This window comes from Eleutherodactylus coqui, chromosome 4, assembly GCF_035609145.1.
Source record: "Eleutherodactylus coqui strain aEleCoq1 chromosome 4, aEleCoq1.hap1, whole genome shotgun sequence".
In the NCBI taxonomy this organism is placed as follows: Eukaryota; Metazoa; Chordata; class Amphibia; order Anura; family Eleutherodactylidae; genus Eleutherodactylus; species Eleutherodactylus coqui.
In genome coordinates, this window is record NC_089840.1 from 294,728,491 (window position 1) to 294,872,669 (window position 144,179).

The window sequence follows — 144,179 nt, forward strand, 5'->3', positions numbered from 1 at the left end:
TAATTTTTTTATGATAGCAGGGAGAGAAATTGCATAAATTCTGCCATATTTTTTTTTTTTTTTACAGCCTTAATCATGCAGCATAAATGACACAATACATTTTTTCTGCGGGTCGGTACGATTATGATACCATAATTCTTATATTTTTTTTAGGTTTTTTCACTTTTCCACAATAAAAACCCTTTTTTTGGAAATCATTTTTTCCCCCTAAATCGCTGCATTCAAAGTCCTATAACTTTTTTATTTTACAATGGACGGAGCTCTGTGAGGGCTTATTTTTTGCGAGACGAGCTGTCGTTTTTATTGGTACCCTTTTGGGGTAGATACGGCTTTTTTGATCACTTTTATTGCGTTTTTTTGGGAGGCAAAATGCTAAAAATTTGCATTTTGCCTCAGTTTTTTTACTTCTGTCCTGCAATGCCTTATCGCTTGTATTAGAGATCACAGGCACTGGCAATGCAGGACCCCTGTATCTGGCATCCTGTTGCCATGGTAACCCTGCGGGCTCTCTGCTCATGCCGTGATCTACACAGATTGCGACAGGGAAGGGGTTAACAGCGGGGGTCGCTGCTCCGATGCACTCCCGCTGTTGCAGGGGGAGCTCGGCTATCGGTGACAGCCAACTCCCGCTGCCAGATAGCGCAAGATCTCTTATGATCTTGCGCTATCCTTAGGGTGTGACTGTACGTCCTGTTGCGCTAAGTACCCCGCTGTCAGGACGTAAAGTTACTCCCCGTGGCGGGAAGGGGTTAAAGGAGTACCAAATCTCGGGAATCTGAAAGCACAAAACAATGCATTCAGCCATAAGCTGTTAATTTTTAAAATGCTCCGTTCTCCAAATATGGCAGATATCAGATCAGAGGTGGACCTCAGAGATCATGTGACTGATCACATGATGGTGACATTATCACAGGTCCTGTGAGCACATGGCTGCTGTCAGGCTCTGTGTTTTATATATGTTTTAGGACCTGAGATAACGTCACCGTCATGTGATCAGGGGGAGGAGCATGTGAATCACTCACACACTTACAGACAAGTGGTCGTTCGCATTTTGATGACCTATCCTTCGGATAGGTCATCTAGAGTTGATGGACGGGGGTCTGCCGCTTGGGACCCTGTCTATCAGCTGATCATTTGGTCTGATGTCAAGTGCAGTAGACTGGAAGTTGTCAGCAGTGGTCACAGCAGGGGTGCTGGCTTCACTCCTGCAATTGATGTGAGTGCCACGCTTCTCTTTTTGCTTCATTTATGGTCGGGACGTGATGGTAGAACCCCGTCCATCACCTACTGATGGTGCTTTTAAGGGAGGTGACAGGGAGCCGGGTGATGTATATAATTCTCCCTTAGACTTGAATAGGAGAACACGCGCACAGGACTCTGAAAGGAGTGAGATTTTCATTTGCTGCTCGGACTTCAGCAATGGTCGACACTACAGGAACCAGGGAGCAGGAGAGTATAAAAATTACATCACCTGGCTTCCTGTCAGTACTGGAACAATGTCTCCACCGGATGTATGGGTGGAGACATGGGTGGCTGGGCTTAGTGACAGGTCACGCCCCCAGATTTGGATTGCCTGCGGCCGCCGCTGCTGTGCTACCAGCACGCAGTATGACAGAAACGGGCTGTCCCCGCGGAGAGCACAGTGCATGTCAGTGTTTCTGGCTCTGGCCAGAGCCTCCATGCTCCATCCTTCCCTGTCAGTGCCTCAGTGATTGGTCAGCGGCTCCACACAGCACCTGGGAGCCCAGCGATTACAGAGACAGCGGTGCCAGTTTGCCAGCGGTGTCATGAATGGTCAGAGTGGGATTGCCGGTGGCAACAAAGGTGGCAGTGCCAGCGGTGGAGCACAGCAAGGAAATTGACAGCGGGGCCGGCTGCTCGGGGGAGACGGAAGCGGACATGCCAGTTCAGCGGGGAGATGTCTGAGTGCGGCAGCAGGGAGTGTCCACCGGGAGATGTGTGAGCTTGTCAGAGGATGGGCAGTACATGTGTCTCTGGGAAGGTGTGCAGCCAATCCGCAGATGTGCCCATCACCTGGGCGTATCCTGTAACTCTGGGCGGCCAACCCATGTCTCCACCCATACATCCGGTAGAGACATATTGCAGCAGTACCCTTCCTGTCACCTCGACTAACAGCATCATAAGTTAGTTTATGGTGCTTCAAACACTTTGGACAAATCTCTCTTTGTGAGAAGAGTCCTTCAATAAAAGTCTGATCGCAGTGTAACCCGATGCCGGGACCGCAGATGGACTGCAGGAGTTTCTAAAGTAAAAAACGCATTGCATGGAAATCGCACGTTCGTGCTTTGCGATGCGATAAAAAGGAGGCTCCATAGGGAAACATGGGAGATTTAAAAAAAAAGCAAAACGCAGAGACACAGAGCGTGCCGCGATTTTTTTTCAGTCCACATCGCATGAGTGAAAACGTCGCAAGAGGGAAGGAAACCAGTGAAAATCATTGGTGTCATAATTGTGCACATTCACTTAATCTCGCATAAAAATTGCGCAATTTTTCCCGCAAGTGTGAAGGCACCCTAAAACACATGGATTAAGCTGTGGAATTTCATTAAAGCCATATACACAGTGCCTATAGGGGGAGCTCACCGCAGAATTAATGAGACTTCTTCTATTAAACCCAATTATAATGTTGTCTCCAGTAAACCCCAAGGGTAGGTTCACACGGGGGGAGTTGCTGCAGATTTGCCACATGTTAAATTGATAGCTTTTTTCGTGGGTAAAATCTGCTTTAGGCCCCCTGTCAACGGCCGTTGCGGAATATCACCAGCGATGTTCTGCGGTGGGGGCGGAGGGGGCAGCGCTGACAGGTCTAAGTGATGAACCTATCTAACAGATAGGCTCACCGTGGAAAATCGTAGCATGCCGCGATCTAGATCCTGCGAGCGGAGAATCGCTCGTGGATGATGCTGCTTTGCTTTCCATAGCAACGCGGTGGATTCACGCCCGTGACCATGCAGCCTTAAAAATCTGCAACTACTGCTGCAGATTTGTTGTATATTTTGTGCAGATTATGTATTTTGAGAGTCTGCTGCAGAAATCTGCTCTCTAAATCGGTAACTAACACTGTGGATTTGGATGCGGAGTTCGCCCTTCCCATTGAAGTCTATGGTGGGAATCTGCAAGTCTTCTGCACCAAACCGCTGCTAAAATCGATATGCTGCTGATTTGAATTCTGCATCGTAGGTTAATTTCTGCACTGATAGGAGTGCGGATTTTTTAAGCATCGTGTGGACAAAGTTTTGAAAATCTCATCCATGTTGCTTCTACTGTAAATGCTGTGGAATTTCTATGCAAAAACTCGGCACTGAAAGTCTGCAACAAATCTGTCCCTGTGAACACGCCGCAAAAGTACATCCACCTATGGCAGACTAGCTGATATACCCGGCCTCGCCAGAGTTAATTTGGTCCAGGTGTTACGTGTTGTTTGCACGGAAAGTCAAGGTTACTTTAGAGGAACTGAGGAATAAAATCTGTATACACATAGAGGAGTGTTAGATTCTCCTCAGGCTGCATGTACTGATGTCCCTCTTCAGAATATGCCCCTCCACACTCATTTAGGACCTAAAGAATGCTCACGGCAAATTTCACGCTTGTACAACACTGAAAAGTTACATTACATAGGGGTGTACTTACCGTACTTTTGCAATTAGCATTGAATAATCGAGTTGTCCACATATGGCAGATTTACTGCTGATCTTCTGTTGCATTTCCGCATTTTTTGATGTGAACTTCGGTGGAAGGGAGCAGATTTCACCTCCATATTTGAAGGAATGAAATCCATGACGGTTCTGTACCAAAATCCATATCAAAATTTGCAAATTTGCAGCATCCGCTGCGTAAAATCTGCAGCAAATCCGCAATGCGAACATACTCAAGCTGCCGCTGACAGCTACGGAGAGAACACTGTAATCACATCATAAAAATGGTGACCCGAAGCGCTGCAGTATATAACTGTACCCAGACAAGTCTGGTTAGCTGCCCTATATTCAGACACATTATATAAAGGGCTAGCAGCTATACCGCTGCGTTGGACGGCGATCCTATGAATAGCGGTCCTGGAATATACAAGCCGAGCGCCGCTCTGTCATGGAAGCTGTCCAAAAGAAAATCTGTGTTGCCCGTAGCAGCCAATCACAGCGCAGCTTTCAATGTACCTTAGCAGTATAAGACATGAAAGCTGCGCTGTGATTGGTTGCTATCGGCAACAAACATTACAGGGAAAGTCGGTGAATTTTCGATTTATAATTCCGCCAGTATTCGCGCCGGGTGCTGAAGAACGCTGACGCAGAATATCAGTCAGATCGGACCAGAGCTGCGGATGTGTAGACGCCACAAACAGATGCAGCGTCTTATACATAAGACTGAATCACTGACCTGTGTTTTGGCGTCTTCCAGCATGGAGCCGGCGCCGTAATCGATCGATCTGTAAGAATCAGATGAGAAGTATAAACACACCAGGTGCCACTAATGGAAATATAAAAGCGTTATCTAATCCCTAAGGGGCCGTCCCACAACTGACCGCAGGTTAGGGGATAAACGTCTCATGGGGGGTCTCACCACTGAACCCCACTGATCCCAAGAGCGCTGCTCCCGAGGGATCGCTACAGCCCCCGCCGTGAGGAGGAGACTGAACGGTGCAGTGGGCGCCCATATATACGGCGTGGCCACATTCACTTCAAAGGGGTTGTCGGAAATAGCTGACTACAAGCGCGTGGCTATCCCTTGCGGTCCCGAGGAGGGTGAATACACCGCGCCGTTCAGCCTCGTCACCACTGGGACTGCAGCAAGCACTGGGTTCTATTAGCCCTAAAGCCGGGGGGCATAATGGAGTCTAGAAGGACTCGTGCGGCCCCTCTGGTGCCAGATCCGCCACGTCCGGTTTTAGGGCTCCTTCATGCTGACATATTTGCGCAGCGTGCTACAAGCGTTATATAATGGGCGGTTCCCCAGTGGTTTTTAGCGGGTCAGACAGGCGGGTATTTCCTGCAGCGTTCAGCCGCGTGATAAAACACCGCTTGTAGTATTGTGCGTATCACACACCCATTGTGGACAACGGCGCTGCGGACATACGCACGAAACCCGCGCAATACGGATTTCTGCCAGAAATTAATGACCTTTGTACAGAAAAATACACTGTGCGCCAAAGACAGAAAGGGGCGATATATACGTAGAACAGGCATTTATAGGTTGACGAATACGCTGCGTATCCACGGACGTGAAGACGCTTACGCCCGTGTGAACGAGCGCTGAGGCTGGATCGGGGGCGCTGGCTGGTGAGCCCCTTTTACCTCAGCTGGTGTATTTTGGGATGAAGGTGGAGAACGGTTTGCACCGCGTCCTCCATTGTTGCGCCCATTGGATGGCAGTCTGACCACGGCTTCAGTCTACGGCTGCCTACCGTCCGCTACCACAGAACGACCTGTTTGCTGTGGATATACAGGGGTCATTCAGCCCCCACACACCTGCAGGACTTTATGGTGCATTTTGGTGAGGCCTAAAATCCCCTCATGACAGTCAGTTTGTGGAGGAGGTGATTCTACGTGATATGATAAGGTTACTGTTGTGTTTTCAGCCTCTGGACACGTGTCAGCCAGCACATCCATCTGGGAGGAGGCGGCCTGTCATGACACAAGATGGCTGCCCCTCCTCCCCAGTCACAGCCACAGCCCGCCCTTTTTACCACACGACAACAACCACCGCCTCTTTCCCGCCCATACCGGCCTCTGGCAGCTGATTGGTGGACGCCCGCGCACGCCTTACAGATTTGACCAATCGCGTTAGCCTCCGCCCCAGCACGTGACGCTGTTACTGGGCAGACGAGCCTGAGGGAGGTTAGAGAAAAAAAAGATCAAAACAAAAACAGAGTTGGGGAGAATCTGCGGCGGAGGAGGTGAGTGCGGCGGCGGGGGGACGGAGGACGGGGCCACGGGGCCCTCACCCCAGCACTGGGGGGCCACAGGGCCCTCACCCCAACACTGGGGGGCCCGGCAGGTACCTCACGGCGGCCCCGGCGCTGTCATGTACATGGAGGGGGTGTGTCGCCTCCAGCAGCTGCTGCTGCCGCCACGCTTCTATGTCTGTATGTAACTGCAAGGTGCAGCCAGTAGTGTGACCACAAGTCCCAGCATGTCCTGCCTGTCACTGCAGCAGTGAAGTCACATGACTGGATTAACCCCGCGGTGACCGTACAGTGGGAGGGTTCCCATCCGCGCCCGTCCCCCGCGGTCCGCCCGCTGCGTTCCTAGCGGTAACACTGGGGTCGGTGCAGTCAGCCGCGCTGTTGTGTTAGCGCTTACTGCGGCCGTATATTGTCCGCCGCTCGGGGCGGTCCCGCTGTAAGAAGTGGCGCGGTGTTTAGATTATGCGCCTCGCCTTGTTTGTCACGACTGCGGATACGTGTTTAGCGGATCGGTCTTCTCTATGGAAACGCCTCCTGTAAATGCGCCGACCGTTCGCCTCCGTTTTTACGCTTTAGTCGTGTGCGCCGTTCTGCGCTTACGGTTTATAACACGCGGTCTGAACGCCCCCGGCTAAAGAAAACCGTTAATTGGAGACGGTTTATTACAACTAGCGTAAGTGGAAACGGGTCGTTCAGATTTCTGCTCCTGAGTCACAAGGGGCTTTGGAAAAATGTTAAATTGCGCCCGGACTGGTTGCTATCGGCAACGGCTCCACGTCTCCTCTGCACCCGCTGCGCCCCGGGACCCCCGTCAGTTTTGCACAACTTTCCCCCCTGTTGAGGGATGTGGGGCATTGTGCGACCAATAAAGCCGTCCTCCTGCGGGTGCCCGCTCTGTAGGTTGAGTAGTGGAGCTTGTGGCGCCCCCTGCAGTCTACGTCGGCCATGTGATATTATAAACCGCCTCCTAATCCCCTTTTTAAGGTGTTTTCCCGGAATAAAGAGAAATTCCAGATGACAAATAACTGTAAGCTAAGGAGAAGCTTCTGCAGGTCCTACATGTGGCCCCCGTGGTCAGGGGGCCCCAAGTGAAATAGCACCCTTACCTTTGGGTCCAAATCTTTGTCAAAATCTGTATGGAAATTTGCAAGCCTCGTCAAAACTTCCCGGGTTAATGCGCCAATTTTATACACAAGCAGCGGGTCAGTAGGACTCTAACCCCTGAGGACACCCCTATTTGGGGCACAGGGCCGTAACGGATTTTGGGGGATTTTCATCCCCACTTTTTTTATTTGCCCATCGCCGCGGCCGTGTGAGGGCTTGTTTTTTGTGTGGCGAACTGTAGTTTTTATTGGTATCTTTTTTGCGTAAATATAACATATTGTAGAACTTTTATGAATTTTTTTGGATAGCGGGGAGAGAGAAAACGCCTCAATTCTGCCATCGTGTATATTTATTTTTAACAGCGTTAATGATGCAGCATAAATGACATAAAAAATGTTTTTTTACGTGTCGGTACGATTAAAACCATACGAAAATTCCCTTTTTCTTATTTATTTATTTTTTTAAAGTTTTTCTACTTTTCCTCAATAAAAACCCTTTTTTGGAAGTTTAATTTTTTTTCTCTACATCACTGAATTCAAAGCCCCATAACTTTTTTTTTTTTTTTATTGTTTCATAGACAAAGCTGTGTGAACTTGTTTTTTGGCATGATGAGCTTTAGTTTTTATTGATACCATTTTGGGGTACATACGGCTTTTCGATCACTTCTATTGTTTTTTAATTTTTTTTTGAGGCATAATGAAAAAAAAAAGCATTTTGCCTCAGTTTTATTTTATTTTTTACGCTTTTTGCCGTGCAGGATGGACAGTGTGGTCAATTTATTGTACAAGTCGTTACAGATGGGGTGATGCAAAGTATGTGGGATTTTATTTTTTCATATTTATTTTTTTTTTATATATAGCAATAGGGGAAAATGCAAGAAAAATGTTTTTGTTTGTTTTTTTGGGTTATTTATTTTTTTAAGACTATCTTCATAGATCGCGGCATGTAGGTAGTTAAAAGCGTAGATCAATGTTCTCATTGATCTCCGGTGTTGTAGCCAGCTCCCGATGTGGGATGGCGTGGGCTCCGCTTCTGATCTCGCGCCATCCACATGATGTAAGGATATGTCTAGAGATGAGCGAGCATTGCCCTTAACGAGTACCTGCCCGCTCAAGAGACAAGGTTCGGGTGCTGATGCGGTAAGTAGCGGCGGGGGGGGGGGGGAGAGATCTCCCCTCCGCTCTCCCTCGCCGCTCCCCGCCGGTACCCGAACCTTTTCTCTCGAGCGGGCAGGTACTCGCTAAGGGCAATGCTCGCTCATCACTAGTTATGTCCTGTTGTGTTAAGTTCCACGCTATCATGATATAGCCTTCCGTTCTGTGGCATTAAGGGGTTAAAGGGAACCTGTCAGCACATTTGAGCCCCATAAACTATGTGATGGGGCTCAAAGGTGATGGTATGGGGAGTCCTATGTCAGCAGCTGGACTCTGCGTTCGCACCTCCCATTCATCTCTATGGCCGATGTATGCGCAGAAAGAGTTAAGGTGCTGGTGCGGTGGAACGGGGGGAGTATGAAGCAACTGCCCGTTACATCACCATAAGGTAGTTTATGGGGCTCAAATGGGATGACCGGTTCCTTTATAACCCCCCCCCCCACCCTACGTGAACGTACCGTAATCCGCTGTGCCATGCCTATAAGGGAATTTGAAAAGCTGTAAAAGTCTCCCCTGTTAGGCCGGATTCACGACAATGGCTTCGTTCACATGTACGTATTTGGTGGGTGCAATTCAGTTGCGAAAAAAAAAATATGCATCATGCTGTATTGCGCATTTATGCAGGTAACGAACACGTCTTGTACTCCCTAAACTAATTGGTAATTTCAATGGCTGAGAGCAACAGAGCGTGCAAAAAGTGCAGTGAGATCCGCCGATGCGTGTGCAAATACGTAACACCTATTCCAAACATGTGCCAAATACTGTATGCTCGTGTGAATCCGCTCTCTGAGCTGTTTTCACGAATGTCCGGCGATTTGGAGAGAGTGTAAACCCAGCCTGCTGGATGGATGCGTTGCATCTGCGACACCTCTGGTGCGTCACAGGCCATAATGGGTCACCGCGCCAAACTTGTCCGATGGAAAAGCCGCAGGAAGCATTTGTCTGATCTGGTGCAACCATGTCTGAGGGAAACTATGTGAACCCACCCATGGGGTAACCGTCACCGCTTTCTGTACTTCTAGGTTCGTATCCACTGACAAGCCGAGAGGTAAACCTCTGTAATTTCATGTTAAATCCTAGTAAATGCAAGCGGCTCATATTGGCACCTTGTGGTTCTATTATGGAAGTCATGTGCTGTCAGTATGGCGGTATTATGAATGCAATGCAGTTGACGGGTTTGTGTTAATTGGAGATTACGCTGAGTATTCGGAGCGTGAGAGCGGCGACCGCTGGGCTGGTTTCTGTACTACCCCCTAGGTGGTGGTCATATCTGTGCGGCAGGTTTCGTTCGGGGCCTCCGACGCTGATCCGTCTAAAAGTCCAGGACAAAATGGGGCCACATGCTCCTCTGTTGGATTGGGGAAAATGCTGGACCAAATAGAAGCTGGACGGACCCCGTTACGGTCAGTGGGGTCAATCTGAGCTGTCCAGTTTCTCCATAAGCGGATCACAGTTTGCATTTTTCTGTACAGAACCATCGCACAAATGTGACCGGGTGTTAGCTGCCCGCTGATCCCCGCGTACCGAGCTCTGCAGACTCCCGGTTGGTTGGCCAAGAGGGATCCCACCACCAGCTCCATGATGCTCATGACTATATAATATCTCTCTGCTGACAGGGATGTACTCATTGCCATACACAATGCGTCTCCTTGGGGCTCGGTTCACATGCTGCAGTTTTATTTATTTATTTATTTTTGCTGCTTAGGCAGAACGGAACAATCAGATCTCCGTTTCAGCAATTTTCCGTTCATTTTTGGCATTTGTGTTGGAGAAATATTGTATTTGACAGGATATGCCATAAAAGATGGGTAGGCGCCACGTCTGTCTCAGGAAGCAAACCTGAGCACCTCCGAACAAGGACAGAAGTACGGCAACAGCTGTTACTTCCTATACAAGGATTGGGAGTCGGGGAAACTGTGTAGCACGGTGAGCCGCACCGTTTCCACTGAGCTACTCTGTTTCCCGACATTGCATCTGCTTCTAGAGTGTAGTGTAACCCGCTTTGCTGATTGTGTAGTCCCGGCGGCGGCGTACAGAGCGGTACGTTCATCCCAGCCCCCATGTATCCCCGCTGGATACTCGGCCTCATCCTGTATTGCTATAGGAATTCTTAGCAACCGATCGCTCTCCAAATCACATTTTACCCGCCTTTCAGGTAGTTTGCGGTGCCTTTAGTAGGAGTTGTGCTCCCTGTATGTATCTAATGTGTTTACAAGTTTCCATCTTTATTCCTATTTGTACATTTCGGATGGATCATGATGACTGGCTGCTATAAGAGCAGACAAAGTAACACTAGAACAATCAGAAACGACGGTGACTTGTACCGCTGAACAGACGCTGCATCGAGTTCTGGGAGAAATTTTGCACAAAATGTGTTTTAAAACCAGCGGTGCAACCAGGATGTGTGACTCCGTCCTCCCCGCCGCGTGATCCCTGGGACTTGCTTCAGGCTCTGCCCTGTCCTTGTTCTGTTCCTCCCTGTAATCATCTTCTAATGTGAAGGCTTGCGTTGTGCCCGGGGCTTCTACACCTCCGTGTTCCCACACATGTGCTGCATCGCTCTCTGGAAAGCTGCCCACGTGTCACTAGGCCGCGGCCATGCTCTTCATAGTAGCTGAGCCAGGAGAAAACCATGTCCTCCAGTGATGTATAGTGCTCCGCAGGCTCCTCGCACCTTCTGTACCTGCATTGTGTGTACAGTAGATAGCTTACCATTCATTGATGAGGAAGTAACCCTTTCTATGCCAGAACAAAGGGGCTCCGACACTACAAGAGTGCGGCTCTACCATGGCCAATGGAATCCAAGGATTTACACTTGGAAGAAAATGTCAGTCAGAATTGCCGATAGTTTTAATTTTTGAATAATTAAAAAAAAAAAGGTGGTCTGTTTCTATGGCAACGGGCAGTAAATAACCAGCGGCCAGAGGAATCAATAGTTGCAGTATCTGGAGAACGGAACATTTTGGAAATAAACATTTCATGGGTGCATTATGTTGTGATTTTATTTTTTTTTAATTATTTTTATTTTACATTTTTAAAAATTTTTTTTTTTTTAGAACACATTGAAATATAATTCCGGAGATGCGAATACCCGTTTGTAGAGATCCTCTGCGTCCTGGGACCGTCCCCATAAACTACAATAATGACTACATGCTGATGAATGGAGAGGATTAGCCCTTTCTGCTATCTGCATGGATGCCGCAGGGGAGCAGGAATGACTATAAAAATACATATTTGATATGGCCACCCATTTCACTCTTCACTTTATTTGGTGGGGGGGTTCAAGGGGACTGATTCTTCCCTTTTTGGCAGATGGTTAAAAAGTTCTGTTCTCTCGTGTTGTTTGTTCCTTCAAAGTGGTTTCCCAGCATATATATCATTGGTGGCAGCAGAGGGAATAATGGTAATAATAAATATATATATTCCCCGTCAAATGCCTGTTCACCCACGTGCCCGCGGCAGCCAATGACCGCTCCTGAAATGGGACGCCATTAGTGCGATCTTCTTAACAGATCTGGGCCTCTCCATTACGAGCCCATGTGACATTTATGGGTTAGGTGGTGGCACAGTAACGTATTGCATTAGTATTTGGGGCGGGTTGGGGCTTAAATGTTAGGGCGTGGGAAGCCCTTTAAGAGCCTTTTTATATGGTCCAATTATTAGGTACGAGATTCAGCAGTACGTTTTTGTCCAATCATTGGACCATGAAATGATCAGCTGAGAGCGAACGTTTGTTGATTGTCTGATCTATGCGAACATAGAAAGGCTCTCTGGTTACAAATCTCCCTGTGTAAACAGGCAGTTCTGCGACTGATCAGTGCAAGCTGTACGGGGATGCATGATTGTCCGTGTCAGCCTGCTCGCCTCCATTCACCTTAAACAGGCCATCTGTAGATGAACGATGCAACGGCAGACCAGCAATGATTTCTAGGCCTCCATGAAAGATTCAGTAATGATTAATTGCTGTTCGTTCTTTCAGTGCACAATTATTGCCCGATCTAAGGAGGGATGTGCACGGTAAGCGTGCCATGTAAAAAGTGTGAACCTTTAAAGGGATTTTCGCACAATGGACATTTATGATAAATGTCTGATTGCTTAGGGTTCCCCCTCAGACACAGAAATGGGGGGGTTCCCCCAAGTCTGCAATTCCTCCTTGCTGCATGACCACGATGAGAAGAACTCTGAATTCAGCGACGGTGAAGCATACGCAGTACTTCCACATTTAGTCCATCGATTGCTGGAGGCAGCAGGGTTCGGTGCTCCGACTTCTCCGTTAGCCCCAAATTGATTTGATCAGCACTAATTTTGCAGCAGCTGAAATTTATCTGGGCTATTATGACCTTGCTGGCGCCAAACATGTAGCAGCCGGCATCCCCTCTCCGTACTGTTTTATAAACGAACATGGCAGCCCGCTCTGCTGATTACAAAGAAGGGATGACAGACACATTTATTTCTGTAGTAAGACTCTGGTTATTTCATGTATGTTGTACAGCCGAGGCGACTACAGTCAACGATACATAATAATGTCAAAAAGTGGCTTAACGGGTTGTTAAATTTTAATTCCCTGCTGACAGTATGGACTGTATATCTTGTGGGCTCGGGGACGCTAATCCTGCAGTAAAGCCGCGATGTGCCCTGTGAAACGATGACACAAGGCTGCCGGCTCGCTAATTAGTTTACTTGCTTCTTATTTCTTGGAAACCAGTATCTTGGTGCGATGCCTGGCGCTGAGTTTACATGGGACGGTCTGCGACTTCGTTAAACAGATGTCCAGATGTTTAATCAGCAGAATGATGGTCTGAGATTTAGTATATGTGCATGCAGAGAGTCGCACATATATCATTATGCTTCAAGTAGAAAAGCCCTCCTGGACTTGCCGCAGGTGTATCTGGGCCCTCACTTGACACAGCGGGCCCCCTCCCCTCACCGACATTGGCTCGGTAGTGCTTAGTGGGCTTTGGGCTGGGACAATGGGCGCAATAGTTGAGTTTAAGAGAAAAGTGGTAATGGAAGAGGTGCAAAAATCAAGAGTTATAAAAAGTATTCACCAGCAGAAAGAGGTATTTTTAGTACATGTCTAAATGAAGTGAATATTAGACTTTTCTGACTAAGGAAGGATGTTCACAGTATAGGTGCAGACGTTCTGGAGATATGAGAGGTTTTGATAAAGAAGAAAAAATACGAGAACGTTATGGAGGGAGTGTCATTCAAAGGACGTCATAACCCTCTGATTTTTGGTGGGGCCAGCTGACCATCTAACGGGTATTCTAGATGTTCAGCTGATTATCTTTTTGAAAAATGTCGAGGGTAAAAATGGATCATGCATGTTTACAGTGGCTTATTTTCCACTTCCTTTTGAGAATGCATGTGCATTTGACCAAACCCAGTATGCAAATGCATGGAGCGATCGAGGAGCATTCGGCCAACAGTTATTAAAGGTGTGAGACCCCCTTTCTAAAGAGTTAAGTGAAGACATGTAAGAGGTTGCAGGATAGCTGGGAAGTTGAAAACCAGAAGTCCCCCAATCACTGCCACAGTTCTTGCGATTATGATGTACAGATCAGATTTCTACTTTTTGCATTCTTTTCCTTTTTTAATCTGATCATTTCTTTTTCTTTTATCCAGGGTCATCTGCTGTTGCTGAGGTTAGAATAAGTAACAATGGAAGTAGAGAACCCAAGTGAAATAAATGCTAATCTAGTAGGTAAGTGTTTCCCAGTAAGACTCTCCAAGTGCTCGTGAATGCTCTACTTATGATTGGGTAAGATGATTGGGTTGTTCAGTAAACCCGCTTAAAATAATGTAGAGTCCCAATTGGCAGGTCTCATGTATTATGACTAGTTTATTGTAGAGTGCACAGGATGCACATCAACTTCATAGTACAGAATTGGGCACATTTAGTATTTTAGGCTGCCTGTCCACGGGCGATTCTTCACTGCGTTTCCCGCTGCTCTCCCCTGCTCCCTGGCTACGCCCGTGAACAGGAGCCCTTACACGCCAGTTTTAGATAAGTCATACCACAGTAAGATGCACCAAATGTTATAAGAGGCGTAAGCCTGTCACATCTTGGGCTACCCTTGCCCCACCTTCTAAAATCTATCGCAGGTAGAATCATTTGACTGTTTTTGTATGAAGCTAATGAATTTGACGAGCCATGAATGGCCGTGCTGCTCCCTGCTAGCCATGTCTGTTTTTTTGTTTTTTTTACAAACGTGGCAAAAGGAGCAGAAAATGGATAAAAATAGACATTTTTTTTCTTTTTTACATCAGACTCGTAACAAACTGTTTTTATAAATTCTCCTCTATGTTCTTGAATGCGGTCCCTGTGAGTGAATATCAGTGTAAGCGACTTCAAGACTTGAAATGCATATATGCATCTCAAAGTACGCTTTATTTGACCATTGTGGTGCTTATAGCTGTGACCTTTACGACTAATTGAGACAAATAGCATACTGTGCTACTCCTTTTTTTTACTTTTCTCTCTATGTGATACAAGGCTTGACATTTTTCTTAGGCCCCATTCACACTTTTGCTAGGCTCCAGTGTCAGTTCCATTGTTGGGTTCTGTTCCTAGAATCAAACAACAAAAATTACAGAACTGACCCACAGACCCTATTGACTATACTGGGGTCCATTCAGCTTCCAGCCCAGGCAAAATTTTCCCTGACAAAATAGCATATCATGCTGTGCTATCTCGCCTGCAATTTCATACCGGATGCTCTGAACAGAGTATCTGACGTAAATGTGAGTGGGGCGTTAGTGGATGTCTAGAAATATGTAACAAAGTTAAAAAAAACAAAAAAACTTTTATGCATTAGTCATGAAAACTGATTATGGAGTAAACACTGTTAAAGGGGCTCTCAAGGAGTAGATAAACATGATTCCCCCCCCCCCCCCCCCCCAAAAAAAAAAACGGCACCACGCCTGTCCATGGCTTGTATCTGGTATTGCAACTATTCTCCATTGAAGTGAATGAAGCTGTGTGCAGTATTGCAGCTCAACCTTTTGGATAGAGCTGTTTCTGGAAGAAAACTGCAGTGTATTTTTAATCTCGGACAATCCCCAGACTATTGATGTGGATTTTAAATCCACAGAATATGGAGCATTTTTGTCTGTGAATTTTATACGTTCCATGTGAACGTACCCTTAAAGGGATTTTGTTGAACTGAAAAATTGATGGCCTTTTCTTAGAGTAGGGCATAATTATCACATCAGTGGGGATCTGACTTTTGGCACTTTTTCCAATCAGTAGAATGAAGTGGCCTTGGCACTGAATTAGCCATACAGTTTGCACTTTGGTGAGTAAGTTGACAACTGGCGTCCCCTTCATTGTTTCCCAGACTGAGCACTGTACTTTTAGTAGCTGCTTGGTATTATAGCTCAGAGCAGAATGTGACTGAGCTAGAGTGCCTGGAAACAATAAAGTAGACCCCCTGATGTTTTCCTCATTGGACGCTGTCCCTTCACCTGAATGGTGTGGGTGCCAAGAGTTGTAGGTCTTTTGTTCTGTTTTGATCTAATACTGATAGATCCCTTTGGCTTGATAATGGCTCTGTCAATAAACAACGTTTTTATGACCCTTTAATGGGAACAGAAACCTGCTGGAACAGAACCATGACATCAGCATGCCTGTGGCTGCTTTACCGTTAGTCTGTATTGCAGTTCCTTATCTGTCTCCTTCGTTATTTTCCCCCTCCTCTGATGTGGTTTAGAACAGTCAAGTCGATCATATTGCACAACGCCTTCAGTTTGTTATTTAGATGAGACTTTGTATAATTTTTATGATGATTCTAATCTGAGCGCAGAATGTGAGCGGTCACCGTATCACTAACTTGTGTTCTGCCTATGATAATTTTTTGCTGAGTAGATCTTGGAAAACACAGCAGCAGTGATGCACATGGGGTGGGGGCATTTATGCATGAGGAAAAAATACAGAAATATTGCTGCAGATTAAACTGTCAAATCTACGTTGGAAAAATCCTACGTGGCACCGAAAGTAACCATGCTTGTGTGAACAAAGCCTAATACCCCGTAATATTACAGCCCTCAACATATTACAGATTTTTTAAATGTATGATTACTCGAATAATCTGGTGGTTTATCCAATTAAAGCTTATATGGTAGTATTAAATGTATTATTGTGATTGTTCCCAGCAAGAGAAGCCACGTAATCTTGTAGATATGATACCTTTTAATGCCTAACAAAAATACATGATGTTAAAGCGAGCTTTCAGACCAACGCAGGGTTCTTCTTCAGGCTTAAATGAAATGGATCCGAAGAGGCATGAATATTTATACACACTTATGACAAGGCACAGACATGGATATAATTGGTTTGCACTTAAAGGAATGTAGCAACAGATGGTTTTGTTTACCGTCTAGGTACTCTCCCTAAGGAGAAAAGAAAGTATTTCTGACCCCTGTCCCTGGCCTCTCACTAGCAAAGCGAGACTCCTACTGTACACTGATGAAGGGCAAATACCCTGACGTTGCTTTTAATTCCCAGTCATTGTTACAAGGCTTGTATAAAGAGTATAACTTTGGCTTGAAGGAATGCTGCCTTCCAATAGGTGGCACTGTGGAAGTATTATTCCATCTCCCTTATTTGCATATTACCCAGAGGAGCATGAATTGCCTTGTCTCCTCACTCACTAGCTAGGTGCTCTCCCTAAAGAGAAAAGATAGCATTTGTAACTAGACATTAAAAAGGAGTCAAAGTTTTATGGTCCCTGAATTACTTTGGGGGACGTCGCCAGGCCAGGAATACTGCAACATAAACACAAACCTTTTTTAACTGTTGCAGTATTCCTGGCCTGGCGACACCCCCAACAGTAATTCGGGGACCATAAAACTTTCACTCCTGTATCAGTGTCTAGTTAAAAATGTTTGTTGCTGTATTCCTTTAAGTGCAAACCAATCACATCCATGTCTATGCCTTGTTATAAGTGTGTATAAATATTCATGCCTCTTTGGACTTATTTCATTTAAGCCCAAAGAAGAACCCTGCGTTAGTCCGAAAGCTTGCTATAACATGTATTTTTGTTAGCCATTTAAAGGTATCATATGTACAAGATTACTTGGTTTCTCTGGCTGGGAACAATTACATTTAAAGCTCGGGTCACACGGTCGTATTTCTGGCAGAATATTGAGCAGCGCAAAAACGCAAGATTTCTGCCAGGAATGTGCAGTTGCGGCCAAGCCGTGGGTTTTGGAATGGCTTGGACGCATGCTTTTCCGTTGTGGCTGGCACTCCCATAGAGAGCATCGCGGCCGAAACGAGAAAAAAGAAAAAATAGACATGCAGCGGTTGGGGAATCCACTCCTCGATGGCTTTGCTGCAACGGATTTGACATCCCGCGTGAACGAGTTTTTTTATTTCTTTTTACAAATCTTGTCCACGTGGCTGGCTAATCCCGGGTTATCGGACGCAGGTGGATTTGCCACAGCGAAATTCCGCACAGAATTTCCACGGCAAATTCGCCCTGTGTGAACCCAGCCTTCCTCTACTGGCCAACACTGTACCAAACCATTGAATGTATTATTAAAATGACTGGTGGTGCTCTCCATGGACCTGTTTGTGTATATAAAAGTATGTTTTGTTTTTTTTTTGTGTACCCCAGATAATGACTCGCTGTTTTATGGGAACGTAGAACAGAGCGGAGCAGAGCAAAAACAGAATGAACTGAATGGAAACTTTTCCGCATCTACAGTAAATGAGGCAAGACTTCATGCCAAAGCCAAAAGAAGACTGCGCAAACATTCTTCACGGGACTCTGGAAGGGGAGACTCCGTTAGTGATAATGGTGAAAACGGTCGAGTGTTACAACCCACCAGTCCGAAAACTAAGCTTATGGATAGAAAATCCAGGACTGGGAAAGGACGCGGACTTCCAAAGAAAGGTCTGTTCAGCAATGATGTTTGGGCCTAATGGGTGTGTAATTCTTACATCTAGGACATGTATCGGAAGTAAATCACACATTTAAAGGGTTTTTTCCAGTTATTAAAAATTGATGAGCTATCCACAGGTCACTGATGTCAATAGAAATGAAAATAGAGGGGAAATTTACTAAGACCAATGTTTTATACACTGGCCTAAGTAGACAGTGTTGCTGAAGTGAGTGTATTAAGAGATGATAGCCTCTTTTTATAGTTGCAGAGCATGAATGGCCTGAAGATGCATAGATCTGAAAATTACTGCTACAAGCTGGCGTGGATTTTTGAATACAATTTGCGCCACTTTCTGGCATAAATTATAGAAATTCTGATAGTTTGTAGGATGCCACACCCCCTTTTCACCCCTTTTGAAAGGGGTGAGAAAAGTGAAGCATTGCCAATTATGAAGCAAATATGGTGTATGTCAAAATTTTCAAGCTTTATACTCCAAGAAAACGGCATAAAGAGTTTGGTAAATTTGCTGCAAGGTTTATTAAAGTTTTAGGAACTCTTATTTACAGAGACTAAAGTTTCTTTTCATTAAACCAAAAATTCCAGTTTTCGACAAGTGTGACTTTTCCCATAATGCATTGCTGCATACATTCTATGCGCATTACATACAGAATGTATGTCAACTGCAAAATGTTACATCTAAAAGTTGGATAAAGATGCTGCACTCTCCACGTTATAGTAGACCTCATCCATCCACTTGCTCATTTAGTAATGTTAAAAACCTGGACTATTTATTGCTTCAAGTTTATTGATTCTATCTTTAATATATAGTATTTATTGCAGTATAATTTTCCATACTTGATACGTTGTTTCTCTGCATGCTACACTGTACTATAAGAGCTTGCCCTAAGGGCTCATGCCCATGGCTATGACGGACTCTGCCTGCGGAATATCGCAGCGGAGTCCGGCACGGCGCCACCACAAGGACCCCATACTCACCTCCCCGATCCGCTGTGCGCGTCCTGCCTGACGCTCCGATGCGCAGTACAGCGCATGAGGCAGTGGACGGGGTCGCGTATTCACGCGATACTTCCGCGGTACTGACCGCGGAAGTATAGCATGACGGCCGGCTTCCATTGACTACGATGGAAGCCGGCCGCGCGTATTCCCGCGGAAAATGGGTCATGCCGTTGGTTATCTCATGTGGTGGAATTCCGCAGCGTGAACATTGCACTATTAAATTCAATAGAACCTAATAGCTGCGGTGTAACGCCACGGATTTCCGCCGTGTTTCACGCAGCGGAAATCCGGTGGTGGGCATTAGCCCTTAATGGAGACACTCCTGCTATATATCATGTCAGCATTTAGATGTAGAAATATTTAGCTGTGGAGCTAGAGAACACACGGTCCTGTTGTGTAAATGTTGCCATTCTTCTTTCTTAGGTGGAGCTGGTGGTAAGGGCGTGTGGGGAGCTCCTTGTCAAGTTTACGATGAAGAAGAAGTTGACGTCAAGGACCCAAATTATGATGAGGATCAAGTAGGTCTCTGTTTTCTCATCTATCCAGTTGTGGGCTGTGATCTGGCTTCCTGGTCCTTTAAATTAAAAATACAACACTAGGCTATTCATCTTTGTATGCTGGGAACACTGTTGAACATTAGTATGCTCCTGCGTTCTCCATTTTTCTGGCAGTAGTGCATGTGAGCTACTGCTCCATATAAAATCTGTGCAAGTCACAGAAACTACTGAGCAGCAGCGAAGCTCCTTAAGGGGGCCTTAACACTGGCATGAAAATCGTGCAAGATTTGTGTGTTGCGAGACGCACAAGTCGTGCACAGATATGAAATCCATTCCTTTGAATGGGTTCATTCACATACTGCGATTACATTATCACAGATTGTACATCTTGCCACGACCCCTTTAAGGCCATCATTATCGCTGCCTTGTAAAGATGAATACAGAAATATTAATGCTGCATCTTGAAATATTGCTGTATTCAGATGAATCCTGTTTTAACTATTAGACTTGTTGTAAATAGAAGGTTTTGCGTGGAGTTGTGTATATAAAGTGAACATGAATGTGTAATTGGTTATGTGAAAACTGCAGTCACAGGGATACATCTGTTGTCCTGGTTGATGGTCTCCTGATCACTGCACGTAACGCTGTTTTCGCACATTGCTGTGTACGTTGCTGATCCTGCTGCCAGGGACTGTGTTGAAGGGATTGAGCTTTGTATTATTTCATGTTTAATAGTTCAGCAGTCTGAGAGAAAAGGCAGATTTCTGTTTTGTTTTCACAGGCGCATTTGCTGACACTGCATTTTTTTTTCCCCTTGTGTGAATTTTTATAGGGCAACTGTGTTTACGAGACGACGGTCCTTCCTCTGGATGAAAAGTCATTTGAAAAGTCTATCACGCCAATTGTGCAAGAGTATTTTCAACACGGGGACACCAATGAAGTTGCAGTACGTTTTTTTTTTTTTCTACTTGATCATTGTTACAGTTACTGGCTTTCTTTGTATGACATTTGTTTCTTAGTCATATTCCCCATTAAACAGAAATCCTTGATGAATCCTGTTCTGTTGATCCAACAATTATGTTTGGCCAATAAAAGCTGGGTTATAGCCAGCACTTCCCCTATTAATTTTCCTAAGGGACAGCAGACTGCTCTTCAGGGTTTACATTTTCTCTGGGTTCTATGAACACTTTGTTTTCTGCACAAAAAAAAAACCTCATACTAAAATAGCAAAAACCCACCTTAAAATGTGGGGTTCTTTTTAACTTTTATTTTTTTTTTTTATTGTAGAGTTTGCATTTGTCTGATGTACGAATTGTTGCCTTAAGTGCATTTTAAACCCTTAGTGATAAATAATTTTAGCGTTAAGAGCCATTAAATCGTTTCACCTTTTGTGTTGCAGCAGTCATAACATTTATTTTTTCAGGTACATATAATGTAGTGTAAAAATTGTTATTACTTTTTTCACCGTTTGTTTTTTGTGATTTACTATGATGTTCACAGCGCGGTATAAATATTATTATGTTACGTTTATTATAGGGGTCATTATGATTGTGTTAAGACCAAATTTATAGAGGTTTTATTATGTTTTACCACTTTTGCATAATATAAACACTTTTTTTCAACGGAAGGGCTTTTTGCGTGGCACCACTTCTCATGACCAGCATTTTTTTTATGAAACCTACCCTGCTGGATAAATAATGTAATATTATATAGTATGGGTTATGTGCAGTCTTTTTTTTGTATTATTTTTTCAATATTTTTAAAGCCTTGTGTAAGGAGAATTATTTTTTTTTTGTCTGTAAAGAAATGTAGATCCTTCAGTGACTGACCACAGTATCTGTGGGGTAAAATGTGTAGAGAAGTGATTAGATGAGCAAGTCCTCATTATGTCACTCCTTTGACAATCAGAGAGCAAATATGCTCTTTGATTGATGGGAGATGATAACATGAACAAAAATTCACATGCTCCCCTCTTTTGGGACAGATGGAGAGACAGGGGAATCGCAGATCTTCTTTGCGCGAGGCTTTATGCACCGAGTGAACTGACCACTGTAAATTCATTAATCCAGACCTCCCTTCAAACGGCTGTAAATTCAGTTCTATAAGGGCTACCAACATGCCTTTCATGTAGAAGGGTAAGCAGAAAAGAGGGGGCAATCCTCTGTGTGCTGGGCAGAAATCAAGGCAAGCATTAATATTCTTTTTCCTCTACAATCCTCATCAGCCCCTCTGCACTATAGAGTGTCTTCCTTTTCTTTTTCTTTTTTTTTTTTTTTTTTTTCAAACCTTCTTTGGTGTCGCATTTTAAAGGCAAGAATCTTGGCTTTAAAATTATACCAAAATGATTTTGATAACCCTGATAGAACCGGAGTTACAGTTGATTAAAGTTGAACGAGCTCTGTTTATCCAAAACTGTAATGTCCTTTTCCCGAAGAATGAACAAAGCTCCCCCTAAACTGCTGGGGGGTTAATGGAAACCTGTCATCAACTTTCAGCATATTAACCCCTTAACGATCACCCGTACGTATTTTGACAGCAGCCGTTACGGGGCTTTATTCTACAGTGGGTTTTTTTTGTTTGTTGTTTTTTTTTACGGTACTACATTAAAAGCCCGGTGTTGGTGTCATGTGCCATGGAAAGCAGGTGCTCTGCTGGTGGATGACAGCTGAACACTTTCTCTAACATTGGGGACTGAAGAAATCTCGGAATCCCAGTGTTTTTAACCCTTTACATGTTGCGACCAGTGGGACTGCGGCATGTAAAAGGCTGACAGAGAAGGGGGTTCACTCTACCACCTAAAAGACCTCCGACGTGATTGCGGGGTCCCGATGGGTTGCTACGGCAACCAGAGGCTTGAATATAGCTTCTGGGTCTGCCAGCTACAGTGGCCTGTAAGGTTCAGCCTCTAGCTGAGCTTCATAGGCTTTCTGATACACTACTATACTGAAGTATGGTAGTTTATTAGAAGAAGCATAAAAGATGCTGATAAAGTTCCCTAGTGGAACAAAAATAGAGTTAAAGTAAAAAAAAAATGTCAAAACACCTCCTTTCCCTCTTTATTATGTCAAAAAATAAACCTATGGCATCGCTATGTTCTTAATGAACCAGAGAAAAAACTTACAGTACATTATTTAACCCTCACAGTGCACGCAATGAAATAAAGTGCAAAAAAAAAAAACATTGCGAAAATAGCTAATTTGCTTTATTTCGCCTTACAAAAAATGTAATCGAAAGTGATCAAAAAGTCGCAAACAGGCTTTGTCACTGAAGGGTTTAACGAAGCCCAGCAACAGAAGGCTGGACTATAGTTGTTTCAACAACTTATGTAGTTATGGCTCCTAATAAACGCATAGCTTAAGAATTAGCGTTTTTTTTAAAACTTCCTGCACCACATGCAAATTATGCAGACCGATTCGGTGGGCAGACCAGACAGTCTCTGCTGGCTAGAGGGTTTTTCCTTTAACCCTCTTCTAACCGTTCCTATAAGTAGAACATCATTCAAGGATCGCAACAAATGTCTTGCATGCAATGCTTCATGAAACCTGGTTATGCAGGAAACTGCAGGCAGTCCCGTTCATTCAAGTGAACTATGGTGCAGTTCTCTGCACAGCTGTGTGGCTGCAGTACGATGTGAAGGGGTTGCAGTGCTGAATCAACATTGGGGCCCCTTCATGCTCAGGATGGGTTGGCGTCCAAGAGGTTGGATAAAGTGATAGCAGCATAGCTTAATGGTAAGCAATGAGTTTATGAATTAGCTGCAGAGAACATAGATCAATTTTGAATTACTTATATTAAAGCGCTCTCCTCTTACTGTTACTGCTAATAATTACTTGTTTTATAAATGCTTTGATATAGAGAATTATTGGCACCTGGCACTATGGTAAGAATAGCACATTTTATGTTTTTTGCATTATTTTACCATTAGTTGCTTTGCTGTGATTACCAGGCAGTCCTGATGGAAAGCTCTCCAAAAATTGTTTGAATTTAGGCAAGTTACGTGAACGAAAGGGAAGGAAAGGCGTCTTATCTCAAAGTGAACAATTCCTGGCGGGGTGTAGCCTTGCATTCCACAGAACTTTACTTTCTCTGGAATGATATGTGTTCTGTCTTTGCCAGTTGTTCTGTTCACATTCTGCATGACGGCGCACAAGCTTATTAAAGTGATCAGGAGTGGGAAATCCCACATATTTTGCAGTCCTGGTTGATCAGGTTACACAGCAAACATCTGAGCGGGTGATAGATATTCCACCCCCCCCCCCTCCCCAATTAGTATTTGTAAATGCCATTCTAGGCAATATATTACCCTTTGTTGGTTGATTTCAGGCTTTTTAGGCATCCTCTTTGCAATTCTTCATTAATGTGGTTTAACAATCTGGTGAAACATGGTGCAACAAGATAAATAAAGCCTATCGTATGATGTGAGTGCATTCAGAGGTAGTTACACCAATACAAGGTCCTGCATTGCTTCTGTATATGGCGGTCGCAGTCTGCCCTATATTGGACTGTAGTTCACATTCTACTTGGTTACTTAATGATTTAGGTTGTGTTCACACATTGCATTTTAAATTTCTCCACACCGTACTACAGCGCGATATTTTTTTCCCTCAAAGCAATTCTAAAGAAAGCCACAGTAAAAGTTGGTGTTTTAACTTCTTGAGAAGGCAGCCTTTTTTTTCTCCTTTTGTTGGTTTTGGTTTTGTAGGTGTGCAGACCTTCTCAGAATTTCTTATACACTATATGTGACCATCCTTGAAAAGCTATATTAGATTCCTTGCATCTTCAGCAGGGTGTAGCTGGGAATAAGTTGGCGCTATACAAATAAATATTATTATTATTGTATATAACTTTGTCCTGGTTAATGCACGTTCTTTGTATTTTATGGCATTTGCACAATTCTATAGAATAGTCTTAACATCTTGTGTAAATTTTTTTTTCATATTCTGCAGCCGTGAGAGCACACTTACTTTACAAGCACCACATATTTGAGATTTGCAATATAGCTGCACACTTTCATGTGCATTATCTGGGCACTTAATTACTCTGCAGCATGTTACAGTTTCCAATCACTTTTGCTTGCAGGAAATGCTAAAGGATTTAAACCTTGGAGAGATGAAGTCTGGTCTTCCCATGCTGGCCGTATCTATTGCACTGGAAGGGAAAGCCAGTCACCGAGAGCTGACATCAAAGCTGCTGCATGATCTGTGTGGGACTCTGTTGAGCACACGAGATGTCGAAATTTCTTTTGACAAACTGTTGGAAGAGTTGCCTGAACTCGTTCTGGATACACCGAGGGCGCCACAGGTTTGTGTGCACATTTCATGTTTTTCTGGAAATAATAATAATAAAGGGATCTTTCACATGCAATTTTCCACATGATGCAAGTTGTTCTTGGGATCTATTTTTCTTACAGATGATTCAAGGGGTTTTCAGTGTTATCTATTTAATATAGTTTTGGGTCCCCCATGCCGAAAACTATATAAAATAAATTTAGTTACCACAGTGTTGGACCACCTTTTCGGTGGGCCGGCACCATGTAGTATGATGGGTGACGTCACCCGGCCAGAAAGTCCAGTGATGTCCCATAAACCTGTCATGTGGGTTTCTAATGTAGAAGGTCCTAGCAGATGTACGGGATGTCATCAGTGACTTCCCTGTTGGGCCTTCTGTATGCTGTTCCAGAACCCCCATCGATAATGCATTGATCTAAAGATATGTTAAAGAGTACTTAATTATTTTTTTTTAAGTACAGAACAGATAATTCTAAGCATTTCTGCAATAGGTTTTATCAGCCTATTCTGTGCATTTTTCTTAGAAAAGCCCTCTTCTGCTATGCAGCTAGGTGAGAACGGGGCTGAGAAATCTGTCTTAACCCCTTGAGTGGCGGGTTTCCTACCACCCTGTCGTGCCCACCAGGGCAGGTTTTTTAAAATGGTCTAATCATTGAATTTCAACTAGTTTTGCAGTTGCGTCTCAAGAGCCATAACTTTTTCATTTTTCCATTGACATGGCCATATAAGGGCTTGTTTTTTGCGGGGCAAGTTGTGATTTTTTTAAACAGGGGGGAGGAAAAAAAGAAATGGGGAAAAAAGAAAAAAAGGGGCCATGTCATTAAGGGGTTAAATAATGTATTAACTTCCTTCTCTGTGTCATTATGACGCACGGATACCACATGTGTGATTGTATTTTTGATTTTTTACAAAGTAAAGGGAGACAAGTGTTTTTTTAATTTTTTTAATAATTTTTTGACTTTTTTTTTTTAATTTTTTTTTTTTTTTTGTCCCTTTAGGGGACTTCCACAGGGACCCATCAGGACCCCTGATCACATTCCAGGGGTCCGATGGTGACAGCCCTTTACATGCTGCAGTGACAGCCCTTTACATGCTGCAGTCACATAGACTGCAGCATGTAAAGGGTTAACACAGCAGAGATCGGAGGTTTTCTCTGATCTCTGCTGTAAGAGCTGGTACCTAGGTGTCCTCTCACAGCCAAGCACCAAGCTCTCCCTGTCACAGAGACCATCGGCTTGCTTCTGACAAGCCGATGGTCTCTATGGCAACCTGTAAACAAAGCAGGACATTGCCGACATGTCGGCAATATCTTCTGCTGGTTTTTCAAAGCCCTTGCTTTGTTCTCTGTGGGTCTGTGCAGGCAGAGCACACTGCCACAGCTTGTGGCATTGTGCTCTGCAGCTCCCATAGTGATACATAGCCCGGAAATCTTCCGGGGTATATCACTATGGGCAGTGGAGCTCGTCACGGAACTTTTCCGGGCGTGCCACTCAAGGGGTTAATCTAGCTATCTAACAGAAGAGGGTGCTCCATATGTGTCCCACCTGTTCTCTACATAACCGCTGCAGACACAACTGTTCTCTTCACATATGCCAGTTTATTAACATTATTTATGAACTTATTTTCGAGAGTCCTGTGTCCCACCACACCTCTCCCATTCAGCTAATATGTTGCTGTCCCCACTGCCGTAACTATATGGGATGCAGTTGCACCCAGGCCCAGGAGCTTAGGGGGCTTATAGGCCTCTCTTTTCCATATAGGGAGCCCAGTACTATGAATAAAGCATTATAGTTGGGGGCCTTGTTACAGGTTTTCATTGGGGCCCAGGAGCTTCAAGTTGCGCCTCTGGCTGTCCCCAGGTGCTGTGAAGGAAAGCCATTCTATTCTGTGGACAGCTTCTCTCCTCACAGCGCTCGCTACCCGCCGGAACCGATGCACTGACAGGAACTTGAGTGCATCAGTACACTACTGTATGTCACAATGCGTTGCCCTGAACTTCTGTTAGTGTATTGGGTCCGGCAGGGAGTGAGCGCTGTGAGACTTCCCTTGACGGCGCCCAGAGACAGCAGAATACTAAGTCAAGGGGAGAGGAGTAAAACACGTGGGGGAAGGCTGCTTGGCACAGGGGGCATAGAGGTCTCAAAACTAGTTCTATATAATAGAGACACTTGTTAATAAACTGGTATATGCGAACAATGGTGTCTGTGGCTGTTATGTAGAAAACAGGTGCAGACACATCTGGAGCGCCCTCTACTGTTATACAACTAGGTGAGGATGGATTTCTCAGCCCTGTCCTCATCCGACTGCATAGTAGAAGAGGGGTTTTGTAAGAAAAATGTACAGAATAGGCTAATAAAACCTATTGCAAAAATGCTTCAAATCGTCTATTCTGTACCTTAAAAGAAAAAAGTGCAGATGACCTTTAACCCCTTAAGAACTGCCTTTTTTTTTTTCCCTTCCCAATTTAAAGTCATTACTCTTATTTATCCATCGATGTAGTTGTCCGAACGCTTGTTTTATGTGGGACAAATTGTATTTTTTAATGGTAATGTTTAATGTTTAAATATTATGCTGTACTGAAAAACGTAAAAACATTTCAAAGTGGAGTGAAATGGAAAAAAAACCTCAATTCTGAGATCTTTGGGTGTTTTGTTTTATTGCGCACACTGCAGTAAAAATGACATGACTTTACTCTGTTTTAGTATGATTACAAAGATACCAATTTTTATATATATTTTTTTATTGTTTAGTACTTTTAAAAAAAACAATTTCCTGACTCAATCTTCTGATCGCCATAACTTTATTTTTCCATCAGCATAGCTGTGTCCGGGCTCATTTTTTGCAGGACGTCCTAACGTTCCTATTGGTAGCATTTTGGAGTACATACAACTATGCAGAGATCAGGGTTGCACATCAGAACAGCATGCTAGTCTGCCATCTCAGATCTCATTCAGTGATTGTTCCCAGCAAGAGAAAACACATAATGTTGTAGATATGATACCTCTTAATTACTTACAAAAATAGATGATGTTAGTGCGAGCTTCTGAATCGATGCAGGGTTCTTCTTCAAGCTTAAATGGAATGGGAGTACCCCAGGGTTGAAACTTTCTATATGCTTCCAAAACTACACAAAGCTGGCAACTAAGGGAAGCCAACCATTTCAGATGTGAGAACCCTCACTGAAAGAATCTCAGGATGGTTAGAAGGTGTTCTCAAACCACTGGTGTGAAGTACAACCAGCTACTTGCAAGAGACCACGGACCTACTGAACAAACTATCAACCATAGGTCCCCTCCGCCATGGCACCATCCTGGCCACGATGGATGTGGAATCCTTATATTCCAACATCCTGCATGAAGATGGTCTGACCGCCTGCCAGGAGCACCTTGAGGCTCACAAGATTCATCCTCACACACAATTATTTCTCCTTTGGCAAAAAGATATTCCTGCAACTCACTGGAAACGCCATGGGCAGTAAAATGGCACCACAATATGCCAACCTTTTCATGGCAAAACTGGAGAGCGACTTTCTGGCCTCCTGCTCCAGCAAACTATTGGCCTACTTTCGCTACATTGATGACATCATAATCATCTGGACCAATTCTGAACAAGAGCTAATAAAAATGAGAGATTTAATGCATTCCACCCCACCATAAACCTAACATTAAGCTACTCTGTATACAGAAATCAACTTTTAGACACCACCATAAAAATTTCAAACAACTCAATTCAGACATCCCTGTACTGCAAACCGATTGGTCGGCCTACATACGTCAGATGGGACAGTTTCCATCCCAAACACATCAAAAAGTCCATCTACAGCAAGGCCATCAGATACAACTGGATCTGCTCCAACCCAACAGACAGAGAGGAACAACTGTACCATCTTAAAAGGACATTTTTGAATCGGGGCGACCATCCCACCTCAACTGATGACCAAATCACCAGAGCCACCAGGATACCCAGAAATCAACTACTCCAATACTAAGGGAAAACCACAAGGAAACTCCATCATACCCTACACAAGAATGACCATCTGACAACCATATTCCCGGACCCTCTGCTTCTGTGTTACAGGCAACCTCCAAATTTGAGGGACTTTATAGTCAGGAGTGCATTGTCCTCCCACACACACACACAAAAAGGAACTTATCCCTGTAATGTAAGGAGCTGCGCGATCTCTCTTCATACGTAGACTGCCGATACAGGCCGTCACGAAGGGGTTAAATACCCAAACGGACACGTCACAATAATCACCCAGCATGTTAAGTCTTTGTATACAGGCCATGGGGCCAAACAGGTCTTAATCTAACCCTTTCACTGCAGCATGGGACTCTATGACAACAAACGATCTGCTGGGGAAAAGGTATCCAGCACCACTCAATCCGTGCCCACTAGGCGTGAGGTGAAAAAATGCAAGCAACTTAACAATGAGTCTGAGCCTCAGGACTCAGTAGTCAATCGTAAAAGTAGTAGAGAGGAAGTAGCAGCATGCAAAAACTTTATAAAAAGTGCTCTGAGCCCGGTATACAGAAGACAGCTGGAGCGTTGTCTTCTGCATACTCCTGCTGTGTTCACAGAGCGCTCAGCTGGTATACAGCTAAGTGCTCCGAGCAGGGTATACAGAAGACAGCTGGAGTGCTGTCTTCTGCATACTCCGGCTGTGTTCACGGAGCGCATAGCTGGTATACAGCTGAGCGCTCCGAGCGGGGTATACAGAACACAGCTGGAGTGCTGTCGTCTTCATACTCCAGCTGTGTTCTCCTAGCGGGATATCATCAGCTGAAACGATATTATCAGCGGTATCCCGCTGAGAACTCCGCGCGCGGCACTGATAAGGCTCATCGTTCAGCTTACTGAAAGACAACGATTAACAACTTGTTAACGAAAACTGCATGATGTTCGTGCAGTTAGACCCAATGATTCTCGCTCAAAAGACTGCTTTGAGCGAATTTTTTATTTTTTTTTTTGAGCGAGAATTGTTGGGTCTTAACCAATGCACTAGAGGCCCATTATCAACATAATTTATTTTTCTTTTCCTCTACATTGGGTTTTGGGTGAGAGCAGGGCACACGGAGGAGAAGCCGTTCCCATAACAAGTGGCTATGTTCGGCATCCCTGCAGCTGAATATGGATTTTACTTAATCAGCAGCAGCTGAATCACTTGATAGGATAGGGGCGACCATTCAAGGGGTATCTTCACATAAAAGCAGCATCAATATGATAATATTTTGAAAAATGTCATAAAATTGCCTGATCCTCATAGTAGTAAGGCAAAACAATAGGGAGTGTTCCCACACAGTTTTTACTACATTATGGGAATCCGTCTGGGGGTTTTGTCACTGCTGCTGAAACAGCATCGGGATAGGACGCACGAACGGAAACGTGTGCCACCATTCACTGTTAGTGGTGTCAGTTAGACAGGGTTTCCATTTGGTTCAGTTCTATTTGGAGTATAGAATAACATAGTGGACTACACTATTCTATGCTCTAAATATAACAAACGTACAAAACCCTTGTGATACTGACATCAAAGTGGTGTGCGTTTCACTAATGACTGTGAATGGTTGCATTCATTCCCATTCAGGGGTTCCATCACAATGCTGTTTTCAACAGCTGTAACAAAAAATTCAGACTGATTCCCACACGAGTTCAATAAGGGCCAAATCGCATGGGTGTTTGTTTGCTGCGTAATATGCAGTGCTAGAAACCCATTGCTTTACATTGGGCCATTCAGACCTTTTGTTTTTCTCATGCACATTGGGGGGGAAAACAAAATGCCCTATTGGTGTGTAATACATCCATTATAGACTATGGGTGGTGTAAATGCACGTCACATGAGTATTTGCTGCGTAATTAAACATGCGTCCGAGCGAGTGAGCCCTTACTCTGCTATTTAAAGGCAACTGCTCGGTAACCAGGCCTGGAGGGCTGTGTCTGCATTGCTATAAGGGACAACCATGAGCAAGTTTAGAAATTCTGTACGGTTGTATTAGTCCTGGCTTAAGGGAAAATTGTACATTTCAACATTCTTCTAGCATGAAATTATCTTTTGGTTCACATGATTGTTGGTGAATTGATCAGATCCTCTTTTGGCCTCGTATTAAACCGACTTTCTCTCTTACGTTTTGCATGGAAACCACCACTTTAGTTTAAAATTCAGAAAAATCTAAATTTAAAATCGAATGGTCTATATAGGTATGAAAAAATAGATTTTCTTTTTAGGACAGATCACTAATCCCAGCCATAGTGTAAGATTACAATGTCTGATGTGAATATTTTACAGTTACAATTCTGCAGACTAGAGAGAGATTTCCCATCATAGGAAATGGGAGAACACATGGCAGCTAGAAAGAAGACATTGAGGCTGCATTCCCACGAACGTATATCGGCTCGGTTTTCACGCCGAGCAGATATACGTTCTCCTCATCTACAGGTGGGGAGGGGGGGGGGGGTGGAAAAGCGAGGAGCAGGAACTGAGCTCCCACCCCCTCTCTGCCTCCTCTCTGCCCCTCTGCACTATTTGCAATGAAAGGAGGTGGGACGGGGCGGGGCTAAGTTCCGAGAATTAGCCCTGCCCCTGTCCCGCCTCTCCCCATTGCAAATAGTGCAGAAGGGCAGAGAGGGGGCGGGAGCTCAGTTCCTGCTCCTGGCTCTTCCATTCCCCCCCCCCCCCCCCCCCCCGCAGATGAGGAGGACGTATATCGGCTCGGCGTGAAAACCGAGCCGATATACGTTCGTGGGAATGCAGCCTTAGGGTGAATTAAGGTACAGTCTTCCATCAGCCATTGACCTCTACCATGGATACCAGACAACATTGCTTGTTTACATCTAATAATTGTCTAGTGGTTTCGGCCTAGCTAAGGGGAAGCAAACGTCCAGTGCTCACTTGGAGATCCCTATTAGTCATGAATACTATGGATGCTCCACGCTGTGTGTAATTACACAACAGCTTTTTACATGAGTTATTACATGGCTAATTCAATTTTAGTCCTTCACAATACTTTGTAACAGATTTCTTTACAAATGATGGTGTTTGTATGTGAGTAATAACTTTTAACTCTCTCTCTTAAGCTGGTGGGTCAGTTTATTGCTAGAGCAGTTGGAGATGGGATCCTGAGCAAGACTTACATGGAGTCCTATAAAGGCACAGTGGAAGGCGATCACGCTCGGTATGTTTTTTTTGTGTGTGTGTGTTATATATAAATAAATACCTCAAGGCTAGGAATGTGGGAGTGAATAAACGCTATACTTCACATAGTCCAGATTTATCCTCTAACCAGTTTAGGAGGGGTAGAAATGACAAAATACACCTCCACATTCAGACAGCTGAGTGCGACTTGCGCCCTGAAATTGTTAGGCACAACTCGTATTCGACAGAACACAGACACCCCCTTCATGTGCTCTCCAGTGTGCGGGAGAGTGAGCATTGCATGTCTTACTACCATCCGTGAATCAGACCACATTAGGATATGCCGTGATGTTTTTACATGGATCATTGGTCCGTGAAAGAAATTGCTGGTCTTAAAAGCCCTGTTGATTTTTAATTGGTCCGAGTTTACTCTGTTATAAATTCGGACAGAACTCTGATCTAAAACTCACCCACGTTAATAGAGCCTAAAGAGTACGTTGGCATTTGCCGTAGATTTACATGAAGAACTGAGGCACTTTGTAAATGCATTATATTACTTATCCTGTACTGCTCCTGAGTTACATCCTGTATTATACTGCAGAGCTGCACTCACTATTCTGCTGGTGGAGTCACTGTGTACATACATTACTTATCCTGTACTGCTCCTGAGTTACATCCTGTATTATACTCCAGAGCTGCACTCACTATTCTGCCGGTGGAGTCACTGTATACATACATTACATATCCTGCGCTCATCATGTATTAGGGCTCCTTCACACTGGCGAGAAAATTGTGCGTTTTCTCGTGCTGCGAGAGTGATTTATATCGCATGATTATGAAACCAATGATTTTCGATGGTTTCATTGTCATTTGCGATGTTTTCACTCTGTGATGCTGCGTGAAAAAAAAAATCGCAGCATGCTCCACTTTTTTGCGATATTGCCCGTTGCTTTCAATAGGGCCGGCGGCAGCAACGTCTGCCCCACTGAAAACAATGGGAGAACATCGTGATCTAATGCCGCAGGTGGATGAAGAGAGCCCCCTGCAGGGATGCGAGGCTGTCTTCATGTGAAAATGCCTTGCATCAAGGGGTTTTCAGAAGGATTTCAAGGGCGATATCGGGCTGCAATTCACCAGTGTGCAGGAGCCCTTATACTCCAGAGCTGCACTCGCTGTACAACTGCTTTCATTCAGTTTTTGAAGCCAGAAGCAAAGATGTATTTAAAAAAAAAAAAAGAGAAAAAGAAGTTGTCTCTGCCTTTTGCACTTCCCCTCCTTTAACTCCTTGAGTGGCACGCCCGGAAATTTTCCGGGACAAGCTCCATTATCGATAGTGATATAGTCCGGAAGATTTCCGGGCTATGTTTCACTATGGGAGCTGCAGAGCACAATGCCACAAGCTGTGGCATTGTGCTCTGCCTGCACAGTCCCACAGAGAACCAGTGTAGCACTTTGAAAAACAGAAGCAGGAAGATATTGCCGATCTGCTGGCAATCTCCCGCTTCTGAATTCAAAGTCCTGCTTTGTTTACAGGTTGCCATAGAGACCATCAAGCTGATGGTCTTTGTGGCAGGGAGAGCTGGTGCTTGGCTGTCAGAGGACAGCCAGGTCCCAGCTCTTACAGCAGAAATCAGAGAAAACCTCCGATCTCTGCTGTGTTAACCCTTTACATGCTACAGTCTGTGTGACTGCAGCATGTAAAGGGCTGTCACCATCGGACCCCCGGAATGTGATCAGGGGGTCCAAATGGGTCTCTGTGCAAGTCCCCTAAAAAGACAACAAAAGAAAATATAAAAAAAAAAATAAAAACACTTGTCCCCCTTTACTTTGTAAAAAATTAAAAACATAATTACACATGTGGTATCCCTGCGTCATGATGACCCAGAGAAGGAAGTTAGTACATTATTTAACCCCTTAATGATGCGGCCCCCTTTCCCCCCCCCCCCCCCCGTTTAAAAAATCATAACTCCTTTATTTATCCATCGTCATCGCTGCATGAGGGTTGTTGTTTGCGGAACGAGTTGTATTTTTCAATGGTGTTATTTAAAGTTCCATAAAATGTACTGAAAAACTTTTACAAAATTCTAAGTGGAGTAAAATGAAAAAAGAAAAGCGATATTCTGCCATCTTTCAGTGCGTCTTGTTTCTACGGCGCACAAACTGCAACAAAAATGACCCGATAACTTTATTCTATGGGTCAGTGCGATTACTACGATACCAAACTTGTATTTTTTTTTTTTTTGCTGTAGTACTTGTATTTTTTTTTCAAAGACATTTAATTTTTTAAAAATTACTTTATGCATCTTCTGCGCACAGTAACTTTTTTATTTTTCAATCGACGTACTTGAGCAAGGGCTCGTTTTTTGCGGGATGTCCTGTAGTTTACATTAGTACCAGTCCGGAATACATACAACTTTTTGATCACTTTTTATTGCATTTTTTTCTGGGAGACGGTGACTGAAAAACTGCATTCGTGGCGTTTGTTCATTTTTTTTTTTCTGACTACGTTCATCGTGCGGGGTAAATAATGCACTACTTTGATAGATTTGACATTTATGGCCGTGGCGATACCAAGTATGTATTTTTCTGTTATTTAGATTTTTTTATTATAGATATGGCAAAAGGAGGGGGATTTAAACTTTTTTCCTTTTTTTTTAAAATTTTTTTTATTTTTTGTGCGAAAAAGTCGTGAAAAAGAAAAAAACCTATTACAATTTGGTATTGGCATAATCGTACCGGCCTGTAGAATTACTTTAATATATTATTTATACTGCTCAGAGAATGCAGTGAAAAATAAAAACATGCCAGAATTACAGATTTTGTTAATCTTGCCACTAGAAAAAATGGAATAAAAAGCGATCAAAATTTTACATGTTCCAAAAAATTAGATAAATGAAGACCTAGAGTTTATCCCGCAATAAACACGGCCTTCTAGAGCTCTGGCGATGGGAAATAACATTACTACGGCCCTTGGAATGTGGCGACACAAAAGCAAACCTTTAAGAAAAAAAAATGTTTTAAATGCACAAAAATAGCAAAACCTAAAACACTGTATAAACTCGGTATCGGTGGAATCGTGTGACTCAGAGAATAATGTTGATACATTATTTATTCTGCACGGTGAACGCCGTAAAAATGAAATCCAAAAAACTAATGTCAGAATTCCTTTTTTTCCCCCCAATCTCCCTACAAATTTTTTTTTACAAAAGTTATGCAATACATTATACATACCCAAAAATGATGCCATTAAAAAGTACAACTTGTCCCGCAAAAAACAAGCCCTCGTACGGCCGTGCCAATGGGAAAATGAAAAAGTTATGGCTCTTGGAATGCGACTGCAAAATTAGTTGAAATTAAATGATTAGACCATTTAAAAAACCTGCCCTGGTGGGGCTGACTGGGGTAAGAAACCTGCCACTGAGGGGGTTAATGGTAGACACCTGATTTGGGATTCGAAGATCTCATCAGAAAATCTGAACAAAATCTGCATATGTGGCAGCTCCTAATGACGTTCTCATTATTCATATTGTCTCCACTTCTCTTAAAAAATTTGGTGGATTTGGAATTGTGTGTTTAAATAATTTCTAGGCTTTGAGAATGTTGTGTTTTTTGTTTTTTTTTCAATATCCATAATGTAGCGAAGCCTTGGCCCGGGCAGCGGTTCTCCTGAGCATGACTAGAGTTGGAAGAAGAATTGACAGTGTCTGGGGCTCAGGAGGCGGCCAGCAGCCGGTTAATAAATTGGTGAAAGAGGTAAGGTTGATCAAACACAGACAAGTGCAGTCATTACAGTCTAATCTATCCAAGCAGCGAATGATTCTTAAAGCGCTTGACCCGGGTAAGAAGAACGTTTGCCTGCCATTGCAGCTCAGCCCTATTCGCTTAAAACCCATGGAGAGGTGTGGAGCCTTTCTGAAAAATGCAGACCTTTTTAATCTTGGACAATCCAAGATTTTTTCACATTAGCAAATCTATCCCTGCCAGAAAAGTCAGCTAGATTGTAAAATGATGACTCTTGCAGAGTATAACCCCTCTGAAATAAATCTGTCTGCATGAATGGATCAATACATGAAAAATGTGGCATTGGATGTAATGCTATAGAACCGTGCCTGGATGGGGCTTTTGATTGAGTGACCGGAACATGGTAGCCATGCACTGAACGTTCTATAGCTCTAAATATATTCCATACATCTAAATTGAGTTGTTTCTGCTACATGTGCATGAATTTCTGCAAGCCCTGTTCATATGAATGGTACAGTCACAAAAAGCTTCTGCAATACAGCCTTCCTGTGTGAATTCAGTCCTAGAACATTTCTTCTGAGTGTGTGTTTGTGACTTAGAGTAGTCCTCACTGTGGCCATTACTAAAAGAAACGTCTGCTGATTCAGCTGCATCTTTGTAGAAGTAGTGAAAAATTTGCCACCCTAATGTCTTACAATGATCGGACCGCTTATTAAACATTCATTCCAAACTTCAGTGGCAAATTAAGAAGGCCCCGGGCTGTTTCCCAAACTTGGGCCTCCCCTTTCCTACCACACCTGGTCCAATAGCAAGTCCAGCTATAGGAAATGCACAACACAAAGTTCTTAGAAAAGATACTCCGGATGACTGCTTCTCCATAAGTCCAGTGACTCACGGGTGATGAAGCTTGTTTGTGGCCACCCTTTTTCCTTTTATTCTCCATCTGGCCCAGACCACCCTCACTGCTAATTACTACAGAGTTTGCTGCCAAGACAACCAATAAATTCACACCCCATAGCAGACTTCTATTCGTAAAATTGCTTAATACTCAGCGCTGGTGCTTGTCGTGATAGAAGAACCAGTCACCTGTTTTCCCACACAGCGCTGAGTGTTAAAGGGGTTGTCTCGCGCCGAAACGGGTTTTTTTTTTTTTCCATAGGCCCCCCGTTCGGCGCAGGACAACCACAAGGGATGTGTTAAAAAAACAAACAAACATATTACTTACCCGAATCCCTGCTCTGCGACGTCTTCTTTCTTCCTTCACCAAGATGGCCGCCGGGATCTTCACCCACGATGCACCGCGGGTCCTTTCCCATGGTGCACCGTGGGCTCTGTGCGGTCCATTGCCGATTCCAGCCTCCTGATTGTCTGGAATCGGCACACGTGACAGGGCGGAGCTACGCGATGACGCGTAGAAGGGGGCGGAGCCAGAACGCTGCTCGTGCCTGGACCGAGCAGAAGGGGAGAAGACTGCACAGCGCAAGCGCGTCTAAAAAAGCAAGAAGACATCAGAATTAGACGGAGCCATGGAGACGGGGACGCTAGCAACGGAGCAGGTAAGTGAATAACTTCTGTATGGCTCATATTTAATGCACGATGTACATTACAAAGTGCATTAATATGGCCATACAGAAGTGTATAACCCCACTTGCTGCCGCGAGACAACCCCTTTAAGTAATATTTGACGAGAAATGGCATGCCGCCCTTATCTCGCACTCCGTGTATTCACCTGATCACGCTCTATGCAACATTTTTGTATGAGTGCTTTGAGCAGTTTAAAAAAACAAACAAAAAAAACTATTTCACAACTGCACGCTGTATGAATCGGCCATCACAAAATAAGCAAAAAACTGTATAACTTGTTGGGGGAAAAAAATCACCTGAGATGAATGAAATCTTCCCCGAAGACATCGGCTGGCGTACTGCCTCAAAAGGGTTCCGCATACATTCACCCAGCAACAGAAGCCTGAACTAGTAAGGCCCCCCTAATCACCAGAAGAAGAGTTCTGTTTCTTTTGGACACCCCTTTGCATATAGCGCAGTGGCAGATTAATTAGCATTTTGGCCCTGTTCACCATTCCCAAAAACGGACTGGTTTACGCTTCATTTGCTGGGAAAAGCAAGCCCCATTTCTTGCTTTTTCGGTACACTGAAATAAATGAGTTGCTCAAATCGCCAGTAGCACTTGGCCTATGGAGCTGGGCTAATGGGACTAAAACCAGGCCCTCCATGGCTAGACAATGTGGGTTCCAGACATCACTGTCCCATAACTTAACGGCGATAAGCAGCAGCAATACAGTGAAATGCTCTCTATTCTGTATGTACAAGATGATATTCTGTATGTACAAGATGATATTCTGTATGTACAAGATGATATTCTGTATGTATAAGTGCCTTTATTCTTGTCTTCTCCCCTCCAGATTGATATGCTGCTAAAAGAGTACGTTCTCTCCAGTGATGTTTCGGAAGCTGAACACTGCCTCCAAGAGCTGGAAGTACCTCATTTTCACCATGAGCTGGTGTATGAAGTGAGTCACTTCTCTGTGCACACTCATCCACATTACATACAACATTTTAGTCATGCATCTCTACCTCCAAACAGGCAATACTGATGGTTCTGGAAGCGAGTGGGGACACCACCTACAAGATGATGCTGAACTTGTTAGAATCCTTGTGGAAGTCGGCAGTCATCACTTTGGACCAAATGAAAAGGGTAAGACTGCTCCCTGCTGGCAGGAGACTGAATCTGCAGCGAGCTCTGGGACTCTTCACATGCTAACAAGTGTCTTTCTTTTCCTATACCATTCTGCTTGTTTTTTTAGGGCTACGATAGAATTTACCATGAGATTCCAGATATTAATTTGGATGCACCACATGCATACTCTGTTCTGGAGCGGTTCGTGGAGGACTGCTTCAAAGCTGGAATAATTTCTAAACAAATACGGGACCAATGCCCATCAAGGTGACTACATCCCTTTTTTTTTTTTTTTTTTTTTTTAATGGCTTCCTTTTCATAGATCATAACTTGTAAATACATTATCTTAACTAGTGGAGGCCCAAAAAAACGAACGCTATCCACTCGTAAGGGTATCAAACACAATTCTAACAAAGGGATGGAGCAGCAGGGTCATGGATTGGAGAAAGAGTTGCTAACTGGGGCTGCCATAACTGTTAATGGGGGCCTGGGGCTGCATCTGTGGATTAATAGCTTGTAAGGTTTGCATATCGTTATCAAGATTCTCTGTTGTATTTGTAAACTATGACAAGTATGTATTATTCAATAAATGGGTGGGAGGTTTGTGATTCAGGAGGATTGAAAGATAATGAAAAGAAAACAAGTCTGGATTGTTAAAGGAAATTTCATCTTCAGAGGACGCTAAGGGAAGTGCTCCGCAGATGACTAAATCTGAGCCGCATGGCTCCTCAGACTGCTCTGTCCTCTGGCTTTCCCACTAAGCACATAGATCACCTATCCACCTTATTGTAAACTTATGTTTCATGTTCATTAATGCTATAAAAATATTTAGCAAAGTTTTCCACATTCTCATCATAGAGATCCTTGAGACGGCTTTAAATGCCACGGTCAATGTGCTATGTAAAAAGACCTTAAAGGTATTTCCAGGATTTAAAGAAAAACCATGGCTGCTTTCTTCTATAAACAGCGGCACATCTGTTCATGGGTTCTTTGTGGTATTTTAGCGTAATGCCACTTCAAGGGGTTGGCTGGGACTCTTGATTAACTATCCTTAGGACAGGTAAACAATAGTTAATTGGTGGGGGTCCGTCTTTCAGGATCCCCGTCAATCAGTTGTTCATTGGGCTAGCTGTCCATGGTGACAGCGCTGGAAGCAGAAAGTGCTGTCTGTATTGCAGCGGCCCGGGTTCGTACTGCAGGTACAACTCATTGAATTCAATGCAATACCAACCAAGGCCACTGCTACACTGACAGCATTGGCTGCTTTCAGGATAGATAATCAATTGTAAAACTCTCGGACAACCCCTTTAAGTGAATGGGGCTGAGCTGCAGCACCACATACAACCTGTGGATAGGTGTGGCGCTGTTTCTAGAAAGAAAAGTAACATGATTTTTCAAGTCTGGAAACCCCTCTTAGGAGACAGAGGCGGACGCTCTGCCGCCTGGGGCACAGAGTAGTCTGGTGAGTACTGCTGTTTGGAAGCTCAATCTGCAGTACAAGTTACTTAGCAGGTTAATCCTTGCACACGCCTGCATTCAAATTGGTTTTCTATAAAATGTAACCAACACTTTGAGATGTGCAAAAAAAGTGGCAATGACCTTTTTGTTTTTTCTCCTACGACAGAGGAAGAAAACGATTTGTGAGCGAAGGAGACGGCGGCCGCCTGAAATCCGAGAGCTATTAGAGGAAGAGCCGAGGAGGAGCGTACTGGGCGGGCAGTTAATGTTTCTGAATCACTCTATTCGTTGTTCTGGGCGCCTTTCTATAATAGTTTTCTAAATAAAACCGTTCGAGAAGTTCATTGATTAGGGGAAATAGATGCCAGAGACAAATGGTGGAACGCGTAGGCTCCGCTCTGTATATGTCTGGAAGTGCCATTTGTTTCTATGATCACATGTAACAGATTCTTGTCCCCGACACGGTCAGTGCTTTGTGGTCTGAAGACTTGTTATCGCAAGGGGTGTGGCCTGTCGCCCTTTTGTCGGCTGCTGCTCTTCATACACTTTTTGCTTTGGTAGTTGCAAGGGAGAAGTGACTGGTTCTGAAAAATGGATCCACTTGCGACAGACGGGCACAGTTTTGCTTTATTTTTGTTAAGCAGATGGATTGGTTTTTTGGGGGTGGGGATGTTTGTATTCACCTTTCCAGAAGAAAACTAAAATTTTGACATGAAAACATACAGTATATGGTGGCTGGAACATCTATTTTTCTACAAAAAAATATATAAAAAAAATAACTGGACCTACAAACCAAGTCCTGCCAGAACGCACATGTCTATACGAGTGCAAAACTAAATAAATGTTTAGTGACGCAATAAAATGCTGAATTGGTGTTTGTCTTTGAAAAGATCGATTTGGTCCCCATCAGTCGCTGACCAGCTGTAGTGGCTGCAAAAAAAACCCCAAAAAACAAATTACCCCCCCCCCCCCCTCTCCTTTGTACTTGCCGTCTGCTGCATTATACTCAATGTTACATTTAAACCTTGAAATCATGATTGACAACTACAGCTGGGTTCCCACATGGCGTGTAATGGGGTAGTAAAAGTGAAGCCTGAGTTTAGGACTTCCTAGTTTTCCATGTCCAAATCTGTATCTTAAAAAAAAATCCTAAAATCCTGCAATTCTGACACTGACCACTAAACCTACTAATAGTTTGATACTTCTTGTCTGTAGAGATACAGCCTAGCGGTCATCTCATTATCATCAGAGGCAGGATTACAATCGGCTGTGACGCCTACATACAGATAACACCATGTCACGGCTCACCTCCTCTCCTCCCTGCACACTGACCACAAAGCCTAATAATAGTTTGATACCTCCTGGTCTGTAGAGAAACTGTCTAGCAGTCACCTCTCATTGTAATCCTGCCTGTCATGAGTAGCAGTCATCTCCTTAACAGTTCTCTACAGACCAGAATGTAATGCCTTACATATAGATCACGCAAAGATCCACCATATCACAGCTCACCTCTTCTCCTCCCTGCACACTGACCATAAAGCTTCATAATAGTCTGACACTTCCTATTTTGTGGAGAAAAATTATAAACAGCCGTCTCATTATCCTCACTGGCAGGATTACAATGAGAGGTGATACCTACAGTACTGTGCAAATGTTTTAGGCAGGTGTGGAAAGAATGTTGCAGCGTGAAGTACTGAACGGCTGCTGTGTACACTGAATGATTTGATCGGTTTTTAAGCATGCTGAAAACTGGATGACTTTCGTCCAGTCGTTGAGTTTCTAAATGCATTTACATTGGATGATTATCGTTCAAAACTCTGCGGAACCGCAGGAGCCGGGACAACCAGAACGATAATTTTTGGGAATGGGCTTAAAATATAAGCCCTTCTCTGAAAATCATTCCTAGCTTGTGTAAAAAAATATACTCGCCTCTCCACTGCTGCCGGGGTTCAGCGCGACCTCCCGCTTGGCTCCCCGCCTCTGTACTGAAGACCTTTCAGCTGAAAGTGCTGCAGCCGATTGGCTGAGCGTTCAGCTGATCACAGGCAGCGCTCAGCCATTCATTGAATGACAGCTGAACGCTGCCTGTGATTTGTCACAGCACTCAGCCAAACACAAGCAGCGCTCAGCCATTCATGAATGCAATTTGGTTGAGCACTGTGAGCAAGCACAGGCAGCGTTCAGCTGTCATTCAATGAGGGCGTTCATTGCTAAGGCCCGACGATCCTGGGACCTCGATACAAACCGCAAGATCTTGCAGTTGAAAGACGTCCAAATGAAGTCCCCACTCGCCTGGATCTACCGTCATTCTGCTTAGGTAGTCGGCGACTCAATTGTCCACTCTGTGTATGCATACTGCCGATATCACTGGCACGTTGTCCTCTGCCCAGGTTAGGATGCAGGCCGCCTTTGTCATTGCCTGAGTGCTGCAGGTTCAGCCCTGGCGGTTGATATATGTGATGGCTGTTGCGTTGTCTGTCTGCACTCTGAGTGGGTGGCCTTGTAGGCAAGGCGAAAACTTCAGAATTGACAGATAAATTCCCTGATGCTCCAGGACGTTGAGTGGGAGACGTGCTTTCGCAGCGAACCACAGGCCCTGGGCCATGTGAGGAGGTAGCTTTGCCACGCAGCCTGAGGCTGGCGTCGGTGGTGATCACTCTAGTGGAGGTTGAGGAATGAGTGACCTTGGAGTATGAGAGGAGACCACCCCCTACCACTCCAAGAAGCAGCGAAGCGACTCCGAAACACTGATCTGCTGGTGCATGTTCAGTGGGTACTTGTCCAAAGAGACAGAAGAGTTCGCAGCAGGTCCTGTGAGTGAAACTGCATAAAGGGTATGGCCGGAAAGGATGCCACCATGAGGCTAAAGACTCTCCGCATGCCAGATGGAAACGAAGCGCCGTTGGCGAAAGTCCAGAACCTGACGCTGAAGCACCTGACACTTTGTGACTGGTAGAAACACGTGCCTGCAAAGTGTTCAGGGTCATCCCCAGGAACTCCAGACGTTGTCACCTTCCAGCCAAACTGTTCCAGAGTGAGTAAGGAGATGTGCAAACTCTCGAGGCTGGCCGCAAGAGGTCCTTGAGGATATTGTCCAGGTAAGGTATGGCAATGATTCAGGCCACAGGTATGGCTGTGGCTATTCTCATTGTCCTGTGGTCCGGGTTCCAGTTCCCGTACCTATTCCCACTGTTCCCTCTGTTAAAAAGGGTCAAGGGGGAGCACATTTCAATGCTATTCATCGCTCTGGATTGGCTGCATCGGGCATTGTACGACGAATTAATGGATCTGATTGTCGACGTGCCGTGGCATCTTCTGCTCCGCGAGGATCTCCTCTTGTAAGGGCACCTCTTCGCATTTAGCAACGCTGTGTTTGACGGCGTGGAAGTTGAATCCACGGTGTTGAGAGCTCGAGGATTTACCGATCCAGTTATCCGCACTATGATTAGGATGCAGAAACAGTCATCGTTGAAGATTTACCATTGTGGCTGGAGGTGCGGCGAATGTCAATCCGTACATCCCATGCAGTTCTCCATTCTAAGTATCCTTGCAGCCTTGCAGGCCGAGTTAGATTTGGGACTCCGTCTCAGCTCCCTTAAGGGCCAAGTGTCGGCACTTCCCATCTTGTTCCAGAGACTGCTGGCTACTCTTCCATCAGTTCACACCTTCATATAGGGGGTGGCGCATATGGCTCTGCCATACCGTTCACCTCTCCTGCGTGGAATCTCAATTTGGTGTTGGACGCTCTACAGTGACATCGCTTCGAACCCCTTGCGGAAGTGTAGACTCGTATGCAGACTGTCAAGGTGGCGTTCCTGATGGTCATCACTTCCTTTTGGAGGGTGTCGGAAATGGTGGCACTCAGCTGCATCACTGTTTTTTGGGGGGGGTTTTGCCAAAGGTGGTATTGGCCTTCCAGTTCAAAGGAGGACATTGTTTTGCCCACCTATTGTCCACATCCGGTGCATCGCATGGAGTGACCCTTTCACAAACCAGATCTCGTTGGAGCTCTGAGAATTTACTTGGCACAGACAACCTTGTACTGAGGGCACACGACATCTCAAAGTGTGCAATTTTGCACTAGATTCGTTTGGCGGTGGCTGAGGCCTATCGGTTAAAGGGCCAGACTTCCCCCTTACAAGTGACTGTTCACTTGACCAGAGCTGTGGGAGCTTCATGGGCAGTCCGCCATGGGACATCTGCCATGCAGATGTGTAACGCTGTTGCATGGTCCTCTATACACACCTTCACTAAATTTTACAGGGTGCATGTGGCAGCATCAGCTGATGCCACCCTTGGCCGCAAGGTTCTATATTCAGCTGTGGTCTGACAGCAGCCGCTCATAACGATACCCACCCTGCTCTGGTACGCCCCACTGTATCCTGTATCCCCGATATTCCTTACTTACTGTAAAATCCTTTTCTTGACCAGAATATCGGGGATACAGCACCCTCCCTTCATTGTGTTAGCAGGTTATGTGGCTCCCTGTTGGGGCCCTCGATGCCCAGATTTCACATGATCTTACCAGTATCATGCGATTTTTGTACCGTATCCTTGTGTTCCACGGTTTTGGTTGTGCTTTTCCACTAGGACTTCTACCACTGCTTGCAGTAGGGCAGGAAGGGGTATAGCTGGCAGGATGAGCCAACGTTTGTTCAAGATTTATGTTGCTTTCTAGTGGCTGCTACTACCCACTGTGTCACCAATATCCTGGTCAAGAAAAGGGTTTTATGGTAAGTAAGAAATCCTTTTATTGTACCGCTCTCCACCATGCTTCACTGCTGCCTGCAGACACTCATTATTGTACCGCTCTCCACCGTGCTTCATTGCTGCCTGCAGACACTCATTATTGTACCGCTCTCCACCATGCTTCACTGCTGCCTGCACACACTCATTATTGTACTGCTCTCCACCATGCTTCACTGCTGCCTACAGACACTCATTATTGTACCGCTCTCCACCATGCTTCACTGCTGCCTACAGACAATCATTATTGTACCGCTCTCCACCATGCTTCACTACTACCTGCACACACTCATTATTGTACTGCTCTCCACCATGCTTCACTGCTGCCTACAGACACTCATTATTGTACCTCTCTCCACCATGCTTCACTACTACCTGCAGACACTCATTATTGTACCGCTCTCCACCATGCTTCACTGCTGCTTGCAGAGACACTCATTATTGTATCGCTCTCCACCATGCTTCACTGCTGCCTGCAGACACTCATTATTGTATCGCTCTCCACCATGCTTCACTGCTGCCTGCAGACACTCATTATTGTACCGCTCTCCACCATGCTTCACTGCTGCCTGCAGACACTCATTATTGTACTGCTCTCCACCATGCTTCACTGCTGCCTACAGACACTCATTATTGTACCTCTCTCCACCATGCTTCACTACTACCTGCAGACACTCATTATTGTACCGCTCTCCACCATGCTTCACTGCTGCTTGCAGAGACACTCATTATTGTATCGCTCTCCACCATGCTTCACTGCTGCCTGCAGACACTCATTATTGTATCGCTCTCCACCATGCTTCACTGCTGCCTGCAGACACTCATTATTGTACCGCTCTCCACCATGCTTCACTGCTGCCTGCAGACACTCATTATTGTACTGCTCTCCACCATGCTTCACTGCTGCCTGCAGACACTCATTGTACCTCTCTAGCACTTCACCGAACAAACTGTCTTCGGTTACAAATATTTCAGATTGTGACTCCTTGGTCCAAAACCCCTGCTGCCATTTTTCTGCACACATTTTCTTTGTTGTCGTGCACAGCTGAGTTGCTTGGTCATACTTCTACTTGGAAGGTATGGTTTTTTTGGCTTCAACTTTTTCAAGACCACTTCTGACCAGACTTCTCTGAACAGTAGCTGGGTCCCACTAGGTTTCTGCCAGTTCTTAGCTGATGACGTTGCTGGACACCTTATGCTTTCTAAGAGAAGCAAGCATGATGTGTCTCTCATCTCCTGGCACTGTTTTCTCGGCCGACCACTACATCTACGGTCCTTAACATTGCCTGTTGCTTTGTGCCTCTGCAAAAGCGCTTTAACAGCACATCTTGAAACCCAAGTCTACTGTGAAATCTTTGCCTTGGAGAGATCTTGCTGAGTCTTGGCATGGTGTATGACCTGTGACATGAAACTGTCTTCCACAACCTTCTCTTTGTAGCAGAGTTTGGCTGTTCCTCACCCAGTTTTAAGCCTGCTACACAGCGGTTTCTGTTTCAGGTACTGACTGTGTTTCAACCTCCATATGAAGATGATGATCATTATCACCAGTTTGGTATAATAGGTTAATCATACACCTGACTATAATCCTACAACATCCCTGACAGTGTACAAGTGTACCGAGAAGGTTTCTCCATTCCTGGCAGTTAGAGCAGGAGCCTGGCTGTCAGTAGTCAGCCACGCTACTGCTTAAAAAAGATGTATGTGCAGGAAAGCCCATTAGTGGGGTCAGTAAAGAGGCGTAGTGCGGTCACATAGGAATTAGTATAGATGTTTAATGCTAATGTACAGAACTAGTATAGTGCTACATATACTGGGTGGTGCAGATGACTGGCGGAGGCCTCAGTGCCACAGCGGTCAGGGTTGGGTCTCAGGTTGCATGCTCTGAGCCATTTCCTGCTGTCGGATCGTCTCCTGAGCGTCTCGCTGCATCTTCTCTAGCTTGGTCAGGGTGACTGATTTCAGGGGTAACAGCTTTGGTTTGCACATCACCATCGTCGGGACGTCTTCAACACACAACTGTCCTACAAAAGATCAGAGATGTACGGAAATGATAAACCGTATCTGTGCCACATGATAACCGCTAACTGTTCACATCCGAATAGACTGCGCCACTTTCCACAGCGAACCTCCCTGTCTCTTTTGCTGCTGCCCTAAATCTTGACACCTGCCCAGTAATCTCCGAGCCTATAGACTTGATTTACCCCTTTTGAATATAGCGCCAGTCCCCAGCATTGGGATGGCCAGAATTTATGGTTTTATATGGACAGCCTGGGGCCCAAGAAATGCCACCGGGGCTGTCCAGAAGTAATTGAGGTATATAGTCATACAGGGGCACCCCTACCATGAGGCAACCTGACCCTGCAGGACCTCAGAGGAGCAGCAGGTTGTCACCTTGCCAGTAGAAAATAGCTGCCAGCTGGTAGCAGGCTGGCATTTCACTTAGTCTGCAACGCCAATCTTGTTGAGTCTGTGACCCCTGACCGCTGCCCTGACAGCGCTGTGCAGTATTAAGGTGCATTTAGACACACAGATAATCGCTCAAAGAATGACCTTTGAGCGATCATTTTGCATAATCTACTAATTGGTAGCTAAAACCGGGAGCTGAATTTATTCAGAGGACCACCCGCTGTTCTCTAAATAAATTTTTTGTTCTGCCATGCTGATTACAGCTGAGACAATGTAATTAGCTGTTATGAGCGGTCCCTAGGCAGAACACAGTGTGTGGTCCGTCTTATCAGCTGTTATGCTGACTAATGGATTTCAAGCCGAACTGAAATCCATCGTTCAGCAGAAAACTGAAAGATGGGCACATTTACACGCAACAATTATCGCTCAAAAGATGGCTTTCGAGCGATAATCGTTGCGTCTAAATGGGCCTTTACTGCGAGACACTATTGTACTGGGGCCACTATTTTAACTCAAATTCAGCCGTGGATCTGCTTCTGATTTTGACACCCACAACGATGGTGCAGATGGTGATGGGGTTTTTAATGCAGAAATACTGTGAGACACCCTAATAATTACGCCTGTGCTTCCACATAGGAGCGATAGCTGTTCAGTGACTGGAGGCGGAGCGTGCCAGAGATCTCTACTGCTTCTACATAGGAGCGATAGCTGTTCAGTGAATGGAGGCATAGCGTGCCAGAGATCTCTACTGCTTCCACATAGGAGTGATAGCTGTTCAGTGAATGGAGGCATAGTGTGCCAGAGATCTCTACTGCTTCCACATAGGAGCGATAGCTGTTCAGTGACTGGAGGCGAAGCGTGCCAGAGATCTCTACTGCTTCCACATAGGAGCGATAGCTGTTCAGTGAATGGAGGCATAGCGTGCCAGAGATCTCTACTGCTACTACATAGGAGCGATAGCTGTTCAGTGACTGGAGGCGGAGCGTGACAGAGATCTCTACTGCTTCCACATAGGAGCGATAGCTGTTCAGTGAATGGAGGCATAGCGTGCCAGAGATCTCTACTGCTTCCACATAGGAGCTATAGCTGTTCAGTGAATGGAGACATAGCGTGCCAGAGATCTCTACTGCTTCTATATAGGAGCGATAGCTGTTCAGTGAATGGAGGCATAGCGTGCCAGAGATCTCTACTGCTTCCACATAGGAGCGATAGCTGTTCAGTGAATGGAGGCATAGCGTGCCAGAGATCTCTACTGCTTCCACATAGGAGCGATAGCTGTTTAGTGACTGGAGGTGGAGCGTGCCAGAGATCTCTACTGCTTCCACATAGGAGCGATAGCTGTTCAGTGAATGGAGGCATAGCGTGCCAGAGATCTCTACTGCTTCCACATAGGAGCGATAGCTGTTCAGTGACTGGAGGCATAGCGTGCCAGAGATCTCTACTACTTCTACATAGGAGCGATAGCTGTTCAGTGACTGGAGGTGGAGCGTGCCAGAGATCTCTACTGCTTCCACATAGGAGCGATAGCTGTTCAGTGAATGGAGGCATAGCGTGCCAGAGATCTCTACTGCTTCCACATAGGAGCGATAGCTGTTCAGTGAATGGAGGCATAGCGTGCCAGAGATCTCTACTGCTTCCACATAGGAGCGATAGCTGTTCAGTGAATGGAGGCATAGCGTGCCAGAGATCTCTACTGCTTCCACATAGGAGCGATAGCTGTTCAGTGAATGGAGGCATAGCGTGCCAGAGATCTCTACTGCTTCCACATAGGAGCGATAGCTGTTCAGTGAATGGAGGCATAGCGTGCCAGAGATCTCTACTGCTTCCACATAGGAGCTATAGCTGTTCAGTGAATGGAGGCATAGCGTGCCAGAGATCTCTACTGCTTGCATATAGGAGCGATAGCTGTTCAGTGACTGGAGGTGGAGCGTGTCAGAGATCTCCACTGCTTCCACATAGGAGCGATAGTCGCTCAGTGACTGGAGTCAGAGCGTGCCAGAGATCTCTACTGCTTCCACATAGGAGCGATAGTCGCTCAGTGACTGGAGTCAGAGCGTGCCAGAGATCTCGACCAGGCACCCAACTCCATTCACTGTGAACAGGCAGTGCTTCAATGATGAGCGACTGCCTGTTTATACACAGAGAGAAGTCACTCACTAGTCCCTTCATTTCAGAGAGCTGAAACAAAGCAACCAGTGACTAAGCGACTTCTCACTCTGTACTGTCAGGTCCCGCATTTACACAGGGCAACTAGCACTCAGAATCACTCGATCGAGCAATTTGTTTTTGGCCGAAAAATGGCCCGTGTAACATGACCCTACTTATCACACAACACACCCAAAAAAATGGGGCGGCTCTTGACCTCAGCTTTTACTGACTTTATCAAAAACCTGCGAGGTTTTTGATAAATCTCCCTGCTCTGATCGGAAGAGTAAGAACCCAACTCCGTGCCACACATTAAACTAAAAATCTAGCAGCTTTATTAAGCTCACTGGCATAGAAGAGGGAACCTATATGGTGCAAACCCCCCCAGGTGCTTACTGCCGCTGTGATACCCCCAAATCACCGTACAAATCCTAGTAAAATGCTGGCACTCACCTTGTTTAGGGAGCACCTCCCGGAAGACGGACTTCACCTCTGGCATTGTGGATGTATAGAGGAAGATTGCAAACTCAAGTCAGGAAACGACCTCCTCGATGCTCTGTGAGGCAAATGACAGAGAGCCCCGGTTAAGGGATGTAACACGGCTGAGGGGAACGCTGCAGAATATGGGGGGCAGGGGGCCAGGCTGATAATCCGCATATAGCAGGGCACTTCGCTACTTTGATCCTCCCGACCACACCCCGAGCATCAAATTCTGGGTGAGCAGGACATAGATGCAAGTCCCTGTAAGAGTTCTATGGCAAATCCTGTGTATATGCCATCAAAACTTAGGAAGGGAGGACCCCTTTAATTATCATTTCTCGGGTTTGTGGAGGATAACCTACAATTTAACCACTTCACAACCGCCAAATATAAATTTACATTAGGCGGTTGTGATCGGTTAGCTCTGATTGCAGCAGTTAACTGCTTAGATGCTGCGGTCAAAGCTGACTGCACAATGCGCATCTAAACAGTCATATTGAGGGGTAGGTGGGGGCAATCATTCCTTCAGATGTCCCAAATAGCCTGAAGGGGCTTCATAAGAGAAAATATTTATAGGACTGCAGGGGACTGGAGGAAAGAGATTTTCTCTTATGAAGTCCCTTCAGATTGTTTGAGACATCTGGAACAATGACTGTCCGGAGAAGAGCAGGTGAGCGCTACCATGAGTCCTGTGTCATGCCAACAGTATCCCATCCTGAGACCATTCATGGGAGGTGGTTGCTTTTCAGTCTAAGAACATCAGCATCAATAAACAGGATTTCTTACTTACCGTAAAACCCTTTTCTTGACCAGGATATCGGGGATACAGAATACAGTGGGTAGTAGCTGCAAATAGGAGGCAACATAAAGCTTGAACAAAAGTTGGCTCCTCTTGCCAGCTATACCCCTTCCTGCCCTGCTGGGGAAGCTCTGTTTGTCAGCAAGCAATGGTAGAAGTCCTAGCGGATAAGCACAACCAAAACCGTGAAACACATAAACGTAAAACACAAAGACACGGTACAAAACGGGATTGTAACATCATGTGAAATCTGAGCACTGAGGGCCTCAACAGGGAGCCACGTAACCTGGTAACACAATGAAGTGAGGGTGCTGTATCCCCGATATTCTGGTCAAGAAAAGGATTTTACAGTAAGGGATATCAGGGATACAGTGGGGCGTACATGAGCAGTCCCCTTGGGTGGGTATTATAAAGCGCGGCCGCTGTCAGACCACAGCTGATTGTAGAACCTTGTGGCCGAGGGCTGCATCAGCCGATGCCACCACATGCACCCTGTAAAATTTGGTGAGAGTGTGTATAGAGGACCATGTAGCAGCATTATACACCTGCGCGGCAGACGTCCCATGGCGCACTGCCCACGATGCTCCCACAGCCCTGGTCAAGTGAGCAGTCACTCATAAGGGGGGGTCTGGCCCTTGGACTGAGAGGCCTCAGCCACTGCCGAACCAATCCAGTGCAAATAATTGCACCCTTTGAGGCGGCTTGATCATGGCGTGCGCCCTCTGGGAGCACAAACGGGCGTTAGAACGCCGGTATGAGGCTGTCTGTACCAAGTAAATTCTCAGAGCTTGAACGAGATCAAGCTTGTGAAGGGCTCGCTACATAAGATGCACCGGATGTGGACAACAGAAGGGCAAAACAATGTCCTCATTGAGGTGGAAAGCCGATACCACGTTTGGCAAAAAGGAAGGACTGCGACGTAGGACCATTTTGTCCTGATGGAAAACCACGAACGGTGGTACTGCTGAGAGTGCCGCCAATGCCGACACCCTCTGAATGGAGCTGATGGCCACCAGGAAGGCCACCTTGATGGTCAGCATGTGAGGTGACACTTTCGCAAGGGGTTTAAAGGGATGTCGCTATAGAGCGTCCAACACCAAATTGAGATCCCACGCAGGAGAGGTGAATGGTGTGGCACAGCTATATGCAATGTTTGTACTTTTGTCTTTTTGTATTCCCCCTGTCTATGTAAGCGCTGCGGAATATGTTGGCGCTATACAAATAAAGTTTATTATTATATGCGCCACCCCCTGCATGAAGGTGCAAACTGATGGAAGAGTTGCCAGCAGTCTCTGGAACAAGATAGTACGTGCCGACACTTGGCCCTTAAGGGAGCTGAGACTGAGTCCCAACTCTAACCTGACCTGCAGAAAAGCAAGGATCCTTGCAAGTGAGAACTGCATGGGATGTACGGAATGAGGTTCGCATCAGGCGAAGAAGCGCCTCCAGACGCAATAGTATATCTTCGGAGATGACTGCTTCTGCATCCTAATTATGGTGCGGATAACCAGATCTATAAATCCTTGAGCTCTCAACATCGCGGATTCAACTTCCATGTCATCAAACGCAGTGTTGGTAAATGCTGGTGGAAGAGGGGCTCTTGCAAGAGGAAGTCTTCGCGGAGCAGAAGATGACACAGCACGTCGACGGGCAGATCCATTAATTCGGCATACCATGCCTGACATGGCCAATCCGGAGCAGTGAGCAGCACTGATTTTCTTGATAATCCTGTGTAACAGAGGGAACGGTGAGAATAGGTACGGGAACTGGAACCCGGACCACTGAATGATGAGAGCGTCCATTGCTAAGGCCCGAGGGTCCTGGGATCTCGATACGAACCGCAAGATCTTGCAGTTGAGTCAGGAGGCATGAGGTGCACATCTGGCCAACCCCAAAAATGACAAAGTTGATGAAAGACGTCTGGATGAAGTCCGCAATTGCCTGGATCTACCGTCGTTCTGCTTGGGTAGTCAGCGACAAAATTGTCCACTCCAGCTATGTATACTGCCGATAACACCGGCACGTTGTCCTCGGCCAAGGCTAGGACGCCAGCCACCTCTGTCATTGCCTGAGTGCTGCGGATTCCGCCTAGGCGGTTAATATATGAAACGGCCGTTGTGTTGTCAGTCTGGACCCAGAGAGGGTGGCCTTGTAGGTGAGGCCCAAAGTTGAGAATCGACAGATAAATTGTCCAAAAATCCAGGACGTTGATTGGGAGACAAGCTTCCGCAGCGGACCAAAGGCTGACGCCAGTGGTGATCACTCTCCAGTGGAGGTTGAGGAAAGAGTATGAGAGGAGAGCAGACGACCTCCACCACTCTAGGGAGCAGCAGAGCGACTCTGCAAGACTGATCCAGGCTCATCAGATCCTTGTTCCAAAGAGAAAGCAGAATTCCCTGCAGATCCCATGAGTGAAACTGTGTGAAGGGTATGGCTGAAAGGACGCCACCTTCCAGCCATACCCTCTCATCGTGTGCCGGATGGAACCTAAAGCTGAAGCACCTAACGCTTTGCGACTGGTAGAAACACACATGCCTGCACAGTGTCCAGGGTCATCCCCAGGAATTCCAGACGTTGTGAGGGGGACGAGCATAATTCACCTTCCAGCTGAACCGAGTAAGGAGATGCGCAAACTCTCCAGGCTAGCTGTCCACGATGGATCCTTGATGAGGATATCAACCAGATAAGATATGGCTATGATTCCCCTGGAGTGAAGGAGTTCCATTACAGCTGCCAGCACCTTGGTAAAGACCCAGGCAGCCATTGCCAACCTGAAGGGGAGGGCCCAGATCTGATAATGCCTGTCTTGAATGGCAAACCGCAGGGACCGTTGATGCGCTTGCCGAATCGGAATATGTAGATATGTATCCTGGATGTCGATGGACGACAGGAATTGGGGCAGTCCAGGGACACTATGACCGAGCGGATTGACTCCATGCGAAAAAGCTGTACCTGAACGTGTTGGTTAGGTCGCTTGAGATCCCGTACTGGATGAACTAAGCCATCCTTCTTTGGCACGATGAACAGGTTTGAGTAAAACCCTGTAAAGCACTGGCCTTGCGGGACTGGCACTATGACCTGCTGCGCCGATAGATGGTTTATGGCCCTTAATTTTCTGGCCTTGGTGGAACATTTGGGAACGAGGGATGCGAAAAAACGAGCCAATGGATTGCTGATGAACTCGATGGCATCTCCAGAAGGGATGATCTCCCGAACCCAGGCGTCTGGCACAAATTGGAGCCATGTGGACTGGAACTTTGCCAACCCACCCCGTACCGTGAGGATCGGCGGTGGACGACCTTCATGCAAAGGACTTTGCGGAAGAGGGTTTTACAGAGCGAGGTCGCTGCTGCCACGCAGGGCGCGGTTTGTCGAAGAGACTTTTCTTTTCTTCTGCGAACGTGTAGCATGGTCCACTGACTGCGGGCTAGAGCGACAAAAGGAAGGAAAGGACGGGTTCACTTTGGGTGCAGGCCTAGTACGTTTTGGCCTGTTTTGAGGTAACTGAGTGCTTTTGCCCCCTGTCGCCTCTGAAATAATCTTGTACAGCTTGTCCCCAAAGAAGCGAGATCCCAGGAAGGGAAGATTAGTCAGCTTTTTCTTCAAAGCGGTGTCTGCATCCCATGCCTTCAGCCAGAGGATGAGACGTCCTAACAGTCACGGGGCATCTAGGGTGGCCTCAGAGGCGAAACCACCACCTACCTCTAGTTGCACAAAAAGCGTCTCCACTTGCAGAGAAACGTCCGCAGGGAGAGCCTCTCGCAGAAACTCTTTGGCGCATGCAACATGACATACCCATGTTTCTACAAATACCGGTCGCAGAGCAGAACCTGTCTTCCTATCATGCGGATCAGAGAATGGCACGCAATCCTCGACCGGAATGGTTGTATGCTTGGATAAGCGGGCAATCGGAAGGTCCACCCTAGGGGGGACGGACCACTTCTGGATCAAATCATGTGGAAAAGACTATAAAACATCAAAACCTTTTAACTTAGTAGGACGTTTGTCATTCCAGAGGAAGCGCTTTCTCAAACTCCTTGTGCCTGGGAAAGAGCTTAGGAGCCGCCTATGGTGTTTGAAAGAATGAGTCTCCTGATCGTCGGAAGAGCCCTCCTCAGATATATTAGTTATCTTTTACGGCGGTCATCAGGCTATCGACTGTAGCCGCCATGTTGGATGAGCGCTCCACATCAGACTCCGATACGGAACAATCCTCTGCAAGTTCCGCTTACGAAAAGTTCCAGATCCGTCGCCCGAAATGGATTGAGGGAGGTGGAGGATGAAGAAATGGACTCCGGAGAATCACTGCGGCGGCTGGAGCGTGTGCATAGTCTACTGCGAGTGGGCATGCCACGCCAAACCTCTCCACCATAGAAAGAACCGCCTGTATCAGGGATCTTAGCCATTCCGGTTCAGAATCTGTCGTGGAAGGATGCAGAGCCGGGTCATGTGGCTGCAGGAGAACTGCTTCTGGCATTGTTCACATCTATAATATGAGGGGATATCAGGTAGGGGTTCGGCTCCCTTAGAACTCAGTGACAAGATAGTAGTAGAAAAACTAGAAAACTACCACTGGCTGAGAACAATAAGGGGTTAACTTGTGCCTCCTAATGGCAGCCTTACCCACTGTACACCAGGCAAGATGCAGGAAGTCCCCTGAGGAATGGTGGCCAGCAGCCGGCACTTAGAGCACACCAGGCAACAGGAGGAAGGAGCAGGAAGACAGCCCCCACCTCCGCCCTAAGCTGCACACAAGAGGCCACGCCCTTGCGCAAGGGGAGGGGCATGGTCTAAACAATGGGCATCGCCTAACTGGCCTGAAGCCGGGGGCTCCAGGTAGCCCCCGCGCCATCACCAAGCATCCGCGGGCAGGGGGAGTCCTGAGCGGTGGCTGCAGCCGGAGCTGGATGCAGCTAGCAGGGAGTGGGAGCCTGCATGCCTGCACTAACCTGTGCGGATACCCCAACATAGAAGCCCCTTAGTCTCTGGATCTTGATGGGGCTCCAGCAGCTTCCCCTTTGATGAGTGGGCGAATGGAGCGTAGGGCACATCTGTGTATATCCCACTGAAAGCGGCGCCTGGAACTGCGCATCTTTCGTGAAAAGGGGTGCAAAGCAGCCTGCATGGCAGCCGAGGGGAAGCTAGTCTGGGCAGCTGTGCCACAATCATCTTCAGGAATGGGAAGAACAAATGAGCCATGTGGCTGCCGGTTTTCCATTCCCCTGTGGGAATATAGGAGAACCTAACCCCCCAAATATTGTGTCTTGACGTAAAATTCTTGTAGATAAGCAAATTGTGTCTGTCCTCCTTCAGACTTAAAGCTAAAACGGGGCTTCCCCAGCAGGGCAAGAAGGGGTATAGTTGACGGGGGCCCTGCCAAGATTTATGTCGCCTCCTAGTGGCAGCTACTACCCCACTGTATCCTGTATCCCCGATATTCCTGACATGAAAGAATGGGATCTAAACTTCTCCCAACCATCTAGAAGCAACCTGGTGATGAACAATTCTGTCTCAAGCATAATGGAGCGCCGTGTCACAAGGCAAAACCAATAATCAAATGGCTCTATGACAAAGCATTGACATTTTGGGTCCGTGGCCAGGAAACTCCCCAGATCTCATCCCACGGAGAACCTGCGGTCAATCCTCAAAAAGTGAGTGGACGAACAAACCCAGAAATCGTGATAAACCCCAAGTGCTAATTAGAAGGAATGAGCGTCAACGGTAAGGATTTGGCCCAGGAGCCGATATGCAGCATGTCGGGGCGAAGTGCGGAAAACCTGAAAAATAAGGGTCAACACTGTAAATATCGGGTCTTTGTTGAAATTTGATGTATCTGTCAATAAAAGGGTACAAACCTATGAAATGCTGACAATTGTACTCCAATAACCATAGAAACAGCTGACAGGGCTAAAAATACTGAAGAGCAAACTGCGTGAAAACCAAAATTTGTGTCAGTTTCAAAACTTTTGGCCATAACTGTATTGAGATTCCTGACAGCGAACCACTTGGATCTCTGGGACAAGACCAGCACGCTTTGGGTCAGGGGAACCGAGTGAGAAATTCATCACTTATTGATTATCTTAAGGTCTTCTGAGACTGAGGGAGGGAGTGTAGTCCTTTCCATCACACCAGGTGAGTCCTACAAGTTGCCATATGTACTGACACGCTGAGGATAATGACACGCTGATACTTGGGGGACGGGATAATGACACACTGATACTCGGGGGACGGGATAATGACACGCTGACACTTGGGGGGACGGGATAATGACACGCTGACACTTGGGGGGGACGGAATAATGACACGCCGACACTTGGGGGGCGGGATAATGACACGCTGATACTTCGGGGTACGGGATAATGACACGCTGACACTTGGGGGACGGGATAATGACACGCTGATACTTCGGGGTACGGGATAATGACACGCTGACACTTGGGGGACGGGATAATGACACGCTGACACTTGGGGGACAGGATAATGACACGCTGACACTTGGGGGACCGGATAATGACACGCTGACACTTGGGGGACAGGATAATGACACGCTGACACTTGGGGGGACGGGATAATGACACGCTGACACTTGGGGGGGACGGAATAATGACACGCCGACACTTGGGGGGCGGGATAATGACACGCTGATACTTCGGGGTACGGGATAATGACACGCTGACACTTGGGGGACGGGATAATGACACGCTGATACTTCGGGGTACGGGATAATGACACGCTGACACTTGGGGGACGGGATAATGACACGCTGACACTTGGGGGACAGGATAATGACACGCTGACACTTGGGGGACAGGGTAATGACACGCTGATACTTGGGGGACAGGATAATGACACGCTGACACTCGGGGGACGGGATAATGACACGCTGATACTTGGGGGACAGGATAATGACACGCTGACACTTGGGGGGCGGGATAATGACACGCCGACACTTGGGGGGCGGGATAATGACACGCTGATACTTCGGGGTACGGGATAATGACACGCTGACACTTGGGGGACGGGATAATGACACGCTGACACTTGGGGGACGGGATAATGACACGCTGATACTTGGGGGACAGGATAATGACACGCTGACACTTGGGGGACAGGATAATGACACGCTGACACTTGGGGGACAGGATAATGACACCCTGATACTTGGGGGATGGGATAATGACACGCTGACACTTGGGGGACGGGATAATGACACGCCGACACTTGGGGGGCGGGATAATGACACGCTGATACTTCGGGGTACGGGATAATGACACGCTGACACTTGGGGGACGGGATAATGACACGCTGACACTTGGGAGCAGATAATGACACTGACACTTGGGTACAGCATAATGACCCGCTGACACTTGGGGGACGGGATAATGACACGCTGACACTTGGGGGACGGGATAATGACACGCTGACACTTGGGGGACGGGATAATGACACGCTGACACTTGGGGGACGGGATAATGACAGGCTGATACTTGGGGGTTGGGATAATGAAACGCTGACACTTGGGGGACGGGATAATGACACGCTGACACTTGGGGGACGGGATAATGACACTCTGACACTTGGGGGACGGGATAATGACACGCTGACACTTGGGGGACGGGATAATGACACGCTGACACTTGGGGGACGGGATAATGACACGTTGACACTTGGGGGACGGGATAATGACACGCTGATACTTGGGGGACAGGATAATGACACCCTGATACTTGGGGGATGGGATAATGACACGCTGACACTTGGGGGACGGGATAATGACACGCTGACACTTGGGGGACGGGATAATGACACGCCGACACTTGGGGGGCGGGATAATGACACGCTGATACTTCGGGGTACGGGATAATGACACGCTGACACTTGGGGGACGGGATAATGACACGCTGACACTTGGGAGCAGATAATGACACTCTGACACTTGGGTACAGCATAATGACCCGCTGACACTTGGGGGACGGGATAATGACACGCTGACACTTGGGGGACGGGATAATGACACGCTGACACTTGGGGGACGGGATAATGACAGGCTGATACTTGGGGGTTGGGATAATGAAACGCTGATACTTGGGGGACAGGATAATGACACGCTGACACTTGGGGGACGGGATAATGACACGCTGACACTTAGGGGACGGGATAATGACACGCTGATACTTGGGGGATGGGATAATGACACGCTGACACTTAGGGGACGGGATAATGACACGCTGATACTTGGGGGATGGGATAATGACACGCTGACACTTGGGGGACGGGATAATGACACACTGACACTTGGGGGGACGGGATAATGACACGCTGACACTTGGGGGACGGGATAATGACACGCTGATACTTGGGGGACGGGATAATGACACGCTGACACTTGGGGGATGGGATAATGACACGCTGACACTTGGGGGATGGGATAATGACACGCTGACACTTGGGGGATGGGATAATGACACGCTGATACTCGGGGGATGGGATAATGACACGCTGACACTTGGGGGGACGGGATAATGACACGCTGGCACTTGGGGGAGGGGATAATGACACGCTGACACTTGGGGGATGGGATAATGACACGCCGACACTTGGGGGGACGGGATAATGACACGCTGACACTCGGGGGACGGGATAATGACACACTGATACTTGGGGGACGGGATAATGACACGCTGACACTCGGGGGACGGGATAATGACACGCCGACACTTGGGGGGCAGGATAATGACACGCTGATACTTGGGGGGCAGGATAATGACACGCTGACACTTGGGGGGCAGGATAATGACACGCTGACACTTGGGGGACGGGATAATGACACGCTGACACTTGGGGGGCAGGATAATGACACGCTGACACTTAGGGGGCAGGATAATGACACGCTGATACTTGGGGGACGGGATAATGACACGCTGATACTTGGGGGACGGGATAATGACACGCTGATACTTGGGGGACGGGATAATGACACGCTGACACTTGGGGGACGGGATAATGACACGCTGACACTTGGGGGACGGGATAATGACACGCTGACACTTAGGGGACAGGATAATGACACGCTGATACTTGGGGGACAGGATAATGACACGCTGACACTTGGGGGACAGGATAATGACATGCTGATACTTGGGGGACGGGATAATGACACGCTGATACTTGGGGGACAGGATAATGACACGCTGACACTTGGGGGACAGGATAATGACATGCTGATACTTGGGGGACGGGATAATGACACGCTGACACTTGGGGGACGGGATAATGACACGCTGACACTTGGGGGATGGGATAATGACACGCTGACACTTGGGGGACGGGATAATGACACGCTGACACTTGGGGGACGGGATAATGACACGCTGACACTTGGGGGATGGGATAATGACATGCTGACACTTGGGGGGACAGGATAATGACACGCTGACACTCGGGGGGACGGGACAATGACACGCTGATACTTGGGGGACAGGATAATGACACACTGATACTTGGGGGACGGGATAATGACACGCTGACACCTGGGGGACGGGATAATGACACGCTGATACTTGGGGGAGGGGATAATGACACGCTGACACTTGGGGGATGGGATAATGACACGCTGACACTTGGGGGACGGGATAATGACACGCTGACACTTGGGGGATGGGATAATGACACGCTGACACTCGGGGGGACGGGACAATGACACGCTGATACTTGGGGGGCGGGATAATGACACACTGATACTTGGGGGACGGGATAATGACACGCTGACACCTGGGGGACGGGATAATGACACGCTGATACTTGGGGGACGGGATAATGACACGCTGATACTTGGGGGACGGGATAATGAAACGCTGACACTTGGGGGACGGGATAATGACACGCTGATACTTGGGGGACGGGATAATGACACGCTGACACTTGGGGGACGGGATAATGACACGCTGATACTTGGGGGACGGGATAATGACACGCTGACACTTGGGGGACAGGATAGTGACACTTGGGGGACAGGATAGTGACACGCTGATACTTGGGGGACAGGATAATGACACGCTGACACTTGGGGGACAGGATAGTGACACGCTGATACTTGGGGGACGGGATAATGACACGCTGATACTTGGGGGAGGGGATAATGACACGCTGATACTTGGGGGACGGGATAATGACACGCCGACACTTGGGGGACGGGATAGTGACACGCTGATACTTGGGGGACAGGATAATGACACGCTGACACTTGGGGGACAGGATAGTGACACGCTGATACTTGGGGGACGGGATAATGACACGCCGACACTTGGGGGACGGGATAATGACACGCTGACACTTGGGGGACGGGATAATGACACGCTGATACTTGGGGGACGGGATAATGACACGCCGACAGTTGGGGGACGGGATAATGACACGCTGATACTTGGGGGACGGGATAATGACACGCTGACACTTGGGGGACGGGATAATGACACGCTGATACTTGGGGGACGGGATAATGACACGCTGATACTTGGGGGATGGGATAATGACACGCTGACACTTGCGGGTCGGGATAATGACACGCTGACACTTGGGGGCCGACATTCGGGGTGTTTTTCTTCCCCTCCCCCCAGTTATTTACCTGTTCAGCAGCAGATAAACATCCCAATCCTACAGCCTTCGGTTACTTAGTAACGAGTGACGTCATCACGTACGTACAGTTTGCGCAATGCACGCTGGGACATGTAGTGTTTTCCGTCAGGAGGCGCAGTGAAGACTCTCCGTTCTTGTTCGACGGTAGCTGGCAGTATTCTGGTATAGATGAGCACGAGCAGTGATTGCGCCGCCGCGCTGTTAGCACTCTTGTGTGTAATAAAGGAATGTGTGACATTTGAATTACAATAAAGCTTGTTGAAGCCAAAGGAAAGAATATCGCGATAAAGAACGCGACTCACGTTGGAGGGCGTGAGAACTGACTATGTGACGGAGTAGGCGGGGCCTGCAGGCAGGTGGTCACGTGAGTGGAAGGGAGGGGAGCGCGGTGACGTCACGCGTCGCAGAGCGGAGGAGGAGGCGGAGAGGAGGAGGATGGCGGCGGAGCGGGGAGACGGGCGGAGGAGGAAGGACGCTGTTACGGTGCGTGTGAGCCCGGGCCTCGGCTCTGTGTGCGCGCGCCCTTGGCGTTGTGTGCGGGGATGTGTGCAGCCGGGGGGACTGGAGGCCCTGCAGCCTGGGCCCGCCTCATAGGGACTACCGAGAGACCCCGGCCGCGGGTGAGAGAATGGCGCCCCCGTCACCCGCTGTGGGCGCAGCGCCCGCTGTATGGCATCCTAACAGTGTGAGAACATTGGGGTCCCCATCTTTGTCTCCCCCTCCTGGTGTGTGGTGGTCCTGGGGCCCTTCCCCCACAACCCCACGGTGTGAGAGCAGTGCTGCCCCCCTTGCTGTGGCGCTGCTGCTCTCTTTCTACCCCATTTCCCGGTGTTGTGGCGCCGCTGCTCCCCCACCCCCTTCTTTCCTGGTGTTGTGGCGCCGCTGCTCCCCCTCCACCTCCCTTTCCCGATGCTGCTGCGGCGGCGCCGCTGCTCTTGCCCTCCCCTTTCCCGATGCTGCTGCAGCGGCGCCGCTGCTCTTGCCCTCCCCTCTTGCCCTCCCCTCTCCCGATGCGGCGGCGGCGCTCCCCCCGCCCACCCCCCTTCTTGGTGTTGGGGGAACCTACATAAAGGGTATTTGCCCAGTTCTGCTACAGACGTCTTGTGTGACGGCACATTCAGGACCGCAGCGCTATCCTCGCACTCGCTGAGCCGTCAGGCTTGTGCACAACACTCAGGACCGCAGCGCTATCCTCGCACTCGCTGAGCCCATCAGGCCTGTGCACAACACTCAGGACCGCAGCGCTATCCTCGCTCTCGCTGAGCCCTCAGGCCTGTTAGCCACATTCAGGACCGCAGCGCTATCCTCGCACTCGCAGAGCCGTCAGGCCAGTTAGCCACATTCAGGACCGCAGCGCTATCCTCGCACGCGCAGAGCCGTCAGGCCTGTGCGCCACATTCAGGACCGCAGCGCTATCCTCGCACGCGCTGAGCCGTCAGGCCTGTGCGCCACATTCAGGACCGCAGCGCTATCCTCGCACGCGCTGAGCCGTCAGGCCTGTGCGCCACATTCAGGACCGCAGCGCTATCCTCGCACTCGCTGAGCCGTCAGGCTTGTGCACAACACTCAGGACCGCAGCGCTATCCTCGCACTCGCTGAGCCCTCAGGCCTGTGCACAACACTCAGGACCGCAGTGCTATCCTCGCCCTCGCTGAGCCGTCAGGCCTGTGCGCCACATTCAGTACCGCAGCGCTATCCTCGCACTCGCTGAGCCGTCAGGCCTGTTCTTTGTGGGACAACTTGTAGTTTTTATTGGTACCATTTTGAGGTTTAAAAATAATGTTGTTTTTTTTCCTGTTTTAGGGATACGAGGTAAAGAAAAAATGTTTATTTGGCACCTAAATTATTTTTTTAATGGAACTTACTGTGCTGGGTAAATATTTTCTCGTACGGCTGTTATGGGTGCGGCAACACCAATTATGTTTTTTGTTATAGCCTTGTGTAAGGGGAGTTTTTTTGGTCAGCAATGACAGCAGCATCTGTGGCTTCACGTTGTAGAGGGGTAAGTCCTCATCGTTTTACTCCTTTTCTGGAGAAAACCCCCATATGTGACAATCAGGGAGCAAATGTGCTCCCTGGTTGATGGGGGAGATATGCAGGAGAATCGCAGATCTTCTCTGCTGCCTCTGGTCTAACATTGGAAACTGGCAGCTGTAGATTCAGTATTGCTGTTCCCACTTCACACAGCTGTAGCTCCGGCTCTGTAAGGCCTACGGACGCACCATTACAGACCCAAGAATCCTCGCTTTAAAATGACACCAGAAGCCTGTTGGTGGCGCTATTGGGGCCAGAAGCAGAAGAAACTCTGTTCGTCCGAAATGGTAATGTTTCCTGCAGAGTGAACGGCGCTTCTCTCAAACTGCCGGGGGGTTAATATCCGCCGGGGTCCCAAAAGTTGCAGACCCCATCAGTGACCGGGGCGTTGCTGCGGGGTCCGGAGCCTCTGTAGGAGCTGCTGCGTTAGCGGGAGATCTCGCTGAGTTGCACAGTCTGGACTCTGCACTGATACATTGTAGCAGATGATCAGAACGGACGAGGGCCACACAAGGGAGCAGCAAGCGCCGAGCTTCTCAGTTATCCTGACTCTAGAAATGCATTGAGACTCGAGACCTTCAGTTTGTGCGTTTTCCCAATTTTTCATTGGCCTTCTGTTACACGGACTGCGGGCGCCGCTTATCTCCAGTTTTTCTTTTTTTTTTTTTCCAATCTTGTAGTCAATGGGAAACCTAAAAAAAACAAACTAGAAGGCAGAAGATTTTCCGTTACGTTTTTGTATTGGGTTTTATTTCCGAGCACGCGCAGAGGGCGGGCCCACGCCAAAATAACGGGAGGCGAAGATAAACAAGCAGGACAAAAAATGAATATGTTTAAAATGCTGAAAAACATAAATGGACTGAAAAGACAATACTTTCCACTTCTTTCCAAGCCTCCGTCTGATGGCGCTGCCTACCTTTCGTTTCACTCTTGTTCTGTCCTTTCCAGCGACTCGGTCGGACAGACTGGACACAGATGTAACAAGATCAGTGTAAACGGTGTTCGTCAGACTCGAGGCGCCGCCAACAAGGTACTAGGAGGCTTGTGGTATTACCTTGTCTGCGCTGATGGAGGAGGGCACTAGAGAAGAAGCCGGACTTGCGTTGCTGCAGAGCCCCCTAGTGTTATCAATATGGCCGTCCCCATACAGGATTGTGACAGATGCTAGATTTCCTAGCAGAAGACCCGGTGGGGGAGGGGAGGCTTTATTTGATCTGCTCAGCTTCACCTTTAATTGGACAGTTTGGCTTGTAAATCCTCCCAGAGGTGTAACTGCTGCAGCGCAATAACCGGCGTCGGGAGCCGCAATAACCGGTGTCGGGAGCGGCAATAACCAGTGTCGGGAGCGGCAATAACCAGTGTCGGGAGCGGCAATAACCGGTGTCGGGAGCGGCAATAACCGGTGTCGGGAGCGGCAATAACCGGTGTCGGGAGCCGCAGACACTTGTACTGTTGGGCCGCAGTCCGGGCCCTAAAGTGTCCTTATTCCTTTGATGTCACTTCAGGGTTTTCTTTGCAACAATGTTGTTTTCTACAGAATCTGTTACATTGTGCAGCAGATGATAGAGCCGAGGCTGGGTGGCTATATATGTGACCGGGCCCCCTTACAGCCCCCGGCCCCTCTCACGATTGGTACTGCCCTGTATAGTTATTCTCCCCGTGACCCCGGAGCATAAAATCATGTGACAAGTTTTCCGTGGATCAGTTTCAGTGTGAATCCACATTAGATGGGAAAATCCAGCAATTGGAGGGACGTCCAACAAGGCCGGTCATCGGTGCTAGACTAGCCGGGGTCTCACTGCCAACCGCGCGGGGTTCTCGTGTAACAGCGTGGAGAGTATACAGAGAATGGCGCGATCGAGGAAAACATCCAGCAAAAGGGGATCCTGCGGACGGAAACAACTCCTCACTGAAAGGGGTCGGAGGAGGATGTCAGGAATCGTTCTGACCAACAGGCTGCACAGTCAGCTGAATACAACGCTGGAGCTCCAAATTACGTGTCCAAACGCACAACTCGCCATTCCTCCGCACGGAGGGTATAACAGCGGACGACCAGTTCCAGCGCCATTGTGTCTAAGAGAAACAGAGACTCCAGCGGGCAAAAGAGCGCAAAACTTTTATCACTGAGCAGCGGGAAAACATCTCCTGGTCAGATGGAGCCAGATTTGTGTTGCTGATGGGAGGGCAGAATTTGGCACAAGCAGCATGAATCGCTGACCCCTTCCTGTCAGCATGGCACATCATGGTCCTCTATCTGTGGATGGACACCACATGTTGCTGTAAGCTCTATTTTCTCTAGCTACTGGTGCAATCAGTCATGACTTACCCCCAGGGTGATCTCACATCGCGACCTTTTCGTTCCGCTTACACGCCGCCCGCGATGGAGGCAAGCCGTGAGGTTCTCACTCGTCCAGTTTCAGACGGCATTATAATCGGTGCCGGCTCGTTTTCTTCTCATGAAACTGAGTGACAAGCGTGCGAGAACGGCCTGACCCGAGAATGCTGCGGTCTGACCGGGCCGCCCGGGCAATTTGATATCTCCAGCTTCTTCGCTGAGGCAAACCAGGATCATGCGGTTCTCGGCTTGTGTTAAAGGGCCCTTGGTTGAGGGCCCTTAGATAAAGACGAACTCCCTAAGGGCTCACACCCGCGTACCGTACGATATCCCTGCGATGTGAGGGAGACCGCATGATGATGAGAGCGATGACTTCAGGGGTTTCGTTCTCATTTGCGATGTTTTTACTGTAATCTCATATCACAAAGAAGAATCTGTGACCTCACCCATTGTTATCAATGAGGGGGGGGGGGCAGTGCTAGCACCGCTGAAATCATAGGGAGAACATTGCGCTCCCCCGACACAGCTATGGCAGGGGGTTCCTTCATCTCCGCGGGGGGTGAAGGAAGTCTTTCACTATATTGCCTGCACTTACACCCCACACGGGTGATGTACGGCTCAACGACCAGTCTGCACAGAGGATGGTGCTATGTCCCCCAGTTGTAGGCTGACGTCCCACAGCCTTCTCGAGGTGGAATACCTCCCTCGCTGCTGTCCAGTTCACATCGCCTCCACAACCGGCAGTTGTGACTCTCATCATCATGACATTTTAGGTTGTTTTTTTGTTTTAAAGTTCACTTCTCCCATATTTGGTGTGAGTGGAGGGCCACTGCCGCAGGGGTCCGACCGTCGGGCCTCTAGCTCCTAGTTCAGATACAGTATGTGACTCGGATCAGTACAGGATAAGTAATGTATGTATACAGTGACTCCACCAGCAGAATAGTGAGTGCAGCTCTGGGGTGTAATACAGGATGTAACTCAGGAGCAGTACAGGATAAGTAATGTATGTACACAGTGACTCCACCAGCAGAATAGTGAGTGCGGCTCTGCAGTATAATACAGGATGTAACTCAGGATCAGTACAGGATAAGTACTGTATGTACACAGTGACTCCACCAGCAGAATAGTGAGTGCAGCTCTGGAGTATAATACAGGATGTAACTCAGGATCAGTAAAGGATAAGTAATGTATGTACACAGTGACTCCAGCAGCAGAATAGTGAGTGCAGCTCTGGAGGATAATACATGATGTAACTCAGGAGCAGTACAGGATAAGTAATGAATGTACACAGTGACTCCACCAGCAGAATAGTGAGTGCAGCTCTGGAGTATAATACAGGATGTAACTCAGGAGCAGTACAGGATAAGTAATGTATGTACACCATGGCTCCACCAGCAGAATAGTGAGTGCAGCTCTGGAGTATAATACAGGATGTAACTCGGGATCAGTACAGGATAAGTAATGTATGTACACAGTGACTCCACCAGCAGAATAGTGAGTGCAGCTCTGGAGTATAATACAGGATAAGTAATGTATGTACACGGTGACCCTGGTAATGAGCAGTTTGGAGGTGTCTGGCAGCTGCTGTGTGCCGCACCCCTTTGAGCTGAACTACATGACTTTATGGGGGAGTCCGCGCTGAAAAGGTTATGTGATGGTCGGCCCGCTGTATGGGAGAATGAACAGCTTGTTTGTCTCCTGCTCGGGTGCCCTTTAACATCCCCACCAGGTCCAAGGGCACATAAAGGGGTCTCCTTCCACACCACATAGGGCTGTTGAATTACGGAGCAGAGCCTTTCCATATCTATGGGGCAGGAAAGGGTTAATGTTTGCCTCCTGTTTATAAGATGCTACACAGCATCTTCTCCGTGTAACCTGCGGAGCTGCTGGATGCCCCGGAGTCTCTGTGGCGGGTTGAGGTTTTGGATGGGCAGGGACACAGGTACAAAGGAATACGCCGCCTTGTAAAAGAAGGGGAGTATTGTGTCAGGAAGGGTTAAGTGTCGCCTCGTGATCGCCGCGCCGCACACGCCCTGCTCGTTATGTTCATAAAGCTGAGAAGCCTCATTACAAAATATGCGGTTTGGGCTTTATAAGACTCTGCATTGTCTTATTGTCTGACTGCTCCTTCAGGTAAACGGAGGGGAGGGGGGGGGGCTTACTTGATAGCAAGTGACGGCTAAAGGGGCGCCGCGGTCTACGGGCCACACCATGGAGACTATATAGAGTGTAATCAGTGTACAAAGAAAAGGTCTGCAACTTTCTAGTATACTATTTCAATCCTTCAGCCTTTTTAAGATCTCTGCTTGCTGTGAGTGAATGGAAACCCATGGCGACCTTCTCAAAGCCCCACAAGGGGTTGTTAACCACTGCAGGACCACCCAACTATAAACGTCCCAAAACCCACATATTTGGTATTGGAAAATGTCCAAACTATTTAAATATAGAACGGTCTGTCTGCAGTGCACGGGCCTAAAGAAACACAAAAACAGCCAGAATTGCAGTGTTTTGGGTTTTTTTCCCCCTGGCTTCTAAAAAAAAATGTTGTTTCTTAGGCGATCAAAAAGATGTATGTACCCCAAAATGATAAGAAAAGCTACAGTTCTGCAAGAAACGAGCCCCGCAGCCGCAGCGCTGAATTATCTCAGAATGCGGCAACAAAAAGCTAATATTATTTTTTTTTTTTTTTTTTTAAAGTAGAGAACATAAAAAAAAAATATTATAAATTGGTAATCGCAGCAACCCGGAGGGCGGGGCTCATGTCATTTTTACTTCGATGTGAGCACTTTGAAAATTAAACCCACCAAAAATGACAGAATACGTTTTTAAAAGGTCAGAAAGTAAAAAAAAAACTGCAAAAGTTTTTCATTACATTAAATGGTATCCTTTAAAAAAAAAAAAAAGTTGCAAAAACCTCCTGCCGACGTGTCGGTGGAAAAATTAAGCCTTTATGGCTCTTGGAAGGCGGGGAGGAAGAAATGAAAGTTGAGTTGTAAATCTCTGGTACTGAAGGGGTTAAATCGTGTACCACATCGTGCGGCATACGAGCGCCATGGGATGTCTGTAACTCCTTAAGAACGCCCCCCCCCCCCCCCCCCACTTCCCGGACATTTTCAGATTTTCCTCCCTTTTTAAAATTAAATTAAACAAAAGTAGTTGTTTTTAACTGTCGCCATCGCCGTCTGCGGGTGTTTTTGGGGGACGGGTTGTACTTTTCACGGGTGTTTTTGGGGGACGGGTTGTACTTTTCACGGGTGTTTTTGCGGGACGGGTTGTACTTTTCACGGGTGTTTTTGCGGGGCGGGTTGTACTTTTCAGTTGGTACCATATAATGTACCGCAAAAACAGTAAGTGGAGTGAAATGGAAAAACGAAATCCCCCCCCCCCCATCTTTGGATGCGTCTTGTTTCTACGGCGCACACGCTGCTACAAGAATGGCGTCGCTATTCTGCGGTCGGTCCGATTACTGTGATTACCCGGGTTTTCTTTGTTTTGCTGTACTGCCTAATTTAACTATCTAATTCTCGTTAATTTTCTGACCGTTTCTTTTATTTCTCCGTTAACCGTTTTTGCGAGGGCTCGTTTTTTTTGCGGGACGTCCCGTAGTTTCTATCAGTAGCATTTTGGAGTAAATGCAACTTTTTGATCTTTTTATTACATTTTTTTTTTCTTAAAGACAGGATGACCAAAAAAAGTGAAATTCTGGCGATTTCTGTGTTTTTCTTTCTTCTGACGGCGTTCGCTGTTAGGTAAATGCGTTACTTTCGTAGATCGAACTTTCACGAATGCAGCAATAACAAATATGTGTGCGTGTGTTATTTAGATTCTTTTAGTATAAATATGGCAAAAGGGTTTTTTTAAACTTTCTTAACTTTTTTTTTTTTTTTTAATAACTTTTTAAACTAATTCTTAAATCTATATATATATATTTTTTAAAGCCCCCTTGGGGAAAACGTACGTTCGATGCTTTGGTCGCTCCTGCAGTATGATGTTATACCGCGATTTGACAAGTGTACAATGGCAGCCCTGGGGGATCTTATCACATGGGGCAGTGTGGAACCCCCAAACATCGATCGGGCAATTAAGTGCTGCTATCAGAATTGATAGAACATGCTGCGAGGAGAAAAAAAACGTGCTCATGTAAATACGGCTATTCAAAAGAATGGATTTAATTCTCGTGCGAGCTTTGCGCTATACCGTTCGTGTGAATAAGCCCTCTTCCGCAGCGATGAGAAATTCCTTTCTGATTAATGGGGTCAACCGCTCCAGCAGTCCCATTGAAATGAAGGCACATCCTCAACTGCAACTCCATTTGTTCTGCAATCTCCAAGACCCCCAGTTTTAAGAATCCGTAGGGGTCCCAGCAGCTGGACCGCCGATGAGAAGAAAGGGATTTCCCATCCTATGGATAACTTTGTACAAAATTTGGATTTTATCGCCTATCCACAGGATAAGTGATGGATCTGATCGACACAGCGATCTAGAGAACAGGGTCCAATCTCCGGCTCTTGCTGCAGCCCCTGCGGTGAGGAGGAGATTGAATGGCACGGCGGTGGCCCTTGTGCGGTGTCACTCTGGAGATAGCGGAGCGCTTGTACTTGCAGTCAGAGATCTTGACGAGACGGCGAGGATCATAGACTATCGCGGGACAATCGCGGCGGGGCTCCTTCTCACTGCATTGTATGCAGATCGGCTGCAATGCCCCAGGTGGGTTCTGGGCAGTGCGGTCAACTGCTGGTCCTCAGCCCCTCCCCCTTGTCTAAAGATTGGCGCTGTCGATGGGATGTAGAAAACCTTGATTTCCAGTTTCTATTTCCTTCGCATCAGCGCTTTGTTTCTCCGTTGTCCGGCTCTGTCCTCGGAGCCAGGCAACAGTAAGGGCAGTGCGGGAGCCGAGCAGCGCCGATTGAACCCATTGATTATAGTAGGATCAGTCTGCCTGCCGTTATGCAGTCCAACGTTTCCCCGATGACATGCCGCTACATGGAAATCGGTAATGGAGACTCCAAATGGAACCTCCGGTGCTATTGCCAACAAGTCACATGACCATGATGATGACCATCGCCAACCTGAATTGCAGATCTACATCTGCGTTGGGGATGACAATGCAGGAGCTGTAAAGTGTGGGGGAGGGGAGGATGTCTTAGCAACTACTCGGAGTCCTCCAAGTGTTTGGCATATTTTGATAATGACCCCCATGACTGTGATTTAAGCTCTTCCGTCAGTTATCTCTTTACCTTCAGTGGGCAGTAAGAATACTGGTGGGAAAGGGGGAGAGAACCCTTTACTGGAACGTGTCGTCCTGGTCGGAGAGCCGCTGACGCGCTCTTGGATTATCTGCCGTCAGTCACACTTCAGGTTTTAGCAGTTCTCAGAACTTTTACCTTTCAGTTTTCATTGTGTTTTGGGCATGAAGTTGGTGGTGGTGGTTTGCACCTTCTCAAACATTCAGCTTTGATTGTCCGCAGGATGTAACAATTGTGATGTAATTGCGATACATTAAATGAATGAGACTCTGAGCCCTGTGCTTACAGCAGCCTCTGCAAAGTGTGTGACAGGCAATCAAAGCTGAACGCTGCAGTAGTGGGTGCAACATGACTTAAAGGGGGATTCCAGCACAGAGCTGGGGGAGGTTGGTGCTGGTAAGTTGCAGGACCTGTGAGCAAGAGCCTGCACTAAGGGCCCAGACATGCGGAGAATTATGGTCACATTTATTTATTTATTTTAATTTAATTTATTGTACCAATATATCTAACATTAAATTTAAGAAGCTGTCTGCTTCCTGCACAAATCGGCTCTATGCATGAGCACACCAGCCTCTGCGGGTCCCGGACGATGGACCCCTGCTGACTGATCTTAGGAGGGGATCAGTAGTTTACAACTGGACAACCCCTTAAAAAAATATCAAGATTTGCTACTATTAAAGTTAAATGCAATATTTCCCAGCTGGGCTTCCACAGATTGACCATACACAGGTTCCCTGGCCTTGCTGCAGCTCTGGGTGTAACTAGAGCGTAATATGAGTTAAAGGGGTTGTACCACAATTGCAGGTTATTGCCGCTCTGAATGGAGCGCTGACCGAGCATGTGCGTTCATTTCAATGGGGCTGATGGAAACGGCCCGGCAGCACCCGCTCGGATATCTCGGCAGTCCCATTTGAAAGAGAATGCAGCGATAATGCACTTGTGTGACCAACGCTTCATTCAGTCTCTTCCTCGCTGCCGGAGGTGCCATAATCTGAGGAAACGGGACTCTTATTCTGATTGGTGGGAATCTCAGCGGTGAGACCCCCACTGATCAATAAATTATCCCCTATTCCTGTGGAGAGGGGATAACGTGCAATTTTGGTAAAACCCCTTTAAGTCAATATAGGGTGTTTGCAAGCTTATTTGCTGCTGCTGCCGTTTTCGAGGCGTTCTCCGCACTTCTGCTGCTTTTCTAATGTACATTATTGATACGTTCCATTTTTCATAGTTTTTTTTTCCTTCCTGCAGATCTAACCTGGAACCGAACTCCGTCTGCTAATCTGGAACCCCGTTACTACGTCTGCCGTCTGCTTGGATTTATTGGTTGCAGCCTGGAATAAAACATGTAGCTCGGAGATACTTGATCCATCGGCTACTCCCTTTTTTTTTTTTTTTTTTCTTAATAGAGGACAGTCCCCGGCGCCGTCCATGTTGAGTTCATGAGATTGTTGGCTTAATCTATCATTATGAGCGGCAGTATAGGAAAAGATAAGGACCCCAAGGATAAAGACCCCAAGGGGCTCACTACGGTCAAAGACCGGGAAAAGGATTCTAAGGCCTCTGGGGGTCCCGCAAAAGACATCAAAGACCTTAAGACCAAAGTAAAAGATGGCAAGGAAGGGAAGAAAGACGCTGGTGGAGCGCAGCCCGGTGTGGCATTCTCAGTGGACAACACGATAAAGCGCCCCTCGGGGGTCTCCGGCCTGCGGAAGAAGGCCAGCAATGCGGAGGTCATAAAAGAACTGAACAAATGTCGGGAAGAGAACTCGACTCGCTTGGACTTGGCCAAGAAGTCCATTCACCAGCTTCCGACCTCCATCAAGGAGCTGACGCAACTCACTGAACTTTATTTATATGGTAACAAGCTGCCGTCGCTGCCAGCGGAGGTGGGCAGCCTGGTGAACTTGGTGACACTGGCTCTTAGCGAGAACTCTTTAACCAGCCTGCCGGACTCTCTGGAGAGCCTGAAGAAGCTGCGGATGCTGGACCTGCGGCATAACAAGCTGCGGGAGATCCCTGCGGTGGTGTACAAGCTGAGCTCCCTCACCACCCTCTTCTTACGCTTTAATCGTCTCACTACTGTGGAGAAGGACATTAAAGCCCTGGCGAAGCTGACCATGCTGAGCATCCGGGAAAACAAGATCAAGCAGCTACCCGCGGAGATCGGTAAGTGTCTGCTGAGGGGCTCGTGGGGCCCCGTAATGGATCTCCACTTGAAGTGCCACACAAGAATCTTAACGGGCTTGTACCAAAATGGTACATTATCTTCTATCCATAGCTTTGGGCATAACTTGCTGAACAGTGGGGGTCTCGCTGCGGAGCCCCCTGCTAATCTCTTCATTTTTGAACTCTGTGACATCGGCATGAAGAAAGCAGCGGCAGGGCATGCGTGGTACCGCTTGGGTATCTCCTCAGCCCCATTGAAAGTGAATGCAGCGCTGGTGGTTACGCGATCGCCGCTCCATTCAGTCTCCTCCCCACTGGGTCCAGAGCGGCAAGTAAAAGGTGCTGGCAGACGCTACTTGGCTTAGACCTCAGCAATTTATGAATTTCCACTTAGTGCCCGGAAAACCCTTTCAATCCTCCGCACTGCTCCGTTACCTGGCGCCATTCATCCTGATCCTCTTGTTTCGAGGGGCGCGGCGATGAGACTCCACATAACAGTCTAGGTGCCGCAGTCGTCAAGACAGTAAAGCCCTACGGCCAAATATTCTCAGTAGGAAGAGATTAAGCAACTGCACTTGGTGCTTTTGGTTCTTCTGGCACCTTTCCTCACTTTTAGTCCCCCCCCCCCCATGTGATCAGCAAGTTATCCCTTATCCTATGCGTAACAGATAAGGCGCAATCTTGGTACAACCCCTTTAAGACTTGTCTTTGGTAAATCGGCTTATCGGCCAACCTAAAAATGCCCAAAGTCTCATTAGATGCGATCTGATTCCTACAGTCATGTCACGCAAGCGGTAAAGTTTAGGGCAGCAGTAGTGGTGGCGCCGCTGCCAGCAAGGCAAGGGTGCACAGACAGCCCTTTACTAAACCTTTTAGTAAATGACAGTCCTGCGACCGGCTGTACAGAGCGCCGCTAGTCATGTGACTATCATTTCATTCAGAGGAGACCCCTGGGAGCAGCGGTGGGCAGAACCAATATATGCCGGGGGCTCCTCCGACTTGATTGCTGCCCAATGATAAGTTGTTCGGGAGGCCCGACGTTACTGCTGTGGTAGGTGGCTGTGGTAAGTGATTTATACTTGTATCTATAGAATAATTACCAAGAGAGCTGCTAATAGTCTCTTCTGCGGCCACCAGAGGTTTGGCGATTTTTGTGCCGGCCTGGGCTAGAGCGAAGGACAAGGAGTAACTCAAGATGGCTTAGTGTATGCAAAGTTACTCAGGGATGCTTGAAAAATGTGTAAGGGCCGCCCCCTACAGGATGTCTGTTCTGTCTTAACGTTTCGGAGTTGGGCGCAATTCTGGCCAGTTGCAGAGCCGGTGTAGTGCGTCGGTAGTCTTGGCATTGCCAGTTCACGAGAGCCAACAGGCTAAAGATGGCGGAGACCATGGTGGGACCGAATGACGGCCGACACAATCAACTACAGCTAATGTTTCCCTCTCCGGTCCCAGAACTGGAGGGTCGCTTTAAGGGCCTTTTACTTGGCCTAACAATCAGGCAAGGAAGGAACGTTCTTTTGCCCAGCAGGTCCGTGTGCTTAGTTGCTCCGGAAAATCTTTAGACGCTTTTCGCATGTCGGGGCCATGTGACCCCCTCATTCTGCACTGAGGACCCCATAATGACAACAGAATAGGAGAAATCATTAAAAGCCTCTAAAAACGGAAAAATTAGCATTTTACATTGACAGAAGTGTTCACACCCCTTGGTCTGACACCTAACACTTAGCTCTGGCGATGCCATTTCTCTTGATCCCTACAGTGAAGCCTGGTGGTGGAGCATCATGCTGGGGGAGGGGAGACCGGTCAGGGTGGATGGAAAGCTGAATGAAGCAAAGTATAGATAATGACACCCTGATCCAGAGCACAAGGGACCTTAGACTGGGCAGAAGGGTCACCTGCCAACAAGACAATGACCCTAAGACCCCAGCCAAGACAACACAGGAGGGGCTTAGGGACAACTCTGTGAATGTCTTCAGTGGCCCAGCCAGAGCCCTGAACCCAATGGGACGGCTCTGGAGAGACCTGACAATGGCTGTCCACAGACGGTCCCCATCCAACCTGACAGAGGGCAGGAAATCCCTAAATCAGGGTGTGCAAACCTTGTGGCATCATCGCCAAGAAGGCTGGGGGCTGGAATCCCTGCCAGAGGGGCTCCGACTAATACGGAATACAGGGGTGTGAATACTTATGTCACTGCAGGGTGGGAGTTTTTCATTTTTAAACAATTTTAGGATTTCTCCGGTTCTGTTGTCACTTTGTCATTATGGGGTTCTGAGTGCAGAATGAGGGGAACACAAGGCCACAACATAACAAAATGTTAAACAAAAAAATGTGGGGGTCTGAAGGCTTCCGGGACCCCCTGTAGGTTCCGCTGATTACTTCACGATTGACCAAACACGTCTTCATCAGGCGTCACTTCTGTATTCGGTGCAAAAAATTAATTGTCGCATCTTTCCTTGTGAGTGGGTTTGTCGGCCCTTGTGCCGCCCTGGTGGACAAGCAGTGATCCTGCTGATTGGCAATCACCATATTGAGCTCGTTAATTTAAAGGGACCCTGCGGTCACGAACCTGCCTCTGCAATAAAGACAGTGGAAGGACAAAAGTGAAAGTCGCTTCCTGCCTGTCATCGGTGACACTTAACCCTTTGCAGTCCCATTTTGGATTCAGGGTTTTCTAGGGGGCTTTCTCTTTCTGCCATTATACAATGGCGCCATCTGCTCGCTAGAGCAGTACTGCGTTATGGGACATGCTTGAGAGGCCCCCGACAACAGAGCAGCCAGTAATCAATAGTAAGAATACCCTGCCGGACGTTTTCCAACTTCGGAGCTGTACAGACTTCAGTCAGAATGTCTTTAGACGTCCGACAATGGATTGGAAAGGGTTAAAGAAAAGTTATGCGTCAAAACATGAATTGTGCAAGCTGCCATTTCCTGCTGACCCGTAAAGCAAGAGCCGCAGTCCAGGGCTTGTCAGGGATGGACATGTATCCATGCATGTCACTGCATGTTTAGGGAATCTCCAGGACGGATCATCAGTCACAGATCGTTGGTGTTTGTCCCTTACCAACCAGCCATGTGAAGTGGTGGCGGTCCCTGTGTGCACGCTGCGACCACCTCACTACATGGCTGGCGCTGCGCTGTATACCATGTGTCGTCACTTGTTTGGTACAGAGCCGCTCTTAGACAATGTGACTGACTGAACGGGATGTCACAATCGTGAGAAGTCATAAATGGGATGGTCCCAGAGACCCCGTTAACCTCTTTGTGACCAGTGATGGTCATTGTCAAGTTGCAAGAGGCATTTATTACTTTTTTTTTTTTTTTTTTATTGACGAGGAAGGGGGGGTGGGGGGAGCGTCCAGAAACTCCATCATATTACTTAGTTTTGTTGCAGCGTTAACCCTTCAGTAAAAATAGGTAAGCATATATTTGGTGAGCGCCTTGCTTCACTCATTGGGAGAGCTTTACACTAGAACAATATGGGAAGTGAAAGGCAAAAATATACAGCTAATTAATACATTTGAGAACCTTGTTATTAGAAATGAAAAGGAAGAAAAAGACAAGAAATTCAGAAGGAAAGTAGAGGAGCAAGAGACATCGATCACAAACTAACACGTTCCTACACAAATGCACAGAGCATGGGAAACAAACAAGGGGAATTGGAGCTCCTAACACAGAAAGAGAAATATGATGTCATCGGCATCACGGAAACTTGGTGGAATGATACACATGATTGGATACAAGGCTTGAAGGATGCAATGTATTTATAAGAAACAGACCTAATAAAAGGGGAGGAGGCGTTGTGTTGTATGTTAGGAAAACATTCATCTCCACAGAAATTCAAGCTTCAGAACTGGGAGTTCTGTAGAAACTGTTTGGGTAAGAATACAAGGGGAGAACAACAGAAAGGACACCATTGTAGGCATTTACTATAGGCCGCCTGGACAAGCAGAAGATATGGAGGAACTCCTACATCAGATGGTCAAGCTCTCAAAGAAGCCCAACATAGGGATCATGGGAGATTTTACCTATCCAGACATTTGTTGGGAATCTCTCAGGTAAAAGTAATGGATCCAACAGATTCTTATCCGCTCTTGGTGACAACTTTATCTTCCTGAAGGTAGAAGAGAAAACAATGGGATCTGCTATCTAGGATCTATTCTTACCAACAGGGAGGGAATGGTTGAGGAAGTAAGGGTGGCTGGGACCTTAGGGGGCAGCGATCATGCTGGCCCTGGATGGTGGATAACAAGGCGAGGAAGACCTGAGAACACTCAGACCTCGAGGTTGGATTTCAGAAAGGCAGATTTCAATGAACTCAGAAAGTGGGAAGGAAGAATCCAATGGCTGGATGTTCTTAAGGACAGAAATATCCAAGAAGGTTGGGAAATATTGTGAAATGAGATTCTCAAAGCACAATCGTTACCAATCCCTAAAAGTAGGAAGAATGGGAAACATTTAAAGAGACCCGGATGGATGAACACTGAACTTGTACACATGTTAAAGAGGGAGAAAATATGTTTATCAAATGGAAAGAGGGGGAAATATCTAAAGAAGAATATAATGGGGTCTGCAGAAACTGTAGGGCAAGTGTCAGAAAAGCTAAAGCTAAAAATAAATTGAGGCTTGCAACAGAGGTCAAAAGCAATAAAAAGTATTTGGGGGGTCAAAAGAAAAGTCAAAGATGCTATTGGATGCTTACAAGATGAAAATCGTGAATTGGTTAAGAATGATGTTATGAAGGCCGAACTTTTAAATTCCTATTTTGTATCTGTTTTCTCTCAGAAAGTAAATGTAACATCAGCGGATCTTTCCTGTGCTATTGGGGGAATACAAGAATGCAGATTATCTATAAGCAGAGATAGTGACTAACTTACATGAATTCAAGTCTCAAGGTCCAGATGAATTGCATCCTAGGATACTAAAGGAAGCAGTGGAAGTAATTTCTGAACCACTCACCATAATCTTTGAAAATTCCTGGAGAACAGGAGAAGTCCCAGAAGATTGGAAAAGGGCAAATGTTGTCCCTATCTTCAAAAAAGGGAAGAAGGATCCAGGAAACTACAGGCCTGTGAGCCCGGCTTCTGTACTGGGAAAGATCTTTTGAACAAATTATTAAACAGCATATATGCAAGTACTTGGATAAAAATGCAGTAATTACCCAGAGCCAGAATGGGTTTGTAACAAACAAGTCATGCCAGACTAATCTAATGTCCTTCTATGACAGAATCACCGACTGGGTTGATCAGGAAAATGCGGTGGATATAGTTCATCTTGACTTTAGTAAAGCATTTGACAAAGTATCTCATACTATACTTATCGAAAATATGACCAAATCTGGGATTGACAAGGCAACTGTTAGGTGGATTCACAACTGGCTGAGTGATCGTACTCAAAGAGTGGTCATAAATGGCTACACATCAAAGTGGAAGAATGTATCAAGTGGGGACCACAAGGCTCTGTCTTAGGCCCAGTGTTCAACATTTTTATAAATGATCTGGTGGAGGGAATTGATTGGAAACTGATCAAATTTGCCGAAAACACAAAGCTAGGAGGGATAGCTAACACTAGGGAAGATGGAGAGGATTCAAAAAGATCTAGAAAAGCTTGCACAGTGGGCAGCGACTAACAGAATGGTATTTAACAAGGAGAAATGCAAAGTCCTACATCTGGGCAAGGAAAGAAAAAAGCACATACAGAATGGGAGGAGTTGGGCTAAGCAGCAGCACATGTGAAAAAGACTTGGGTATACTAATAGATCATAGACTGAACATGAGTCAACAATGTGATGCAGCAGCCAAAAAGGCAAACACAATTCTGGGATGTATTAGAAGCATAGTCTAAATCACATGAGGTCATTATCCCCCTCTACTCTTCCTCAGTCGGACCTCATCTGGAATACTGTATCCAGTTCTGGGCACCCGACTTTAACCTCTTAGTGACCAGTCCATAGTGTTTTTATGTTCTTCCCAAGTGGGATTTAATCCCTTAGAACGTAGAAACATGCTGCCTGCAAGGATTAAAGCCACGTGGGCTATGGATGTGACAGCTCCATGCTGTTGATGCCCACAGGTAGCCGATAGCATGGAGCTGTCATCCCGGACTGCGGGGAGTTCCCCACCCCATCCAATGGATAGCGCTGATCGCATTAAAGTGCAAAAAGTTTTTAAAAAGTTAAAGATTCAGCAACTCTAATGGATTGGATCCATGGAGGCAGCTGGGAATACCCACCCCGGTCTTCCGCGCTGTCCCCTGCTGATCTGGTCCTTCGGGACCAGACACTGGCCTTGTAGAAGAGCCGCATGTGCAGAAGGCCCTGAGACGCAGGAAATTTGAAGTCTCTTGACTCCCGGCTCCTGAAGGTAGCTGGGAGGCAGGAGATGTCACCGGAGACCGCGGTGAGAGGCCCCCGGGCCCGTGATTGTCGTTGTCCGAAGGAAAAGTGTGTTTAAAAAAAAAAAAAAAGTGAAAGAAAATTTCACCGCCCCTCATGGATCGGATCCATGAGGGGAGGTGAAAATACCCCGGTCTCCCATGATGTCCGGCGGAGATCAGGGCCCGCCGCGGGCTTCTGCGCATGCACAGAAGCACGGAGGACCCAGGAAATGTAAAATTCCCCTGCACCCGGCTGTCAAAGATGGCCAAGTGCAGGGAGATGTCACCAGGGACTGCTGTATGCGGTTCCCGGTCACATGATCACGGTTATCCATCGGATAACCGTGATCATGTAAAGTTAAAAAGATTTAAAGAGTTTAACGTATCCGTGAGGAGAGATAAAATTACATAACTTAGGTCACCCGATTTGCCCCCTGATGGGAAATATATCCGTGAACCTTACTTTGGCTTTGGTGCATGCGCCCATCAGCATGATGATGGACGCATTCGCAAAAGTCCAGGATTGCCCGGGAAACTTAGTCTTCCTGCTCCTGCCTACCAAAGCTAGCCGAGAGCCTGGAGATATCACGGGGGGCCGTGGTATGCGGTTACTGGTCACGTGATCGCCGTTATCCAATGGATATGGTTATTTTTAGGGAGTCCATTTTTTTTCTCCACAAGTGAGCAATGGGGCCTGGAATCCAACGGGTGTTCCCTCCATTATAGGCCTAGCCGTGTGTCTTGTAAGTAGATTGGGGCCACAATCTGTATATTTCTGAACACTGAACAAACGGGGATCCATTTTGGGGGAATTGTCTTCATTCTTATGTGTGCTGTAGAAAAAAAACTGTTTTTAAAATGACAGCATTGCCAAAAAAACAAAAATTGTAATTTTTTTTTCTCTTCTGCTTTGCTTAGATCCATTCAAAAACTGTGGAGTTAAAATATACATTACACCCCTAGATGAATTCTTTAAGGGGTCTAGTTTTCAAAATGGGGTCATTTGTGGGGGTTCTCCATCGTTTTGGTGGCTCAAGGGCTCTACAAGTGGGCAATGGGGCCTAAATCCCCTTCAGGCAAAATGTCTGTTCTGAAAGCCACTGGCTGCTCCTCTCGTTTTGGGCCCCCTTGTGCATATGGACATAATATTAGGGCCACAATGGGTATGTTTCCAAACACAGGACAAACAGAGGTATTCATTTTGGGGTGTAAATCCTCATTTTCATGTGCACTATAGAAAAAAAAACCTGCCTTTAAAATTACATATTTGCAAAAATCTATGAAATTTTATTTTTTCTAAATTGCATTAACTCCTGAAGAAAAAACCTGTGCGGTCAAAATCCTCCTCACACCCCTCAGTGACTACATTAAGGGGTGGGGTTTTTTTTAAAATGGGGTTATTTGTGGGGGTATCTATAATTCTGACACCTATGAGCCTTTATAATCTTGACTTGGTGCAGGAAAACAGTGTTCCTCAAAATGTTGTTAATTAAAAAAAACAAAAGCTTTTCAAATGTGCGTCCAAAATAACAAACAGATGGAAATATATATCTTTCCAAAAATATGTACAGTATGGTTTTGCACCTATTTAATATATTACAATTGAAAATGTGAAAAATGGAAATTAAAAAAAAAAATGTTCCTAATTTTGGCGCTTTTAATAAATATACACAATTTCTATCAGTCTATTTTCACCACGTATATGAAGTACAACATGTGACGAAAAAACAATGTCAGAATCACCGGGAGATGCAAAACCTTTACAGAGTTATTCTATGTTTAAGTGACACATGGCAGATTTCCAAAATTCGGCCTGGTCATTAAGGCGCAAACAGGCTTGGTCACTAAGGGGTTAATAAAAACATCTACAAACTGCAGCAAGGTCAGAGAAGAGCTACGAAGATGGTGAGCGGTCTGCAAATCATGTCCTATGAGGAACGGGTAAAGGATCTGGGAATGTTTAGCAGAAGAGAAGGCTGAGAGGAGACTTAATAGTGGTCTACAAATATCTGAAGGGCCGTCACAGTGCAGAGGGATCAGCCCTATTCTCATCTGCACAAGGAAAGACTAGAAGCAATGGGATGAAACTGAGAGGGAGGAGACACAGATTAGAGATTAGACAGTGAGGGGGATCAATGAGTGGAACAGCTTGTCACAGTTGGTGGTGAGTTCTGCTTCAATGGGAGTGTTCAGAGGCCAGACAGACATCTGTCTGGGATGATTTAGTGAGTCCTGCACTGAGCAGGGCGGTGGACACGATGACCCTGGAGGACCCGATGGCGTTATACAAAAGAACGCTGTCGTCCGCCTCCCAAGAAGCGGGGGGGCCGCAGCCATCGCCTCCCAAGAAGCGGGGGGGCCGCGGCCATCGCCTCCCAAGAAGCGGGGGGCCGCGGCCATCGCCTCCCAAGAAGCGGGGGGCCGCGGCCATCGCCTCCCAAGAAGCGGGGGGCCGCGGCCATCGCCTCCCAAGAAGCGGGGGGCCGCGGCCATCGCCTCCCAAGAAGCGGGGGGCCGCGGCCATCGCCTCCCAAGAAGCGGGGGGCCGCGGCCATCGCCTCCCAAGACGTTCTTCTCCGTTAGTTCCTACGGGCTGAGATTACAAGGCGAGATCGATACTTATTTACCATGCATGTAATCAGCCAACTTGGCCGCCCAGTCCTTAACGCTAAAGGACGTACACGTGTGCCCTCTGGGTGCGGGGTTGGTCTACAGCAAGAGCCAATCTGAACACCATCCACAGGGGGCGCTGCCTGCCCGTTAATGACGGTCATGACTGTTAACCCTATAAATGCTGCTATCAGATGTGACAGAGCCATTTACATACCCGGATTGGTTCCGAACAGCCTCCTTGGGATGAGCTCACGAGGAGTCATGTGGTTGTCATGGCAGCTGCCTGTCCGTACAGTATGGCATTGTATTAGGCACTCTGAGGGATCAAGCAATCGCAAGTTCAAGTCCCTTCAGGGGACTAAAAAAAAAAGTTTTTTAAATATAAAAATATGGTTTTTAAAGTTGTTTTTTTTTACCATATTTTCTAAAAATAAATAAATATATATTTTGGTACAACCACAACTTTGAAGTCCGGCCGATCAAAATAATGCATTATTTATCCCCAGTAAGAAAAATAGAAAATGCCAGATTTACTATTTTTTTTTTTTTTTTTTTTCGTTGCTCACCTCGTCTCCAAGAAAGAGTGTAATAAAAACCCATCGGTCTTATGTTCTCCACGATAGAAAGCACAGAAACCCCCCACAGTCTGTCGAAGGGCAGCGGTTACCGCTGAAACCCCCCACAGTCTGTCGAAGGGCAGCGGTTACCGCTGGCAGATGGCGGCTGGAAATATATTTAAGAAGGTTTTTTTTTTTTTTTTTTTTTTTTTTTTTTTTTTTTTTTAAATAAATACAGTAGAAAAACTGAATTTTCTTTGTCGTGATCGTATCGACCCGCAGAATAAAGTTATCGTTCTTCAGAGTTTTTCCGTCCAGCATATAAGTAGGGCCGTGGAAAAATCGTCCCGCGGACGGAAAGAAGGGTCACCATGATCAGAGTATATGGGGGAGGGGGTGTATCTTAAAGGGTTAAAGGCCCTGTACCAAGTTGGAGGTTGGATACTTTGTATACCCTGAATGTAACCGTCCGCCGCTGTGTAGGAATTGTCGCGGGTTTCCGTTGTCGGCCTCGGTGTTCGCGCTCCTTCCACCCCCCCACCCCCCCCCCCCCGACTCGAGGGATTTACATGATCCTCTTCAGTGCAGTGACAGCTGCAGCCGGGCAGCGGAGGGTTAAGTGCTGTAATCTCGCCCAGCGAGCGCTGACCTCCCGGCGAAGTCTCTCTGCTTTGGTGCAGGATAAAAATTCTTTTCCATTGACGTAGAATAGATTGAGGATCTTGCGATTGCTTCATCAGACTTTCCAGGAAGAGCGGCCGCACTGACGAGGGGTCGAAGCGGGCCAAGACGGAGAACCGCCAAAATCCGAGAAACCCATGAAAACTTGTGTTAATTTTCCAGCTTCCGCCTGACGCGCGTCGGCACGCATCTATTATCAGACGTAGGTTTCACTGATTTCCTTTATTTTGCACTTTCCGAGCGATTTGGGAAACTTATTTACACTCCATAGAAGTGTTGTAGATTTCTGCCTTTCCTTTCTGCGTGATCTGCGCCGCCGCCGCCGCTAGTGGTGTCATTCGTGTTGGGTGTGTTCACATGTGGCCAGACTGATGTTGATTTTCCGCTGTTGTGACTTTCGGGGTATTCCTGGTGCTCGCCTGTCACAACGCGGTATAACATAATACTGCCATCACTTCTACTGCGTCTTGAACGTCGTAGAAGCAAACGCTCGCTTAAAATTGCGCAGTTGAAGGTGTTTTTTTTTTCCCTCTCCCTTTTCTCCCCACCTAGAAACTTGTAAGTTTTCCAGCACATTATAAGGCGCGGTACATAATACCATTAAACAATACAACTCTCCTCTTGCTGTCAGTGAATGAAAACCTCATTCCCACCAGAGGCCGAACAGACCGATAATTCCCACACTTGAGAATTTATTAGGCCGTATGCAGTCTGCACCATCCACGACACGAGTGCCGTTAGTGCTGGCATAACAGTGCCAGGCTGCCCAGGAGAAAACCCAAGTGCGGGTGGCAGCCAGTGCTTGTGTGATAGAACCCTACACAGCCCTGACTGCAGACACTCTGTATTCAGCCCAGCCAGGTGAACCGCCCCCCTGACTGCAGGCACTCTGTATCCAGCCCGGACGGGTGAACCGCCGCCTGACTGCAGACACTCTGTATCCAGCCCGGACGGGTGAACCGCCCCCTGACTGCAGGCACTCTGTATCCATCCCAGATGGGTGAACCGCCGCCTGACTGCAGACACTCTGTATCGAGCCCGGACGGGTGAACCGCCCCCTGACTGCAGACACTCTGTATCGAGCCCGGACGGGTGAACCGCCCCCTGACTGCAGACACTCTGTATCCAGCCCGGACGGGTGAACCGCCCCCTGACTGCAGACACTCTGTATCCAGCCCGGACGGGTGAACCGCCCCCTGACTGCAGACACTCTGTATCCAGCCCGGACGGGTGAACCGCCCCCTGACTGCAGACACTCTGTATCCAGCCCGGACGGGTGAACCGCCCCCTGACTGCAGGCACTCTGTATCCAGCCCGGACGGGTGAACCGCCCCCTGACTGCAGACACTCTGTATCCAGCCCGGACGGGTGAACCGCCCCCTGACTGCAGGCACTCTGTATCCAGCCCGGACGGGTTCACCATAAAGTGACAAACCCCGCAGTCCCAGAATGGATTCTCTGCAAGTTTTGATTTACAGCCTTGGAGCCGTTGTGTGCTGCTGTGCAAATGCCATGACCTTATTGTGATGGACAGAGGACCCAGATGTGTCTATAGACCTGTAGTCATAACTTCTCTAGAGCTGTACTCCAGCAGAGTAGTGAGTGCAGCTCTGGAGTATAATACAGGATGTAACTCAGGGTCAGTACAGGATAAGTAATGTATGTACACAGTGACTCCACCAGCAGAATAGTGAGTGCAGCTCTGGAGTATAATACAGCATGTAACTCAGGATCAGTACAGGATAAGTAATGTATGTACACAGTGACTCCACCAGCAGAATAGTGAGTGCAGCTCTGCAGTGTAATACAGGATGTAACTCAGGGTCAGTACAGGATAAGTAATGTATGTACACAGTGACTCCACCAGCAGAATAGTGAGTGCAGCTCTGGAGTATAATACAGGATGTAACTCAGGGTCAGTACAGGATAAGTAATGTATGTACACAGTGACTCCACCAGCAGAATAGTGAGTGCAGCTCTGGAGTATAATACAGGATGTAACTGAGGATCAGTACAGGATAAGTAATGTATGTACACAGTGACTCCACCAGCAGAATAGTGAGTGCAGCTCTGGGGTATAATACAGGATAAGTAATGTATGTACACAGTGACTTCACCAGCAGAATAGTGAGTACAGCTCTGGAGGACAGTAGGATATATCACTGTGATTCCACTTTTTCGTTTAGATTAACCCGGTCTCTCTTGCGGTTGGCGTCCCTGTAAAATTTGACAGTGCAGAATTCTGCATTTTGTAGTCATGTGATTTTTCTCTTGTCCACAAAAGGAGTAAAAGTAATATTCACTGTCTCTTCTGGGTTTTGGCCGTGTGGCGCATGTATTTACCGAATGATTAGATTAAAATGGAAGCTTGTCTGTAATCTCCTTGTCGGCTCTTATCTGGGATTAGCGCCGTAATTCCCATCCAAACAACACTAATGAAAATGCAGCAAGTGGTAGAAACGGAGCAAAACCATTACAAGACGCCGTTGCTGCGGCCTATGCCCGCTACCCTGGTGGTGGTATTCTTTGGTGGTTGCCACACCCGGCACCCTGGTTTTGGTGGCATCTGGTGGTTGCCGCGCCCGGCACCCTGGTGTTGGTGGCATCTGGTGGTTGCCGCGCCCGGCACCCTGGTGTTGGTGGCATCTGGTGGTTGCCGCGCCCGGCACCCTGGTGTTGGTGGCATCTGGTGGTTGCCGCGCCCGGCACCCTGGTGTTGGTGGCATCTGGTGGTTGCCGCGCCCGGCACCCTGGTGTTGGTGGCCTCTGGGGGTCGCCGCGCCCGGCACCCTGGTGTTGGTGGCCTCTGGGGATCGCCGCGCCCGGCACCCTGGTGTTGGTGGCATCTGGGGATCGCCGCGCCCGGCACCCTGGTGTTGGTGGCTTCGGGGGATCGCCGCGCCCCGCCACCCTGGTGGCGGTGGGCTCCTTCTGTCTTCACTGGGTCTTCATTCTTGGCTTTGTCTCCACAGGGGAGTTGTGTAACCTCATCACGCTGGACGTCGCCCACAATCAGCTAGAACACCTTCCGAAAGAGATCGGCAACTGCACGCAGATCACCAACCTGGACCTGCAGCATAACGAGCTCCTGGACCTGCCAGAGACAATAGGTAAGGAGACCCCCAGGGGGCGCTCTACTTTTATTATGGCGTACCTGTTGCTCAGATTACAGTCGCAGGGCGACCTCCCTTCGTACAGTGCGGGCGCCGGCTGTTTGTTAAAGCCTACAACCGGCGGCAACAGCTCCACTCAGCCACGCAGCTGAGCGGAGTTATTAACCATTTAAATGCCGCTGTCAATTCGGATAGCTGCTTTTAAATCCCCGAACGACCCCCTGCGAGGAGATCGCAGGAAGCTGTGTGGGTGTCATGCCAGCCTTCTGAAAGGCCCCAGGGCTGCCTTAGCAGAATGCCTATCAAGCCGTGCCCATGGGGGTGGCATGATAGACTGCCTGCCCGATCGGAGTGTGGTGTAATGCTTTGGAATTATATCATTCTGCAGGAGCGATCAAAGCATCGCTGGTTGTGGTCCCCTCTGGGGACTGAAAAAAAGGAACAAAGTTTACTAATTGTTGGGGAAAAAAAGTAATAAAAGTAACAAAAAAAATACCAAAACCCCCTCTGCCAGATTTACAATAAGTGAATCTGAATTATAAAACCAAAATTACATATTTGTAATCGCCGCGTCCAAAAAAATCTGATCTTTCAAAGTAACACATTATTTACCGCGCACAATGAACATCGTCCAAAAAAACCCGCCAGAAACAGACTATTTTTGGTCACCCGGTCTCCTAAAAAAGCGATCAAAAAGTCGTATGTATTCTACAAGGGTGCCGACGAAATGACAGGACGTCCCGCAAACATTATCCCTCGCACAACTTAAAATAACGTATATGGAAAATAGTTATTGCGCGCCGAAGATGGCGGCAGAAAATAATGAAAATAAACCTCTTCGTTGGAAAAAAAAACCAGCAAAAAAATACTCTGTTTGGTATCGCAGTAATCGTGCCGACCCGCAGAGTGAGGCTATCAGGTCATGCTTGTTGCAGTTTGTGTGCCGTATAAACAAAACGCACCGAAAGATGGCGGAATTTTATTTATTTTTTTATTTTACTCCTTTAAGACTTTTTTTTAAAGTTTTTTTTCAGTACATTAAATAGCACCACTGAAAAATACAACTTGTCCCACAAAATACAAGCCCTCGTACAGCGGACGGCTGGCTGCTGGCGCCGACGGCGCGGACGGCTGCCTGCTGGCGCCGACGGGGCGGACGGCTGGCTGCCGGCGCCTCCTGTGGTCCTTGTACATATGTGCCTGGTAATGTTCTGTGAAGCGCGATATAACCTGAGCAGCGGGTACAGTAACGTGGGCACCGTCTGAGGCGCCGGGGCTGCATCCTTGTACGGCTCCTTTAGTGGCGCAGCTTGTATGTGTTCCCTGCCCGGTGCTCAGGCAGTCTCCCCCTGCTTCCCCCTCTGGTGACCGGCGGCAGGCATGGAGGGAGGGACAACATTGTGGTTTCCACGCTGCGCCCAACAATGTCACAACCCTACATTTTGGTAAATGACAAACTTGTGGTGAAGTGAGAGCTGCGAGCGCTCAGAAATGCCTAAAATGTAAAATGACAGGGAGAGCGCCGCCCGCTACGGGGACATGGGAAGGAAATTCTTTGTGCGCGCTTTTTCCCTCTTTGTTTACAGTTTTTGTGTTTTTGTTTTGTTTTTTTTTTAAATTAAAGCAGCCCGGTTTGGTATCATCACATCCGTAGCGACCGTATAAGGGGAGAGGGGCCAGAATGCTTTTATTGTTAATTTCACTACCCAAAAAAAGCAATAAGTGATCAAAAAAATGTATATACCCCAGTAAAACCGAGCCCTCGCAGAGCTCCGCCCATGGAAAAATGCTTAACCTTTTGGGACTCTGAACGCAACTATGTGACACTAAACAAAAGCAAAAATGTCTTTTTTTTGTGGAAAAACCTAAAAAAAGCATAATTTTGGTTTTGTCGTAATCACTGTTTTATAATTAATGCTGTAAAAAAAAAAAAAATTAAAATGGCAGAATTGAAGTCCCTCCCCCAAAAAACCCAAACAAACAAGTTCTAGAATACATTATATGCGCCCACGAATAATACCAATGAAACTGATGTCGCCACACAAAGAACAACCCTCCTGCCGCCAGTGGAAGGAAGTGGATAAGGCTTTTAAGTAGAGGTGAAAATCAAACTACGAACGACCACTTAACCGTTATATGTATGTGTGTGAATCAGGATGGATGGATGTAGCAGAGCTGTGTGTGTGTGTGTGTGTATGGGACGTGCATGTAGCAGAACTGTGTGTGTGTGTGTGAGAGAGACGTGCATGTAGCAGAGCTGTGTGTGTAATGTGTGGGGTCAGGATTGATGTAGTAGAGCTGTGTGTGACATGCATGTAGCAGAGCTGTGTGGCCACCAGAAGCACTGCTACTATAATTTCCTAATAATTACTAGCCCCCGCCCCCCCCAAAAAAAAAAAATAAAAAAAAAATGTTGCAGCATTAGGACCAAAATAGGCCTCATCATTAAGGGGTTAAACGCTCATCTGGTCGACCTTTCTCCTGGTTTTTATTAGTTCCCCTGCTTACACATGACTGTCACCATGTTTGCACCTCTCTGAGAGCTCCATAAGGTTGTGACATTCATCTGCTGCGGGGATCTCTGCAGGAGTTCTGGAGAAACTTGCCTTTCATCATTAGCAGCACATACATAGAGGATTACTTAAAGTAGTCCTGGATATTCATGAGCTCTGCCCTTCAGCCAATAAGCTGCCTATCACTGTGCATAGAGAGAGGGAGCTGCCAATCATTGGCTGGAGGGGGAGGTGGGGTTCGCTGCAGCTCATGAATATCCAGGACTACTTCTGGGTCTGACTGCTACTAATGCTAGATCCTCAAACTCCTGCACAGATCCCCACAGCCGCCGTATGTATGTGACAGGCGCTACCTTATGAAGCTCTCAGTGAGGCTGCAAAAACATGGAGACCGTCTCTTAACCCATTAACTGCCCTTACCCTGTGACGGCGGCCGTTTAAGCGTCTTTTGATGGCGGCTGCGACAGAGGTCTGGCACGGCAGAGACGCTCGCTTGTACTTACAGGATGTTTTTGTCTTAAAGGAGATGTCCCGAGGCAGCAAGTGGGTCTATACACTTCTGTATGGCCATAATAATGCACTTTGTAATGTACATTGTGCATTAATTATGAGCCATACAGAAGTTATAAAAAGTTTTATACTTACCTGCTTCGTTGCTGGCGTCCTCGTTCCCATGGAGCCGACTAATTTTTGGCCTCCGATGGCCAAATTAGCCGCGCTTGCGCAGTCCGGGTCTTCTGCAGTCTTCTATGGGGCTCCGTGTAGCTCCGTGTAGCTCCGCCCCGTCACGTGCCGATTCCAGCCAATCAGGAGGCTGGAATCGGCAGTGGACCGCACAGAAGAGCTGCGGTCCACGGAGGAAGAGGCCATCTTCAGCGGTGAGTAGAGAAGTCACCGGAGCGCGGGGATTAAGGTAAGCGCTCCGGTGAGCTTTCTTTACCTCCCTGCATCGGGGTTGTCTCGCGCCGAACGGGGGGGGGGTTGAAAAAAAAAAAAACCCGTTTCGGCGCGGGACAACCCCTTTAACCCCTTGAGTGGCGGGTTTCCTACCACCCTGTCGTGCCCACCAGGGCAGGTTTTTTAAAATGGTCTAATCATTGAATTTCAACAAATTTTGCAGTTGCGTCTCAAGAGCCATAACTTTTTCATTTTTCCATTGACATGGCCATATAAGGGCTTGTTTTTTGCGGGACAAGTTGTGATTTTTTTAAACCGGGGGGAGGAAAAAAAGAAATGGGGAAAAAAGAAAAAAAGGGGCCATGTCATTAAGGGGTTAAATAATGTATTAACGTCCTTCTCTGGGTCATTACGACGCACACGGATACCACATGTGTGATTGTAGTTTTGATTTTTTACAAAGTAAAGGGAGACAAGTGTTTTTATTTTTTTTTTAAATAATTTTTTAACTTTTTTTTTTTTTTTTTGTCCCCTTAGGGGACTTCCACAGGGACCCATCAGGACCCCCTGATCACATTCCGGGGGTCCGATTGTGACAGCCCTTTACATGCTGCAGTGACAGCCCTTTACATGCTTCAGTCACATAGACTGCAGCATGTAAAGGGTTAACACAGCAGAGATCGGAGGTTTTCTCTGATCTCTGCTGTAAGAGCTGGTACCTAGCTGTCCTCTGACAGCCAAGCATTAAGCTCTCCCTGCCACAGAGACCATCGGCTTGCTTCTGACAAGCCGACATGCCGGCAATATCTTCTGCTGGTTTTTCAAAGCCCTTGCTTTGTTCTCTGTGGGTCTGTGCAGGCAGAGCACACTGTCACAGCTTGTGGCATTGTGCTCTGCAGCTCCCATAGTGATACATAGCCCGGAAATCTTCCGGGCTATGTCACTATGAGCAGTGGAGCTCGTCCCGGAAAATTTCCGGGCGTGCCACTCAAGGGGTTAATGGTATAATTTGGGGGTACGTAAAATGTATTGTATAACTTAACTTTTTTTATTTTCGCCGCGCGATCTCCCCTCATCCATACCCCGACGCTGCAAGACGTAAATGTACTTCCTATAGTGGGAGGGGGTTAAGGGTCAGGGTTTGGGGGAGGGTAAGAAAAATCCCGCCATTTGTTGCCGCCTCTTTGCAGCGTTCAGCATGCAGGATATATTGATGTTCTCGCGGCCGGCGCGGTGCGGAGACGCCACGTTTATACCGTTTTTTTTTCTTACCTTTTTCCGCACTCCGCCCCCTTCTGCGCGCCTCCAGTCGTTGATCCCATTTTTGGAACATATAACATATTGATCGATTTTTGAATCCACTTCTTCTAGAAGGAAGATAAAATATGTGATTCTGGCGCTGACCGCGGTATAAATGTCTACTTCTGCAGTCCGTGCGATCACACGGCGACCAGCGAGTCCTCTGACCTCCACTAACACGCGTGTGCTCCGTCCCGCAGGAAATCTCTCCAGCCTGAACCGCCTCGGACTGCGATACAACCGGCTGTCGGCGATCCCGCGCTCCCTGGCCAAATGCAGCGAGCTGGACGAGCTGAACCTGGAGAACAACAACATATCCACCCTACCGGAGGTGAGGAGAAGCTTATTGTCAGGGAACAGAAACATACATCAATGCTGAGGCTGAAAACCCATCCTGATTACAGGACTGCAGGGCTCCTCATGAACGAGTTGTGACTTAGTGAAGTCAGCAGGTCAGCTATGAGAGTCCATATACAGAAGTAATGTATGTACACAGTGACTCCACCAGCAGAATAGTGAGTGCCGCTCTGGGGTATAATACAGGATGTAACTCAGGGTCAGTACAGGATAAGTAATGTATGTACACAGTGACTCCACCAGCAGAATAGTGAGTGCAGCTCTGGAGTATAATACAGAATGTAACTCAGGGTCAGTACAGGATAAGTAATGTATGTACACAGTGACTCCACCAGCAGAATAGTGAGTGCAGCTCTGGGGTATAATACAGGATGGGACTCAGGAGCAGTACAGGATAAGTAATGTATGTACACAGTGACTCCACCAGCAGAATAGTGAGTGCAGCTCTGGAGTATAATACAGGATGGGACTCAGGAGCAGTACAGGATAAGTAATGTATGTACACAGTGACTCCACCAGCAGAATAGTGAGTGCAGCTCTGGAGTATAATACAGGATGTAACTCAGGATCAGTACAGGATAAGTAATGTATGTACACAGTGACTCCACCAGCAGAATAGTGAGTGCAGCTCTGGAGTATATTACTGGATGTAACTCAGGATCAGTACAGGATAAGTAATACATGTACACAGTGACTCCAGCAGCAGAATAGTGAGTGCAGCTCTGGGGTATAATACAGGATGTAACTCAGCATCAGTACAGAATAAGTAATGTATGTACACAGTGACTCCACCAGCAGAATAGTGAGTGCAGCTCTGGAGTATAATACAGGATGTAACTCAGGATCAGTACAGGCTAAGTAATGTATGTACACAGTGACTCCAGCAGCAGAATAGTGAGTGCAGCTCTGGAGTATAATACAGGATGTAACTCAGGATCAGTACAGGATAAGTAATGTATGTACACAGTGACTCCAGCAGCAGAATAGTGAGTGCAGCTCTGGGGTATAATACAGGATGTAACCCAGCATCCGTACAGAATAAGTAATGTATGTACACAGTGACTCCACCAGCAGAATAGTGAGTGCAGCTCTGGGGTATAATACAGGATGTAACTCAGGATCAGTACAGGATAAGTAATGTATGTACACAGTGACTCCACCAGCAGAATAGTGAGTGCAGCTCTGGAGTATAATACAGGATGTAACTCAGGAGCAGTGCAGGATAAGTAATGTATGTACACAGGGAGGCCACCAGCAGAATAGTGAGTGCAGCTCTGGGGTATAATACAGGATAAGTAATGTATGTACACAGAGACTCCACCAGCAGAATAGTGAGTGCAGCTCTGGAGGATAATACAGGATGTAACTCAGGAGCAGTACAGGATAAGTAATGTATGTACACAGTGACTCCAGCAGCAGAATAGTGAGTGCAGCTCTGGAGTATAATACAGGATGTAACTCAGGAGCAGTACAGGATAAGTAATGTATGTACACAGTGACTCCACCAGCAGAATAGTGAGTGCAGCTCTGGAGTATAATACAGGATGTAACTCAGGAGCAGCACAGGATAAGTAATGTATGTATACAGTGACTCCAGCAGCAGAATAGTGAGTGCAGCTCTGGAGTATAATACAGGATGTAGGTTGCGATCAGCATTGGATAAGTAATGTATATTAAGACTGCACTTTGTAGACTTGTTGTTTGTAACCAGTAAATGGTGTTTAACCCCTTCAGCCTTATTTACGTGAGTGTTCCTTCTGTATGATGGGGGATGACGCTGCGTGTTTCGCTCTCGCCGTATTCCAGAGGTTTACAGTCTGTGAAGGAGTTGGATTTTCTGCAAATGGATTCATAAATTAGTCATGATTGCAGCAATTGCCAATAATTCTTCCTTTCTGTAAACGCGCCCTGACAATAGCCGGCGAGCCTCGTGTGTCTGCCTCCCCTCCTCCTCTCGTGCACGGTTTTCGGTAAAAGGTTTAGTCTTCACATGGCAGGTTTAACCCTTTTCGGTTTTGTCAGATCTGCCATTAGTCTTAAAGGGGAATAGGCGTATCACATTTACTCTTGGTCTTCTCTAGCGTACAGCAGTTGTTGGGTTAAAGACCATTCCCTTTCAGCGGATGCTGGGAGAGATGTAAATGTGTCTGGGGATTTAATGGTTAACCGTACGGTGCCGTAACCTGGAATTTGGCGTTCACGTGACTAGAAGCTTGCGGAGGCCAAGGAGGGGCGCCGTTGTGGATTGTGTGGGTCGTCCTCTTACTGGTCACTATTGGTGTTGCTCCAGGAGGATAACTTTATGTTTACCTGCAGAGGTAGACCATCTCCCCCTGACGTCGTCCTGGGAGCACAGCTGAGGGTTTGTTACAATGTGTGGGTGTAGACCGTCCACAAGAAACAGACGTCTCTCTGGCTCCGCTGGTGGATTGCTCTTACCTCCTAAGTTAGATCTACATCCGGATGGAGGCTCTGAAGGAATAGAATGGTTTTCATTCACTGATGCCAAGCAGAGATCGTGAAAATGGCAACGAAATGAAAGTATATTAGGAAGTTTCCAAACTTTTCATGAACGTTGCAATGAAGCTTTCGAAGTCTGTGCCCCTGTTTAACCCCTTGTATGCGCTTGCTCCCGCAGGGCCTCCTCTCCAGCCTGGTGAAGGTGACCAGTTTGACGCTGGCCAGGAACTGCTTCCAGTCGTACCCCGTGGGCGGACCCTCCCAGTTCTCCACCATTTACTCCCTCAATATGGAGCATAATCGCATTAATAAAATCCCATTTGGAATTTTCTCCAGAGCGAAAGTATTAAGTAAGCTGAACATGAAGGTGAGTTCTCGATGGTCCTCACCTGCCTCCTCGTAGACGTTTATGCTGAAATTCCTTAACCCCTTACTGACCCCCAATTTTTAAAAAATCTGGCCGCTGTTTGTGGACTTGCTGTAGAGCGTCATGTTACTACCATGCTGTACAAGGATTACTGTGGGGCAGAGCTTACTGACTACAGTCGGGGCTCCTCCTCCTCGGCTGGGGCTCCTCCTCCTCGGCTGGGGCTCCTCCTTCTCCTCCTCGGCTGGGGCTCCTCCTTCTCCTCCTCGGCTGGGGCTCCTCCTTCTCCTCCTCGGCTGGGGCTCCTCCTTCTCCTCCTCGGCTGGGGCTCCTCCTTCTCCTCCTCGGCTGGGGCTCCTCCTTCTCCTCCTCGGCTGGGGCTCCTCCTTCTCCTCCTCGGCTGGGGCTCCTCCTTCTCCTCCTCGGCTGGGGCTCCTCCTTCTCCTCCTCGGCTGGGGCTCCTCCTTCTCCTCCTCGGCTGGGGCTCCTCCTTCTCCTCCTCGGCTGGTGCTCCTCCTTCTCCTCCTCGGCTGGGGCTCCTCCTTCTCCTCCTCGGCTGGGGCTCCTCCTCCTCCTCCTCGGCTGGGGCTCCTCCTCCTCCTCCTCCTCGGCTGGGGCTCCTCCTCCTCCTCCTCCTCGGCTGGGGCTCCTCCTCCTCCTCCTCCTCGGCTGGGGCTCCTCCTCCTCCTCCTCCTCGGCTGGGGCTCCTCCTCCTCCTCCTCCTCGGCTGGGGCTCCTCCTCCTCCTCCTCCTCCTCCTCGGCTGGGGCTCCTCCGAAGTTCTACTGCAGAGTTTAACACTTTCACAGCCATGGTCAAGAGTGACTGCAGCGTGATTATAGGGAACTCTCCCCATTCATGGGACCGGGTTACGGAGTCAGCAACAGCGGGGAGCCCTGTGCAGTCAGCCCCAGAGGATTGAGAAAGGACGTGGCGCTGCCTGTATATTAAAGGCCACGTTCCCGTCTCACTGTTCAAGTCCTCAAATCACCTAGATACTGTTTATAGATACTGCTCTCTATGCAGCGTCATTTCCCTGGTGTGTGAAACAGCCGTTTTAGGTAAATGTACCCCAAAGTATTGTCCCCTTATTCACCTCTATAGGACAGGCGGAGATTGATGCACTCGGCAATCTTCCTCCATACCATAGACGTGAATGGCGTGCCGGTTGAGCTTGTGCACCGCCGTTCCAGTCACACGACACATCTGGGTGCGCAGGTATTGGGATGGCTGGAAGTCCCAATGGTCGGACGCCCCCCCCCCCCCCTCCCGTGATCAGACATTCCATATCCTGTGTGTAGGGGATACATGTCTTCAATGACAAACTCCCTTTAAAGGGACTAGTTCTATTCCCAACCGGGGTGCCACGGCTCAGCTGGCATTAAATGGGTTTTCCAGGCAGTGCCTTCCGACATACGCTGGAGTTGGAGTGGAAGCCGCTGCTCCGAGCCCTGTATAGCGTCCGGCGCTGGTAATTGCAGTCGCAACTCTCATTGAAATCAATGGGACCCCAGCTTGCAAATACCGCTCTCCCTCTCACCTCCTAAGTCTTCACGCTCTCAGCGACTCCTTCACCGGCCTCTAGTGAGGGCAGCGCCGCTGGTCAGGTGATGTGGAAGTGGCCGGTGGAGCTGCTCTCACTAAAGGCCGCCGGGTGCTCGGAATATTGGGGGTAAAATCATACGTCACAATTGGGCATGCCCCTGAAAACGCACCCTTTTTGGTAGGAGTGCCCCATGGTAAAAAAAATATTGCCCAGTGGTGCCCCAAGTCTAAAAAAGTTGGAAAACACTGGACTGGATCAGCAATATATTAAAACAGATAAAGGAACTGCTTTTATTTCCTGAATTTGTAGAATTTTTGTATTCTGTTGTCTGTATTCGACTCTGGGGGCGGCCATATTGCCCGTATTCGACTCTGGGGGCGGCCATATTGCCCGTATTCGACTCTGGGGGCGGCCATATTGCCCGTATTCGACTCTGGGGGCGGCCATATTGCCCGTATTCGACTCTGGGGGCGGCCATATTGCCCGTATTCGACTCTGGGGGCGGCCATATTGCCCGTATTCGACCCTGGGGGCGGCCATATTGCCCGTATTCGACCCTGGGGGCGGCCATATTGCCCGTATTCGACTCTGGGGGCGGCCATATTGCCCATATTCGACTCTGGGGGCGGCCATTTTGCCTGAGCTACAAATTCAACAGCAGTTTACAAGATCTGCTTTACAGCAGCTTCGTGGGCCATTCACACAATAGACAGGAGGGGACCATTGACTTGCATGGGATCTGTTCTAGACCTGCTTTGTGGCCTGCAGGGAGGGGGGTAGATGGTTACCGTTCATCACCTATGGATGTTTAACGCAAAAATGTATATAATTGTTCATTCTCTGACGCAGCAGACCTGGTCATCAAGGGTTAAGTGTCGTCATAATATGATGCCAGTGGGAGTCTGCTTCTGCATTTTGTCACTGGCATCACTTGGGCACTGAAACTTTGCCTACAGAAACAGAAGTTTGGGCTTCCAGTTGTTGCCGCACTTACTGTGCTGGCGGGAAATAGACATTTCTGCACTTCCCTGCCCGTGCTGTGGTGGCATAACGGAGGGCACATTCTTACAAGGGTTAATTGATCGTTGACTAGACCCGCCCAGCATACTCAGTTGCTTTTGTCACACTGGACGGACTTTTGCTTTGTTGCCACCTACCGTAGTGCAATGTGTTCCCGTCACTCCCACCCCCCCACCCCCCACCCCCCACCCCCCACCCCCCAAGGCCCGGTGGGATTGGGCCACTCTTTGCTTTGCACATCTTTGGCTGTTGGGTGTTTCCAGTCCTTGTAGTTGTAGATGAGACAGGGGATTCGCATTACAGTAGGTCCACATAGTCCCACCCCTCATAATCAAACTGATCATCTGTACCGATCTCCTGCCGCAGGACAATCAGCTGACCTCTTTGCCGCTGGACTTTGGGACGTGGACAAGTATGGTGGAGCTGAACCTGGCGACTAACCAGCTGACCAAGATCCCAGAGGACGTGTCCGGCTTGGTCTCCATTGAGGTAGGTACCGAACCCTGCTTCTACTTTTATGGTGGTGCAGAGACCACATTTTTAGTAGTCGCTTTGTTCTGAGCCTGCTGCCCGTTTCTTCCCATAGGTCTTAATCCTGTCAAACAATCTCTTGAAGAAGCTTCCTCACGGTATCGGCAATCTGCGCAAACTGAGGGAGCTGGATCTGGAGGAGAACAAGCTGGAGTCGCTACCCAACGAGATCGCCTATCTGAAGGACCTGCAGGTAACCTCTGCTGGGAAGGGCTGGTTCTTACCATCGTGGACAGGTCCCAGGTTGTACTTCCGAGAACTCCACTAGAGCGAGCAGTTCAATTATTGTCCCGAGTAATTATATGTTATATCATTGGAGCCACACCTTTCTGATACACGGCTCCAAATCCTCTGCATAGACCGTTCTAATATTCTACTTCCTGCAGCCACCACTAGGGGGAGTTCAGAAGATTACTGTATATACCTCTAATAACCCCTGTCTACAATAACCACCTGAGCTCCCTCTAGTGGTGGCTGTAGGCAGACCACATATTAGAACGGTCTATGTAGGGTATTTAGAGCTCTGCATCAGACAAATGGAGCCTCCATTGCTGTAAAGAGTGAGGAATTAGGATGAAAAATCAGATGTTTTTGGATAAACAAGGCTACAGTTATTATCCTGGAGTATTAATGTCCCCTACCCCCTCAGTTTCCTTCAGACTCCTTCATGCAGGCTGTGTGGCAGCCACTCCTGACTCTCTTCCTCCTCCAGACTCCAGTGTGGTCACCCTCGTCCCTCCTTATTTTCCAGACTCATTGGTGGCCATCCTGTCCACCCTTCCTCTTCCAGGCTTCACAGTGGCCACCCTCTTCCTCTCCATGCCCCCTTATTTCTCGGGGCTCGTGGGCGGCCACCCCTGCCTGTCGTCCTCGGGGCTCGTGGGCGGCCACCCCTGCCTGTCGTCCTCGGGGCTCGTGGGCGGCCACCCCTGCCTGTCGTCCTCGGGGCTCGTGGGCGGCCACCCCTGCCTGTCCTCCGTCGGGGCTCGTGGGCGGCCACCCCTGCCTGTCCTCCGTCGGGGCTCGTGGGCGGCCACCCCTGCCTGTCCTCCGTCGGGGCTCGTGGGCGGCCACCCCTGCCTGTCCTCCGTCGGGGCTCGTGGGCGGCCACCCCAATAGCTGAACAAGCACTTTTCATATTCCTATGCTGGCTGTGCTCCCTTCAGCGATGTAAGGCTGTTATTTGATGGCTGCACGTTGCTCTGCATACATGACCAGGATACGGTCACTGACCGAGGTAAACCTGCTGAGTCAGATGAGAAACGCCCATAAAAATCCTGCATTTCGTGTCTTCGTCCCCCGAGAGCCTCCTAGTTGGGGACACACAGTGATTGTAAGTTCTCTCTCCTAACAGAAATTGGTGCTCACAAACAACCAGCTGACGACGTTACCGCGAGGCATCGGCCACCTAACAAACCTGACGCACCTCGGTCTCGGGGAAAACCTTCTGACGCATCTTCCAGAGGAAATAGGTGACTTCATTGTGTATCTGGGGGGAACCGCCGTAAGGAGGTTGTCATATAGTAACATAATGTAGTGGATGTGTCCTCTCTGAGGACAGATAATGCAGTAGATGTCACCTGCAGTCCTATGTAACACCGCAGATAACACAGGGATAACTCTCCAGGTACAGATAATGTAGTAGATGTGACCTGCAGTCCTATGTAACACCACAGAGATAACTCTCCAGGTACAGATAATGCAGTACATGTGACCTGCAGTCCTATGTAACACCACAGAGATAACTCTCCAGGTACAGATAATGTAGTAGATGTGACCTGCAGTCCTATGTAACACCACAGAGATAACTCTCCAGGTACAGATAATGTAGTAGATGTGACCTGCAGTCCTATGTAACACCACAGAGATAACTCTCCAGGTACAGATAATGTAGTAGATGTGACCTGCAGTCCTATGTAACACCACAGAGATAACTCTCCAGGTACAGATAATGTAGTAGATGTGACCTGCAGTCCTATGTAACACCACAGAGATAACTCTCCAGGTACAGATAATGTAGTAGATGTGACCTGCAGTCCTATGTAACACCACAGAGATAACTCTCCAGGTACAGATAATGTAGTAGATGTGACCTGCAGTCCTATGTAACACCACAGAGATAACTCTCCAGGTACAGATAATGTAGTAGATGTGACCTGCAGTCCTATGTAACACCACAGAGATAACTCTCCAGGTACAGATAATGTAGTAGATGTGACCTGCAGTCCTATGTAACACCACAGAGATAACTCTCCAGGTACAGATAATGTAGTAGATGTGACCTGCAGTCCTATGTAACACCACAGGGATAACTCTCCAGGTACAGATAATGTAGTAGATGTGACCTGCAGTCCTATGTAACACCACAGAGATAACTCTCCAGGTACAGATAATGTAGTAGATGTGACCTGCAGTCCTATGTAACACCACAGAGATAACTCTCCAGGTACAGATAATGTAGTAGATGTGACCTGCAGTCCTATGTAACACCACAGGGATAACTCTCCAGGTACAGATAATGTAGTAGATGTGACCTGCAGTCCTATGTAACACCACAGGGATAACTCTCCAGGTACAGATAATGTAGTAGATGTGACCTGCAGTCCTATGTAACACCACAGGGATAACTCTCCAGGTACAGATAATGTAGTAGATGTGACCTGCAGTCCTATGTAACACCACAGAGATAACTCTCCAGGTACAGATAATGTAGTAGATGTGACCTGCAGTCCTATGTAACACCACAGGGATAACTCTCCAGGTACAGATAATGTAGTAGATGTGACCTGCAGTCCTATGTAACACCACAGAGATAGCTCTCCAGGTACAGATAATGTAGTAGATGTGACCTGCAGTCCTATGTAACACCACAGAGATAACTCTCCAGGTACAGATAATGTAGTAGATGTGACCTGCAGTCCTATGTAACACCACAGGGATAACTCTCCAGGTACAGATAATGTAGTAGATGTGACCTGCAGTCCTATGTAACACCACAGAGATAGCTCTCCAGGTACAGATAATGTAGTAGATGTGACCTGCAGTCCTATGTAACACCACAGAGATAGCTCTCCAGGTACAGATAATGTAGTAGATGTGACCTGCCGTCCTATGTAACACCACAGAACACACTAGAGAATAAATGATGCAATAAGTTGTATGCGAGTCCGCGCTCGGCTCTGCTACATCCGCCTGAAGCAGTTTGTACCAGTCTGTGATTCCTGAATCTCACGGTCCTCTTGCAGGTACGTTGGAGAACTTGGAGGAGCTGTATCTGAACGACAACCCCAATCTTCACGGCCTGCCCTTCGAGCTCGCCCTGTGCAGCAAGTTGTCAATCATGAGTATCGAGAACTGTCCGCTCAGCCACCTCCCCCCACAGATCGTGGCCGGGGGTCCGTCCTTCATCATCCAGTTCCTGAAGATGCAAGGTCCTTATCGTGCCATGGTCTAATAATGCAAGTCCCATACACTGTACAAACCGCGCATTCATGTCGTGTCAATGTATATATCTATATCCAGGAGCGCCGGACGATATAGATATGGTTATATATATATATATATATATATATATATATATATATATATATATATATATATATATTATGAGAACTCTGTATATGTAATGAGGAAGGCGATTTAATAAGATGCATTACGTGTTTTTGCTAATAGAGGAATCATAGCCATTTAGATTTTTTTTATTCTGTAAGAAAATATCAATCGCTTCTCTCAATTTTTTTCCTTTGCTGAATTTTGTGTATTTTTGTACATATATATATGTATATATATATAATTTTTTTTATGGTCATTGTTCTCTGAATTTCCAGCACGGTTTTTAAGCGTTGCCGATATGATTTTTGGCGGCGGTCGCCGTTGTCAGGATCCTCTGTTACTATCGGAGCCCCTTCTGTCATGTGGTAAATCAGAAGTCACTCGCCAATGAATTCTGAGTAGATCTTTTCTCCCCCGCCGGGCCGCTGACACGCCTGTATCCGCTATCGGTTGTATCTGCTCTAACTTATTATATTAGTGGTTTTATTATTTTTGGCGTTGTTTACAGTCAGGATGAATCACTGTATTGTCTGACCACGATATTCGCTTACTGTGGATTCGTCGCCATCTGTCTGTCTCTGATTAACTTTTTATAACATTTAATCTGGACTTGAAGCTCCGCCCCCTGACATATCTCGCTCCTCTTCTCAGATTATGCAATGCCGCACAGTATGAATGATTAATATTCTATATAATGACTGCAAATCTCACCAGATGGCGGATCTTCTTAAAGTGACCCTCCAGGTTTCAGATCCACTTCTGTCCCGGGGTGTCTGTTACTTGTAGTTCTTTTCTGCCGATTCTAGGTCTAGGTTTTGGCTGTCCAAGATGGCCGACGTAATCTTCAGCCAAACTTAATGCCTGCAGTGCGCTGGTAGTGTTTAGAGCGCTGCTCTTGTGATCCGCGCCGGCCAATCAGAGAGCAGTGCACTGTGTGCATTAGGTGTGATGGGGCCCGGGACGGACGGACGCCAGAGAACTGCAGGTAATAGATCAGTTCCCTTCCTCGCTCTGTCCCAAAACTGGAGGGTCACTTTAAAGGGGTTATACCGGAATCAACTCTTATCCACCACACTGTTGATAAAGGTCTGATCTTGGGGGTGTCCCGTGACCCCGTTTCCTCCTCACTGCACCTCCCCACCGTGAGGAGGAGCTTGAAGGGCGCATGTGCGCTGCCGATCCATTCATTTCAATGGCACTGATGGAGGTAGCCGAGCGCTTGTACTCTGCCACTGCAAGGGTGTGCATGGGACCCCTGTCCTTGTGATTGGTGGGGGTCCCAGAGGTGAGATCCCCCAGTTGGAGAAGTTGATTTTGTGATATAACCCCTTAAAAAAGGGAACCCGTCACATCCCTTATGCTGTCTGTCAATCGTAGAGTAAAACGCTGCTTGGTTTTCATAACTTGCAGCTTTAAATATGAGTTTGCGGCTGGAGAAGTCACCGCCGCCACCAACACTGTCCGTGGTTAACGGCTTTCAGGCTATTAAAGGGGTTGTCCAGTTATAGACTGCTGATAGCCTGCAATACCAAGTGTGGCCACTACAATGAGAACAGAGCTATCCGCTCCCTGCAGAAATTGGCTCAGTGTGCATGCACTCTGTGGGGAGCAGCGATCCCGGGCGGCAGACCTCTTGATGGCTGATTCTGGGGCTAGCCTGTCAATGGTTTACAACTGAACAACCCCTTTTAATCACGGCAGAGCTAGTGGCTGCCGTTATTACTCTCTGGATGTCACCTCATGTATTAAAGCAGCACTTTTTGCCCGACGTGACAGGCCGCTGCAATCCGCGCGTCTCCGTGAGGGCTGCATGAGGCACGTGACTGGTTCCCTTTAAGTCTCATGCGTTTTGTAGACATCCGTACAATGTAAATGAATTCTATACAATGATTGTATTATGGCCACAAGGCTTTTGCCCCTTTCCCCCTCTCATAGCCCCCCAGTGCCCCCCAGTGATGGCTTCTGTTCACTGCAGCTCTACAATGTGCTCATCACATGAGATCTCGGGGTCTTATTTCGGTTTGCCGGTCCTTCTGCTGTGGAGTAATAAAGCCATGGGTGCTGCTGACCATCTGGAGTCCAGGATTAGAAAAACATGGCTTTTCTTCCAGAGAGCAGCGCCTCTGCTGTCCACAGGTTGTGTCAGGTACTGCATCTCAGCCCTGTTCACTACAATGGAGCTGCAGTACCGGACCCGATCCGTGGATGGACGAGGCAGCCATGTTCTTCTATCTCCATCGGTTCCTGTAAGCGCTGCTGACTGTTTCCTCCCTGCTTCGGTCTTTGCATTGTAGCAACTCACAATCGCTCTGACGGCCATATTCCGGTAACGGACTTCACCTCTCGTTTCCGGATGATGGAATCTCGCCCCATTCTGCTAAGTATCTTCGGAGCTGGGTGCGCACCCGCCGTACATATCACACGCCACCATGACGCCCGCTTCTGCGGTCTCCGCATACACGTCGCTCCAGCTCTGGGTTGAGCATTGTCGTTTCTGACACGTTTTGCATTTCGGAATACAAAAGCAGCCGTCCCAATGCTGTGGGGGACCTAAACTTCCCAGAATCCCCTGCCCGTTAGACGGGGCATGCTGGGAGTTGTAGTTCTGCCGCAGATTGGAGACCGCCGGCCGTAGACCATTATCACGTGCCGCAGCGCCTCCGGATCCTCCCCTCATGACTTGCTCTCTCTGCTGCTGGACTTGTACAGCTTTTTTTTGTCCCTTTTTTAAATATTTTTCAAGCACTTTTTGACTTTCATATCTGCTACTCCTACTGTGCCTACTGCAAGCCTTCAACATGGCCGCCGCCCGGTCCTGGATGTCCCGTTACTTCTGGAGATAAGAGGAAGCTCCACTGTAAGATCTGTAGAGGTCCGGAGCCATGACGGTGCGGGAACGTTTACCGTGAGCCTCGCCCCGCTTCTTGTAGTCATATCTGTTCTTATAGCGGAAAGCGGCGTAAATATTCTGTATCATGACTGTAAACTTTAACACGCTCCCTCAATATAGGGTTACCTTAAAGGGGATGTCCAGGGTAGACCAACATGGCTGCTTCCTTCCAAACACAGGACCACCATTTCCATAGCTCCATTGAAGTGAATGGAAGCTGAGCTGCAATACCAGGCACAACCTACAGACAAGAGTGGCGCTGTGCTTGGAAAAAAAGGAGCCATGTTTGTCTCCCCTGGACGACCCTTTTAAGCAGTTCTTCAAGGTAATCCATTGACTTGGATCGCCACGCATTTTGTAGACCTATCGATAACAATATGAATGTTGCCTGTTTGTTATATTCTGTACATGATTGTATTACGGCTACAAGACTCTCGGCCCCCCGTTCACAACCCTAAATCCGCCGCTTGTGGTAGGTGCTCCTTTTTTTCGCTGGTCTTGACTTTAGTGTCCCGCTCCAGGTTCGGTTATCCAAGTGTTATCCGGGGTTCAGTCTTCGTTGGAAGAAAGTTTATCCACAGCCCAGGAGATTATTTTCAGATTGGTGGGGGGTCCGGCCGATCCTGAGAGGAGGTCTCGTGGAGGGAGGACAGCGGTGGGCGTACCCTCACACTGTCGCTGCATTCATATCACTGGGGCTGCCGGAGTTGGCTAGGCACTTGGACTTGGCCATCTCTGGCAGGACCCCCACCAGTTCTGAAAAAGGGGCTCTGGCAGTCACACATATGCACCATCACTCATTTTAATGAGCCCACCAGAGATGGCGGCGTTCAGGCGCTCAGTGGGACCCCACTGATCACAAAAATGGGTTTGCAGCGGTCAACTTAAGCTAAGTTGCTCCAATCTTTTCACCGGGGCTACTGAAGATAGCAGAGCCTGAACTTGGCCATCTTTGGCAGCCTCATTGAAGAGAATGGAGTGGAAGTGGCGTGTGCGACCGCTGCTCCTCTCCCTTTGTTTCGGGTTTCTTTAGAGTCCCCACTGATCTAGAAATGATTCTCTCTCTTGGGCTAATATCCTGTCCTGGCACAGCCCTTCCAAAGGCTTTGGCTCTTCCCTGTATTCGGGGGTACAGTCCTGTTTCGATAGTCATGGCAAAAAGTTTTGAGACCGACACAAATTTGGGTTTTCACGCAGTTTGCTCTTCAGTGTTTTTTTAGCTCTGTCAGCTGTTTCTATGGTTACTGAAGTGCAATTAGAAGCATTTCATTAGTTTATACACTTTTACTGACAAATACATAAAGTTTCGGCAAAGACTCGATTGCAGTGTTGGCCCTCATCCAGCATGTTGGGGTGAAGTACAGAAGTCATAGAAAGTATCGGCTCCTGGGCCAAATCCTGACTGGCGCCCATTCTTCCTAATCAGCGCTTGGCGTTTATCACAATTTGTGTTTTTGTCCACCAGCTTTTTGAGGATTGACCGCAGGTTCTCCGTGGGATGAGATCTGTCCACGTTTTTTGTTCAGAGTCACTTAGTTATCAGTTTTGCCTTGTGACACGGCGCTCCATCATGTTGGAAAAAGCATTGTTCATCACCAGGTTGCTCTTGGGGGGACGGTTGGGAGAAGTGGCTCTTGGATGGTTAAATCCCATTCCTTATACATGGCAGTGGTCTTGGGCTGTGAGTCCAATCTTTTGGATGAGGAGTGACCCCACCCATGAATGGTCTCAGGATGCTTTACTGATGGCATGACACAGGACTCATGGTAGCGCTCACCTACAGACTGAAGGGGCTTCATCAGAGAAAATCACTTTTCCCCAGTCCTTGCACTCCAATCACTGTACTTCCTGCAGAATGTCCGTCTGTCCTGGTTGTCTTTCTTAGAGAGAAGTTGCTTCTTTGCTGCCCTTTTTGAAACCCGCCTGCTGCCTCCAGAAGCCTTTGCCTCGCTGTACGTACCGATGCCCTGACAACCGCCTGCCACCTTCGCCTCGCTGTACATACAGATGCCCTGACACCTGCCTGCCGCCTCCAGAAGCCTTTGCCTCGCTGTACGTACAGATGCCCTGACACCCGCCTGCCACCTCCAGAAGCCTTTGCCTCGCTGTACGTACCGATGCCCTGACAACCGCCTGCCACCTTCGCCTCGCTGTACATACAGATGCCCTGACACCCGCCTTCGCCTTGCTGTACATACAGATGCCCTGACACCCGCCTGCCGACTCCAGAAGCCTTCGCCTTGCTGTACATACAGATGCCCTGACACCTGCCTGCCGCCTCCAGAAGCCTTTGCCTCACTGTACGTACAGATGCCCTGACACCCGCCTTCGCCTTGCTGTACATACAGATGCCCTGACACCTGCCTGCCGCCTCCAGAAGCCTTTGCCTCGCTGTACGTACAGATGCCCTGACAACCGCCTGCCACCTTCGCCTCACTGTACATAGATGCCCTGACACCTGCCTGCCGCCTCCAGAAGCCTTTGCCTCGCTGTACGTACCGATGCCCTGACACCCGCCTTCGCCTTGCTGTACATACAGATGCCCTGACACCTGCCTGCCACCTCCAGAAGCCTTCGCCTTGCTGTACGTACTGATGCCATCACACCCGCCTGCCACCTCCAGAAGCCTTCGCCTTGCTGTACGTACTGATGCCATCACACCCGCCTGCCACCTCCAGAAGCCTTCGCCTTGCTGTAGGTACAGATGCCCTGACACCCGCCTGCTGCCAAGCGAACTCTACACCGGTGATGAAGTGGTCCCGTCACTGAATCCTCTCCCCCTCATCACTGATATGTTAGCAGGTCCTTTTGTGGCCAGGCTGAAATTTAGGGAAAATTTGAGTTTTTGTAATAGTTAATTTTCTTGGCAAGGAATGTCTTCAGATTGTTATGAAGATTGATCAGACGAATTGCAATAACTTGTAGAGTTGAAGGGATTTACCAAAATTGTAAGTTATTTCCTATCCACAGGATAGCGGATTACTTGCTAATCAGTGGTGATCTGCTGAGACCCCCGTCGATCTCCAGACCAAGACCCCTGTAGTGACGTATCTGTAATGGAGCGCTGGCCGAGCGCTTACAGTCACTGCGCCATTCATTTCACTGACGCTGATAGAATTACCTGAGCGGGTGCCACTTGGGTACCACTTGGGTATCTTGGCAGTCCCGTTAACCGTGAATGGAGTAACCCTGCAATGAGGAAGACTGGGGACACGGGACTGCGTTACTAAGACTGGCGGGGTCCTCAACAGTGAGACTTTCATTGATTGGCCAGTTATCCCGTATCCTGTGGATTTTGGTACTACCCCTCTAATCCGGATTGCCACTCTAAAAACTACTGCAGCAAACTTTGTGTCCTTCTCAAAACTCTTGGCCAGGACTACATTGTGGCGACTCCCAGCTGACCTTTTTGACCCCCATTTAGGTATTGGATTGCCCCATCAGCAGTGTCTGGTCTCCTACATCCTCCGGTGTCAGCGGATCACGGAGCACTAACAGGGACCCCCTTTACGCTGAATGCCCCCGGCGCCCCCCGCTGCTGGTGCAGGGTGTTGTCATGAGACGGAGATGGGTTAGTAAATATCATGCATTTTTAATGAAGGGGCAGAGTGTAATGTAAGTGGTGGTTGCATCATGGGCATTAGTGCTGTAAATTACCCTGCCGATAGCCATTTAGTTTTTTGCTCCTGTTTGCAACAATATCCCATTTCTTCTGCCCATTAGACACTGAAAGCATCCAGACGTGTGAAGCTAAGTGCTCGTTAGTCGCTGCACAGGAAGCGGCTCACATGACCACTCATCGGGGTGGGTCCGGCCGCCATCCCACTCATTGTATTGTTGTACATAACGTGGAAGCAGACGGGGCGCCCACCGTCACCCCCCCCCCCCCCCCGCTTCTGTTGCAGATCTTCAGATCTTAGGCCTCCTTTTATACAAGACGATTCTCGCTTGAAGGAGCAACTATCACTTTGCGCTCGTGCCGCCTGTGTGAGGGGAGACATGAGGGGAGCGGGGTGTGATTAAACGTAACGAGAAGTGAACGAGCCAACGATGATTTTTAGTCCTGCTGAGACTGGGCAAACAACGAAAAGTGGGCAATTCTCGTCCGCCAAGTCGTTGGCTCGCGTTTAAATCGATCGTTGTTCATTTTCACTTGTTTGAACGATGTTTTTGAATGATGATTGTTGCGTCTAAACGCAGCGTTGGGCCTTACGGCGAGGGGGTGCTGGCTGCTCCAGGGGCCGGGAGGGATCCCCTAGGGGATAGTTGGATGGAAACTGCCGCAAATGCATTAAAAATAGTTCATGCCAAACATTGTGCCCCCGCTTTGCTCTTGAGAGCGCTGACCTTTATGGCCGCAGCAGCGATGCCACATGTGCTCTTGGGTGTTTCATTTTGATTGTTACAAATACGGTAAGAGTATTGATACATTTTTTCCCCATAAGGAACTTGTGATCGTCTGATCGCTCCGAGTATAAAGTAACACCATAGTATTGCATTAGGCCGCATCCTGACAGCTACTGGCACACCTTGCCATGGCAGCCTAGAGCCTTCCGCAGGCCACCAGCGCTGCCCAGCAAGAGAACGGCGCCCTGTGAGCTCATGGTGGGGAGGGGGAACAACCATTTGGGACCCTTTAACACCGATCAGAGCATCTAAATGCCGGGATCAGCATGAATGCTGAAAGCAGCTGCTGCAGTTGGGTGTAAAGACAGCCGGCACCTCCTTGTATGGAGTGGGATCGGATGCTGATCCCATTGCATACAAACCCCGCACACCCAGGACACAGCTTGGGGCACATGGTGGGAATCTGCCGATCAGCTGTGAGCACCGCTGTACATTTAGCAGCAGCGCCTGGTGTGGCAGCTCAGTCCTATTCACTGAGCTGTTCTTAGGCCACATGACTGACGAACGCGATGTCACAGGCCTGAGCTGAGGCTGGGGCGCTCCGCCGTGGGACGTAGCTGATTATTGGGAGTCCTGGACAGCAGACCCCTACTGTCATCACACATTGACCCGTCCTGCAGGTAGCGCAGCAATATCCCCGTCCTAGAAAACCCCTTTAACTCCTTATTGCCAAACTAATTGCACAGCAGCATCCAGCCCCGACCGCCACGGCCACTTCTGCACTTCTGATTTCTTTGTGCCATTAAATCCCCTCAGCCACATGTGAGTGCCAGTGTTGTCCCCCCGACCTGTTCCAGCTCCGTGCCAAATCAATGCTCTCGCCTGTTTGTTTTCTGCTGTGGCAAATTGCCTGTGACCTGTTAGGAGTTTTGCACACGTTTGTGACCCTCTGCCCTAGACCTTCAGCCTTTAAGGGAGGGGCAGTGGGCCATACTTTAGTAAACTGACCTGCCAGTCCTCACCCCCAACTCCCTCATTAACCTCTTAATGATTTGGGCTACTTTTAGACGTAGCGATTAGCGTTCAAAAAAAATCGTTCAAACGAGCAAAAGTGAAAGATAATCGTTCGGTCTAAACGAGCGCCAACGACTGAACGATAATGGTTTGCTCTTCATTCATCCATTTCCTGTAGGCGTAAACCTCATCAGTGGCTCCTTCGTTATCGTTTGGTTTAAACGGCGCTCGTTCAGTCGTTCTCATTCGCTTATACTGGGACTGACCGAGTCTTGTTTGAACAAGCCACCGATGCATCTTCCTGTCCAAAGGTGCCGCACGATGAATTATCGCTTGTCGCTGCCAGGATAAACTAAACCATTATTGTTCCTTGTAAAAGGCCCCAACTTTTCTGATCCTGACTCCTCCTCCTTGCCAATCAAAAGCCGGTGCTTCTAGACTTGTCAGTCTGTCCTGCATCCAATGCATCACTATGTGGTCGCCTTGCATGGGCTGTTGCCTTGACCATAGGATTATATGATGCCCTGTAAACTCATCGGACTCTGCGCGGCGCTGCCTGGGATTATTAAACAACAACTCCCATCATGCCGTGCGATTCGTATTTTGCAAAATAAACACATCGCTTGCTTGTATTGCCGCCATCGTGTAAACCGTCGGCCGCTGTCCTGCCATGGCTTCAATTTCTCTAGACTACTAGGGAGCAGGAAAAGATGCCTTCACCAAAAAGTTGTGGAGCGCCGGCCTACTGGCTGCAGCATCGTGCCTACTGGCTGCAGCATCGTGCAGTCTGCGGCTGCAGAGCCGGAGTCGCCTTGTCGGTAGCCCTACACGCAGTGATGGCTATATAATCTCAGTCAGAGTTGGAGACACGGAGCGAGCCGTGGGGAGAAAGAAGAGCTGCAACTATTAAAGTGCTAGTAATTCTTGGAGGTCAGTTTCTTGTGGTTTGTGTATGGGGGCGGGGGGTCTGCAGTGAGTTGTGTACAGAGCGATGACCGATTGCTATAAAGTATTACTCCCTCCCATGTTGCTATATTTGTTGTCCTGGTTACTTTAGGTCAGACCCATGCTAGTCTTAACATGACTTTGTGAAATATTGATGGGTACGGTCTCATCCGAAGGAGGTCGCCATTACATCTGAACCAGTCCTGGACCTCCAGCTTAATCCTAAGGGGGTTCAGTACAGGTGCCTTCTTACCCCTGGAATGAGGTGGTTGAATGTGCCCCTTATTACCCACGAGGAGAAGGTTGAATGTGCCCCTTATTACCCCCGAGGAGAAGGTTGAATGTGCCCCTTATTACCCCCGAGGAGAAGGTTGAATGTGCCCCTTATTACCCCCGAGGAGAAGGTTGAATGTGCCCTCTTCCCATCCCTGCGGATAAGGTAGTTGAATGTGCCCTCTTCCTCCCCTCAAGGAGGTTGAATTTGTTCCTTCTAGGCCGAGGATGTGATGGTTTAAGGTGCCCTCTCTACTACCCCCGAGTATGAGGTTCTTGGATGCAGCCTGTTACCCACCTCTGGGGATGAGTTGACTCCTAGTAGACTGCTAGATACCTGTATGTGTGGATTAGGTAATTGATTAAAGCAGCCCTCCCTGGTACCGTTCTGTAGGGCCATACTGATGCGGACTGCTTGTTGCTGGGGCCCCCCTTCATTCTTCCAGTATCTCCTCGCCGTCAGATACTTCGGCTGTCTGTGATGCTTCGCAGCACTTTAATTTGCCAACCTGAAACCCGCATGATGAGTCTTGTGCCTCAAGTAGTGGCGGGAGCGCTGCAGCTGTCTTGGAAAACCGAAGGAACGGGTCAATCCGCCTGGACAGGAGAGCCGGGACTGAAGGGTCGCTACGAGGCAAAATTGCAGAACTGGGTCTAAAACGGCCATTCTTCTTGATGAAGGGGATGAAGCAACTACCATTCCTCGTACTACTGACTTCTGTCTGTCCTAAAACATTTACCAAATCCCTGCTGTGATAGGGAAATGTGCGCTGTACGGGCGACTTCACTTATGGAACGGTCATGACATAATAGACGTATTATATTGAGGAAGTGCCAAAACTTTTCTTTGTATCAAACTTGCATTATATTGTATCTTCTTCTCCAGTCACATCCAGAGCTGCCCCCCTCCTCCTGGTTCAGTCTTCGCTATGGTGTAGGTACCACCAAGTACGCTATAGTCATCTGATACAGAACATAAAATCGCATCAACATGGATTTCTGATTTCAGCCGGCAGCCTTCTACCTGCTGCTCTGGATGGGACCTGAATAAGATGCAAAAAGGGATAATGTAGAAAACCAACTTGTAGGTCTTTGGCTTTTGGCTCCCAACTATGTATCTAATGACACCGGCCAGCGCCACATACGTCCACCTACTATATACTTTTATGTATAGAATGAATCTACGTTGTTGACTTGTTTTTTTTTCTATAATTGTCGCACTTTTTAAATGCATTACATTACTTATCATGTATTAGGCTGCCCGCATCGGAATCCAGCCCTGACCGCCGACCCTGCGTGACTGTAGTCGTCATCTTTCTGTACTGGGCATGGTCCGGACGGCTCGTCATCTGGCATCTGCAGTACAGATTTTTCCACGCAGTCGGTAGGCGATAACGCAGTTCCCGCGGTCTTTTCACAATGTTAATTGTGGATGGGGACGGTAGTCGGATGTCTTTCATTGACTTCAATGGAAGCTGTCTGAGTAGAATCTGCTTAAAAATGGAGCATGCTGCGGTTTCCCCCCCCCTTCTCTTTCTCCACAAGTGGAGATTGCAATTGATTTCCGCTCGTGTGCAGAAAGAATCACATTTCCACAGATCTCATTGGATGCGGGAATCTGAACAATTTATCAGCCCGTGTAAAAGGGCCCTTAACGTGTACTGCTCCTGAGTTACATCCTGTATTATACTCCAGAGCTGCACTCACTGTTCTGCTGGTGGAGTCACTGTGTACATACATTACTAATCCTGTACTGATCCTGAGTTACATCCTGTATTATACTCCAGAGCTGCACTCACTATTCTGCTGGTGGAGTCACTGTGTACATACATTTGCTCATCCAGTATTATACTCCAGAGCTGCACTCACTATTCTGCTGGTGGAGTCACTGTGTATATACATTACTTATCCTGTACTGCTCCTGAGTTACATCCTGTATTATACCCTAGAGCTGCACTCACTATTCTGCTGGTGAAGTCACTGTGTACATACATTACTTAGCCTGTACTGATCCTGAGTTACATCCTGCATTGTACTCCAGAGCTGCACTCACTATTCTGCTGGTGGAGTCACTGTGTACATACATTACTTATCCTGTACTGATCCTGAGTTATATCCTGTATTATACTCCAGAGCTGCACTCACTATTCTGCTGGAGCAGCCCTGGAGTATAATACAGGATAAGTAGTGTAGTTACAAACATGTAGATACATTCTATATATAAAGTATTAAATGGTATATAGCTGCCACAGACAACAGTGGACTGTCAGTAAGCTGCCTGGACAGCCCAACATAAAAGCATTTTGTGGCAATAAGTAGTTCTGGTCATTTCTGCCGGCGCCAATCTTGCTTTCCCCATTTCTGGCTTGCGGTGTTCCTTTGCTGATGATGCTGCCCCCACCAGTGAGAGGTTGGCGATGTGATACGGAGGGGCAGCATTCCGTGACCCTGGATACGGCTCTTATCACCCATCTGCTTTTGCCTCCATGGAACTATGCCGTGTATTCTGTGCTCACGCTCCAGGCACACGCCTGACCCCTTTGGAGTGACACGTAACATTTACTTTCTCTTCTAACGGCAGACATTTGCACTTTTTTACGTTTGCCTCCCTCTTAATCATTGTAAATATAAATGTCAGCAAGTATCAAATTAAACATGTTCAAACTGTGCGTTGTGCCTCTTATTTTGGGGGAGGGGAAAATGTGCTTTATGACTTTTTATATTGAAGCAATGGCCCCTGGGCCACCGTGTGTAATGTTCTGCTTTATCGATCATGGACACAGTCTAACTAATGTCATAACACAGCAGTCGTTGTATCAGTCCTGTCTTTTATTGAACACATTGAGTAACCGTTGCAGCAGAGGGAGAAAGTAAGTGAACCCTTGAATCTAATAACCTGTAGATCCTTCCTTTTAGCAGCAACCATCTGCACTACACATTTCTGTAGGAGGAGGAATTGAGGCAGTTTTGGATAATTCCTTCCTGAAAAAGTTTCGGGGAATCAATATTTCTGGGATGCCTTGTGTGAACAATCCTCTGTTGCCACAGCATCTCCGTAAGGTTTCAGGCAGGGCTGTGACTAGACCATTTCAAAATACAAGTCCTCATCTCTGCTATTGTTTAATTGATTTACTTGTGTGCTTTGGGTAGTTGTCTTGTTACATTACCCAACATCTCTTCAGTTGGAGGTTCTGGATGGCCGCCCTTACATCCTCCTATAAGATCATCTGGTTCACTTTAGAATACCTGAGGAGCAAAGCAGCACCAAGCTATGATGTCCCCTCTACACCATCGTGCTCTCTCCACCATAGCCCCAAATTATGTCTCCACGGCTATAGCCCCATATCATGATAGCCCTTCTACCACCTCAAATCATTTCTCCTCCACCATAGCCCCAAACAATGGTGCTCCCTTCACTATAGCCCCAAACCATGGTGTGTCCTCCACCAGGCTCCACAGTTGAATGAGGTGTTTGGTGCACCGTAGTGTTCTTCCTCTCAGCACAGCGTTGACTATGCTAAAAAACTTTAATTCTTGTCTCATCCATCCATAGAACGTTTCTTAGAAGCACTGTGGCACATCCAGGTGGTCTTGCACAAACATAAGACAGGCCACTGTTTTCTTTGGTCAGCAGCATCTTCTTTAGTGGTGTCCTTCCTTCATTCCTGGTCAGTGGTTCACTAATGGAGGACACAAGTACAGAGGCTTCTGCGGTCTGTAAAGTCCTCTGTAGGTCCTCTGTAGGTCCTCTGTAGGTCCTCTGTAGGTCCTCTGTAGGTCCTCTGTAGGTCCTCTGTAGGTCCTCGTGGCTTCTTTCCCCCCTTTTTCAGGATTGCCGGTTTTGCTCTAGAAGTGATATTACCGCATACTATTGGGGAGAGTACAACAGGCCTGAATGTTTTCCATCTGTAGATAATTAGATATTTTAGCTTTTATACCCCAGCTTTGAGTCTCAATAAGGCATCTTCTTGAATGTTGCTTCCATCAAGGTGGGGCTCACACTGACCACTAACAGACTTGTCAGTAACCAGGCCGCCACTCATCTCCTTCACTGAAATAACCTTTCTATATTAGCTCTTGGTGAAGTCAGTAACACAGAGCTAAACTGACTTTATCTCTTAGCACTGCGGTGAGGAACAGTCTGTGTTATTAGTTACATTGTATTTATAACTGTGACTTGGATACAATTAGACAACATTTTAATAGTAATGCAGAAACATGGATACTTCCACGGGGTTTTACTTTTGTACATTGGAGCAGTATTATAGTAGTTATATTGTTGTACATAGGGGGCAGTATTATAGTAGTTATATTCTTGTACATAGGGGCAGTATTATAGTAGTTATATTCTTGTACATAGGGAGCAGTATTATAGTAGTTATATTCTTGTACATAGGGGGCAGTATTATAGTAGTTATATTCTTGTACATAGGGGGCAGTATTATAGTAGTTATATTCCTGTACATAGTAGGCAGTATTATAGTAGTTATATTCTTGTACATAGGGAGCAGTATTATAATAGTTATATTCTTGTACATAGGGGGCAGTATTATAGTAGTTATATTCTTGTACATTGGAGCAGTATTATAGTAGTTATATTCTTGTACATAGGGGGCAGTATTATAGTAGTTATATTCTTGTACATAGTAGGCAGTATTATAGTAGTTATATATTCTTGTACATAGGGGGCAGTATTATAGTAGTTATACTCTTGTACATAGGAGGCAGTATTATAGTAGTTATAGTCTTGTACATAGGGGGCAGTATTATAGTAGTTATATTCTTGTACATAGGAGGCAGTATTATAGTAGTTATATTCTTGTACATAGGGGGCAGTATTATAGTAGTTATATTCTTGTACATAGGAGGCAGTATTATAGTAGTTATATTCTTGTACATAGGGGGCAGTATTATAGTAGTTATATTCTTGTACATAGTAGGCAGTATTATAGTAGTTATATATTCTTGTACATAGGGGGCAGTATTATAGTAGTTATACTCTTGTACATAGGGGGCAGTATTATAGTAGTTATATTCTTGTACATAGGAGCAGTATTATAGTAGTTATATTCTTGTACATAGGGGGGCAGTATTATAGTAGTTATATTCTTGTACATAGGGGGCAGTATTATAGTAGTTATATTCTTGTACATAGGGGGGCAGTATTATAGTAGTTATATATTCTTGTACATAGGGGCAGTATTATAGTAGTTATATTCTTGTACATAGGGGGCAGTATTATAGTAGTTATATTCTTGTACATAGGGGGCAGTATTATAGTAGTTATATTCTTGTACATAGGAGCAGCATTATAGTAGTTATATTCCTGTACATAGGAGGATAGTATTATAGTAGTTATATTCTTGTACATAGGGGGCAGTATTATAGTAGTTATATTCTTGTATATAGGGGGCAGTATTATATTAGTTATATTCTTGTACATAGGGAGCAGTATTATAGTAGTTATATTCTTGTACATAGGGGCAGTATTATAGTAGTTATATTCTTGTACATAGGAGGCAGTATTATAGTAGTTATATTCTTGTACATTGGTAGCAGTATTATAGTAGTTATATTCTTGTACATAGGGGGCAGTATTATAGTAGTTATATTCTTGTACATAGGGGCAGTATTATAGTAGTTATATTCTTGTACATTGGTAGCAGTATTATAGTAGTTATATTCTTGTACATAGGGGTCAGTATTATAGTAGTTATATTCTTGTACATAGGGGGTAGTATTATAGTAGTTATATTCTTGTACATTGGTAGCAGTATTATAGTAGTTATATTCTTGTACATAGGAGGCAGTATTATAGTAGTTATATTCTTGTACATTGGTAGCAGTATTATAGTAGTTATATTCTTGTACATAGGGGGCAGTATTATAGTAGTTATATTCTTGTACATAGGGGCAGTATTATAGTAGTTATATTCTTGTACATTGGTAGCAGTATTATAGTAGTTATATTCTTGTACATAGGGGTCAGTATTATAGTAGTTATATTCTTGTACATAGGGGGTAGTATTATAGTAGTTATATTCTTGTACATTGGTAGCAGTATTATAGTAGTTATATTCTTGTACATAGGAGGCAGTATTATAGTAGTTATATTCTTGTACATAGGGGGTAGTATTATAGTAGTTATATTCTTGTACATAGGGGGCAGTATTATAGTAGTTATATTCTTGTACATAGGGGGCAGTATTATAGTAGTTATATTCTTGTACATAGGGGGCAGTATTATAGTAGTTATATTCTTGTACATAGGGGGCAGTATTATAGTAGTTATATTCTTGTACATAGGGGGCAGTATTATAGTAGTTATATTCTTGTACATAGGGGGCAGTATTATAGTAGTTATATTCTTGTACATAGGGGGCAGTATTATAGTAGTTATATTCTTGTACATAGGGGGCAGTATTATAGTAGTTATATTCTTGTACATAGGGGGCAGTATTATAGTAGTTATATTCTTGTACATAGGGGAGCAGTATTATAGTAGTTATATTCTTGTACATAGGGAGCAGTATTATAGTAGTTATATTCTTGTACATAGGGGGCAGTATTATAGTAGTTATATTCTTGTACATAGGGGGCAGTATTATAGTAGTTACATTCTTGTATATAGGGGGCAGTATTATAGTAGTTATATTCTTGTACATATTGGGCAGTATTATTGTAGTTATATTCTTGTACATAGGAGCAGTATTATAGTAGTTATATTCTTGTACATAGGGGGCTGTATTATAGTAGTTATATTCTTGTACATAGGGAGCAGTATTATAGTAGTTATATTCTTGTACATAGGGGGCAGTATTATAGTAGTTATATTCTTGTACATAGGGGGCAGTATTATAGTAGTTACATTCTTGTATATAGGGGGCAGTATTATAGTAGTTATATTCTTGTACATATTGGGCAGTATTATTGTAGTTATATTCTTGTACATAGGAGCAGTATTATTGTAGTTATATTCTTGTACATAGGGAGCAGTATTATAGTAGTTATATTCTTGTACATATTGGGCAGTATTATAGTAGTTATATTCCTGTACATAGGGGGCAGTATTATAGTAGTTATATTCTTGTACATAGGGGGCAGTATTATAGTAGTTATATTCTTGTACATAGGGGGCAGTATTATAGTAGTTATATTCTTGTACATAGGGGAGCAGTATTATAGTAGTTATATTCTTGTACATAGGGAGCAGTATTATAGTAGTTATATTCTTGTACATAGGGGCAGTATTATAGTAGTTATATTCTTATACATAGGGGCAGTATTATAGTAGTTATATTCTTGTACATAGGGGGCAGTATTATAGTAGTTATATTCTTGTACATAGGGGGCAGTATTATAGTAGTTACATTCTTGTATATAGGGGGCAGTATTATAGTAGTTATATTCTTGTACATAGGGGGCAGTATTATAGTAGTTATATTCTTGTACATAGGGGGCAGTATTATAGTAGTTATATTCTTGTACATAGGGGGCAGTATTATAGTAGTTACATTCTTGTATATAGGGGGCAGTATTATAGTAGTTATATTCTTGTACATATTGGGCAGTATTATAGTAGTTATATTCTTGTACATAGGGAGCAGTATTATAGTAGTTATATTCTTGTACATAGGGGGCAGTATTATAGTAGTTATATTCTTGTACATAGGGAGCAGTATTATAGTAGTTATATTCCTGTACATAGGGGGCAGTATTATAGTAGTTATATTCTTGTACATAGGGGGCAGTATTATAGTAGTTATATTCTTGTACATAGGGGGCAGTATTATAGTAGTTATATTCTTGTACATAGGGGAGCAGTATTATAGTAGTTATATTCTTGTACATAGGGAGCAGTATTATAGTAGTTATATTCTTGTACATAGGGGGCAGTATTATAGTAGTTATATTCTTGTACATAGGGGGCAGTATTATAGTAGTTACATTCTTGTATATAGGGGGCAGTATTATAGTAGTTACATTCTTGTATATAGGGGGCAGTATTATAGTAGTTATATTCTTGTACATATTGGGCAGTATTATTGTAGTTATATTCTTGTACATAGGGGGCTGTATTATAGTAGTTATATTGCTGTACATAGGAGGCAGTATTATAGTAGATATATTCTTGTACACAGTAGCAGTATTATAGTAGTTATATTCTTGTACACAGTAGCAGTATTATAGTAGTTATATTCTTGTACAGAGGGGGCAGTATTATAGTAGTTATATTCTTGTACATAGGGGGCAGTATTATAGTAGTTATATTCTTGTACATAGGGGGCAGTATTATAGTAGTTATATTCTTGTACATAGGGAGCAGTATTGTAGTAGTTATATTCTTGTACATAGGGGGCAGTATTATAGTAGTTACATTCTTGTACATAGGGGGGCAGTATTATAGTAGTTATATTCTTGTACATATTGGGCAGTATTATAGTAGTTATATTCTTGTACATAGGGGGCAGTATTATAGTAGTTATATTCTTGTACATAGGGGGCAGTATTATAGTAGTTATATTCTTGTACATAGGGAGCAGTATTGTAGTAGTTATATTCTTGTACATAGGGGGCAGTATTATAGTAGTTACATTCTTGTACATAGGGGGGCAGTATTATAGTAGTTATATTCTTGTACATATTGGGCAGTATTATAGTAGTTATATTCTTGTACATAGGGGGCAGTATTATAGTAGTTATATTCTTGTACATAGGGGCAGCATTATAGTAGTTATATTCTTGTACATAGGGAGCAGTATTGTAGTAGTTATATTCTTGTACACAGGGGGCAGTATTATAGTAGTTATATTCTTGTACATAGGGGGGCAGTATTATAGTAGTTATATTCTTGTACATATTGGGCAGTATTATAGTAGTTATATTCTTGTACATAGGGGGCAGTATTATAGTAGTTATATTCTTGTACAGAGGGGGCAGTATTATAGTCGTTCTATTCTTGTACAGAGGAGGCAGTATTATAGTAGTTATAATCTTGTACATAGGGGGCAGTATTCTAGTAGTTATATTCTTGTACATAGGAGGCAGTATTATAGTAGTTATATTCTTGTACATAGGAGGCAGTATTATAGTAGTTATATTCTTGTACATAGGAGCAGTATTATAGTAGTTATATTCTTGTACATAGGGGGCAGTATTATAGTAGTTATATTCTTGTACATAGGGGGCAGTATTATAGTAGTTATATTCTTGTACATAGGGGGCAGTATTATAGTAGTTATATTCTTGTACATAGGGGGCAGTATTATAGTAGTTATATTCTTGTACATAGGGGGCAGTATTATAGTAGTTATATTCTTGTACATAGGGAGCAGTATTATAGTAGTTATATTCTTGTACATAGGGGGCAGTATTATAGTAGTTATATTCTTGTACATAGGAGCAGTATTATAGTAGTTCTATTCTTGTACATGGGGGGGGGGGGCAGTGTTTTAGTCGTTATATTCTTGTGCATAGGGGAGGGGGGCAGTGTTTTAGTCGTTATATTCTTGTGCATAGGGGAGGGGGGCAGTGTTTTAGTCGTTATATTCTTGTACATAGGGGGGCAGTATACATTTGTCACATGATGTATGATGCACTTATTCCTCTTTTCTCACCTCTTCCCTGCTTCTGCTGTAGATCGGTACTTGTACAGTTGCAGTGATTCTATAGTTTATAATCACCACTTGTTCTCTGGTTATACTGAATACGAAATGTTGCCGTAGCCATAAAGAAGTAGAACTAGTCTTAGTCCGTGAAGTCTGCAGCTGGAGATGTAATCGCCGGGCAATCTGTTCTGTAGGAGAATGCTGTAAGTAGTGCTGTCCGCGCTGTCGAGCTCGTCGGCATCTCTATTACTGCCCCAACAGTGGTGGCATCATCGCCCCTCTTCTACCTCATGGATTTGAGCCCTAACCGGTTCGATCTACATCTAGTTCTGCACTCATAGGGTTGGGATCATGTGCGATATCTGACCGACAGAAGTCTGCTCAGTTATTTTGCGTGAAAAGAAGACCATCACTTTCAATGTGTTTATTCCCAGCGAGGCAAGATGGAAGAATGGCAGCCTGTCTCATATCTGTTTCACAATCTGCCATTATTTCTATGACATCACATCACCTCACCCTCACATGCTAATTTATTTATTTCTCCCTAATGCAATGTCTCCCAATTCCAGTCCTCAGGGACCACCAACAGGTCATGTTTTCAGGATCTCCTATGGTAAGAACACCTGTGGCAATATCTGAGGCCCCGACAATAATTACATCACCTGTGCAACAGTGCGGACATCCAGGCACCAGGAGCTGCTGGGGCCCCCAAGGAGCAGAGCTGGGGGGCCCCTGGCCTTTTAAAATACCATGCGATTTTCACACGAATGAAAAACACCTGTAGTTGTGATGTATTTTTCCTGCCAAAACGCATCGCACTCGCAGCAGATCGCATGTTTGCAAGTCTGATATCAGTTTGAGTTTCTCGGACTGATAGATCACATGTCTGTGTGAATGCACCCTAACTTTCTTTTAGGGTGCATTTACATGGGTGAGTGCAATATTGCTCCGTGCAGACTTAATGATCCTGTACTGAGTGGGGGGGGGGGGGGGGGGTCGGACCCGATGACCCTGGAGGACCCTCCAACTCAACCAGTCTATGAAACTCAGCCCTGATCTTGCGCTCTTAAACCTGTGATTTCTGCGATAAGTGTGATGCGTTTAGTAAGATAGATACATCACATCGCTACAGCATACGGTTTCACAGCATACGTTTTCACAAGCGTCAAAATTATGTATGAATATGAAAAATAGAAAAATCATAACACATTTGCATATCTACGTTCGTGCGTGATGGGATTTATTTTTCCACTGCTATAAGAAATAATGGTCAATTCTGAAACAGGAATCGCCCAACTGCTGTCCATGCAGCAATTTTTTTAAATCTTGGACCATCGGACAAAGAAGAATTGTACATGTGACTGAACACATTGAGAGCAAAGGACAACTGCTTCTACATGCTTTACTTTTTTGACAAAGGAGTGTCTTATTATCACATTGCAGGTTTAACATAAAAATGGTAAAAAAAAAAAAAAAAAGCTTAAAAGAAACCCCCAAACTTGCAGTTTTTCCACCCTCTTTGTTTTAAAAAACAATCAAACACCTGTTTACTTCTACGACAGAATCATGAACTGGGTTCATTAGGGAAATGCGGTGGATATAGTATATCTTGACTTCAGCAAAGAGTTTGACAAAGTATTTCATACCATACTTGTTGAAAAAATGATCAATTATTAGATTGACAAGGCAACGGTTAGGTGGATTCACAACTGGCTGACTGATCGTACTCAAAGAGGGGTCATAAATGGCTGCACATCCAAGTGGAAGAATGTATCAAGTGGGGGACCACAAGGCTCTGTCCTGGGCCCAGTGTTGGTCAACATTGTTATAAATGATCTGGAGGAGGGAATTGATGGGAAACTGTTCACATTGCAGACAACACAAAGCTAGGAGGGATAGCTAACACTAGAGAAGAGAGAGAGGATTCAAAAAGATCTAGAAAAACTTGGACAGTGGGCGGCGAATAACAGAATGGTATTTAACAAGGAGAAATGCAAAGTCCTACATCTGGGCAAGAAAAATGAAGAAAGCACAAACAGAATGGGAGGAATTGGGCTAAGCAGCAGCACATGTGAAAAAGACTTGGGTATACTAATAGATCATAGACTGAACATGAGTCAACAGTGTGATGCAGCAGCCAAAAAGGCAAACACAATTCTGGGATGTATTAAGAGAAGCACAGAGTCTAGATCACATGAGGCCATTATCCCCTCTACTCTTCCTTAGTCAGACCTCATCTGGAATACTGGGTCCAGTTTTGGGCACCCCACTTAAAAAAAGACATAGACAAACTGGAGCAAGATCAGAGAAGAGTTACCAAGATGGTGAGCGGTCTGCAAATCATGTCCTATGAGGGACTTAATAGCTGTCTACAAATATCTGAAGGGCTGTCACAGTGCAGAGGGATCAGCCCTATTCTCATCTGCACAAGGAAAGACTAGAAGCAATGGGATGAAACTGAAAGTGAGGAGACACAGATTAGATATTAGACAGTGAGGGGGATCAATGAGTAGAACAAGTTGCCACGGGAGAATTCTGTGATTCTTTGCGAAAAAAAAAAAAAAGCCCCTACAAAGCTGCATTGATGGAAAAATTGAAGAATTATGGGACTTTGAATGCAGCGATGGATTGGAAAAGTGGAGATGAAAATAAAAAAATATCATTGTGTCCTTTGGTCCAGAACAAGCCATTGATTTGCATTGGGGTTCAAACATACATTTTTCATGCACTTGGAAAAACAATTGCATCATGTTCTATTTCAGTGTGTATTTCACCCATTCTAGTCTCTGGGTGTGTAAAATACACCGTGACTATGAATGTTACCTGTATATTCTCAGTGTATTTTATGGTGGTGCTAAGACCTAAGAGGGACAATTCTGAAGTATCTTCCTACTTTTTTTGCTCGTGTAAAATATGCAGTACATACTCGTGCAATAAACCTGCTTGCGCTTGAAATCCGCAGCAAATATACATATCCACACACAGGAATGGCGCAGAGTATTTTGTATAAATCCGCATCTGTTCACGTGAGTCCTCTACTGCGATCACAATAGTGTAGTTGAATAGGAAGCCATGGGTGCGATACACGATAGTAGGGCGTGCGGCCCTGGGACACGGACTTCAATTTTGGGTTGTGGCAAAGTTGAAGAGTAGCATGTGCGAAGCAGGAATCCGCATTCTGCGTCTCTCTAAGTCCAGTGGAACCGCTGTTATGACTGCAGTAAAGAAAGTGTATTGGAAGTAGCCTTCTCCCGCTATGATACATGCATGGAGCCGCTGGACAGTCCACAGCCGACACTATCATTGCGGGAGCGGGTTAGTGACCGGTGAAGCGCAGATGCAATACAAATTACTAGTAAGAGCACAACCCACACAGAAGACAATGCAGATTTCAGCGTGAACGAGTGCGTTAGAATTTGGCGCGATTGCTTTGTTGGACCTGTGTTCATTCCAAGGACTCTTTAAGACGGATCGGTACCTGAATCTCCTAAAGACGGCGGTGGACGACCTCCTGGATGATCAGCCCATCGTAGGAGGCCATCTCCAGTACGCTTTCCTTACATCAGTCCTAGCAGCGGTCCCACGGGACTTAGAGAGATGTGGAAAGCAGATTTCTGCTTATCACATGCTACTCCTCAACTTTGCAATTGGGTTTTCCTCTCTGTCTCTTACAGGGACCACAACACAAAATTAAAATCCATGTTCCGGGGCCCCCAGGGGCCGGTGTGTCGTACCATCCTGTAGAGCATCCATGCCTTCCTATTCAAGTAGACTATTGTTATTTTTCTGTAGGACGCCAGTAATGAGATATGCCGGCTGTGTCACTACACCCTGTAGAAGCCCAACAACTTCCTCGGGGGGCCAAATAACACAGAGGTAATCATAGACTTATAGGATTCACAGAGAGAGGAAACAATACGTCCCTCCTCAAGATAATGGAGAGGGAAAGAAATCTAATACACAGATGATGTCCCACCCGCTGGGGATGCTCTTCTCAGGGTGAACACCTCGTTTACACACAGCAGAGCAATGGGGTATATTGGGGTCAGGATGGATTACCCTACATTGTCATCATTGTGCGCGGTAGTACTGCCGTAGCCTCCTGGGTTAATTCCTCTTTTGTATTGATTTTTTGACATATTACTTATTTCGTGATTTTAGAAAATTGAATAAAAGTTAAGTTTCGTCTATTTAGGGTTCTTCCTGTTGCACGTATGAATCCGCCCAACGTGGACCTATGATTAATCTTTACATAACTACCGGCACTGATGCTGCTGCAACAACCCTTCTGCTCCGACGACTTCCGGATGTAAAAGTATCTGGAGAGTCATGCAGTGAATGAAACATTGTAACAAGAGAAGACGGCCAGCACCATAACAAGCAGTCATGTCCTCCTGACGTGCTGGAGTTGTCTATCCAGCTATGCACAGGAAATAATGGGCTCTGTCACCTGTTACTAGGCAGCCCCCCAAAACACACTCAGCTTCTGCATGAGAGTTTGTACAAATTAAGTAATAAATGAGGGGTGTCCCACCGCGGTCCAGATTGGCTATGAATGTGGCCCAGAGTGGAGGGTGTCTGAATCTGGAGGAGGTGAGGCAGCAGGCAGCGCCCGGCAGCTTCTGCTCACAGACAGGTACCTTTCTTCATCAAAAATATTTGTATTCAGATACCACAATCTTACACTAATCTTCAGTCTCCTTGGGCAGCCACACACCTCTCCGAACGCTTCTGCCACTGTCAGAAGCAGTACTGAAACGCCTCTTTTGAGATGGCCCGTCGCTGGTCCTTCACATTCTGTATGAGGTCTTCTCTGGACTGAAATCTGCTTCACTTCAGGGACATTTTCAGCTTCGGGAAAAGCCAGAAGTCCCATGGAGCCTGACTGTCTACTGATGTACCACTCCTTTATCTGTGTGTTGCCCATTGCTTCGTCCCCTGAAGGCCTTTTGAATCTTGCAGATCGTTTCCACTTACGAATCGCCAAACTTTACACAAAATTTAATGCAGTATTGTTGTTCAAGTTTTTCTGTCATTTTGGGGGAAAAAAATGCATCTTTAGTGTTTGTGTATTGAATATGCAGCCCAAGACAAGTCTTCTTTCAATGTGGCCAAGAGACACCAAAAGGTTAGACAACGCTGTATTAGAGAAGCTGATGGAGAATACCATAATGGGTAATTACAGTGGAAAACTTTTGCATTACTCAGTGGGAAACTCAGGCTGATATTTTGGGGTCACATGACTGACATATTACAATAGTCATTTGCATCATCACTTTCCCTTCTGCATTTGGAGTCGCCGTCAGTCTCTGTTCCTATTGTCAGCAATCATACCGGGGACCTCCTGCACTCAAGTCAGTAGCTCTCACTACTGAGCTATCCAGCCTGTGGACAGTTCCCTTGCATGACTCTCAGCTGTGTTTCCTGATTCCAGTTACCTAGTTTTTTCCTCCTGGTCCTGACCCCGCCTCTGTCTTGATTGCACTTTCTATAAAAGCCTGGCCCTGCCACTCACTGCGTGATTATTCTGCTCCACAGCACCATTTGATCAAGCTCCACTTGCCTGTTCCTCTGCCATTTCTGCAAGACTTCCCATTACCGACTTCTGGCTTCCCTTCTGACTACGCTATTCACCTCATCCATTTTTACTGCAAACTGAGGCCTCCCTTTGCTGACGCCTGGCTCTTCCTTCACTACTTTCCAGAACTGTTACACCTTAGGCTCCAACCCAGTGCCTGAAATCACTACAGCTATTGAGCAACAAGAAAATCATAAAGTCCTTTCTCTCTAGCTAGATCCTGAAAGGAACAGGGCAATTGAATCCTGCATGGTGGTTGGACCCTATGACCCTGGAGGTCACTTCCTACTCTACCAGTCAATGATACGAGGAGCTGCTGATAAGTGTTTGGCTTTGTGTCTGTTTTTGTTTCTATGGTAACGAATGTTACATCACATGAAAGTCTTATGTGTCTAATATATGTGTTTGTAGTTTATGGGAGCAGTGATCTAGGCATGCGGGAAAACAAGTCATAATCTAAGGCAATATTCACTGCAAATGAGAGCAGAGGAGTGATAAAATTCTTGTTTCTGCAAGGAAAGTCCATAAAGGATATTCGTGGTGATATGTGGCAGACATTGGGGGATCAATGCCCTTCATATTCTACAGTTAAGGCCTCATGTGCATGGGGAAAATCAGGCCCGCGGCGGATTCTTCATGGAGAATCCCGCAGCGGGTCTCTCCTTTCCCGGGGACATGAGGCTAAAAAGAAGAATTTACTCACCTGTCCGGATGCTGCAGGCCTGCCCTCCGTCGCGGCCGGATCTTCTTTCTTCGGCCCGACAGATGTGCATGCGCCGGGCACTCCACTTTTTTTTAAACTCCTGCTCTCCCGCACGCGGAGAGCAGAAATTCAGGCGCGGGTGTACCGTGGATCCGAACAGCTTCCATAGGCTCCAATAGAAGCCTGCGGGAGCCGTCCCCGCGGGAGGCCCGCACTAAAATGGAGCATGTCGCGTTTTTTTCCTGTACATGCATTCCGCGCCTCAAGTGTAAAATGACATCCACAGGTATTTAACTACCTGCGGGTGTCCAATGCATCCCTATGGGGCGCGGATCCGCGTGTGGGAAAAACGCTGCGGATTTTAAATAATCTTTTTACCGTGGACATGAGGCCTAAGACCTGGGTGGCCACTTCAGCACCAATGATGAGGAACGTCCTGGACGACCGAGAGAGGTTGTTGTTCCAGAGATCGTCGATGCTGTGCACAACATCCTACTGGAGAATTGGGGAAATTCAGCTGCAGGAAAAGCCGACATCATGGGATTTCTGGTGAATGTGTTTGTCTCATCATCCATGAAGAAGCTATCTGCAAAGTGGGTCCCCAAATGTCTGACAACAGATCAGAAAAGCATGCGAGTGACAACTTCCCGGTCCATTTGTCAGTGTTGCCAGACTGAGAAGAACTTCCTGGACCGACTGGTCACTATGGATGAGACCTGGATTTATTTGTATGACCCTGAAACCAAGGAGCAGTCAATGGAGGCCCAGTGGTTCTCAGCCACTAAGGTGATGGCGTCTGTGTTCTGGGATAAGGAGGTCCTGCTGCTAGTGGACGACCTTCACAATGGTTCCACCATCAATGCAAGGGATTACATGGAACTTTTGGACCAATTAAAGGCAGCTCTGAAGGCCAAAAGGCGCAGCAAGCTGTATAAAGGAATCTTGTTCCTACAAGACAACGCCTCCGCTCACACTGCACAAGTGACCACGGCAAAACTGGTGGAGTTAGGCTTCCAACTTGTTGATCACCCACCTTATTCACCAGATCTAGCTCCCTCCGACGATCATCTGTTTCCAAACCAGAAGAAACACCTCAAGGCTACCAAATTTCACACCATTTCTGATGCCATGGCTGCTACGGATGACTGGTTTGAGGCACAACCGAAATCCTTCTTTTTGCAAGGCTTATAGAATTTTGAATCCCGATGTAAGAAGTGTGTTGGCATCAGTGGAGAGGATGTGGAAGAAATGTAAAGATTCATCTTCCTATCTCGTTTCTTTCTGGGTAAAGCCAAGGACTTAGCAGCATATCACTGACCTACCACACCCTGCCAAGTACACAACCATACCCACATATATAGATACACAGCAAACAAAAAAAAATCTTATTTACAACTTACCATTCTGTGTACTCAGCTCCTACTCTAACCTATGTGTCTCCATGGTAACAGACTACAAGTAAACGCTGTGTGGCCTGATCCTGCAACCTTCTTGCTCTACTCCCGATCTCTTCTTCTTCATGAATTACAGACAATAGAAGAAATGGAGTGTTACATGACTGAATCATCATGCTGTAGAGGCACATAGGTCATCTTGTACTGTCAGGGGATGTGAGAGCATTAGGTATAAAGGAGAGGATTATACAGGAGATCCCAGTACAGAAACCATCAGGGGGATGTCACTAGGTGTAGCGCTAACAACGCGATCTGGTGGTGGGATGTCTCTAGGTGTAGAGCTGACAACGGGGTCTGGTGGAGGGATTTCACCAGATGTAGAGCAGACAACAGGGTCTTTTAGGGGGGATGTCACCAGGTGTAGAGCCGACAACGGGGTCTGGTGGGGGGATGTCACCAGGTGTAGAGCTGACAACGGGGTCTGGTGGTGGGATGTCACCAGGTGTAGAGCTGACAACAGGGTCTGTGGGGGATGTCACCAGGTGTACAGCTAACAACAGGTCTGGTGGGGGGATGTCACCAGGTGTAGAGCCGACAACGGGGTCTGGTGGGGGGATGTCTTTAGGTGAAGAACCGACAACGGGGTCTGGTGGTGGGATGTCATCATGTGTAGAACTGACAATGGGGTATGGTGGTGTGATGTCACCAGGTGTAGAGCTGACAACGGGGTCTGCTGGGGGGATGTCTCCAGGTGTAGAGCTGACAATGGGGTCTGGCGGTGGGTGTCATTACGTGTAGAGCTGACAACGGGGTCTAATGGGGGGATGTCACCAGGTGTAGAGCTGACAATGGGGTCTGGTGAGGGGATGTCACCAAGTGTAGAGCTGACAATGAGGTCTGGTGGGGGGGATGTCACCAGCTGTAGAGCCGATAATGGGGTCTGGTGGTGGGATGTCTCTAGGTGTAGAGCCGACAATGGGGTCTGGTGGTGGGATGTCATCACATGTAGAGCTGACAACAGGGTCTGGTGGTGGGATGTCACCTGGTGTAGAGCTGACAACATAGTCTGTTGGGGGGATGTCACCAGGTGTAGAGCTGACAATGGGGTCTGGTGGTGGGATGTCACCAGCTGTAGAGCCGACAACGGGGTCTGGTGGTGGGATGTCTCTAGGTGTAGAGCCGACAATGGGGTCTGGTGGGGGATGTCATCACGTGTAGAGCTGACAACAGGGTCTAATGGGGGGATGTCACCAGCTGTAGAGCCGACAATGAGGTCTGGTGAGGGGATGTCACCAGGTGTAGAGCTGACAATGAGGTCTGGTGGGGGGGGATGTCACCAGCTGTAGAGCCGATAACGGGGTCTGGTGGTGGGATGTCTCTAGGTGTAGAGCCGACAATGGGGTCTGGTGGTGGGATGTCATCACGTGTAGAGCTGACAACAGGGTCTAATGGGGGGATGTCACCAGCTGTAGAGCCGACAATGAGGTCTGGTGGGGGGATGTCACCAGCTGTAGAGCCGACAACGGGGTCTGGTGGTGGGATGTCTCTAGGTGTAGAGCCGACAACGGGGTCTGGTGCTGGGATGTCACCAGGTGTAGAACTGACAATGAGGTTTGGTGGGGGGATGTCACCAGCTGTAGTGCCGACAATGGGGTCTGGTGGTGGGATGTCTCTAGGTGTAGAGCCGACAACGGGGTCTGGTGGTGGGATGTCATCACATGTAGAGCTGACAACGGGGTCTGGCGGGGGATGTCACCAGGTGTAGAGCCGACAACGGGGTCTGTCACCAACTAATCAGTATGGACATGGCAGCTTTTAGACCTTCCAGAGTCCACTGTTGGCCATGTTATTGGGAGATGGAAGACACGTTCAGGGAGACCTCGTAAACTGACAGAACGTGGACAACAAAGCCTTGTAGGAGCTGTGAAGACATCACACACATCGTCTACCCTCGCTCATGGGGTCTCATAGGCCATTGGAACATCCACTAGCACCAGAAGCCTCCGCAGGGAATTACATGTGAAGGGTTACCATGGACGAGCAGCTGCACACAACATCCCAGCAGTGAATGCACAGCGGCGCCTGTGATGGGGCTTGGAGCGACGGACTGTAAGTGAGTGGAAGCAAGTGTTGTGGACAGATGATGCTACACCATCTTCTGATCGGCAACCGCCACTTGGGTGTGACAGTTGCCTGGAGAGCAGTTTCTACATGATGGCATCATCCAACAGTGAGGTTTGGATGAGGTTCTGTTATGGTGTGGGGGGGTTCTGCTGGGAATGACAAGGCCATTGGTTTTTGTGAAGTCCACCCTCAACACCAATGGGTACAGAGACATCCCGGACAATGTGACATCACCTACCCTGTGGTAATACTCTGGTACAGCTCTGTGTCTTTACCAACATGATGAGTGCCATGTCATACGGCACGCAGTGTGGAGGAGCAGAACGTCTGCAGACTTCCAGTCCAAAGTCCGGATCTCAATCCCATCGAGCATCTTTGGGATAAACTAGAGCGTCGTATCCGTGCGCCCAACACCGCTCATCATCCCACATCACTATCTGAAGCTCCTCCAGGAATAAGGGCAAATCCCTGCACACATCTATGAAAATTTGGTGCAAAGTGGCCACGGAGGACGACTGCAGTCACTGAGGCCGAAGGTGGCCCAACACCGGACTAAAAAATAAGAATAAAATCCAATTTCATCCCCTTCTTTATCCCAATACTTATATGAACATAGTGTATTTTAGATGATAAATCAGAGCTCTACAAACTGGTTGCAAAAATATACACACCCTTCAAACAATGCTTTATCCCTTTTAATTGTATTAAAGTAATGCCCGCTGCTGAGGTTTCTGCATTCTTTTCTTGGAAGATGAAGGCTGAAAACTGAGCATCCTCATCATCATCTGCTGCATCACTGGATGAGGCGGCTGCAGTGCAAGGAAGCCACCAGCAGATGGCACTATCTCATTGTTCTGTCCATGGTGCTGATGTAGTGTCAGTGTGGAGTGTGAGCTGGGCGCAGTACAAAGCAAGTAGCCCGAAACACAGAAGCATCATTCAGAAGAAGCTGGAATGACCAGTGCGGGGGTCACCTTAACATCCTGGACTGTCCTAAAGGAGGGATAATGAGACCCCAGCATGGAAGGTAACCTGGCATTCACAGCCGACCAAAGGTCCTGGATGGGGGTCATTTTTGTTTTAAATTGCCATTTATGAAATCACAGCCAAATATCAATGTAGTTAAGGTGGAACTGCTCATTTTAAGGCGGAATTATTCCAGCGGCGCAGTCAGAAGAATATAACACTTTGTAAACCCTGTTAAATATAAATCCAGGAGTAACAAAACCGTCGCATTAAATCAATGCACCAGCTAGGGGGAGGGCTGCAGTATATGACCGAGAACACTATCAGCCACCAAAGCCCAATTTGTCTCCTGTGACACTCGCAGACAGGTGAGCAGATTTATAGGTAGTTAATCAGCAGCTGCTGGGGCAGACTTTGCACTCTTGTGCTGGATTCCAAAGGTTGATATTAAACATATATCCTGCAGATGGGAAGGGGTTAATGCGCGGCTCAGAGCTGGATGAATGCAGTTTTCCAGTTTTATGTAACTAAAGCTTAAAGGGGTGTGCAGGGTTAGAAAAACATGGCTGCTTTCTTGCAAACACAGCGCCACCCTAGTCCTTGGGTTGTGTCTGGTATTGCAGTTCAACTCCTATTCACTTCAATGGAACTAAGCTGCAATACCACACACAACCCTATGGACAAGGGTGGTGCTGTTTTTGGAATAAAGCAGCAATGTTTTTCTTACCATGGACAAACAATTTAATAAAGCAACCCTCCGGATCTTGAGAGGCAAAGATGGCCGCACCAGATTCTCTGACTCCTACACCGAATATTGCTACACATCACCAGTCTAAGACATTACAGCTGCTTTGATTGGCCAGTGCTGGTCATGTGAGCAGCATGCAGCCTCTATGGGCTTATTTACACAGGTATTAAAATCGTATGAGTTGTATGCATTATATGGAGCATTAAATAGAACCACTTAAAAATACAACTCGCCCACCAAAAAGCAAGAAGCCCCCCAGACAACGACGTCGCTGGATGGATAAAAAAGCTGTGATTTTATGAAAACGGGGAGGAGAAATTGAAGCTGAAAAAAATAGGCAGGGCCGCATCATTAAGGGGTTAAAGCGTCAAGACCCCACACTATAGGGGCTGTAGAGCTAGAAGTTGCACTGGTGCCCGGGCTGCTCCTAGTGACCCCCTGTGTTCTGTAGCTGGAGGACCCCAGAGCACAGATCTGGCCTTGGTCCCTCCAGCCGCACCTCTTTGTCATTGATAGTGGCAGAAAAAATGTATCAAAATATATAAACTTTTATTAAATAGATTCTTAAAATGTCTGAACTGGACTGAATGCTGAATCCTTATATATACTAACGAGTGGGAACCCTTAAGGTATGGGTTAATACATCACCCTTACATTAGTGAACACTCTTTAATGGGCCATTGTCCATATAGGTGTAACGGTGGCACCCTGCCGAGATAACGCTGCTGTACATACAATACCCCGGTCATACTATCAGCTGACATATCCTCTCCTGATAGGTTTGTTTGTTATTGTATGAACACTTAATAACATTTGTTCAAAAACATTGAAACATTTCTAAGCACGGTCATGGTTGATACTTCTGCCAGCATATATTGTAACAGATGTAACATAAACAGAGCCCTGATGAAGCCCCTCCTGGTGGAAACACGATGCTTGATGTATAGAGTCAAATCACTTCCATCCGGTTCTGTCCTCCCTTTACCCCTACCTTCTTGCAGGCTCAGGGCTCTTTCACACAAGCGTCGTTTTATCGCTCAGGTACCTGCACTAAAACAGCACAGCTATCTGAGCATTAGGCCTCTTTCACACGGGGAGCTAGTCGCACAACAATCAGGCATGTTTAAAAAATGTGGCTATCAGAACCCATGGTTTCCTATGGGAACGATCAGATGAAGGAATCTGAATGTTCCTCTAGGAAACCCAATGGTTCTAATAGCCGCATGTTTTTTAAGCACGTGATTTTTGCGTGCCCAACTCCCTGTGTGAATGAGCCCTTAAATTGGGTGAACGAATTGCAGCCATGGACAAGTTGCGATGCCACTCCCCCTCTCTTTGCTGGGTGGCTCCTATAGGAATCTATGGGAGCCGCCGGCGCTGTGACGTCAGAAGATAGGGCATGTCCTATCATGAGACGGAGAGAAATCTCAGCGTCAAAAAACGGCGCCTATTGCGCTATATTTTGGTGCATGATTTTTCGGCGTGTCAAAAAATCATTCATCTGAAAGAACCCGTAGGAAATAATGCGTTCTTTTAGATGCGATTTTTTGATGCAGCTTTTTTGCGTCAAAACGACTCTCATGTGAAAGAGCCTTAAGGGCTGATTCACACTGGTGAGAATGATATCGCGCCATGTTTTACGAATCAATATTGGCCTCGCAATCCATGTGAAACCCCTGAAAGCGAGGCATTTTCATGTGAAAACAGCCTTGCATCACTGTGGGGAATCCCCACAGGGAATCTCTTCACCCTGCCATGGCTGAAGGGATTTCCCCATCACTTCTGAAGGGATTCCCTGTGGGGCTGAAGGGATTCCCCGCGGGGCTGAAGGGATTCCCCGCGGGGATGAAGGAATCCCCTGGAGATGAAGGAATCCCCTGCTGTGGCTGTCACAGCAGAGGATTGTGGAGTTCTCCCACTGCTTTCAATGGGCCGGCGCAGCTGCCGCCGCCAGCCCCAGTGGAAACAATGGGCAATATCGCAATAAGGAAGTACATGCTATGATTTCCTTTCATGTAATTTCACATTACTGAAAACATCGCTGATGGGAATGAAACCATTGAAAATCATTGGTTTCATAATTCTGCGTTTTCGGTCACTCTCGCGTGGTGCTAAAATCGTACAATTTTCTCGCCAGTGGGAAGCTGGCTTATCGGGAGAGAAGTGGAACTTTTGGTTTCTTTGTTTTGTATGTACACATATATGAGAATTGAACACTGATTCCGGGTCAGACATTTAATAATATATTTAATAAAAGCTCATATTTTATTATATGCACCTCTGTTTGGGTGAGGCCTGTTCTCAGTGCTGGGTTTGGGTAGGGCCTGGAGGGGGCAGCAGCAGGAGAGACATAGCTGCATTGCCAGGTTGCTCCTTTAAGGTATTATCAACCCAATTGGAAAAGTGAGAAGAACCTGAGATCATCAACAGAATGCAAGTCCTATATGTGAACTGCTCCGCCGATGCCACCCAGCAATCAATCCGGTTCTCACCGCCATGGACTATACGTTAAACTTCTGCTCTGTGCATCTGTATGGAAACAAGTCAATGATATGTTCAGAAGTTCATGTCCTGCAGGTAATCGGCAATGGACAATGAGGAATGACTCTCACCTAAGTGTCAGCTCTTCAGCCTATGTGGGTTTCATCCATTTCCAGCAATTAATACAGGGTTGATGGATGAAGGATCCTGCACAGAATCTCAGGCATCTCCCAGACACTGCCCGGGGGTGGGCTATAACTGCTCTGGGGTATCATAGTTAGGACTACTAGTATCATCCTGCACATCAACATCCAGTTGGGGGTTAACTGAAAAAAACAAACTATTGGTAGCTTATCCTCAGGATAGGTCATTAATAGTAGATTGTTGGGGTTCTGCTGCCCCGGACCCCATCAATCAGCTGTTCTATGAGCTGATATATCTGTGCAAAAAGCTGTGTGCAGGAAGCAGACAGCTCCGTTCCCACTGCAGTGGCCAGGTTTGTTATTGCAAGCATTGGAGTGAATGGGAATTTTGTCTGTAATACCAAGCCTTGCCACTACTGTGGGAACAGAGCTGTCTGCTTCCTGCACACATCAGCTCACTGCAACAGCATGTTAGCTCAGAAAACAGCTTATTGAAAGGGGTTCTGAGCAGCAAACCACCACCAGTCTACTAGTAATGGACTATCCTGAGAATAGGCCATCAGTGGTTTACAACTGGACAACCCCTTAAACTTCTCTGTTTAGATCATTACCTTAATAGTCACTTTTCAATGTTGCCTGTTTTATAGCTCTCTTTCATGCAGTCACAGGAATGATCCAGCCTGCCTGCATTGCTCATTGAAGTGTGAGATAGTTTGAAATCCACCACCTGTCTCAGAGGCACAGACTACCGCTTTGTCTCACCTCCATGCTTTACACTGCAGCATTTTTCAGATTGTCCACTATGCAGAAACTCAGTGGGAAATCAGGGCATGGAGAGCTGATTTCTATTACAGAGTGGAGGAGAAAAGTTCAGAATCAGGACCTCTACTAGTGCTGCCATCCTAGTAACAGGCATCATGCTTGTTGACCCTTCTTCCTACCCATAGAAAAGAAAGCCCTCAGGAGCCTTAAACCGGTGCCCACTGCCCATGGGGAAGGAGGATGAGGTCAACCTCAGCTATTGGAGACAGAGCGTGGCAGGAGTTGTAATAACACAAGGAGACACCGGTTACAGACCATTGATTACAGTGATCTGAAAAAACTCACAGGCGCCAGAAGTGATGGTGGTACATACAACAATGGAGGAACGAGATCCAATCGGGAAACCTACCGCCCAATCACTGCAATACCTATGTGTTATTACTGCAGCAAAACAGAATGGAAGTTCCTGAATGGAGCATCCTCCATGGAGCCTGCACCATCTACACGCAGCTATGAAAGGGTTACTCTCATTCATTAGCACTGCTACAATGTTTCCAGGCCGGTGAGTGTTTGTACTACTGACCACAGCAAAACGGTCAAACTCTGGCTCAGCAAAAATCAGACCAATTATCATCCTGTCAGATGTTCCCCAAGAGCCGCGCTCCGACCGGCGGAATCATCGACAAATGAATCACAACATGTTTATCGCTACTTAGCGGGGAAGATAATTACCAGGTGAATAATAATCACCGGCCGTAACCAGCAGCGGCAAGTAAATAGAACAGAACACATCGTAGTCACATCACCTTCCGAGACAAGGAGATTTACCCCAAAATTATACGATTCCTAACAAATATAAATGATTGAGTTGTCAGAAAGTCTACTCAGCTGTTTCTGGTCCTGGGAAAGCTGTGTGACAACAAGTATCTTTTCAGGGGGACCATCACCCTGCTTCCTCAAACAATATTCTCCCAGAAGAAGCGTAACCCTTCTCTCCCAACCAATATCACCCTGGGTAGAACAGCATTCTACTCTCCTAACCAATATCCTCCCAGGAGGACCCTTCCCCTTCTCTCCCCATGAATATCCACCCAGGAGGAGCATCATCCTTCTCTCCCAACCAATATCACCCTGGGTGGAGCAGCATTCTACTCTCCTAACCAATATCCTCCCAGGAGGACCCTTCCCCTTCTCTCCCCATGAATATCCACCCAAGAGGAGCATCACCCTTCTCTCCCAACCAATATCCTCCCAGGAGGACCATCACCCTTCTCTCCTCATGAATATCCTCCCAGGACGACCGTAATCCTGCTCTCCCAACTAATATCATTCCAAGGGGGCCATCGCCCCACCCTTCTCCCCCAACCAGTATCCTCCCCAGGGGAGCATCACCCTTCTCTCCCAACCAATATCACCCTGGGTGGAGCAGCATTCTACTCTCCCAACCAATATCTTCCCAGCAGGACCATCCCCCTTCTCTCCCCATGGATATCCACCCAGGAGGACCATCTCCCTTCTCTCCCAACCAATATCTTCCCAGCAGGACCATCCCCCTTCTCTCCCCATGGATATCCACCCAGGAGGAGCATCATCCTTCTCTCCCAACCAATATCCTCCCAGGAGGATCATCACCCTTCTCTCCTCATGAATATCTTGGAGTAGGACTATCACCCTTCTCTCCTAACCAATATCCTCCCAGGAGGACCATCACCCTTCTCTCCCCATGAATATCCTCCCAGGAGGAGCATCACCCTTCTCTCCCAACCAATATCCTCCCAGAAGGACCATCACCCTTCTCTCCCTATGACTATCCTCCCAGAAGGACCATCACCCTTCTCTCCCCATGAATATCCTCCCAGGACGACTGTAATCCTGCTCTCCCAACTAATATCATTCCAAGGGGGCCATCGCCCCACCCTTCTCCCCCAACCAGTATCCTCCCCAGGGGAGCATCACCCTGATCTCTCAACCAATATGCTCCCAGTAAGACCATCACCCTTCTCTGCCAACCAATATCCTCCCAGGGAGAGCATTACCATCCTTTTCCAACCAATATCCTACCAGTATGACTATCACCCTGCACTTCCAACCCAAATCATTACAGGGGAGCATCACCCTGCTCTCCCAACCAATATCATTCCAAGGGGACCATCGCCCCACCCTTCTCTCCCAACCAGTATCCTCCCCAGGGGAGCATCACCCTGCTTTCCCAGACTACTGAAATGCAGATTCTTCATCAATATGGTAACAGGTGTGTTAGCATTGCATATTTAGGCAGAGTGGCCATTCAGGAGTCTCATAAAGCTGGATGACAACCCATCCTAAAGCCCTTGGAACAGGGAACATAACATATGACATTCAGGAGTCTGGGAAAGTTGAGTGACAACCCCTGTAGAACAGTAATGGCCATATTGCTTGTCACCCAGAAACAGGAACAACTTGAGGGCAGCGCAGGGCCTTAGACACGTCATGTCCATCAGATAGCAGTGTTTGTAATAAATCTGTGTTCTTGGGAGTGTTGTGTAATACCTGATTGGAGGTCAGCGTAGAAACCGCTGCCGATAACATCTTGGGAAAGGAAACGCCTGCGGCGGCATACTGTATTATCTTCAGCTGTGAGCAGTATTGGGCCAGGAAGGGTTTTCAGCCCTCGAATGCAAGCAAGAATGTGGCTATCCACTGACAGCAAGAAGACGACGAGGAAATATAACACAAAGGGGAAATCTGCAATAAAAAAGTCACACATTTTTATGACTTTTTGGCCATTTTTTGCCTTACTTACCATGCATAAAATATGTTTTTGGAAGGGGGTGGAGCCAAACACAACTGAACAACTTTACTATAGTTTACCCCAGAAAGTGGCATTAATTACAGTGCAGTTGTACACATCCACATAGCCTGCGGAGATCTAACTTTGTAGATGGCCAGAGATGTGCGCCTCATCATACTCCGGCGGCGGACCCGCTATGAACTGTCGTTAGGCCCCTTTTATACCGCCTCATCCCCTGCCTTCCTGAAAGAGCATCCAACGCCATAACAGCGTATGGGTCGGCGCTGGTTCTGCTCTTCACTCCAGCTAGTATGGTGATGAATGACTTAGGCTGCTTGCGCACGAACGGGTCAGGTTCTGCATGCGGGAGTCCACAGCGACCCTGTACCCGGCCGGTGACCGCATGTGCCTGTATTTTCGGTACTGCGGATGATCCAGTTGGCTCACCATCGGACATGCGAAGTACACAATTTTTTTTCAAATTTTGTTTTCTCACAAGGTTGCTAGGCGATGACGTGAAATCCGCTAACTTTCCACAATGTCAAGAGCCGTGAGCTGGACGGCGCCAATGGAAGTCATCTGTCATCCGCCTGCGTAAACCGTGTCTCATTTCCACGAGTGCGCAGGAGGAACTGATTTTCCAAAGCATGCTATGAACGGTATTTACTGCGGAGCCGCGGTGTAGGCACCGACCGCGGATTCCGCTATGCAAATCCGTTCATGTGCGGGCGGCCTTACTATGATGGTTTGGGAAGAAGTGTTTCTGATGTGCAACCATTTTTACGCCGGCATAAAAGATCCCAATAACCGGCAAGTCGGCGTTTGCTTGTCTGTCATCTACGTGTCGGCAGATGCAGGTGACCATTGGCCATGGAAAGGGCCTTTAATGAATGTCCCCAGGCCTCTTACAGAACGGTGGAACTTTCATGATCAAGTCCGGCCCTTTAATATCTGGAATTGCTGCACTCGGATTCCTCAGATGTTCTGTGAAAGTTTTCTGTATTTTAACCCCTTAGTGACACGGGCTATCCTGCTCCCAAGGACACAATGATTGTTTGGGGATCTTCATCTCCAGTTCTCTAAGACCACGGACAGATCTTTGTGAGGGCTCCTTTTTTTCCACGAGGAGCTATAGTTTTTATTGCTACCATTGTGGGACACATATGGCCCTTTAGATCACTTTTGTTGCGTTTTTTTTGGGAGGCAAAGAGGAAAAAAAAGGATTTGGGCTTCTTTTTTAAAATTTTTATAGCGTTTGCCATGTAGGATAAAAAAAATGCATTAAATTTATTGTATGGATCATAACAGATGCAGCAACACCGAACACATGGATTGTTTTTTGTTTGCTCAAAAGAGGGGCTTTTTAACAGTTTTTTTCATGTGTTTTTTTTACCATTTTAACATTTTTATGTCTCTGTAGGGGGACTTGAACTTGCAAGGCTATGGTCATTATGACAATACACTCCAGTACTTCTGTACTGCAATGCATTATCACTATTCATAGCAATCATAGCCCATGGCAAACCTGGATACCATTGTCTGTCGTCCAGTTACCATGGCTTCCCAGCAGTGCCCCCCACAATTACATGGCAGAGGTCCGATGATGTCAGAGAGGAAGCACAATCCCTCCGTGAACCCTTTACATGCCGTGATCACGGTATGTAAGGGGATAATATTGGGGATCGGTGTTCCCACTGTCACAGCAGGATGCCAGCTGTCAGTAAAAGCTCCTGAGCCCGTGCCATACATGGGATGTAAGTTTACGTCCATACGCAGGAACCCCTTTCCAGCCAGGATATCAACTTATGTCCTGGGTGGTAAGGGTTAATGGAACATTTATTTACATATTTCAAAGTCAGTGAAGAATGTAGAAAGTGAGATAACGGCGATCCTCCTGGGTGAAGCTGCCACATAGAACTAGAAATACTGGTTTACAAAGTATCCCCTGGAACATGGATGGGCGCAGGATGGCGAAAGGCCCGCCGGGTGAGGAAGAGGACAAGATCAGGGAAGATCCATAGACGATTCAATTCTTTGTCTCCCTGATTCATCGGGAAGCCGTACTTCTGCTTTATTGAGGGGCCATAATAGAAGTACTGGAAATGCCACTGATGGGTTTATTACTGCAACAGACTTGTAGATTATAGGACCAGAGCAGTTCTGCACTTGCAGTTCTGCTTTCCTCCATTAGAGGCAGTAAGGGTCCCCCAGCTGTGAAGACTATAAAGGCTTCTGCTTCCAGTCTTGGTGACACCTTTTCTGAAGCCCAAAATATAAAGCAATGAGTAGAGATAAGTGCAGTACATGATGTGCCTGCAGGGGGCGTATCTGTGTGGGCTGCAACAGACAGATCAGAAGGTCCTGCGCTCTTCTCTGGCTCTAATCTATGACTGTAGATTGTAGATTTACCTGTACTTTACAACTGTCTTCCTGGATATATATATATATACAGTGTCTTCTGACTGTGATGTGACACTACTCTACCTCTCCAGGAGGTGGCGGTATTGTCATTAGATACTCTAGGTGTCTGTATGTTGGGTGTAACAAGGATGCCGGTAACATAGTAACATAGTATGCCAGGCTGAGAAAAGACAAATGTCCATCCAGTTCAGCCTGTTTGGTATCCTATATATGGGGTCAACCTCTTGTACTGCGACTGTATCTTGGCTAACTCTAACTACAGTATATCCGGACTGCAGGGATACTATATATTGTAGCGATGCTATATATTGGCTCTACTATGACTGTTCTGCTACTGTATAATCCTCGTACTGTTCTCCATTATACTGTGACTGTAATATAAGTATTACTTAGCTGCAATCTGACTACATTGTTATTTTATCTAGTCTATATGGTACCTGTAACCTGACTGTACTGTATGTAGTCTATATGGTACCTGTATCCTGACTGTATGTAGTCTATATGGTACCTGTATCCTGACTGTACTGTATGTAGTCTATATGGTACCTGTATCCTGACTGTAATGTATGTAGTCTATATGGTACCTGTATCCTGATTGTACTGTATGTAGCCTATATGGTACCTGTATACTGACTGTTGTGTATCTAGTCTATATGGTACCTGTATACTGACTGTACTGTATGTAGTCTATATGGCGCCTGTATCCTGACTGTTCTGTATCTAGTCTATATGGTACCTGTATACTGACTGTACTATATGTAGTCTATATGGTACCTGCATACTGACTATACTGTATGTAGTCTATATGGTACCTGTATCCTGACTATACAGTGTCAAGTCTATATGGTACCTGTATCCTGACTGTTCTGTATCTAGTCTATATGGTACCTGTATACTGACTGTACTGTATCTAGTCTATATGGTACCTGTATACTGACTATACTGTATCTAGTCTATATGGTACCTGTATCCTGACTGTTGTGTATCTAGTCTATATGGTACCTGTATCCTGACTGTTGTGTATCTAGTCTATATGGTACCTGTATCCTGACTGTACTGTATGTAGTCTATATGGTACCTGTATCCTGACTATACAGTGTCAAGTCTATATGGTACCTGTATTCTGACTGTTCTGTATCTAGTCTATATGGTACCTGTATCCTGACTGTTGTGTATCTAGTCTATATGGTACCTGTATCCTGACTGTACTGTATGTGGTCTATATGGTACCTGTATCCTGACTGTACTGTATCTAGTCTATACGGTACCTGTATACTGACTGTACTGTATGTAGTCTATATGGTACCTGCATACTGACTATACTGTATGTAGTCTATATGGTACCTGTATCCTGACTGTTCTGTATCTAGTCTATATGGTACCTGTATCCTGACTGTACTGTATGTAGTCTATATGGTACCTGTATCCTGACTGTACTATATGTAGTCTATATGGTACCTGTATCCTGACTGTACTGTATGTAGTCTATATGGTACCTGTATCCTGACTGTACTGTATGTAGTCTATATGGTAGCTGTATCCTGATTGTACTGTATGTAGTCTATATGGTACCAGTATTCTGACTGTACTGTATCTAATCTATATGGTACCTATATCCTGACTGTACTGTATGTAGTCTATATGGTACCTGTATCCTGACGGTACTGTATGCAGTCTATATGGTACCTGTATCCTGACTGCACTGTATGTAGTCTATATGGTACCTGTATCCTGACTGTACTGTATGTAGTCTATATGGTAGCTGTATCCTGATTGTACTGTATGTAGTCTATATGGTACCAGTATTCTGACTGTACTGTATCTAATCTATATGGTACCTATATCCTGACTGTACTGTATGTAGACTATATGGTACCTGTATCCTGACTGTTCTGTATCTAGTCTATATGGTACCTGTATCCTGACTGTTCTGTATCTAGTCTATATGGTACCTGTATCCTGACTGTACTGTATCTAGTCTATATGGTACCTGTATCCAGACTGTACTGTATGTAGTCTATATGGTACCTGTATCCTGACTGTTCTGTATCTAGTCTATATGGTACCTGTATCCTGACTGTTCTGTATCTAGTCTATATGGTACCTGTATCCTGACTGTACTGTATCTAGTCTATATGGTACCTGTATCCTGACTGTACTGTATGTAGTCTATATGGTACCTGTATCCTGACTGTACTGTATGTAGTCTATATGGTAGCTGTATCCTGATTGTACTGTATGTAGTCTATATGGTACCTGTATCCTGATTGTACTGTATCTAATCTATATGGTACCTATATCCTGACTGTACTGTATGTAGACTATATGGTACCTGTATCCTGACTGTTGTGTATCTAGTCTATATGGTACCTGTATCCTGACTGTACTGTATGTAGTCTATATGGTACCTGTATACTGACTATACTGTATGTAGTCTATATGGTACCTGTATCCTGAGTGTTCTGTATCTAGTCTATATGGTACCAGTATCCTGACTATACTGTATGTAGCCTATATGGTACCTGTATACTGACTGTACTGTATGTAGTCTATATGGTACCTGTATACTGACTATACTGTATGTAGTCTATATGGTACCTGTATCCTGACTGTACTGTATGTAGTCTATATGGCACCTGTATCATGACTGTTCTGTATCTAGTCTATATGGTACCTGTATCCTGACTGTACTGTATGTAGTCTATATGGTACCTGTATACTGACTGTACTGTATCTAGTCTATATGGTACCTGTATCCTGACTGTTGTGTATCTAGTCTATATGGTACCTGTATACTGACTATACTGTATGTAGTCTATATGGTACCTGTATCCTGACTGCACTGTATGTAGTCTATATGGTACCTGTATCCTGACTGTACTGTATGTAGTCTATATGGTAGCTGTATCCTGATTGTACTGTATGTAGTCTATATGGTACCAGTATTCTGACTGTACTGTATCTAATCTATATGGTACCTATATCCTGACTGTACTGTATGTAGACTATATGGTACCTGTATCCTGACTGTTCTGTATCTAGTCTATATGGTACCTGTATCCTGACTGTTCTGTATCTAGTCTATATGGTACCTGTATCCTGACTGTACTGTATCTAGTCTATATGGTACCTGTATCCAGACTGTACTGTATGTAGTCTATATGGTACCTGTATCCTGACTGTTCTGTATCTAGTCTATATGGTACCTGTATCCTGACTGTTCTGTATCTAGTCTATATGGTACCTGTATCCTGACTGTACTGTATCTAGTCTATATGGTACCTGTATCCTGACTGTACTGTATGTAGTCTATATGGTACCTGTATCCTGACTGTACTGTATGTAGTCTATATGGTAGCTGTATCCTGATTGTACTGTATGTAGTCTATATGGTACCTGTATCCTGATTGTACTGTATCTAATCTATATGGTACCTATATCCTGACTGTACTGTATGTAGACTATATGGTACCTGTATCCTGACTGTTGTGTATCTAGTCTATATGGTACCTGTATCCTGACTGTACTGTATGTAGTCTATATGGTACCTGTATACTGACTATACTGTATGTAGTCTATATGGTACCTGTATCCTGAGTGTTCTGTATCTAGTCTATATGGTACCAGTATCCTGACTATACTGTATGTAGCCTATATGGTACCTGTATACTGACTGTACTGTATGTAGTCTATATGGTACCTGTATACTGACTATACTGTATGTAGTCTATATGGTACCTGTATCCTGACTGTACTGTATGTAGTCTATATGGTACCTGTATCCTGACTGTACTGTATGTAGTCTATATGGCACCTGTATCATGACTGTTCTGTATCTAGTCTATATGGTACCTGTATCCTGACTGTACTGTATGTAGTCTATATGGTACCTGTATACTGACTGTACTGTATCTAGTCTATATGGTACCTGTATCCTGACTGTTGTGTATCTAGTCTATATGGTACCTGTATACTGACTATACTGTATGTAGTCTATATGGTACCTGTATCCTGACTATACAGTGTCAAGTCTATATGGTACCTGTATTCTGACTGTTCTGTATCTAGTCTATATGGTACCTGTATCATGACTGTTGTGTATCTAGTCTATATTGTACCTGTATCCTGACTGTTGTGTATCTAGTCTATATGGTACCTGTATCCTGACTGTACTGTATGTGGTCTATATGGTACCTGTATCCTGACTGTTGTGTATCTAGTCTATATGGTACCTGTATCCTGACTGTAC

At 46.7% G+C, this 144,179-nt stretch overlaps 3 protein-coding genes and 1 long non-coding RNA gene across 5 annotated transcripts; 3 read left to right on the top strand and 1 right to left on the bottom strand.

Annotated features, from left to right (window-relative positions):
* The first annotated feature begins 5,803 nt into the window (after positions 1 to 5,803).
* On the top strand, positions 5,804 to 40,760 carry PDCD4 (programmed cell death 4). Its single transcript, XM_066601412.1, has 12 exons — positions 5,804 to 5,908; positions 13,801 to 13,879; positions 17,796 to 18,074; positions 19,504 to 19,598; positions 20,410 to 20,523; positions 24,657 to 24,878; positions 31,940 to 32,037; positions 35,636 to 35,750; positions 38,159 to 38,266; positions 38,341 to 38,451; positions 38,561 to 38,700; positions 40,058 to 40,760. The coding sequence occupies exons 2-12, from the start codon at positions 13,837 to 13,839 to the stop codon at positions 40,116 to 40,118; spliced, it is 1,386 nt and encodes a 461-aa protein (XP_066457509.1). The 5' UTR covers positions 5,804 to 5,908; positions 13,801 to 13,836; the 3' UTR covers positions 40,119 to 40,760.
* A 5,629-nt stretch (positions 40,761 to 46,389) lies between these two features.
* Positions 46,390 to 61,305, bottom strand: BBIP1 (BBSome interacting protein 1). Of its 2 annotated transcripts, XM_066601414.1 has the most exons (4): positions 61,092 to 61,305; positions 56,137 to 56,244; positions 49,642 to 49,744; positions 46,390 to 46,658 (listed from the first exon to the last, which is right to left on the bottom strand). In XM_066601414.1, the coding sequence occupies exons 3-4, from the start codon at positions 49,685 to 49,687 to the stop codon at positions 46,492 to 46,494; spliced, it is 213 nt and encodes a 70-aa protein (XP_066457511.1). In that variant the 5' UTR covers positions 49,688 to 49,744; positions 56,137 to 56,244; positions 61,092 to 61,305; the 3' UTR covers positions 46,390 to 46,491. The 2 variants fall into 2 exon arrangements, with proteins under 2 accessions (XP_066457511.1, XP_066457510.1); XM_066601413.1 differs by lacking the exon at positions 56,137 to 56,244 and having other exon boundaries at positions 61,092 to 61,303.
* Positions 61,306 to 61,484: 179 nt separating this feature from the next.
* SHOC2 (SHOC2 leucine rich repeat scaffold protein) lies at positions 61,485 to 100,752 on the top strand. The gene is made up of 9 exons (XM_066601415.1): positions 61,485 to 61,585; positions 71,966 to 72,883; positions 86,082 to 86,219; positions 91,132 to 91,262; positions 93,927 to 94,115; positions 97,047 to 97,169; positions 97,267 to 97,404; positions 98,566 to 98,683; positions 100,457 to 100,752. The coding sequence occupies exons 2-9, from the start codon at positions 72,184 to 72,186 to the stop codon at positions 100,663 to 100,665; spliced, it is 1,746 nt and encodes a 581-aa protein (XP_066457512.1). The 5' UTR covers positions 61,485 to 61,585; positions 71,966 to 72,183; the 3' UTR covers positions 100,666 to 100,752.
* An 83-nt stretch (positions 100,753 to 100,835) lies between these two features.
* On the top strand, positions 100,836 to 112,901 carry LOC136626407 (uncharacterized). The gene is made up of 2 exons (XR_010792652.1): positions 100,836 to 110,363; positions 110,434 to 112,901. It is a non-coding gene; the product is annotated as an uncharacterized lncRNA (long non-coding RNA).
* Positions 112,902 to 144,179: the final 31,278 nt, after the last annotated feature.

Coding starts and splice junctions, on each gene's coding strand:
- PDCD4 (XM_066601412.1), top strand. CDS start 13,837: ATGGAAGTAGAGAACCCAAGTGAAATAAATGCTAATCTAGTAG. Junction 19,599..20,409: donor CAAATTATGATGAGGATCAA/GTAGGTCTCTGT, acceptor GAATTTTTATAG/GGCAACTGTGTTTACGAGAC. Junction 38,267..38,340: donor ACCATGAGCTGGTGTATGAA/GTGAGTCACTTC, acceptor ACCTCCAAACAG/GCAATACTGATGGTTCTGGA.
- BBIP1 (XM_066601414.1), bottom strand. CDS start 49,687: ATGCCAGAGGTGAAGTCCGTCTTCCGGGAGGTGCTCCCTAAACAAG. Junction 46,659..49,641: donor GGAGGTGCTCCCTAAACAAG/GTGAGTGCCAGC, acceptor GATCTTTTGTAG/GACAGTTGTGTGTTGAAGAC.
- SHOC2 (XM_066601415.1), top strand. CDS start 72,184: ATGAGCGGCAGTATAGGAAAAGATAAGGACCCCAAGGATAAAGACCCC. Junction 86,220..91,131: donor GGACCTGCCAGAGACAATAG/GTAAGGAGACCC, acceptor TCCGTCCCGCAG/GAAATCTCTCCAGCCTGAAC. Junction 91,263..93,926: donor ACATATCCACCCTACCGGAG/GTGAGGAGAAGC, acceptor TTGCTCCCGCAG/GGCCTCCTCTCCAGCCTGGT.